The sequence below is a fragment of the Neomonachus schauinslandi genome, chromosome 2, assembly GCF_002201575.2.
Source record: "Neomonachus schauinslandi chromosome 2, ASM220157v2, whole genome shotgun sequence".
Classification (NCBI taxonomy): domain Eukaryota; kingdom Metazoa; phylum Chordata; class Mammalia; order Carnivora; family Phocidae; genus Neomonachus; species Neomonachus schauinslandi.
The window spans coordinates 69428636-69572814 of record NC_058404.1 but is presented as its reverse complement, the minus strand read 5'-3'; the positions used below and the strand labels follow the sequence as shown (position 1 = coordinate 69572814).

General features: G+C 37.3%; 1 protein-coding gene, 1 non-coding gene and 1 pseudogene across 2 annotated transcripts; 1 reads left to right on the top strand and 2 right to left on the bottom strand.

Annotated features, from left to right (window-relative positions):
- The first annotated feature begins 48851 nt into the window (after positions 1 to 48851).
- Positions 48852 to 48982, top strand: LOC123324229. The gene has a single exon (XR_006539709.1). It is a non-coding gene; the product is annotated as a small nucleolar RNA SNORA63 (small nucleolar RNA).
- A 41585-nt stretch (positions 48983 to 90567) lies between these two features.
- GASK1B (golgi associated kinase 1B) lies at positions 90568 to 135261 on the bottom strand. Its single transcript, XM_021698850.1, has 4 exons — positions 134270 to 135261; positions 120014 to 120228; positions 94824 to 95050; positions 90568 to 91934 (listed from the first exon to the last, which is right to left on the bottom strand). The coding sequence occupies exons 1-4, from the start codon at positions 135177 to 135179 to the stop codon at positions 91727 to 91729; spliced, it is 1560 nt and encodes a 519-aa protein (XP_021554525.1). The 5' UTR covers positions 135180 to 135261; the 3' UTR covers positions 90568 to 91726.
- LOC110588507 lies at positions 100390 to 100749 on the bottom strand (annotated as a pseudogene).
- Positions 135262 to 144179: the final 8918 nt, after the last annotated feature.

Below are 144179 nucleotides of genomic sequence, written 5' to 3'. Positions count from 1 at the left end.
CCCTTTCCTTTGTGTATATACCCAGAAGTGGAGGGGCTGGATCATATGGTAGTTCTATTTTTAATTTATTAAGCAACCTCCATATGTTTTCCATAGTAGCTGCACTAGTTTACATTCCCACCAATAGCTTACAAGGGTTCCTTTGCCTTCTCGTCCTTGCCAGTATTTGTTATGTCTTGTCATTTTGATAATAGCCATCCTAACAGGTGTGAAGTGATATCTCTTTGTGATTTTAATATGTATTTCCCTGGTGATTAATGATGTTGAGTATCTTTTTAAGTACCTGTTGGTCATTTATATGTCTTCTTTGAAAAAATGTCTATTTACGTTCTTTGCCCATTTTTTAGTTGGGTCATTCAGGTAGTTTGTTTCTTTGCTATTGAGTTATATGAATTCCTTGTATATTTTGGATATTAAAACTTATCAGATATGTGGTTTGTAAATAGTGTCTCCCATTTCATATGTTGCCTTTTCATTTTATCTATGGCTTCCTTTGCTGTGTAAAAGATTTTTAGTTTGATGTAGTCCCACTTGTTTGTTTTTGTTTTTGTTGCCGTTGGTTTTGTTGTAAAATCCCCTCAAAAAAGCATTGCCAAGACCACTGTCAGGGAGTTTACCCCCTCCTCTTTTTTGGAGTTTTATAGTTTCAGGTCTCATATTTAAGTTTTTAATCCATTTGGAGTTAATTTTTGTGTATGGTGTAAGATAATGGCCCAGTTTCATTTTTTTGCATGTGGCTATCCAGTTTTCCCAATTCCATTTATTGAAGACTATCCTTATCTCATTGTATTTTTTTGGCTCCTATGTCAAAAATTAATTGAACATATATGCATGGTTTATATCTGGGCTCTCTATTTTGTTCCATTGATCTATATTTGTCTGTTTTTATACTGGTGCCATACTGTTTTAGTGAATATAGCTTTATAATATAGTTCAAAATCATGAAGTATGATGCCTTCTGCTTTGTTCTTTCTTAAAAATTGTTTTGGCTACTCAGGACCTTTTGTAGTTCCATGTAAGTTTTAGGATTGTTTTTCTCCATTTTGGGGTATATACCCAAATGAAACAAAATCATTATCTCAAAGATAATGATATCGGTACTCTTATGTTCATAGAGCATTATTTATAATAGTCAAAGTGTGGAAGCAACCATAGTCTGTCAATGGATGAATAGATTTTTTTTAAATGTGAGATATATAAATGTAGCATTACTTAAAAAAAAAAAAGAAAGAAAAGGAAATCCTGTCATTTGTGTCCTCATGGATAGATGAAACCAGAGGGCATTATCCTAAGTATAATAGCCAGACAGAGAAAAACAAATACCTCATAGTATTATTTGTATGTGGGATTCAAACAAAACAAAACAAAACATAGAACTCATAAAAAAGGAAGTAGAAAAGTGGTTGCTAGGTACTGGCGGGGGTGAAGAAATAAGAAAAGATAAGTCAAAGGGTACAAACTTTCAGTTATAAGATGAATAAGGTCTGGGGATCTAATGTATAACATGATCACTATAGTTGATAACACTGTATTGTATAATTGAACTTTGCTAAAAGAACAGAACTTAAATGTTCTTACAGAAAGAAGAAAAGATGGAAGGAAGGAAGGAAGGAAGGAAGGAAGGAAGGAAGGAAGGAAGGAAGGAAGGAAGGGAAAAGAAGAAGAAAGAAAGAAGAAAGATAGAAAGATAGAAAGAAAGAAAGAAAGAAAGAAAGAAAGGCAAATTTGTGAGGTGATGAAAGTGTTAATTAACTATGGGAAGACTCCTTTCACAATGTAGACATGTATCAAATCATCATGTACATTTTAAATATCTTACAATCTTATTTGTCAACTATATATCAGTAAAGAAGAAAAAATAGCTTCATGACTCTTAAAATACCAGTTAGAAGAGGCCAAAAATGTTTTCACTTCTTTACTTCTCTTTTAAGCCTACATGGCTTTCAGAGTACATTTTACCCATAATTAATATCCAGATGCTTTTTATAGTTAAGTGCTTATCTCTTGAAGTCCAGCATGGCAAGATCAGCCACAGTCAGGACTAGGAAAGGCTATAAAGACATATTTTATCATTAATGTCCTCACAGGCATGGCTGGCCACTGTCTTAGTCTGCTCATGCTGCCATAACAAAATACAACAGAGTGAGTGGATTAAAGAACAGAAATTTATTTCTCACAATGCTAGAGTCTGGAAAATCCAAGATCAAGGTGCCAGCAGATTTGGTTCCAGCTGAGAGCTCTCTTCCTCGTTTACAGACAGCCACCTTTTCACTGTGTCCTCACTTTACCTTTCCTCTGTGTGTGCACACAAAGAAAGGAAATGATTTCTCTTTTTTCTTCTTCTTAAAAGGCCACTAATCCCATCATGAGAATTCAACCCTTATGACCTAATATAACCCTAATTATCTCCCAAAAGCTGCACCTCTTCTTCATACCAGAACATTGGGAGTTAGAGATTTAATATATGAATTTAAGGAAGATACACATTCAATAATAGCTATCCTACAGTTGGTTCCAAAGTTCCCAAGACTAACAACCGATTTCAAAATTGTAGTTCAATTCAGAATTATGAACTTCCTCATGAGCTCTGAATGTGACAAGAACCATAAGTGGTAGTTTCTTGTTCCAAGGTTAATGTCAGGCTTGTGGTAATCACCTACATTCTCCATCATACGTGAATAAGTCTTTGAAATTTTCACAATCTTGGGTCATGATGAATCTTTATTAGCTTTGGGTATTCTTGTGGATTCCAAATTAGGACATATTGAAGAATAGCAGCCAAAGAGGTAGATGCTTAGGTAAAGACAGAGGATTGAACATACGTATTTAATTTGAACCCTTCCTGAGACTACACCAAAACTGCAATTAAAAGATTTTTTTTAAATGCATAGGGGCACCTGGGTGGCTCAGTTGGTTAAGCATCTGACTCTTGATCTCAGCTCAGGTCTTAATCTCAGGGTCATGACTTCGAGCCCCACATTGGGCTCCATTCTGGGCATGGAGTCTACTTAAAAAAATTAAAAAGGCATATACCAGTAGACACACAGATCAATGGAACAAAATAAAAACCCCAGAAATAAACCCACAATGATAATTAACTTATGACAAAGGTGACAAGAATATACAATGGGTAAAAGACTTGACAGTGCTGGATTTCAAAGTAGAAGTTTCAAGGTCTCATTTTCATTGAGGGCAACTCAGCCTCTTATGGCCACAGGGCCTATGCTTATTTCCAGGAGTCACATAAAAAACAATGCATAATTCCTTGGAAAAGTGGAAAAGAGAATGGCATTTCCTCCTTTGTTTCAGCTAGTCTGTTAATCCTCTCTCTTAGAGTAGGGATTTGTAGGTCTAGATTTATATCATAAATTGAGATCCAGTCCATATCCATATGGAGCTCAGAATGATGCTACAGTTCAGCATATGACCAAATTTACTGGCTCTGTGGGGCAAGCCAAGAAGACGTTGGACGTGGCATTAAATCACCTCTTTAGAGATGTAGTAGGTGGGGATGCAAGGAATCATCTGGGAGGTACACCAATCTGGCACTCAAAGAATGGTAGACAAAAGGTAAGTAATGCATTGCCACAGAAATAGATCAGTACAGAAGATGAGTTTCTGGATATGTCAAGGCTAATACCTAGAATGAACTAACGTAACACTTGGAGGGGAAAGTTATCAAAAAGATAAGCTTTATCTGAATTATTATCTGAACAAGGAAAATTGGAAGCCTAAGTCAAATGCTCAGGGGTAAATTGTATATCAGATCCCCAGATCAGAGAATAATAAAACAAACTGGACATAAGAGGATTGAATAAGAAAGAATCAGAGAAGCAATCATGAATTTCAAATACTTAAATATTTGTTTTGTGAAGAGGAATTAGAATTACTTCTGAGATCTCTTATTTTTGGAACTGGGTATAACCCACTGAATCTATGCTGTGATCAGTCCATAAGGAAGGATGGATTTCCACTCAAATTTGGTTCATACGTAGAGATGGTGCATCATTACATACACACTAAGAGTTCATGGAAAGGTTTATTACTCATATAACAAAGCTTTCCAGGGAAAGCAATGCAAGTTCCCAGGCAGGTCTGAAAATGGCTTGAGGACAGCAGGGAAAGACATTAGCTTAGCTTTTACTGTAATAAAGCAATGGGGTTGGAGAGAGGAGTCCCTCAAGCAGATCAATGTTTGTGTGGTTCAAACTTTCTGCTGGTGTCAAAGGAGGAAATAAACTGGATTTTCTTATAAGCTTGCCCAGATGTAGGTAAAGTGAGTGATGGGGTTTGAAAGCTGTCAACAGTCAAACATAAATAATAAGGTCAAATTCTTTATTACAATCTAGTATACTGAATTTTGAAATAGTAGAAGTTATACTTAAGAAGAAAAATCTAATTTGTACAGATTGTAAATATTAAAATGATGAAGAATTTATGGAAGGCTGATTATTGTCTTCTTGAGATTCTATGGCTATACCTTTGTATAATAAATAAGGTGCCTTAGAAACACCTAATTATTTCAATTCCTAGATTAAACAAAGATGGTCTCAAATGCAGAACTTTAGAGGAATATTATAATTGCTTTTGTACAGCATATGATACAATATTCATATTATAAGAGTTAAATAATAACTAAATCAGATGAATATTTTTACCACTGTTTTAGTTCCAAATCAGATAAATCCACAATGAGTTGGAAGAATAAATGAAGGTGAACAGAGCTTCATTCAAGTAAAACCAATCTGGATAATTCAAGAAACGCACTTGATTCAAAGATATCTTTTAAGTTTGAGAGTTCTCAGATATCAGTTTTAAGGGAATATTTCTACTTCAATACCTATTTGATAGTAATGTTTTTTAATTACTGCTCATTTTTGCATAATATTCCATATACATAAGAAAATGTCCCTTTGTCTTATAATTATAATCTCATTGTCTATAAGTCTTATGTTAAAGATTACCAGTCAGTGCCCAGTGTACTACCTTCTGAGAAAAACAGTAATCACACATATATGTCAAAATAACACTAGCTAAGGGTTGCAATAAAGGCAAATGAATAAATATGCATGTTTATTATTTTTGTCAGGGTATATATTTTTAGCTCTGAAAAATGCTTTAAACTTAAATATGATGGCAAACTAAATGTTAACCTATGACTGCCTGAAATCCTACAATTGAAGGAGATTAGATTGAAAATTGACAATATTACAAAATAGTGTACAGTTGACCCTTGAACAACACGGGTTTGAACTGCACAAGTCTACTTATATGTGGATATTTTTTTAAAAATAGAATACAGTAGTGTAAGTATATTTCCTTTCCTTATGAGTTTATTAATAGCATTTTCCTTTCTCTAGCTTATTTTATTGTAAGGTTATAGGTTACAGGGTCTAATATATATAACATACCAAATATGTGTTAATGGACCATTTGTGTTATCAGTAAGGCTACCAGTCAAGAGTAGGCTACCAGGAGTTAAGTTTCTGGGGAGTCAAAAGTTATACATGGATGAGAGGCAGCATTCATGGAGACTCCTCTCCAGGAACAAAGGAGGTGGCTGGTGCCATTTCCCTCCCCTCCCCTTAGCATAAACACAGAGCCACCTGAGGGAGTAGTTCAGTGTTGACAACTTGTTTACACCAAGCTCCCACCCCCAACCCCACCCCTTACCCCGGGGCTCTAGAGAAACTGCCCTTCTCAGTCAAGCCTGCCTCAGTCCCAGAGTGGTGGGCCCCTCCCCCAGAAGACCAGTACAGACCCCTACCCACACCACATTTTCCAACCAGAGAGTTCTGCAGTGCCTCAGTTATGGTGGAGTTAGGATCAGGTCTCACTTCTCAAGCAGACAAAAATGCATCTACTTAAAACTTGCCACATTCAGGCCAGGGACCAAACACTGCCCGCAACTGGCAAGGAGAGCCTCTGTAGACAATTGGCCTAAAGGATAGAGCAGCCACAACACAACAGCATAGTACTCACAACACACACCAGAGACATTCCCTCAATCCTCAGGCACTGAGCACTACATGACTTCTTCATAAGGCCATTATTTTCAGGAGCAGGAGAAATAACTGGCTTTTCTAACATACAGAAGAAGGCAGACTTAGACAAAATGCCAAGATAGAGGAATTTATCCCAAATGAAAGAACAAGATAAGGCCACAGCCAGAGATCTAAGCAAAATAGATATAAGTAACATGTCTGATGGAGAATTTAAAGCAACCTTCATAAAGATACTCACTGGGCTTGAGAAAGGAATAGAAGACATCAGGGAGACACTAACCATAGAGATAAAAGAATCAAAAAAGAATCAATCAGAAATGAAGAATGCAATAAATGAGATTGGAAACCAGCTTGATGCAATGAACAGCAGGCTGGAAGAAGTAGAGTAATGAATTAGTGACATAGAAGACAAAAAATGGAAAATAATGAAGCCAAACAAAAGAGAGAAAGAATTAGGGAACACAAGAATAAACTTAGGGAACTCAGTGACTCCATCAAACGTAGTTACATTTGTATTATAGGAGTCCCAGAAGAAGAAAAGAGAGAAAAGGGGGAAGAAGATTTATTTCAAGAATTAATAGCAGAAAATTTTCCTACTCTGGGGAAGGAAACAGACATCCAGATCCAGAAGGCACAGAGAATTCTCATCAAAATCAACAAAAGCAGACCAACAACAAGACATATTGTAATTAAATTTGCAAAATATGGTGATAAAAAAATCTTAAGAGCAGAAAGACAAAAAAAGTCCTTAATTTACAAGGGAAAACCCATAAGGCTAGCTGGAGATTTCTCAACAGAAAGTTGTTAGGTCAGAAGGGAGTGACATGTTATTTTCAAAGTGCTGAATGAGAAAAATCTGCAGGCAAGAATATTCTATCCAGAAAGGCTATCATTCAGAATAGAAGAAGAGCTAAAGAGCTTCCCAGACAAACAAAAACTAAAGGAGTTTGTGACCACTAAACCAGCCCTGCAAGAAATTGTTAAAGGGGATTCCTTAAGTGCAAAGGAGATGCCAAAAGTGACAAAGACAAGAAAGGATCAGAGAAAATCTTCAGAAACAATGACAAAACAAGCAATAAAATGGCACTAAGAACATATCTATTAATAATTAATTTGAATGTAAATGCACTAAACACTCCAATCAAAAGAGGTAGGGTGTCAGAATGGATTAAAAAAAAAAAGACCCATCTCTATGCTGTCTACAAAAGACTCATTTTAGACCTAAAGATAACTGCAGGTGGAAAGTGAGGGAGTGGAGAAACACTTTTTATGCAAATGGATGTCAAAAGAAAGACAAAGAAGGGCATTATATATTCTCAAAGGGGACAATCCAACAAGAAGATATAACAACTGCAAATATTTATGCACCCAAAATCGGAGCACCCAATATATAAAATAATTAATAACAAACATAAAGGAACTCATTGATAAAAACACAATAATAGTAGGAGAGTTTTACACCCCACTTACATCAATGGACAGATCATCTGAACAGAAAATAAACAAGAAAACAATGGCTTTGAATGACACACTGGACCAGATGGGCTTAAAAGATATATTTAGAACATTCCATCCAAACCAGCAGAATACACATTCTTTTCAAGTGCACATGGAATATTCTCCAGAACAGATCACATATTAGACCACAAAAAGGCCTCAACAAATACAAAAAGGTTGAAATCATACCACGTACCTTTTCTGGCAACAGTGCTATGAAACTAAAAATAAACCACAAGAAAAAATTTGGAAAGACCACAAATACATGGAGGCTACACATCATGCTGCGAAACAATGAATGTGTCAACCAGGAAATCAAAGAAGAATTACAAAAATACATGGAAACAAATGAAAATGAAAACACAATGGTCCAAAACCTTTGGGATTCAGCAAAAGTGGTCATAAGATGGAAGTATATAGCAATACAGGCCTACTTCAAGAAGCAAGAAACACCTCAAATAAACAACTTAACTTTACACCTAAAGGAGCTAGAAAAAAAGCAACAAATGAAGTTTAAAGCCAGCAGAAGAAAGGAAATAATAAATATTAGAGCAGAAATAAATTATAAAAAACTAAAAAAGAACAATAGAATGGATCAATGAAACGAGGAGCTGATTCATGGAAAACATTAATAAAATTGATAAACCTGAAGCCAGACTTATCAAAAAGAGAAATGACCCAAATAAATAAAAATCACAAATGAGAGAGGAGAAATAACAACCAACACCACAGAAATACAAACAATTATAAGAGAATATTATGAAAAACTATATGCCAACAAGTTGGACAACCTGGAAGGATTGGACAAATTCCTAGAAACATATAAACTGCCAGAACTGAAACAGAAATAAATAAAAAATTTGAACAGACTGATAACCAGCAAAGAAATTGAATCAGTAATCAAAAAAAACAAAAACAAAAACAAAAAAAAACTCCCAACAAACAAAAGTCTGGGGTCAGATGAATTCACATGCTAATTCTACCAAACATTTAAAGAAGAGTTAATACCTTCTCAAACTGTTACAAAAAATAGAAGAGGAAGGAAAAATTCCAAATTCATTCTATGAGGCCAGGATTACCCTGATACCAAAACTAGATAAAGATTCCACTAAAAAAAGAGAACTACAGGCCAATATCCCTGATGAACATGGATGCAAAAATTCTTAATAAAATACTAGAAAATCAAATCCAACAGTACATTAAAAGAATCATACACCACAATCAAGTGGGACTTATTCCTGGGTTGCAAGGGTGGCTCAATATTCACAAATCAATCAATGTCATATATCACATTAATGAGAGAAAGAATAAGAACCATATGAACATTTCCATAGATGCAGAAAAAGCATAGACAAAGTACAACATCCATTCATGATAAAAACAAAGTAAGTTGAGAGGGAACATACCTCATATCATAAAGGCCATATATGAAAAACTCACAGCTAATATCTTCAATGGGGCAAAACAGAGCTTTTCCTCTGTGGTCAGAAAAAAGACAGGCATGTCCACTCTCACCACTGTTATTTAACATAATAATGGAAGTCCTCGCCACAGCAATTAGACAATAAAAAGAAATAAAAGGTGTGCAAATCAGCAAAGAAGTCAAACTTTCACTATATGCAGATGACATGACACTCTATAAAGAAAACCCTAAAGACTCCACCAGCGTGAAAAAAGTTTTATGTGGATTTTCAACTGTGGTGGGGAGAGTGGGAGGAGGAGTCTGTGCCCCTAACCCCCATGTTGTTCAGGGGACAACTGTACTTAGATCCACCTAGCAGAATAATCTTCTATATTCCTCAATATTTTCAAGAGGAGGATTAAATCAGGCATATGTGTGCTATTTTGTACACACCCACCTCACCAATCTTTGTGATAGATCAAAAATTACTGAAGCAGAGGGTCTGACTTTGCTGATCCATCATTCCCATGTCATTACACGTATGGTTCCCAGGTGAGTTAACAGTTTAAGGCTGTGTGTAGTTGGGACTACCAGATCTCCTCTGCTATCTTGAAGTAATCATTGAGTCCAATCACATGCTACTAAAAAAGCAGCATTGCAATATTCTAGTACACTGCAATTTGACATGGAGCAAGTACCAGCCCCAACAAATCTTCAGCTCAGTATTGTTTTCAAAAAACTGAAGAGAAAATTCTCACCACATTACCATTTCAGTTAAATAATTCCACAATAAGGCAGCTCTCCACTTAATTTTCAATCTATGTTTTTAGTAAAAGGTACATTTGAAGATTGAACCCTTCTCTGTATATATTTCATTCCAGTAAAAGTACCTAGTACTTTTTTTGTGATAGCTGCTTAATATTTTTATACTTTTTTTTCTCCATTTCTAATCAATATGGTTACATAAACTTTATGAAGGGACACAAAGTTTTTTCATTCCAATTTCACACATGATGCAGGTGCTTCAGAATAGAGTTTGGAACTAATCACTGGGAGAGAATGGAAGAGATGAGAAGTTAGAAGTATGAATCTGCAACTGATCATTGAAACATTGCATTATGAAACTGAATTCAATAAAGCAATCATTGGCTATTCTGATAATCCTGCAAAAATGATTGGTGGTGAACTAAAATTAAAGGTAAATAAGTAGAAATAGCCTCCCCCAATAAAAATCCATAGTGAATTTTTTACTCATGTATAGTTAGTAAAGAAACTGTGGAAAATACTTAAAAAGAGAAAATTAAAATCATATAATCCTCTCATTTAGTAATATCTCCCTACTATTAACATGTTAGAGTTTTACTTCCAATAATACTAGTTTGTGTGTGTGTTTGTGTGTGCACGTGTGTGTGTGTGTGTGAATGTGTCCCTAAAAATACTGCTGTATATTTTGTGTCTGCATATAAAGATAAATAGGCAAATAGAAGTATGCTGCTAGCTTTCATTTTACTTAGTGTTACACTATAATTTTTCATGCTGTTAAATTTCCTTCAAAATTACTAATTTTGGGGTGCCTGGGTAGCTCAGTCAGTTAAGCAACCAAATCTTGATTTTGGCTCAGGTAATGATCTCAGGGTCCTGGGTTTGAGCCCCGTGTCCAGCTCCACATTCAGCCTCTCCCTCTGCCCTTCCCCTGGCACTCTCTCTCTAAAACAAATAAAGTCTTTAAAAAAATACAAGGGGTGCCTGGGTGGCTCAGTCGGTTAGGCGAGTGCCTTCGGCTCAGGTCATGATCCTGGAGTCCCTGGATCGAGTCCCACATCGGGCTCCCTGCTCGGCAGGGAGTCTGCTTCTCCCTCTGACCCTCACCCCTCTCATGTGCTCTCTCTCTCTCTCATTCTGTCTCAAATAAATAAATAAAATCTTTAAAAATATATATATATTTTAAAAAAATAAAAAATAAAATATACTAATTTTATGTAACTATATAATTTCCCATATTATCGATATGTTACAAATTATTTTCCCCCATTATCAAACATTAAGTTTGTGTCCAAGGAGAGGGTTGAATGTATTTGTCATAAATAATATGTCAACAGTCATATAGTTGTATATAAAGATTTGTACTCATCTCCTGGTATTCCTTTGAATATAAGAAGTGCTTTTCTGGGTCACAGTATTTTGCCATTAAATACTTATCCATATTTATTCACAAATGGGTCGCACCAGTTTACAATCCCATCAGCAGTTCATCATAATGGCCTTTGTAACACACCCTTACCATCACTGAAATTGCCCTTTTAAAAAACAACTTCTACAACATTATACAGGATTATGATACACTGTTTCAAGGTTTTTTCTATGATTATTTTTCTATGATTTCTATGAGGCCAGGTATATTTCTTTCTGTGAATTATAGCTCCATGTTCTTTTTATATTTTTATATTGAATTACTAAAGAGCTTTTTGTTATTATTTATTTGTAGGGACACGGTTTTAAAAACTAATTATTTTTAAGTTCTACGTTCACTGTCTAAAATCAAATGAGTCTGCTTCAAATAAGCATTACTAACTCGCCTATATTTCTAAATAAGCAAAAGATTAGACACAGAAAAGAATACACCAAAAGAACATTTCTTGCTTTCTTCTTTCACAGAGACCTCTAGGCATGTTTTTTGTATTTGCATCTTTAACTTGAGTAGAATACATACATTTTACATGAGACCAGGAGTCATCATTTTTCTCTGACATCCCCTTCATCTTTTTGAGATCTCACTGTGCATAATGGATGTGTCCACTTACACAAGTACAATGAAATTTGATGAATTGTGGAAAAGCATTCTTTTGTGGGGAAAGAGTGACACACATATCTTTGGAATGCAAGGAATTTGACCCTAAGTAGACAGAGTCACATTTTATGTAAATAGTGCTCTAGGGCAGTAACTTTCATCAACTTAAACCACTACGTTCATTTTAGAGAAATAACAAAAGAATTGCTAAATTTTTCATAAGCTTTCATTAGAGAAAAGGACGATGTTCACCAAGCAAAAGTTGGTGTTGAAACTACAAATGCAACGTTGTGTGGGGAATTCCATGTCCAGAAACTGCCCTCTTGACAACAGGACAGTTTTTGACCTTTGACTTTTAACAAATTGTGGTCAAGTAAAAACACTACCTGGAAATCCTCCAGTTAACATCTGCATTATATTGCAACTATGTTAAGAAATAGGAGAGAAAGATACTGAAATGTGAAAATCGTTTCATCAAAATATTTCAATTTTGTTAAATGGCATGAGTTGCTTATATAATACACTATTTTTAAAAATCCACCAGCCAATTAAAGACAGATTGCATGTATAAAAACATATGCAAGAATGAAGACCTAAACAATATGTTTTTAAAGTGGGTTTGATGTATTTATGCAAATATTTCCCTGATTATAGGCACAAGGGCCCATGCCATACGCATAAAAAAGATTATATATTAGGTCATAAAAGACTTCATAAATCTAAAAATGTAGAAATAATACAAAAAGCATTCTCTGGCCATAATACAACGAATTCAGTACTTAATACAAAATATGAAACAAAAGTCTTTCCATTTAGAAGTCATTTTATTTGTTTAAATTTTAAAAACTAAAATCTTGTTTAAAAAACTTTTAGATCAAAGAACTGTAAACCCAAAATTCAAAATATCCAGAAAGTAATGATAATGGAGATAGTATATATATTGAATGTAAACCATAAAAAAGAAGAAAAAATGAATAAATATAGAAATAAAAGCAAAAATGAATGAATTAAAACCCAAAAAAATGGGGAAAAGCAAATTAGAACTAATAACAAAATTTATTTATTTAAATAAAACAATAAAAGTAATAAAAATCAAAAATAGATCAAGTCTTAGCTATTATGATCAAGAAAAAGAAAGAATGGGGGCACCTGGGTGGCTCAGTTGGTTAAGCGACTGCCTTCGGCTCAGGTCATGATCCTGGAGTCCCGGGATCGAGTCCCGCATCGGGCTCCCTGCTCAGCAGGGAGTCTGCTTCTCCCTCTGACCCTCCCCCCTCTCATGTGCTCTCTCTCATTCTCTCTCTCTCAAATAAATAAATAAAATCTTTAAAAAAAAAAGAAAAAGAAAAAGAAAGAATGAAGGAAACCAGGTGCACAGAAAGAGAGCTCACAAGAACAAAATAAGCATTGAAACAGAGTAATTTTAAAATGTTAAAACATAGCAAATTTAAATCTTGGATGAAATAAGTATTTTCCGGAAAAATATAATATACCAAATTTGGTCACAGAATCTACATAAATCCTTAAAAAAAAATCAAACTATAAGTTAAATATAAAAGAGATTTCCCCCAAAATAATAAACAGTAGGCCTTGACAGTTTTACGGAGCATTTTTCTAAACTTAAAAAACAAATAAGCTCTTTTAAATCACACTTAAAATAAGATTGCAAATTACTCTAATAAAGTGTGAGTTACACTGATATTAAAATATAAAAAAGATTGCAAACTGGCAAATAAGCAAAAAAGAAATGCTGACCAATTTTCACTATTTAAGAAAATCTTAAATAAAATAGTAGTAAGCCCATCTAGCAGCACATTAAAATAACAGAGCATCAAGGACAAGTGAAATTTATTGCAGTAGGAAATCTTTTATTACATTTAATTCTCTGTATTGACCCAAGGTGAAAAATCACATGATTATTTTCCTGGTTGCTGAAATGGCATTTGATAAATTCTCTATTGATTTTTTAATTTACAAAAAAAAGCAAAAAATAAAAATCAGTGAAATGTTCACTAACACACATGGGTGCACACATGTGCACACATATACACATCAAGCCCTGAAACCATCACACCAGATAGGAAAACAACACTGGGAGCAGGAACAAGATGAAAACGCTCACCATTACCATGACTAATGAACAAGGTGCTAGAGGTTATTAGCCATTGCAATTATGGTACAAAATTTATTTATTTATTTTTAAAGATTTTATTTACTCATTTGACAGAGAGAGAGAGAGACAGCACAAGCAGGGGGAGTGGCAGGCAGAGGGAGAAGCAGGCTTCCCACTGAGCAGAAAGCCCAACATGGAGCTCAATCCCAGGCCCCTGGGATCATGACCTGAGCTGAAGCTGCTTAACCAATGAGCCACCCAGGCGCCCCTACAAAATTTATTTTTTATTAGAAGTTTAAAAATGAAAGAATGAAGTAACATTAACACTCTTTGAAGATGATATAATTGAACAATTGGAAAATCCAAGATAAGTTATAAGTGAAAAAAATAACGTAACTACACAGCATGAAACCATAAGGTATTAAAGAAATGTAGTTGTATTTTTTGATAACAGTAGAGAAGGAAGATCTTTCTAATCATGACTCAAAGTGCAGAGGTCATTAAAGTAAGATTGAAAAAATTATCAGTGAGTTTTTTAAATGCCACCATAAGAAAAATGAACCCCAAAGACACCATAAGCAAAAAGAAAGACACATCTCATTCCTAAAAATAAAAAAACCTTGTTGCAGGCAATGTGTAATCCCCGAATATGTAAATACCTAGAAATCAAGAGGAAAAAAAGTCAACAGTTCCATAGAAAAATAAGCAAAGACATGAACAATTCATTGAAAATTAAATAAAAATATCTCCTGAGAAATAAAAATTGTGCAACCTCATTCATCATAAGTGAAATCTTCATTAAAATACAATGACATTTTTACCTATCATTTAGGTCAATATCCAAAATGTTTGACAAAATGCTCTGTTGAGGAGGTTATACGGAAAAAAAGCATTTTCATTCATTTTCGGTAGGAGTACAAAATACCACAACTCCTATGGAGGATAATTTGACAAAATTAATAAAATTAAAAATGCATTTACCCTTTTATCCAGCAATGTTTCTTATGGGAATTAATCCTGCAGGAACACCTGAAATGATTTACACAGAGGGTTATTTTCCCATAGTACTTTTGTGTTAGCAAAAGATTCAGTGACAACTAGTTATTTTCATCTAAAAAGGACTGATTAAATAAACTGGTATAGTTACGTATGTGAAGATTAGGAAAAAGAAAAAAAAAAAAAAAAAGACCAAAGAAGGTTCTATACCCTGATACGGAAAATCTCTAGGACATACAGTTAAGTTAAAAAATTATCTTCAAGGTACATAACAGTGTCATATCTTTTGTATAGGAAGGTAATAATATATCTTTATGTTTGCCTATACTTACATAGAGAAACACTGGAAGGTTACACAATAACATAATAAAACAGGGTTCCTTAAGGGAGTTCAGTTAATATAGGGTGATCAGGACAGGGGTGATGACTAAATGTCTGAATGCATATCTTTGTATATATCACTTGGATTTGAACTTTATAAATAGACTGTAAACTCAAAAAATATTTTTAATTCAATAGGTATACAATATCTTCCCAAAGTACAAAATATTATATAATAGAAAGGCTGCATAGCAGGTACTTAGTGAAATTTTGTTCAGAGAGTGAATGCATAAGAATAACAATTGTCTCCAAGAAAAAAAATGGAAGGAAGGAAAGAGTGGAGGAATGTAAGGAGACAGAGACAAGGAAGGAGGGAGGGATAAATTCCACTTGACTTGTAAAGTGTTTGCATCTTCCACTTTTATTTGAAGTTAATTTTAAGTATAGCGTTTGATGTCCTATCAGTGAACATTTCGTGTGAGTGCCAATAGAGAGTTTCTTTAAGTAATGCTATTTCGAACCTAAAAGCATATATCCTCTTATGAATACATATTGTGTGATTATTGAGATACCATTCAAATATATACATGCACCATGCATGCAAAGTATTAAGTGCTTCATTCAAAAGAAAATTTGAGGTGGGTAGCCCTATTACTTAACTTGGTGTTTTCAATCATAATACAACTTGATTTAAATTTTTAAAATTAGCTTCTAAGAGTTGTATTTCCATTCAACTTGGCTGCATGTTTGAAATGTATTTTAGCCTCATTCCTCATACGATGCTTTTAAGGGGATATTAGAACTGTGCTCCATTTTTCAGATTGGCACTATGTATCTGTTTTTGTAGAAATAAGAATGCTTATATATTCATTACTACTACTAAAAAAATCCCACAATATAAAAAGTAAATTTCAAGCAGTATAATACAGTTTGAGTGAAAGATTCAAGCAGTAAAAAATTAGATGTTTTTGAGAAGATGGGGAATTCCACAGGTGTATCATCCCAACTGTGATTTGTTGCCTTCAGTAAGTAGCTCCTGGCTGAACTTTAATCACACATAATCAATTAACTGCTAAATGTATCCGGCCATGTATGGGGAAGGCTGTAGCTGCAGAGGGGTTGGACATCTATTCTTCGGATAGCACACTTTGTCCAAAGAGTATAGCAATATGTATGGCACGAAGCTAACATTCAGACCACAAAACATGTGAGTGTATGAGGAGTGGAAGAGTCCTTGATATGTTGCCCAGCAGAATGTCAACAATGTATGGACAAGTTGGCCCATGATTTCCATTCTTTTCCCCCTTTCCCACAGGGGTGCTTATAGTGATTGTCCTGAACCTGAGCAATCATTGTGTATTGAGCATATGCAAGGCAAATAGCTTTCTATATTCATCAATTTCTGGATCAAGGGGTGCCATACCTGGACTTCATGGAGCCACCCCCAGCACCATCCCATGAGGTGCAAGTCTTGCATATCACTAGAGACCTGGTCTTGCTGCTGTGACTAGATCTGGCTTTTGGATTGTTTCCCTTAGATAAGTGTTATATTTTTAATATTGATCTTTATTCATTTTATCCTGAATGAATAAATGAGGGGGAGGTATTCTGGATCAGAGGCAGTCTATCATTATTCACTTAAAAAGTAAATAATGACATTGTGATCCCTCATACCCTGATTCTTACCTCAGGGGTGACACGAGAAAAGCCAGATAAAATGTTCTACCGACACAAGCTTCAAAGTCTGTATCTCCAAAGGAATGGAGAACAATGGATTTTCTTTGTTTATATCCAGTAGAAAGACAGCTGTCTGTCTCTCCAGGGGAAGGAGAAGAGGCAAAAGAAAAAGAAAACAAACAAACAAAAAACCTTTTGCTCCTTTGAGAGGAGATGGCAAGAATCCTGAGAATGTAAATATATCTTTCCAAGGGCCAGATAAACATTGGATGTCTCCTGCTTTTGTGACCTAGAGATATTGCCAATCCCTGGACTTCAAAGATTTCAGAATGTAAATACCTAGTAAGAGAGCTCTCCATGTTGGGGTTAATGTAGAGCATGAAATCAGCCATAATACCTGGCTTGCTGAAATGTAATGCAGAGGCCGCTGGGGGCAAGGGAGGGTATCGGAGAAGGGCACGGGCCTTTGGAACGCGGGGGCCGTGAGACCATTCTGCCCTCAGAATGCGGGAAGTTACCTTCCCCGAAGCTCTCTTAGCCTGAACAGTGGCCCTGTGATCTAAGAGATGTATGCATTGTCCCTTAGGCTATGTTTAGCAGAACACGCAGATTAGCATTTTATCTTTCCCGTAAATCCTCTCAATTTCAGTAAGACCCCTTGTCACACTTCACATGCTTGAGAAACAGTGCTAAGGATTTGTGATTATCCTAAAGGACCAATAAAAGCGGGAGCAAAGAAGAGCAAAGGGTCTTCGTCTCTGAGCGCCGACCCCCTTGTCTTCTCCTCGCTTTCACCACTAAGTTTGGAGTCATCTTTCATCCAGCAGGACAGGGATTGCTGGCCATTCCTGGCACTCCAGTCACTCTGGCATCTTGAAGCTTAACCTAGGGACGTAATCCAAATGGCCCCAGACATAATTTTTATGATATGTGAAGAATAAAATGCTTCCAGGAAAAGTGAAAGCAAACATTTCCTAACTTTCTGTTCTGTCAATCTCCCTCTTTCAGAAGGCTAGGCCTTCTTACAGGAACACTGAGAAATCCAGGGAGTTTTATTTGCCCACAAGAGGGAGAAAGTATATGTTTATGCAGCAAAGAGAATAATTAAGCTCAAAATTGGTGACTAATATTCTTGGCTGTCATAATCATTAGTATTGTTCACTAATATTTTTATTACCTTCTTGCTCTCTTCTTTCGGTCATGGGGTAAAATTGTACTTAACTGTCCCTTGAAGTTAGACGTAATCATGTGACTGCTATTGAAAGGAATATGTCATTTGCAGGTAGAAAGCTTGAAAAACCAGGGCACTATGGTCTCTTCCCTAAATGATAGACACCCTGACACCTGGCATTCCTGAGTGAGGATGATGTGGCCTGGAGCCCAGAGCTAATCCTTGAAATACATATAGAGTGAGCAGAAAACTAAACCTTTGATGTTTTAAGTTACTCAGATACTGTGGTTGCTCGTTATACAGCATACATAGAACTATCCTTTCTGACATAAATACATGTAAAGTAATTGAAAAAACGTTATTGATCTAAAGTTCTAAAAGTTGATACACTTTGAGCTGTTTTCTCCTCTGGGATATGTCCCTCCCTTCCTGGAGCAACATGAAATGTTCAAGAAATTAATTTTCCAGAGATTGCATTTCAGGGGTCAGCACAACCCAAGAAGTGTGATCCATTTCTCATCAAAGTACATTAGATATTCAAGTTAAGATTTTAATTCTGTGAGAACCCTATGTCAACCAGTTTCTAGTCATATGTATATACTTGTATACAGTAGAATTTGAACTCTCTGCAAGAAAGTTGCTTAGTTTAAGGAAATCAGCCTTAGTTCATGTGCATGTGAAATTTGGCAACAAACGTTATCTTTAGCCTACTTAAATACAAATAGGAATTTATTTCAACATATCAGACAGTAAGTGTGAAGAGTCCACAGAATAGTTCCTTGACTTTTCAATATCCGACAAACATGGTCGTTTCAGAAGAATTGTCTGAAAATGTCCTTTAACAAGTTTGTTTTCTAAATTTTCTTGAGTCAAGACTATTTGTTTCCTATAGTTAACCCTTCTTTATTGAGTTTCCATTAGTGAGTTTTATTTACTATTTTTGATGTCCCATTGGTAATTAATCAAAAGAATCCTTTTAAATGTCTATCATATACCTACACTTCAAACGTTGAACAGCTGATATCCATGGACTGTTGTGGCAATTCAAGCAATGTTCTACATTCATAAATTGTGTTCATGACATTCTAACTGGAAGCCAGGAAATAATTTACTAATAAATTAACTTGTCATTTTGTAATCTCAGATTTTAAAACTGTTGTTTTTCATTTAAAGAGACAGTTGTACCTCAGAGAAAAACAGATAATTTCCTATTACATATCTGAAATACAGTGGGGAGAAACAGATAAATTACTGCCTTGAAAATTATTACTTATTAAAAGGTTTAAAATTAAACATAAACACAGAGTAAGCAATTACTTATGTAATTCAACACAAAGATACTTCACTAGAAATGCCCAATGATTTAATTTGAGCCAGTGGTATTTGGAAGGCCTCCACTTACAATACCACTATCTACCTTTGTTGTGCCGTTTTTGTTTTAAAAGAGAGAAACCAGATTCTCTTTCTGATGGATCAAGTAAGTAAGCAAGTTTTGTTACTTTCACCCCCATTCACGGAAAAAATAGTCTTAAGATCGTGTTTGATGTCAGCTCTGATTAAATTAAGCCTTTTTCAAATTCATTACTCTCCCAAAATTATTTACCTTCTGAATATATCTATAGAGCCTAAAAGAATGACTTTATTAAAAATTAATGACACAGAAAGAATAAATTTGTTTCTACCTAAAATGACTTTTAATAAAAATCCTAAAGTTTTCCAAAGATACTGATAGACCAATCAATGGTTTTTGTTCTGCTTTTGTTTTTATTAAAGTTGGCTTTTCTTATTAAGTCATAGATAAATCAAAATGAGGGGGAAAAAAAGACAAAAAAATTTTAAATAGACCTGGTCAAAGACGTATCTATTATCAGAGATGCAAACCTGGGGAAAAGTTTTACTTTTATTTTCAATATACTTTCACGAGTGTTTTAAACATTTGTTTTAATGTGTCAAGACTAATTTACTTTCACAGATATAACTAGAGGTAAGTTAAGATTTAAGGACACTAACCTTAAACTTTTTCAGTGTTACTTCCACGTTTATCTAAGCACTAAAGGAGGCTAGATTAATGATGGACACTAAATGCCCCAGATTAATTGAATAAATAAGTGACTTTACTGAATTCTTTTGTGTCTAGATAAATTCTATCCCTTCAATCAGTGTTTGAAGACATTTTTATTCAGATCTAATTAGACCAGCTCTCGGGTAGCATTTAGGCCAATCTGTTGATGAACAAGGTGCTATGAGTTGATATTTTAGAAATAATAATGTATCAAATCACATAAATATGTTTTTGTATACAAAAGCAATTCAATGTCGGAGTAACAAAGACAACCTCATCTTTAATTTTAAAATAATCTAGCCCAGATCAAAAATGTGAGAGAGAGAATTTGGTGTTTGCTGTCTAAAGATCATGGATCTTTTATTCCGAGGACAACTAGAGAAGGAAAACCGAGTGATTCCAGCACTTTGCTGTTTCAGAAAAGAAGGTAAAACCCCAGTTTCAGCATGAGGCTGAGAACGGCAGAGGAAATGGATGCCATGCTAGAAAGCTCTGTTATACAGTAGTCAAAATCTAAAAATAAAAAAAAAAGCTTTTAAATTCTAAAGAATTAGAATGTATTCAGCCAGATATGCAATTTACATTTTCAGAGATTAAACAAACAACAAAAATATAATACTTTAATTGCTAAGTAGGTGTTTGGACCAAATGATCTATTAAGTTACTTCTTTATATTAGATCTTTGATTTTATAATACAGAAGGAAGCAAAGGAGTTTGGATTTTTCTCTCCCTTTAATATCTAATTCGTCTTTTTTTTTTTTTTTTTTTAATCTCAGAAGAGTAAGTAAGAACAGACCTTGAGTTGAGTCCCAACTTTCTCAGCCCTGGCTCCCACACCGTCTCTTGGGAAAGAGCTCCCTCCCTCATTGTGAGTGTTCAGTGAATCAACTCCTCCAAGGGCCTTGGGATTCAAGTGGAAGTTTTACACTGATACTCTGAGGTTTTGGCTCTGAGAAAGGAAGCAGGAATTTTAAGAGTTTTGACATATTATGTATTATTTTGACCCTGCTCTCCCATAAGTTTAAAAAAAAAAAAAAACTGTTCAGATGAAATTTTTCCCAAATGCCCTGACACCAAAGGCAGCCCAGAGACCTCACAGGGGACTTTAAAAGAATACCCATCCCTCTGCCCCATCCTTGACATGGTCTCAGGATACTTGTAGTAAAGAGAATTGGGAGGGGGAGAACTTTAAAGTAACCCAACACTTTTGTATTCCAGGCAGCTGAGACTTGGAATGAGACCTCATTTCCTCACAACATTGCAAAACTGTACCTCTCAAACTTCTAAGGGACTTGAGATATTTTATTTTTGTTGGTATCATATAGCACAGAATAGAAGGTCTGTAATAAGAAAATAGAGTAATTCTGTCCTCTCTTCACCTCTTTTCCTCACTACTTCTCAAACCAATAACAAATATTTTGTTGATATTTCAGAAAAGGAATGTGACAAGGACTGTTTCATTTTAAAACAGTAACTTTTGAAGCTATTTCCTCTGACTTAAGCGTCATGATGCCATATTGCATTCCTTCCAGAGAAGAGGCTAATATTATTTGTTTGTTTTGTTAATCTACTAAGTTACATCTCTGAAAAAAAAAATATTGAAATAGTGGATGTGAAAATGTCTGAAATACTGTCTGGCACTTAGAAGCCAGTTAATAAATGTGCACTTTATGAAATAACTGACATTATTGCATTTATTTGTAAAGCCAAATATTCTTATTTAATAGATTTTATATACTTTAAAATTCAATTATCCACATGGCTGGGAGAACTAGCTGTCAAGGGTCAAAGCTTTACAATGTCATACGAATTTTAGATCAACAAAAGAATAAGAATATATGACATATTTGGCAGCTAATCTATATGGTAAAAGTACATATAACTTATATGGTAACTCTTTCTAAGAGTTGTCTTCAAATCCTATTGCAAATTAAACCATTTTAAAATAAGTCCTTGACTATTACATAAGTTTGCACCTTAGGTAAAATCACAATAAGTTAAATGTAGCTATTTCTAATAATTTGTTCGGGAACAAAATGGTTATGTAAAGGCCTCATTAGGATGCAAGATTGTTATAAACATGAATGTCTAAGTCATTCAATCATATAATGATGAAATCTAACCCCTGAGGATGATGTGACATGAAGTATGAATTAAAGCATAATTCAATGAGTGATGAAAATATAGCTTACCTTGAGTTATATTTCATTAATAGTTGACTGGTTATTGACATTAACAATTTCACCCAAGATAAATAACTACATAGATGGGGAACAAAGAACACACAGTAGAATACTCAGAGCACTATATTTCTATTTCTTAAGATAGCCCTGGTGACAAAGTCTCCACGTGTTACATCAGAGCCCATTGGATATCAGAGAGGACTCTATGTGTTGATTGGTTTTAGGACACTAAGCAGTTACCTCTGTGATGTGATTCAAGGATACCAGACAGGCCAGGATGCCCTTCCTAACCCTCTGTATGTGCTCACTGACTCCTGACATTCCAGAATGCTTTATCCCTCAGATCAGAGGTTGTAAGCAGGAGTGTTCTTCAGTGTTTTAAAATACTCTATTTAAAAATACAGATGTCCCGCCAGACTTGCTGAATCAGAATATTTGGGGATTGGATAAAGTATGTGTGAAACTTTGATGTCTCATGAGAACAAGCCCTCTCTGCATCCTATCCACACTCCTAGTGGAGCACTCACCTAAAGCTATTTGCAAACATTTGTATTTTAGTATGAATTTTCTGAATGCAGGTTTTGAAGAGGTAAAGAAAAGAAGAGTCCATCAGTGTAACTGTGGAAAGGCCAAGGTAAAAAATTTCAGAAAAAGATGAACTTAAGCTCATGTTACATCTAGCAGAAATTTATGAGAGAATAAAATTTTACAGGTCTTAACAAGACTTTGCTTATTTTTTTACCAAAAAAATCTATAAAACAGCAAATTTCTGTAATAGTTTGAAAAGCTTTCAAAAATTTACAAACAAAAGGAAAATTAAGTAGAAAAAATGTAAAAAGACCCCCTACTACAAGTGGACAACAATTAATAGAGATAAATAATATTTTACAGTGCTTATGAACATTTACAAAGCATCTTTCACATACTTCGTATCATTTAAGTATTAAAACCACCTTATTGTTTTGTAGAAGTAAGTGCAAGTAGATAGTGATTAACACTATTTTACAGATGAAGAAACTCAACTTTCTCAAAGGAAAAACATTCTTCTTGTGTCCCTCATCAAACCCTAGAGAATCCTCTTGCTGTTTCTTAGCTAGTTTCCAAACTTTTCTTCGTGGCATGGTGAACATTTGGATGTTCTAAAATTCTTCAGGATTGCAGGAGACTGTGAATGTATGGCAGGCCCTCTCTGTCTACTGCTTCTATGTCATTATGTTATAGGAAATATCTGTTTGACTAACATGACCTAGTATTCCAAATAAAGCGTGAGATACTAGTGGCCTCCAATCTTGGATTTCCAAATTTATCTTGGGAGTTCCACAATCTGCAATCTATATCTGACAGAGATAAGATCAAGGTCAACATCTAATGTTGTTCTGCTCTAGCTTCTGTCTCTCCCTCTTTTATTAGTCTAGCAAAATAACTATTGACTGTGTTGATCTTTGCAAAGAACTAACTTTTAATCTCATTGATTTTTCCCTAAAGGTTTTCTCTTTTCTCTTTCATTGATTTCTACTGATTTTATTATTTTCATCTTCCTCTTATTGGCACTGGATTTGGTGTTCTGTTTTCCTAGCTTCTTAAGGTGGAAGATGAGATTATTGATTTTAAATCTTTCTTCCTTTCTACGATAAGTGCTTAAAGTTACAATTTTTCCTCTAACCACAGACTTCTTTCTGTTGTTTATTTCTAATTTAATTCTGTTGTGGTTGGAGAAAATACTTGATATGATTTCAATCCATTCGAAATTATTGAAACTTGTTTTATGTCCTAGCATGGGGTCTATCTTGGACAACGGGTCTTGTGCACTGAAGAGTAGGTGCATTCTGCTGTTCTCAGGCGAAAAGTTCTCAATATGTCAAGTCAAGTTGGCGATAGGGTTATTCAAGTCTTCTGTAATCTTACTGCTTTTTTTTTTTTCTAGTTGCCTTGTCAATTACTGTGAGAAGAGTATTGAAATCTCTATTGAGTTGTCTATTTCTGTTATAATTATGTAAGACTTTGCTTAATTTGTTTAGGGACTCTGTTTAAGTACATTTATTTAAGTGCAGTTGCTAAATCTTTTTAGTGTATTGGCTACTTAAATAATTAGAAAAGTCTGTTTCTGTCTCTAGTAATATTTTTTGTCTTAAACTCTACTTTGATATTAATATAACTACTTCTAGTTATTTAGAGTTACTGTTTGAATGGCATATCGTTTTTTCCATCTTTTACTTCAACTATTTATTTCTTTGGATATAAAGTATTTCTCTTGCAGAAAGCATAGGGATGAATCTTACTTTTTTATTCAATTTGGCAAACACTGCCTTTGATTACAATTTAGTCTATTTATATTACCATAATTATTGTTAGGGCTTAATTTACATTTTGCTGTTTTTTTTCCTGTATCTCATATCTTTCTCATTCCTTTTTTATTGCCTTCCTTTGGAATAACATTTTTAGTTTACCATATAACTTTCTCTGTTGAGTTTTAATTTTATATATAATATACATACACACACATGCATACACACATATATAATATTTAATTCTTCATTTATTTTATTTTTCTTCATCAATACTTGGCATATTTCATTCCACACTGCCTTTTGGTCTCCATTGTTTCCATAAGAAATCAGCTATTAATCATATTGTTGCAAATCATTTTTGTTTTGCTGCTTTCAAGATTTTCTTTTATGCCTTTGGCTTTCACAGTATGACAATGTGCACAGGTATTGTTCTTTTTGTGTTTATCTTTCTTGAATTTATGGGATCTGGGCATCATATTTTTCATCAAATTTGGCAAGTTTTTAGCATTATTTCTTCAATTTTTTTTTTTTCTGTTCCTTTCTCTATCTCCTAGTAGGAGATAGGAGATAGTTAGAATTCAAGGGGATTCTCACATTCATGGTGATTCTTTCTTCTGCTATTTCAAATCTGTTGTTGGCCCCCTCATTCTAGTTATAATTTTCAACTTTAGAATTTATTTCCTTTTATATAGTTTACATTTCTTTACTAATATTCCTTATTTACTAACTCATTGTCATCTTAATTTACTTTTATTCTTTGAGTAGCACTTCCTTAACTTCTGTGAATTATTTATAATGGGTGCATTTAAATCTCTGCTAAATCAAGCAGATGAACCCATACAGAGTCAGTTTTTATTGACAGCTTCTGCTTCCGTAACTGAGTATAAGTCACACTTTATTATTTCTTTGTATTTCTTTTTTTTTTTTTTCTTTTTGAAAGTGATCATTTTAGATTATCTATTTTAGCAACTCTGGGTTATTTTTTTTATTTTTCTGGGCTTATTGGACTTTTAAAAAGTTCTTGTCTGTATTTAAACTGCAGAATCTATCTGCTCCAGAGTCACTGATGTCTCTGTTCAGGTTTTTCGTTCTTATGTTGATTTTTTAGCCTTGCTTTCTAGGTATTGCCCTCTGTATTTGCCTAAGGGGTTAGATAATGCTTGAGACAGAGGTTTTGCTCAAATACCTTGACCGTGTAGTTTCCACGCTCTGCCAATTTATCTGTATTGGTTTGAGAAATGCAATTGATTTTGCAGCCTGTTTTCATGTCTTCCTAGGCTTTCTTCTCCTTCTTCTTCTTCCCCCCCCCCACCCCACTCTGGACCCTTAGATCTCTCTTGCACATGCATAAGTTCCCAGTCAGCCTGTGGGCACATGGAAAGCTTATCTCAGCACTTCCATGGCTCCCTCATCTCCCCATGAAAATCTGGCTGCAAGATTTTCCTGCCCATTCCCAATTGATTCTATCACCACTGCTAATCAGCAAACCAGGAGTTTTGCCTCCTACCCTGAATTGGGTCAGTCTATTTCCTTTGGCAGCAAAGCCACAGGTTTTTGCACCCAGCCACAACTTGTGAATCTAGTGCCTGTCATCCAAGCAGGAACTGGGGATGTGAGCAGTCCCAGGAAAATGGCCAGAAACTCCTGCCATCCTTACCCAAAGCTCTCACAGGTTTTTAGGAATTAATACTTCTCAAGTTGTTATCTGCTTTGGGTCAATTTTCTGTGCCCTTACATGATTGTTTTTGACCATTTTATCCAGTTTTATATACTTTTTTATGGACATGAATTGCCAAGCTATTCACACAACTATTATTTCATTGATATGTCAATCTGCAAAAGACAAAAATCATAGAGACAAGAAAATAGGTCAGTTTCCAGGCACTTGGGGTGGAGAGAAGTTCTAACTACAAAGGAGGCATAAGAACTTACTAAGGTGATGGAAATGTTTTATATCTTCATCTTGGTTTTGGTTTCATGATTACATGTATTTATCAAAACTCATGAAATTGTGCACTAAAAAAGGGTATATTGTACTTTTAGTAACTGATAAGAAACCTGGCTTTACAAAAACAATAATATAGTTACCTAACCTCTGTTTCTTATCCCATCATTGCCAAATAAGTATGATAATTACATTTTTTCCCATTGTTGCTGGAACAAATTACCATGAGCTTGGTGGTGTATCACAACACAAATGTATTATTATACAGTTCTGGAGTTCAGAAGTCCAAAATGAATCTCACTGGGCTAAAATTAAGCTGTCAGGAAGGCTGTGTCCTTCCTGAGGCTTGAGAGGAAAATATGTTTACTTGATTTTAACAGCTTCTAGCTGCTGCCTGCCTTCCTTGGCTTACTTCTTCCTTCCTTACCTCTTCCTCTGTCCTCAAAGTGTGGAGCAGAGCTTCTTTAAATCTCTCTCTGACTCTGAACTTCTGTCTCCCTCTTCCACATTTAAAGAATGCTTATGATTACATTGAGCCCTGCTAGATATTCCAGGATGATCTCCATTTTTTAAGAGTTGATTAATAGCCTTAATTCCATCTGAAACCGTTTCCCTTGCCATGTAATATAATATGTAATACAACATATTCACAGGTTCTGGGGATTAGGAACTGAACAACTTTGAGATGCTTACCACAAGAGTAGTACCTACTTCATAGGATTGTTGTGAGGATTAAGTGAGTTATAAATATGAAAACACCTAAAACAATACCAGGAAAGAATAAATACTCAGTACATTAGCTCTATCATTATAAATTATTATTACTATGTAACCTCATATTAGGGTCGGGGATGGACAAAAAGGAGAGTGTGGGAAAAGGTGGGAAAGCATAGATCAACACAATCCTGCCACACTCTTAATGGAACTGAATGTGGAAATGCCAATATAATAACTTTCACTCAAAGAGTTATTATTTATCCCTGTATCCCTCTGGCTTTCTGTCCTAATGTCAAACCTATACATAACCAAATAATTAAACAAGCTATGCAGCTAATTGTGTGAGGGAGAAAACATTTAAAATCCCATTTAATTCCCAGATCCTCAGTCCATCACCAAGGTGAATAAAGTGACTGAATCATGAAAAATGGGCTTACTCTCAGAATTCCCATAAAACTCAATTTAACTACTTTTTATGAATCCATCCATAGACATACACAGCCTCTGGGCACTGTGAAGTTCTTTGTTATACCACAGAAGGTTACGCCATTCTCAAGCTTGTGATTACATGTAAACTGGAACAGGAGCAAGCCAGTTGTATTTTTCAAATTACTAAGAGGTTAGTTAGAATAGAAGTCATTATTCTCAGTCTAGGATATGCAAACCAGCTAAGCAAAAGAGAACATTAATGATTCAGACTTAGAACCTTCATTTATTCATTTTTTATTATTGCTAATCCATGCAATAAAAATGCTTCATTTTTTCAGACGGGAAAAAAATGTATTTCCCACATATGTACTCAGTACCCTATCATGTTATATAGATATATTTTTATTCAGTAATTAAACAGAGCTACTCCAAAGTAACTAAAGTACTTTAAGGTTAACTCAGCCAAGTAAAATCAAATATTAAGTGTGTTTGGCATAAGGAAGTAACTTCTGAAAGAAATACAAGTTCACACTGGAGTAGCAAACTTTGAACAAACACACGTAACAGAACTGAAGCATTGTCAGAGGAAAATCCATAGTTTCAAATATCACATTAATATATAAAATAATAAGATTAATAAAAGTAAAATGAATGAATAAAAAATTTATCTTCAGAGGTTATAAAAAAACAAACCTATGAAAAGTAAATAGAAGGAATGAAATATAAACAGACTTTAAGGGGCACCTGGGTTGGCTCAGCCAGATAAGTGACTGACTCTTTGTTTCAGCTCAGATCATGATTTCATGGGTGGTGGGACTGACACCACATCAGGCTCCATGCTCAGAAGGGAGTCTGCTTGAAGATTCTCTCACTCTGTCCCTCCCCCAATTTGCATGCATGCTCTCTCTCTCTCTAAAATAAATAGGAAAATCTTTTAAAAAAATAAAAAAGCAGACTTTAATAGATTAAAAATCATTAAATTAACAGAATAAAAAATAAATCTAAGAATTATCTTCTTTAAAATACAAAAAAAATAGGTAAACCATTAATAATCTCATCAAGGACAAAAGAGTAAAAGCACAAATCCAAAATATTGAAATGTTTTTGTGGAAAGAACCATGAATAGAAAAAACACAAAAAGAATTATGAGAGAATGTTTTGCTCATTTTTCTGTTCAATGACAATAAGAACTTGTATGAAATAAATTATTTTCTGGGAACACATAAATTAGAATTAAACCCCAAAATAGTATACAGTACTACCAGACCAATTACTCTAGAGGATGTCACTATAAAGCTATTCTTTCCAAAGATTAAAGGTTCGAACAGTTTCACAGGGATTTCTACTAAACTTGTAAGGAAAAAATGACTACAGTGAAATTCATACTATTCAAAAATACAGAGAAAAGAATAGGAAGAACTCAAATACTCTTTAGAAAATGATTATAGTATGGATCCAGAACCCAAAAACAATAGCAGAAAAGAAAAGCAAAGTAGAAATTATTCTTACTTAATGATTATGAATGAAAAACAAATAGCGAACAGAATCCAAGAGCACAGTAAAATAATAATACAGCATAAGAAGTATTAATTCTAAAAATGCAAGGATGGTTAAAAGTTAGTATATCTATTTATATAAATTTGCATTTTAATGAAGGAACCAGTGAAGAAAAATCATACAGTAATTTTCATACATAATGAAAAGTCATATAAAGAAGCTAACATAATTAGTATTCACAGTAACATAAGACATTTCAGTTAGTTAAATCATGCTAAATTGGGAAACATCAAGAGCATTTTAATTAAAATCAAGAATAAAACAAATATGTTCTTTACCACCATTATAATTAATATTGCTCTGAATATATTCATGCTATTAGATCAGATAAAAAAATATAAAAATTGCAAATAAGGAATGTCATATCATCATTAAATTTAGATTACATCATTTTTGTCTGGGAAAAAAATAAAAAATTTTCTAACAGGTGTGTAGTAGTATCTCATTTTTGTTTTAATTTGCATTTCCATAGGATATGGAACATCTTTTCATATACTTATTTGTTATCAGCGTATCTTTTTTTTGGTGAGGAGTCGGTTAAGGCCTTTGCTCAATTTTTAATAGGGTTTTGTTTTCTTATTTTTGAGTTCTTTGTATATTTTGAATAACAGTCCTTTATCAGATGTATCTTTTGCAAATATTTTCTCCCATTTTGTGGCTTGTCTTCTCATTCTTTTGACATTTCATTCACAGTGCAGAGGTTTTTAAATGTAATGAAGTTCAGCTTATCAAATATTTTTTCATGGATTATGCCTTTGTTGTTATATTCTTATTAATTTCTATTATGAAATTTAAAGTCAGTGTGTTTAATTCCAAAATACATATTACTAGTGAAAAAAGCCAATCTGAAAAGGCAACGTACTGTATGGTTTCAATTATATTGTTCTAGAAAAGGCAAAACTATAGAGATAGTAAAAAGATCAGTAATTGCCAGGGGTTGGGGTGAGAGGAATAGATGAATAAGTGGAGCATTGAGATTTTTTAGGAGAATGAAAATTGTATGATGTCATAATGATGAATACATTTTATTATACATTTGTTCAAATCCATGTATAAGAACAAGAGTGAACAGTAATGTAAACTATGAACACTGGGTGATAATGATGTATCAATGTAGGTTCAAAAATTATAACAAATGCACCACTCTGGCAGGGGATATAGGTAATGAGGAAGGCTACGCATGCTGGGGATGGGGGGGCGGTAAAGAGAATATGGCAAATCTCTGTGTCTTCCCCCCTAATTTTACTTAATAAATCTAAAACCATTCTAAAAAATAGGAAATAAAATCAATGCACAGAAATCAGTGGCATTCCTATACACCAACAACAAGACAGAAGAAAGAGCAATTAAGGAGTCGATCCCATTTACAATTGCACCCAAAACCATAAGATACCTAGGAATAAATCTAACCAAAGAGGCAAAGAATCTGTACACAGAAAACTATAAAATACTCATGAAAGAAATTGAAGAAGACACAAAGAAATGGAAAAATGTTCAATGCTCATGGATTGGAAGAACAAATATTGTGAAGATGTCAATGCTACCTAGAGCAATCTACACATTTAATGCAATCCCTATCAAAATACCATCCACTTTTTTCAAAGAAATGGAACAAATAATCCTAAATATTGTATGGAGCCAAAAAAGACCTCGAATAGCCAGAGGAATGTTGAAAAAGAAAAACAAAGCTGGTGGCGTCACAATTCCAGACTTCAAGATCTAATACAAAGCTGTCATCATCAAGACAGCATGGTACTGGCACAAAAACAGACACATAGATCAGTGGAACAGAATAGAGAGCCCAGAAATGGACCCTCAACTCTATGGCCAACTAATCTTCCACAAAGAAGGGAAGAATGTCCAATGGAAAAAAGACAGTCTCTTCAACAACTGGTGTTGGGAAAATTGGACAGCCACATGCAGAATGAAACTGGACCATTTCCTTACACCACACACAAAAATAGACTCCAAATGGTTGAAAGACCTAAATGTGAGACAGGAGTCCATCAAAATCCTAAAGGAGAACACAGGGAGCAACCTCTTCGACCTCAGCCGCAGCAACTTCTTCTGAGAAACATTGCCAAAGGCAAGGGAAGCAAGGGCAAAAATGAACTATTGGGACTTCATCAAGATAAAAAGCTTTTGCACAGCAAAAGAAACAGTCAACAAAACCAAAAGACAACCAACAGAATGGGAGAAGATATTTGCAAATGACCTATCAGATAAAGGGCTAGTATCCAAAATCTATAAAGAACTTATGAAACTCAGCACCCAAAGAACAAATGATCCAATCAAGAAATGGGCAGAAGACATGAACAGACATTTTTCCAAAGAAGACATCCAAATGGCCAACAGACACATGAAAAAGTGCTCAACATCACTTCACATCAGGGAAATCCAAATCAAAACCTCAATGAGATACTACCTCACACTAGTCTGAATGGCTAAAATTAACAAGTCAGGAAACGACAGATGCTGGCAGGGATGCGGAGAAAGGGGAACCCTCCTACACTGTTGGTGGGAATGCAAGCTGGTGCAACCACTCTGGAAAACAGTATGGAGGTTCCTCAAAAAGTTGAAAATAGAGCTACCATACGATCCAGCAATTGCACTACTGGGTATTTACCCCAAAGATACAAATGTAGGGATCCGAAGGGGTATGTGCACCCCAATGTTTATAGCAGCAATGTCCACAGTAGCCAAACTTTGGAAAGAGCCAAGATGTCCATCGACAGATGAATGGATGAAGAAGATGTGGTATATATATACAATGGAATATTATGCAACCATCAAAAGGAATGAGATCTTGCCATTTGCAATGATATGGATGGAACTGGAGGGTATTATGCTGAGCGAAATAAGTCAATCAGAGAAAGACATGTATCATATGACCTCACTGATATGAGGAATTCTTAATCTCAGGAAACAAACTGAGGGTGGCTGAAGTGGTGGGGGGTGGGAGGGATGGGGTTGCTTGGTGATAGACTTTGGGGACGGTATGTACTATGGTGAGTGCTGTGAATTGTGTAAGACTGTTGAATCACAGACCTGTACCTCTGAAACAAATAATACATTATATTAAAAAAAAAAAAGAAGAAGAATATAGCAGGGAGGGAAAAATGAAGGGGGGGGAATCAGAGTGGGAGATGAACCATAAGAGACTATGGATTCAGAGAAACAAACTGAGGGTTCTGGAAGGGAGGGAGGTGGGGGGATGGGTTCGCCTGGTGATGGGTATTAAAGAAGGCACGTACTGAATGGAGCACTGGGTGTTATAAGCAAACAATGAATCATGGAACACTGCATCAAAAACTAATGATGTAATGTATGGTGATTAACATAACATAATAAAAAATAAAATAAAATCCTTAAAAAAAATCAATGAGAGTTTTCCTCACACCGAGGCAGCAGAGAGCTGAAAAGAAAGCTTCCCCCTCTAACAACAAGAAAAAGCTAGATAAACTGCAAAATCCTAAATTTTCTTGAACCTATCAAAAAGCTGGTGTCACAAAGTAACACCAAGTAACCTGGAAATTCCATAAGGGACAGGCATCCATTAGAGAGAGTGCAGTATGGACTGTCTCATCTATAATAGAACATAGGAAGAAGGCAGAACCATCAGACACAATGATAAGAAAGGATCATCTGAAATTTTAATACATTTCTAAAGACTGAGAATGGGCTAGCATAACAGTATAAAACTGCTGATAGCCCCAGACACAAAAGGAATTTGTATTTACTCACAAACTCTTTTTCAAAAACTTCCAGTGGGTAGCAAATGAAAGAGTGGGGGCAGCGTAAGAGACTGAAGAGAACTGCACCTGCCCGTAAAGACATGGAAGAGGGTATTCACTGCCACTGTTGGAAAGGCAAAAATCACATTTCCCTGCCTGCTTCCTTATCTCTTAAGAAGCAAATGCCTTAGGGAGAGAAAACGAGACTTACCAAACCTGGGGCATAAGTAAAGATCCAGTGAGGAATTCCTACAGCAGGCTCAGCAGACTTGTCCCGGTTGTGGAAAGAATCCGTGAACTTGAGGACAGGTAAGTAGAAATCACTGAAAGGTAAACACAAGGGGAAATAAAAGAATGAAAGCAAACAGAACAAAGCATTAAAGAGCTGTAGGGAAATACCAGATCATCTAAATATTTGTACTTGGAGTCCCAGAAGGAGAACAGAGAGATCACAAGACAGAAGAAATACTTGAAAAGATAAAAACCATAAATTTTCCAAAAATAATGAAAGCAAAACTGAAATTCAAGAGCCTAAGAGAACCTAAAGCAGTATTTAAAAAAATATACATAGACATATCACATTCAAACTACTGAAAAAGATAAAAAGAAAATCTTGAAGGCAGCCAGAGGGGGGGAAAAAAAAAGACCCATCACTTATAGATGAGCAAAGACAAAAATTACAGCAGCCTTTTCATCAGAAACCACACAAGTGAAAATAACAAGCAGCATCATTACATTCTGGAAGAAAAATCTGAAAATCTGCCATCCCATATCCATACCTAGAGTAAATGTTTCCCAAAGAAGGTTAAATGCTTTTTCAGACACACAAATGACTGCCTGAGGAATCCACTGAACTACAGATTCATTAGCATTAAATATTTATGTCGGGACAGAAGAATGTCCCAAATCAGTGATCTAAGTTTCTACCTTAAGAAATTAGAAAAAAAAGGGGCGCCTGGGTGGCTCATTCAGTTGAGCGTCCGACTCTTCGTTTCGACTGCGGCCATGATCTCACCGCCATGGGATCGAGCCCCGTGGGGAATCTGCTTGAGAGTCTCTCTCTTCCTCTCCCTTTTCCCCCCTTCCCCCTTTTGCCCCTGCTCGTGTTCTCTCTCTCTGTCTAAAATAAATAAACAAATCTTAAAAAAAAAAAAAAGACTAGAAAAAGAAAAGCAAATTAAACCCAAAACAAGCAGAAGGGAGAAAATAATAATGAGCAGAGCAAAAATCAATTACATTGAAAACAGACCTCAAAAAAATAAATAAAAATAGAAAACAAATGAGTGAAACCACAAGCTTTTTTTTTTTTTTTTAATTAACACAATTGATAAGCCTCTGGCAAGACTGATGAAGAAAAAAGACAAAGACATATAAAAACAATATGCAGATTCTGCTGATATTAACATGAAAAAGGAAAATCATGTAACTGGATTGTGAGATGCACAGCATAAACATAAAATAAATCTCTGCAGTGTGAGAACAAGCAGTCAAATTAGGAAATGGAAAAAAGGGACCCTTAAAAACTGATATAGCTAGAGAGATTGACATGATTGCATGTGGAACCACAAAGGAGTGAGCAAAGGAGTGATTGTTTAAGAAATGGTGGAAAGATTATGTAAGAACTTTATGGAGAAAAGTAAATTTGCACAAATGAAATTTTGATGTGTTCAGTGTATGAAAATGTGAAATGTAACACTCTAAAGTTAATTTTTTAAAAAGGGTATCAGAAAGTACCTAGCATAAGGTGAAATACTGATGAGTACATTAAAATTAAGGATTTTTGCTTTGCAAAGTTTCAAGAGAACATCAGGGGAAAATACGGCAAAGAAAAAAAAACTAAGACAATGTTATCTAGAATATGAGTCTCTTACAAGATTGGAAAACACTGGAATCTCAAGTTATAACACATAGAAATATATATGAATAAAAAGTGAAACTTCACAGGTTGAAAAACATAAGAAGATATTTCAAATCTCCCTAATCATCAGAGAAATGCGAAGTTAAATAATTGTTTATCACTTCATATGCAACAGATTAAAATAATTAAAGAGCTACGGGATGCCAAATGTTGACAAGGATGTGAGAAAATAGGAATCCCACATGTTTCGGGTAGAAGCATAACCTGGCATGGCTATGTGTGGAAAACTTGAAGTACACAGCAACCATGAGTATGGCCCAGCAATGGTCCGATACCCAGGAATGTTGGAGGTAGAAACATTCATGTATAGATCCATATGGGGGTTCATACGCATAAGTTTGTTACAGCATTATTTGTGATCATGAAAGCTGGAAACATCCTATGTATCCATTGCTGGGAAATAAGATTGGAAAAAATAGCAGACATGTTAAAAATTATCATGCAACAATTCAGAAGTCATGACCATGAAGTATAGAATAGATCAATAACACATTAATATGATTTTTAAATATACACATGCTAACCAATAGTTTATAGTTTACAAAACTATACGCATATCCAAGAAAACACCACACCTTAGAGTGATGCCTGTGGTAAAGGGGAAGTGAAAAAATGCATTTGGTGATCAAAGACGAAGGCAAATGTAAAAATAGAACAACCGAGGAGACTCACACAGTCCAACAGAATAGTATGAGTGAGCTGAGTAACATAGCTTCTGTGTGTGAGCCTCTCAACAGAACTCATACACAAACACACACACACACACACACACACACACACACCACACATATTGACACAGTCACAGACACACAAAAAAATAAAACAAAGCCAGAAAATTAGATAAAATTTTGGTATGGGAACTGGCTAAAAATATGGTTCATTTATCTAAGGGGATATTATGAGGCTGTTAAAAATAATGAAGAGCTGATAGGAAACCATTTCAAATGTATATTATCAAGATAAATAACTAACTCCTGACCTGTATGAAGAGCATAGTATTACTTGCATCATAATATACAGATATAAATATAGATATAGATATAGATATAGATATAGACATAGACAGATATAGATAGATAGATATAGATGATATAGATGATAGATCTAGATCTAGATATAGATATAAATGCATATGTCCACACTGACTCTGGAAGGACACAGAAGAAAACGGAACAGCGATTGCTTCCATGACGATAACTAGTTAGCTGACACATGGCAGGGGGAGGGGAGAAAAATATTTTACAGCATATCATTTCTTTTAGATTTTGTACTCTTATTTGCATGACTACTTCAAACTAAGAAATGAAATACATCATTAAAGAAAATGTAGGGGAGGAAGAGTTTTCCCTTCTTCCTTTCTAGGTTCTTTGGCTATTCTAATAATTAAATTGACATAAGACAGGGGGCGGAGCAAGATGGCGGAGGAGTAGGAGACCTGGATTTCGTCTGGTCTCAGGAATTCAGCTGGATAGGGATCAAACCATTCTGAACACCTACAAACTCAACAGGAGATCGAAGAAAAGAAGAGCAACAACTCTCTCATCAAAAAAGCGACCACTTTCTGGAAGGTAGGACGTGCGGAGAAGTGAATCCGAGGCGATATTCGGGAGGATAGACGGCGGGGGAGGGGCCTCCGGCGGCCGCTTCTGGCAAGTGATAGAGCCGCGGAGCACAAAATCGGAACTTTTAAAAGTCTGCTCCGCCGAGGGACGTCACTCTGGTGGCTAAGCGGGGGGTGGAACCCTCCGGGACAGTGTGGTCTCAGGACCCTCGGGGTCACAGAAAGACTGGGAGTGCCTGAGTGTGGCAGAGCTCCCAGGTATCAGAGCAGGGAAGCCAGCTGCAGAGGCGGAGCCCAGGCGCGGGCTCTCAGCTCGGGGTTGCCATAAACCGTGATCCGCGGCACAGTTGGGCCACTGCTCCTCCAGCAGGGACCCAAGAAGCGGCTGATCCGGGGAGACTCACCTTCCTCCCCCGGGAGGAGCCGCGCGGGAGTGCACCGCAGGGATCTGCTGGGTTTGGAGACTCCACCCGGGGTCGGGTGCCAGAGATAGAAACGTGCGGTCACAGGCCGGGTGAGCACGGAGTGCGGCTGGAGACCGGGGAGACAGGAGTGACTGACGGCTTTTCTCTGGGGACTCACTGAGAAGCGGGGCCCCGAGTTCTCGGCTCCTCCGCGGCGGAGATTGGGAGGCCGCCATTTTCACTCTCCGCCTCCAAAGCTGTACGGAAAGCTCACAGGGAACAAAAGCCCCGGAGAGCAAACCTGAGCAGATTACTTAGCCGGGAGGGGGCAAGGGCGGGGCAATTCTGCCTCCGGCAGAGACATTTGGAAACCACGGCAACGGGCCCCTCCCCAGAAGATCAGCGAGAACAGCCGGCCAAGACCAAGTTTACTGATCAATGAGAACGGCAGAACTCCAGCTCTAGGGGACTACTGCACATAGAATTCATGGCTTTTTTACCATGATTCTGTAGTCTTTCAAAGTTAATTTTTTTTAACTGTCTTTTTTTCTTTTTTTTTTCTTTTTGAATTTTTCTTTTTCCCTTTTTCAACCAACATCTTATCAATCCCTTTTTTTAAAAAAAAAAAACATTTTTATTTTTCATTTTTAGAGTCATATTCTATCCCTTCATAGTAGTTACCCATATTTTTGGCTTATATATATAAGTTGTTCTCTCTTTAAAATTTTGAGATAGTTTCTTCTAACAGATCAAAATATACCCTAAATCTCTAGTATATGGTGTTTTCTATTCCCCTGCCTGATCACATCCTCTCCCTTTTTTTTTTCTTTTTTTAAATCCTCTTCTTTCTTTTTTCAAACAACTTCTTAACAATTCCTTTTATAAAATTTTTTATAATTTCCATCTTTACAGTAATATTCCATCCCTTCATCATATCAACCCTTATTTTTGTACATATATAAGTTTTTCTTTCTTTAAAATTTTGGGAGGCACTTTCTTCTAAAAGACCAAAATACACCCCAAATCTAGTGTATGGCACTGATCTATATACCAGCCTGATCATATTTGATCACATTCTGGTTTTTTTGTTGTTGTTGTTTTGTTTTGTTTGTTTTTATTTTTATCATTATCTTTTTCTTTTTTTTCTTTTTCTTTTTTCTCTCTTTCCCTTTCTTTTCCCACTGCTTCAGGTTTTTTCTGATTTGTTTAGAGTATATTTTCTGGGGACGTTGTTACTCTGCTAGCATTTTGTTCTCTCATTAATCTATTCTCCTCTGCACAAAATGACAAGATGGAAAAAATCACCTCAACAAAAAGAACAAGAGGTAGTACCGACTGCCAGGGACCTACTCAATACGGACATTAGTACAATGTCAGATCTAGAGTTCAGAATCATCACTTTAAAGATACTAGCTGGGCTTGAAAAAAATATGGAAGTTATTAGAGAAACCCTTTCTGGAGAAGTAAAAGAACTAAAATCCAACCAAGTAGAAATCAAAAAGGCTATTAATGAGGTGCAATCAAAAATGGGGGCGCTAACTGCTAGAATAAATGAGGCAGAAGAGAGAATCAGTAATATAGAAGATGAAATGATGGAAAATAAAGAAGCTGAGAAAAAGAGAGATAAACAACTACTGGATCACGAGGGCAGAATTCGAGAGATAAGCGATACCATAAGACGAAACAACATTAGAATCATTGGGATCCCAGAAGAAGAAGAAAGAGAGAGAGGGGCAGAAGGTATAACGGAGCAAATTATAGCAGAGAACTTCCCTAATTTGGGGAAGGAAACAGGCATGAAAATCCAGGAAGCACAGAGAACCCCTCTCAAAATCAATAAAAATAGGTCAACATCCCGACATCTAATAGTAAAACTTACGAGTCTCATAGACAAAGAGAAAATCCTGAAAGCAGCTCGGGAGAAGAGATATGTAACCTACAAGGGTAGAAACATTAGATTGGCAACAGACCTATCCACAGAGACCTGGCAGGCCAGAAAGGACTGGCAGGATATATTCAGAGCACTAAATGAGGAAAATATGCAGCCAAGAATACTCTATCCAGCTAGGCTGTCATTGAAAATTGAAGGAGAGATAAAAAGCTTCCAGGACAAACAAAAACTAAAGGAATTTGCAAACACAAAACCAGCCCTACAGGAAATCTTGAAAGGGGTCCTCTAAGCAAAGAGAGAGCCTAAAAGCAACATAGACCAGAAAGGAACACAGACAATATATGGTAACAGTCACCTTACAGGCAATACAATGGCACTAAATTCCTATCTTTCAATAGTTACCCTGAATGTAAATGGGCTCAATGCCCCAATCAAAAGACACAGGCTATCAGACTGGATTAAAAAACAAGACCCATCGATATGCTGTCTGCAAGAGACTCATTTTCGACCCAAAGACAGCCCCAGATTGAAAGTGAGGGGGTGGAAAACCATTTACCATGCTAATGGACACCAAAGGAAAGCTGGGGTGGCAATCCTTCTATCAGACAAATTAGATTTTAAACCAAAGACGGTAATAAGAGATGAGGAAGGACACTATATCATACTTAAAGGATCTATCCAACAAGAAGATCTAACAATTGTAAATATCTATGCCCCTAACATGGGAGCAGCCAATTATATAAGCCAATTAATAACAAAAGCAAAGAAGCACATCGACAACAATACAATAATAGTGGGGGACTTTAACACCCCCCTCACTGAAATGGACAGATCGTCTAAGCAAAAGATCAACAAGGAAATAAAGACTTTAAATGACCAAATGGACTTTACAGACATATTCAGAACATTCCACCCCAAAGCAACGGAATACACATTCTTCTCTAGTGCCCATGGAACATTCACCAGAATAGATCACATCCTAGGTCATAAATCAGGTCTCAACCGGTACCAAAAGATTGGAATCATTCCCTGCCTATTTTCAGACCACAATGCTTTGAAACTAGAGCTCAATCACAAGGCAAAAGTCAGAAAGAACTCAAATACATGGAGGCTAAAGAGCATCCTACTGAAGAACGAATGGGTCAACCAGGAAATTAAAGAAGAATTAAAAAAATACATGGAAACCAATGAAAATGAAAACACAACTATTCAAAATCTTTGGGATGCAGCAAAGGCAGTCCTAAGAGGAAAGTATATAGCAATACAAGCCTTTCTCAAGAAGCAAGAAAGGTCTCAAGTATACAACCTAACCCTCCACCTAAGGAGCTGGAGAAAGAACAGCAAATAAAGCCTAAACCCAGCAGGAGAAGAGAAATAATAAAGATCAGAGCAGAAATCAATGAAATAGAAACTAAAAGAACAGTAGAACAGATCAACGAAACTAGGAGCTGGTTCTTTGAAAGAATTAACAAGATTGATAAACCCCTGGCCAGACTTATCAAAAAGAGAAGAGAAATGACCCAAATCAACAAAATCATGAATGAAAGAGGAGAGATCACAACCAACACCAAAGAAATACAAACAATTATAAGAACATATTACGAGCAACTCTATGCCAGCAAATTAAATAACCTGGAAGAAATGGATGCATTCCCAGAGATGTACCAACTACCAAAACTGAACCAGGATGAAATAGAAAACCTGAACAGACCTATAACCACTAAGGAAATTGAAGCAGTCATCAAAAATCTCCCAACAAACAAAAGCCCAGGGCCAGATGGCTTCCCAGGGGAATTCTACCAAACATTTCAAGAAGAATTAATACCTATTCTTCTGAAACTGTTCCAAAAAATAGAAATGGAAGGAAAACTTCCAAACTCATTTTATGAGGCCAGCATTACCTTGATCCCAAAACCAGACAAAGACCCCATCAAAAAGGAGAATTACAGACCAATATCCCTGATGAACATGGATGCAAAAATTCTCACCAAAATACTAGCCAATAGGATCCAACAGTACATTAAAAGAATTATTCACCATGACCAAGTGGGATTTATCCCTGGGCTTCAAGGTTGGTTCAACATCCGCAAATCAATCAATGTGATACAATACATTAACAAAAGAAAGAACAAGAATCATATGATCCTCTCAATAGATGCAGAAAAAGCATTTGACAAAGTTCAGCATCCTTTCTTGATCAAAACTCTTCAGAGTATAGGGATAGAGGGTACATACCTCAATATCATAAAAGCCATCTATGAAAAACCTACAGCGAATATCATTCTCAATGGGGAAAAACTGAGAGCTTTCCCCCTAAGGTCAGGAACACGGCAGGGATGTCCACTATCACCACTGCTATTCAACACAGTATTGGAAATCCTAGCCACAGCAATCAGACAACAAAAAGAAATCAAAGGCATCCAAATTGGCAAGGAAGAAGTCAAACTCTCACTCTTTGCAGATGATATGATACTTTATGTGGAAAACCCAAAAGACTCCACCCCAAAACTGCTAGAACTCATACAGGAATTCAGTCAAGTGGCAGGATATAAAATCAATGCACAGAAGTCAGTGGCATTCCTATACACCAACAACAAGACAGAAGAAAGAGAAATTAAGGAGTCGATCCCATTTACAATTGCACCCAAAACCATAAGATACCTAGGAATAAATCTAACCAAAGAGACAAAGGATCTGTACTCAGAAAACTATAAAATACTCATGAAAGAAATTGAGGAAGACACAAAGAAATGGAAAAACGTTCCATGCTCATGGATTGGAAGAACAAATATTGTGAAGATGTCAATGCTACCTAGAGCAATCTACACATTCAATGCAATCCCCATCAAAATACCATCCACTTTTTTCAAAGAAATGGAACAAATAATCCTAAAATTTGTATGGAACCAGAAAAGACCCCGCATAGCCAGAGGAATGTTGAAAAAGAAAAGCAAAGCCGGCGGCATCACAATTCCGGACTTCCAGCTCTATTACAAAGCTGTCATCATTAAGACAGCATGGTACTGGCACAAAAACAGACACATAGACCAATGGAACAGAATAGAGAGCCCAGAAATGTACCCTCAACTCTATGGTCAACTCATCTTTGACAAAGCAGGAAAGAATGTCCAATGGAACAAAGACAGTCTCGTCAACAAATGGTGTTGGGAAAATTGGATAGCCACATGCAGAAGAATGAAACTGGACCATTTCCTTACACCACACACAAAAATAGACTCCAAATGGTTGAAAGACCTCAATGTGAGACAAGAGTCCATCAAAATCCTAAAGGAGAACACAGGCAGCAACCTCTTTGACCTCAGCCGAAGCAACTTCTTCCTAGAAACATCGCCAAAGGCAAGGGAGGCAAGGGCAAAAATGAACTATTGGGACTTCATCAAGATAAAAAGCTTTTGCACAGCAAAAGAAACAGTCAACAAAACCAAAAGACAACCAACAGAATGGGAGAAGATATTTGCAAGTGACATATCAGATAAAGGGCTAGTATCCTAAATCTATAAAGAACTCATCAAACTCAACACCCAAAGAACAAAGAATCCAATCAAGAAATGGGCAGAAGACATGAACAGACATTTTTCCAAAGAAGACATCCAAATGGCCAACAGACACATGAAAAAGTGCTCAATATCGCTCGGCATCAGGGAAATCCAAATCAAAACCTCAATGAGATACCACCTCACACCAGTCAGAATGGCTAAAATTAACAAGTCAGGAAACGACAGATGTTGGCGGGGATGCGGAGAAAGGGGAACCCTCCTACACTGTTGGTGGGAATGCAAGCTGGCGCAGCCACTCTGGAAAACTGTATGGAGGTTCCTCAAAAAGTTGAAAATAGAGCTACCATATGATCCAGCAATTGCACTCCTGGGTATTTACCCCAAAGATACAAATGTAGGGATCCGAAGGGGTATGTGCACCCCGATGTTTATAGCAGCAATGTCCCCATTAGCCAAACTGTGGAAAGAGCCAAGATGTCCATCGACAGATGAATGGATGAAGAAGATGTGGTATATATATACAATGGAATATTATGCAGCCATCAAAAGGAATGAGATCTTGCCATTTGTAACGACGTGGATGGACCTGGAGGGTATTATGTTGAGTGAAATAAGTCAAACAGAGAAAGACATGTATCATATGACCTCACTGATATGAGGAATTCTTAATCTCAGGAAACAAACTGAGGGTTGCTGGAGTGGGGGGTGGTGTGGGAAGGATGGGGTGACTGGGTGATAGACACTGGGGAGGGTATGTGCTCTGGTAAGCGCTGTGAATTGTGCAAGACTGTTGAATCTCAGATCTGTACCTCTGAAACAAATAATGCAATATATGTTAAGAAAAAAAAAAGAAGAAGAAGGTAGCGGGAGGGGAAGAATGAAGCGGGGGAAATCGGAGGGGTAGACGAACCATGAGAGACGATGGACTCTGAAAAACAAACAGGGTTCTAGAGGGGAGGGGAGTGGGAGGATGGGTTAGCCTGGTGGTGGGTATTGAGGAGGGCACATTCTGCATGGAGCACTGGGTGTTATGCACAAACAATGAATCATGGAACACTTCATCTAAAACTAATGATGTAATGTATGGGGATTAACATAAGAATAAAAAATAAAATTGACATAAGACAGAGTAACAGGAGAAAAGCACATTTAATTTTGTATGAGTGGAAGCCCCATAAAAATATGAGACCCAAAGGCCGTCAGGCGATTGAGGTTTATATAACATCATTGGGCCTGAGCCGGAGAAAGGGGTTGAGGTCTGGAGATAGGAAGCGGAGGAAGGTCACTCACAAAGGTGAGAGGTAATGTTTGAAAAACAAAGGCTGCCCTGTTACTCAGACAATTTTCTTAAGTAAGAGGTGTATCTGGTGATAACTTTCTCCTGGTACAGGCCCCCTTTCCAACGTAAATTTAGGCAGTTTAGGGGGAGGTAAAGAGCTCCTCCTGAATCTGCTGTGTTTTGATTACCTTTAGCTCTAAATAATCTTCATGCCAAAGTGGCATATTTTAGGGGCTCCTCTTATTCTGCTCTCCTTCAAAAACTTGCACCAATAAAATTGTCTACTTTGAAATTAACAATGAGATTATTACAGGTTAAATTATTGGCAAGAGTTAGAAACTTAAATATTTGTCAGATTTGGATTAAAGCGACCAATGGGAATTTAGAAGCAGGATCGCTGTGAGGTCAAAAAGTCTGAAAAGCACCCAAGTTTATTAAAAAGTTATTTTCTATCCAAACACAGCGGTCTTTATCCACACCTGCAACTCCATGCTTTAGTAGTATTTACTGTATCACAATCCCTGCAGGTAAAACTATACCTTTGATAAATCGGGATCTCATTTAGAATTCAAAATAATTAGTAGGATGGTCATAATCCCTCCAGGACATACACCAGCATTTTCTATTTTAAATAGCCAAGGATCTCTAGATCCTATGGGCCTTAAAGAATTATCCATGACAAAGCCGAATATATTGATCTGCAGAAGTGCTGGAAAGCTTTCCTAAGAAAGTACCTTACCAGTGTGAGGATCAATTTCAATTCCTATCTCTGCTGGAGTACCATCATTCAAACTTTTCAGCACAATCTCAAAGCCATTCGCTTAAATTGTCCTTGATATGTTTACTCGTCGCTCTCTGGTACACTCTCAAATGCCCATCAACTTGCACTCAAAAAGCTCTGATTCCTTAAAGTGGGGACAATATCTTTTCTAAGTCCCTCTATACACCTCGCATAACTAAGAGAGGCCAATTCCATCCTTCAATCATCCTACAAAGATTTTATCAGTATAGTCGTCATTTCTGGAGAAGAGTCTATACCTAGTGGAGCCAGCAAAGACCACCTTTACTTAGTAATTGGGCATTAACTATTTTGATTATATCACGATCTTGCCAAAAACAATGATATTATCTATTGTGCTCTTAAGGAAGTGCACAGGAACGGGGGAGAATATGAAATGAGAACTTGAGAAGAACTCTACTGAGATTTACACTTCCCCAGATCTAGCTACCAGAGAATTGAAATTATAAGAAAGATTTAAATATTCAGCTAAAAGAATTAAGTTTATTTAGTTTTAAGATGTTAGTAAAGATAGTCCAATATTTCCTTACTTAATAATTAAGAAAGCAATTGCTACCATGAATAATCACTAGTAATGTAATTTATATGGAATTTACAAAATTTAGGGAGATATTCATTACCATTAACTTTGGTAATGTTTTCAAAAGGAAATACTCTCAAGGAAATACTCCCCTGTGTTTAGGCAGATAAATTGGCAGCACAGTGTTATTCTCAACTTTTGCACTTAATAAAAACAATAAGAATTAAAACATAGCCAGATAAACCAAAATGAATCAGTATTGATTTTTCTTCCACAGAAAAGGGAGATGACGTGAGTTGTTGCATTGTTTGATTTTTAACTGTAATTTATTTCAGGCATCAGCAAGCTTTTTCTGTAAAGGACCAGGTAGTAAGTGTTTTAGGCTTTGTAGGTCTCCCTCACAAGCGTGCCATTGTAGTGAAGCAGCTACGAACAACAGGGAAATGGTATTGTTGTGTTCCAGTAAAACTTTATTTACAAAAACAGGAGGCAAGCCAGATTCGGGCCTGCATATTGTGATAGTTTGCTTACTTCTTTTTTTTTTTTTTTAAAGATTTTATTTATTTATTTGAGAGAGAGAGAGAGCACATGAGAAGGGGGAGGGTCAGAGGGAGAGGCAGACTTCCCGCTGAGCAGGGAGCCCGGTGCGGGACTCGATCCAGGGACTCCAGGATCGTGACCTGAGCCGAAGGCAGTCGCTTAACCAACTGAGCCACCCAGGCACCCTAGTTTGCTTACTTCTAATCTATTTGTTAGAGATAAATGATTCATAAAGATATAGTAAGGAGCAAATAATAATCCAGAGCCCCGAGTCTCATCAGCTGTGTGCCTTTTGTGATGGAGATGTCATGAATCCGTAAATGTACTCATCTGATACTATTTGACATCATTTTAATCTATACATTAATCTTCCTCCCCCTTCAGATACACATTGGCTATAAGTGGTAGAATTTGTTGACTGAATTTATTTTTTTATTTCACAATTTATTTTCTGACCTATTGTGAATATTTCACAAATAAAACTATATCATCTTAGCAAATATCCCATAGAATTCCAGTTCTGTCATTAGAGTATTATAATGTGAAGAGTAAATATATGATAAAACAGCTGAAGGAGAATTTGAGGGAAGGGAAGAACTTTTAACATGGTTAAAGGGATATGTGTTAAATAAATCACTGAACTGGATTTGATTCAATAAAATTCAATAAATTAAATTCCTAATTACTCCATATTTGTGTGAACGAATGAATAAATACTTAAAGAGAGCATGCATGCTGAAATTAAAAGAACTAGTCATATCTGTAGGAAATGAAACACATTTCTTTGTTTTCTTCTCTTACAACTTCCCCATTTCAGATTTTCAGGGAAAAATAAAGTCATTAAATGTCACGAGGGGAAGAGAACCTTAAATTTGTCCCTATTGCATTTTTCATTGCCCAAGAAAAATAACCAGGAACAACAACAACAAAAAAAAAAAAACCCTCGAATAAATGAACAAAAGATCAATGTCCACATTGTGTATTTTGAATTTTCTTCTTAAGGCCTTTTAATTTTGTTCTCTCTTTTGAGCTTACAGGCAATATGTGGAAACTGTCTAGGTAATAGGACTGTGAGTTGTACATAAAGGACAAAAACGCGTGCTAGTTTTATTCTACACCTCCTATTTCTTCACCCTACACTTTCAGTCTCTATAACAAATCTCTGTATTATACTTATGCAGTCACAAAAATGTTCTTTATGCCCAGCATGGCTAACAGTTGGTTAAGGGATACTTTGAGAGAATTATAGACAACTCATATATAGACTAATATTTTGTAAGAAAAGATCTTTTAAATATTGTAATAATTACATGGCCCAGTACATTGTATTTAAGTCTCTATTCCATACTGCAGCATAATAACTGATTAGCAGTGGAAAGTTCAGTCATATTTACATAATATTTCTAAACACCACTACTATTATTAACATGCTTTATTCTCTAAAATTCCCTGAAGCAGTTAGAGTAGGTAGTAATATATTCATTTTGCAGAAACAGAGATGGGCTCCCAGGGGCTAAATGCTGCATGCAAAATCAGAAAATTAGTTAATGATAGCACCTAAATTAGAACCCAAATGTCCTTCCTTTCTTATTGGATGTCTAATCTATGAAAATCTATTGCAATTAATAGTCCTGAGATAAGCACACCATAATACACAATGGAAATGTGGTTCTAAACACAGCAAATGGAGGGGCACCTGGGTGGCTCAGTTGGTTAGATGTCTGCCTTCAGCTCAGGTCGTGATCTCAGGGTCCTGGGATGGAGCCCTGAGTTGGGCTCTCTTCTCAGCAGGGGGCCTGTTTCTCCCTCTCCATCTGCCCCTCCTGCTCGTGTTCTCTCTCCCTCTCTCTCTCAAATAAATAAATAAAATATTTTAAAAAATAAAATAAACACAGCAAATTGAGGTATCTTTCAAAGGGTGGGGGAAGAGGCTCAATCAAAAAAGCTGGATTGGGACAAAACTTTAAAGGCCAGAAGCAGAATTGGTGGAAACATAGCCAAGAAGAGAACTTTTAAGGCAATTTATCTAATAACATTTTTTGAGGAAGGAAGAAATAGGATCTGTTTTTTAAAAACAAGGCTGACAAGAATGACACTGGTCCCAGGCAGTAGGTTGGGGACGAGAAGAGATCTGTCTCTGTGCTTCTATGTACCCTGGAGAGAGCTGGGACAGCACCATGACTTCTCCATTAAGGCATTCAAAGAGGTCATCCTACTTATTCTTTTTGAAAAATATGAGGCTTCAGTTTTCTGGTGGCAGAAAAATCAAATTTATTTTCAGCTCATGCTGCCTCTTGGGCAAAGGAGTGATGACATTGATACGTACATGCCACCCAGGCTGATTTGTTTAGTCTCAAGAAAAGGCAGGGCAGCTTGCCATCACGTGGGGATTTATTCCTGACAATTAGAAGGGAGCTAGGCAAGAGGGAAAGGCATCTATTAATGTCATTACTAGCCTTCCATGAAAAGGGTTTCTATTTTGAAATAGTCTCATCTAGCAGATACGTCAGTGCTTTCCAACAAAATTATCACCCTATTAGTGTGTGGTCATTCTTCATCAAACATTGGCACCCCATTTGACTGATTAATCTATGGACTTAGCGACTTCAAAAAAAATCAATCAAAAAACACTTTTGAGCAAATATTTGGTCCAATTCTTAATCATTGTTTCATACAAATATAAATATATATTTATATATATAAAAGATTTTTTATAAAAAAAGATTTTATATATATAAAAGATATAAATATATATAAAATATTTATATATAAATCTTATATATATATCTCGTTTACTTCTCAGGACAACCTTATGATTACAATGATTATGCTCATTTCCTGGATGAGAAAACTGAAGTTTGAGAGGAAGTACCTTCAAGGTTTTACAGCTATTAAGCAGAAGAACAAGAATTTAAGCCCAAGTCGGTCGAGCTCCAAAGCCCAAGGATTTGGTTATTATTCTCCTGATGACATTTATTTAGAAAGTCAAGATTTAGACACAGAAAAAGGAAACTAAGAGTGTAAGCCAGTACAATTGTCAAATAAATTGCACACACAGGAAGCAGCATACAATTTCTGAGTAAGAAAAAGATGACTGTAATTTTAAAAAGGAGGAGAGGGGATTAAGACAAAATTTATCTCAGTTAAATCTAGAAAGTTAAGAAATATACAGGTAGATGGAGAGAGTTAGGGCATTAACCAGAGGGAACTGTGAGAAGAAAGGAGGTAAGATAAAGCCACAAAATGAAACCAAGAGGTAGGAATGCTCAAATGCTCATGTTCAAGAAAAGATAATAGGCATGTCTAGTGGAAATAAAGTAATGAAATTGTACAGACACACACAATGCTACAATATATATGAATGAATATGATCACAGTTCCCCTATTACAGTAAAGATCCTGTGCCTTACTACTTAGAAAGCATCTGTTTCTCCTGTGAGAGTCCAGAAAATCATAAAATCTTCTTAGATAAGAACAAAGAAGAGAATTGACAGGTACCAGGCTAGTATAAAAGTTGCATACAATATAAGAATTCATGCAGGATCTAGTTATAATGTAGCTGTAAAGTGCTGCCTTGTCTTTGCCCCCTGCTCAAAATAAAACTGTTACCTTTCTAGCCCTGTCCGCCATGGTGCTTAGCAGCCAAGGATGCATGGTCTCAGACATGTTTACCAAGTAAAACACTGACTTGAGGGGCGCCTGGGTGGCTCAGTCGTTAAGCGTCTGCCTTCGGCTCAGGTCATGATCCCAGGGTCCTGGGATCGAGCCCCACATCGGGCTCCCTGCTCAGCGGGGAGTCTACTTCTCCCTCTCCCACTCCCCCTGCTTGTATTCCCTCTCTCGCTGTGTCTCTCTCTGTCAAATAAATAAATAAAATCTTTAAAAAATAAAATAAAATAAATAAACACTGAAAAAAAAACAATATAAGAATTCAAACAAATATTATCATAATGAACTATGCAGTGGCATCAACTGAGCTCAAGTCAAGCTATAAGGTGGGAATTAAAAATAACAAAGATGTGGGGCACCTGGGTGGCTCGGTCGGTTGAGCATCTGACTCTTGATTTCTACGCAGGTCATGATCTCCAGGTTGTGACATCAAGCTCCCCATCGAGCCCCCTATCTTTCGGGTTCTGTGCTGGGCGTGGAGCCTACTTAAGATTCTTCCTCTGCCCCTCACCCCCTCTTCTGGGCCCTCTGAGTTCTTAGCAATTTTACTCCTAGTGTTGGCCAAAGAGAGGATGGCAAGACTGTCACAGGAATGTGCTTGTCTTCATCAATACACCTAAAAGAGGGATTTTTATTATTATTACCATTCCTACCTCAGTATCCTTCTTCCCTCTGATACATGCTTTGCTGGGATTCTTCTTATGTAATTATGGCCTATCTAGGCACTGACAAGACACAGATACTGCACCCATAGAGGAAGGAGGGAAGAGAGGACTCAGGGCATGGAGAATTCTTATAAAAGCTGTCCTCTCTCCTAGCTATAGAGAGGATAAAATAGAGACTCATTTCTCTTTCAAACAAGGTTTTCCATTTTCTATGCATGACTGTTTACTAGAAACAAGAGAAAACATTTCCTTTCCATGTACAACAGGAAATTATATGTAGAGAAAAATAAAATCTATTCTCCATGGAAAGAATTTTAGCAACAATAGAAGTTTGACTCCTTTCCAGAAAAACGTGTGTGTATGTGTTTTCCCCATGAACATGTGTGGGGTTGGACATTGAATTGTGCTCACTTCCACATATATTCTCAGATCTCACTCAGATCTTACAAGGAGAATATGAAAAAATTCAATAGTCAGAGTCATTTTTTTAAAAGATCTTATTTATTTGACAGAGAGAGAGCACAAGCAGGGGGAACAGCAGGCAGAGGGAGAGGAAGAAGCAGGCTCTCTGCAGAGCAGGGGCCCAGTTTCCGGGCTTGATCCCAGAGATCCCAGGATCGTGACCTGAGCCGAAGGTAGATGCTTAACCGACTGAGCCACCCAGATGTCCCAACAGTCGGAGCTCTTTACAGACACCATGATGCATTATTACAAAATGCCTATGGTAGAACATTGCCTTTATCAAGACAACACTCAAATAGTTACTGCAACTATGTGAAATAAAAGCAAGACCATGATGCTTCAGCTTAAATTTCCAGTTTAACCATGAAGAAGCCTTATATGCATCTGCACTTGTTCACTGAAGGCCCACCTGTGTAAGGGCTCAAAGGAAAGAAGATGGCTCCGCCTGAAAACAATGAAATGAAACTATAGAGCAAGCCGTCCTCTTAACACCCAGTGTATATAGCACGTGTGTTTTCCCTATGTGGTTTTATGTCAGCACATCATGTCCTGGACTTCTCCAAGTGGATGGAACACCAATACCTCAAACTCAGCAGGTTCACAACCAAACCATTCATCTTCCCCCCCACCCCCCAAATCTATGCCTTCTGTGTTCCCCAGTTCAGACAATTACAGCAATATTCTCCAAGGCTATAAAACTCAGTAGAATCTCCACCTTCCTTCTCTTGTTCATTCTCCAAATTCAGATGGTGGGCACCTTCACCACTTTCTACTCCTCCAGCCATGACCCTAATTCAGGCTCTCGATAGCTCTTACCTGGAAAATCTCAATAGCCTCCTAACTTATCCTCCCCAACCTCTACTCTCTCCCATTTTATTGTCCCCTTCACACAACAGCCACAGTTGGCTTCCTTAATTTTAGATTGATCATTTTAATTCTCTGTTTGGAACTTTTCATCAATTCCTAATTTCTTACGGCACCATTTCCTTGCGAAATTAGCTTTGCCTTGTGCCAAATAATGGGGAAAGAAAGAAGGAAAGAAGTAAGGATAGAAGACATAGGAAAGAATAAAAATATTTCAAAATCTATAAAAATAATTTTACTTCAAAATTAGCTTTGCATTTTATTAGTTTATGTTTAATGGACTTATTGTATAAGCAATTCTATTTAGGGAAATAAAACATATGCAAATATTCTTATTTTTGAAAAAAACAACCAAAGAATGAATAAACTAGATACTAATGTAATTAGTTATGTACAAGGGGAAAATGTAGATTAGATGGAAATGTTAACTTTCCTCAATTTGCTGACTGCACTGTGGTGATAAGAGAATATTCTTGTTCTTAGGAAATACATACTGTAACATTAACTGCTAAGGGACCTGACATATCCAGCCTACTCTCAAGTAGTTCAGATAAAAAACATATAATTGCGTATCTGTGAGAGACAGACAAGACAGAAAGAAAAAGAGAATGATAAAGCCAATTTTGCAAGGTGTTAAAAATTGGTCAATCAAGGTGTATAAGTCATTTTTTCCCTGACATAGCATCTATCATTTTTTTGCTGCTGAGGACCAACTAGAAGATTATCCCCAGGCTTAATATTTATTTTGCATCACTAATAAACTTGAAACCCTGATAATTTGCTAATAATTCTGTAGCAGAAAAGGTGGGCAGTGTTTATTTGAAGTTCTTCGTCTTTGGCCATGGGTTTAGAGCATATGTTTAGTAAGGGGCTATGTTTTGAATATTTCCCTTTGGTAGATGTGTTGCAGATAGTTAATTGTTACTGTAATCTATTTTGAGATTTATTGCCTCAGCTCTCAAGTTTGTTCTTGTGAAATGAAAATTTCTGGGCTTAAATTTCCTCCTCTGTGGAATGAGAACAGTTGAGTAATCACTAGATTACATATCTAAGTCCTTTCTCCCCCAAAAATCTCTTTCACATTTTACTTTCTCAATTTTTTTTTAATGCAGAAGAAATTTAATTATCTCACCCCCAGGATCTTTATATCACTAGGGAGGAAAAAATCAATTATTTGTGCTCAGTGAACGAGGTGAAGTGAGGTTCATTGTCATGCTTGCTCCTTTCTACATAATTTTAATTTCTTAATTGAGCCTAGAATTGAAAGGAGCTTATTATAACTAGGACTCTAAAAATACTAACTCATGCCTGAGATTGCTTGCATTCTTACAAGTAAAAGAAAATCGTTGAAATCATTGATTTGTGGCCAGTCAGATGCTTTCAGTTTCTATTATTTCTCAGCACGGGCTTGTGGAGTCATTGTTACGCGGCCCTGCCACTGTGCTAATTTGGCATTTGCCAAAAATAGTTAGAATCATGAAGGAATGATGTGCAGGACAAATGCTTTGTAGTTGTCTACAATCTTTCCAACGGTAATCAACGTTTATTTGTTTTGTAAATCATCAGCTACATAATGTAAAAGGCAAATGTGTTTCCTTTTCCCTTTCTTCCCCAGGCAGAATCCGAAAAGTACGGAACCAAAGGCCACTGAGAAGCTATTTGTGAAATAGGGCTGTGACCTGTAACGGACAGTGGGTCCAGATGGACTTCGCAGGGTCTGAGAGATTAGACGGCAAGAGGCTCACAGAGCACTTCTCCAATAGCTGCAACCCTGCTGGAAAAATGCATAGATAAGGGTTTGATTCCCCTGTTCATCAATAACTCTTCCAGACACCCTATGTCATAAATGGGGATGCACCTTAGGGAAAAAAAATTAATATGTAAAAATTTAATAAAGAGAATCAGGAGGAGGACCTGCTGTTTATCTTCTGGGTCTCTGAGTCTGCACCTCTTAAAAGCAAAGCGATCTATGCCACCTCCAAGGATACCATCAAGAAGCTGAGCGGTGATCAAGCATGAATTACAAGCAAACTGCGAGGCAAAGGTCAAGGATCCCTGCACCAGGGCAGAGAAGCTGCGGGGCAATGCCCTGCTCCCTGGAGAGCAAGCCTGTGTAGGTCTCTTTCCAGTCCACCTACCTGGAGCATTTGGCGACCCAGACCTGCCCACGGGGGTTGCAGGCTGACCCTCCCGCGGGGCATGGCCGGGGGCCAAGAGGATGCCAGCATGGGGAAGGCAACCCCTCCCTCTGGACTCTCCTCTTCCCCAAATCCCCGACAGTTCTGCCTTCCCAAACTGCTTTTAATCTCCTGATTTCTCTTCGGTTGAGGCAGATCAAGTCGTCGTCCCCCCACCCACCCAGGGACCCCAATTTAGCGGAGGGTGGGAGGACGAGCTGTATTTTATGAAGTATAAAATCATATTGACGCTTTTAAATAAACTCAATGTTATATATTGGGCTAAAGTTGAACGGGATGTATATAAATAGTGGAAATCCTTTTTTTAAAGTCAGTTAAAACTCACCAATTAAAAAATAGCTTTAATTCACTCATTCAATAAACATGTATTAAGCACTCATTATATGCCAGGTTCTGTGGTCCACAAGACCAGGTTCTCTGCTCTCTGGAAACTTATAGGTAAAAAATTTAAGAAAAAAATTTACGTTTAAGTATGGATTTTTAAAAGACAAAAAGATATTAATTTGGAGTGTTTCAAGTTTTTTAATGAGTGTTTTTATTAGGAAAGAGATATGAGTATACATGATGAAAATGCACCAAGTATATAATTAAAAAATTACAAATAATAAGTGACATTATTCTTGGAGACCCTCTGAGAATAGTCTCAGGAAATATATTAATAATGGTGCTTTCTTCTAAACCATTTCTTTAGTATTTTCATATATATTTCAATTTACCTTGCCACTCTACAAAGAGCTTGCATGTTAAAAATCAAACATATGGGCACCTGTGTGGCTCAGTCAGTTAAGTGTCTGCCTTCGGCTCAGGTCATGATCCCAGGGTCCTGGGATCCAGCCCCACAGGGAGCCCGATTCTCCCTCTCCCTCTCCCTGTTTGCGTTCTCTCTCTCCTTGTCTAATAAATAAATAAAATCTAAAAAAAAAAAAATCAAACATATATTTCCAGGGATCTACAGGTACAATATGTTAGAATATTGATGCTTGGCAGAAAATATTTTATTTCCTGCTATGACATCCAGTGAACTTCAAGCATTTAGGATTCAGACATGTAACTGGTGTGGACATTGCTAATCTTCCTACGCAGACATTCAGGAGAAAATTACCAAAGCAGGATAGGGAAAAGTTAGCGTCATTAAAAAAAATGACTTCTCCTCGAACAATATTGTCATTGTCTAAATGCCAAGGTCCTCTTGGAACTGTAAAAGTTTTCATGATATCAAGCCCGACTGTTTATTAGCCAATAAGTAGTTCTTGCTTTCTAAAATATTCTCGGTGTGTTTCTTCCCAAGAAATGTTATCTTAAAAAAAATGTTATCTTTGAAGAAGAGGTAACATTATTTTAAAAGTATTGCTTAATAAAATTATTTTGCAATTACTGATTTTTAAATAAAGTATAAAATTATATTGATACTTTTTGTGATATTTTTATATAAAAATCAGTGTTGTATATTAGGCTTAAGTAGAACAGACTCTACATTAAAAGTGGAAGTCATTTTTTATACAGTCAATCAAAACTCAGCAATTAAAAAACAGCTTTAGGGCGTCTGCCCTCATTAATTAAAAAAAAAGTCTATAACCAGCCATAAATTGACAACCCAATTAAAAACCAGGCAAAGAATCTGAATAGGCATTTCTCCAAAGGAGATACACAATGGTCAGTAAACACATGAAAAGATGTTCACCTCATTAGCCAGAGGGAAATACAAATCAAAACCGGGACATACCACTCCCCAGTCCTTATTAGGATGACTATAATCCAAAAGACTATAACAAGGATTGGCAAGGACGCAGAGAAATTGGAACTCTCATAAACCTTTGGTGAATGTAAAATGTTGCAGTGACTTTGGAAAACTGTCTAGTAGTTTCTTAGAAGGTTAAACGTTGAGTAACCATAAGACCAGCAATTCAACTCCTAGGATGTATCTGTAAGAAATGAAAACATATGTCCACATAAAAATTTATACAGGAATTTTTTTTTACTTCTATATCAAATTTATTATTCCAGTGACACTAATACAGCTGGAGGTGCTCACAGCAACACCACACAAAGTTTGCTGCCTTTTAGCTTTTGTTCAAAGAGAAAGGTCTAGAAGCTTGTTCCTTCCCCCTTTCTGGGGGAAAGTCCACTGTGAGCAATTTACACAAATAAACCTCTTAATGCATTAGGTTTTTTGGGTTGTTTTTTTTTTTTTGGATATCAATAGAATTCATAAGAGCCAAAAGTGGAAATAACTCAATAACTCAAATGTCTAATAATTGATAAGTGGATAAATATGTGAAGTACCACCATAGAGTGGACTATTACTCAACAATAAGAATGAGTGAAGTATCTATACATGCTATAATATGGATAACTTTGAAAACAGTATGCTAAATAAAAGAAGCCAGTCACAAAAGATTATATATTTTATGATTCTATTATACAAAAGTTCCGGAACAGTCATAGCTTTACAAATAGGAAAGACTAGTAATTGCTTAAGTCTGGAGCTAGGAGTAGGGTAAAATGGCAAGTGATTGCTAATGGGTATATGGTTTCATTTTGGAGGAATGAAGAAGTTCTAAAACTGATTGTAGTGATGGTTACACAGTCCTGTGAATAGACTAAAAGCCATTGCATTGCACGCTTTAAATGGGTGAATTATATGGCTTATGAATTATATGTCAATAAACTTAATAAAAATATCCGTATTGTAGAAAACACTCAAAAAATACAATTCTGTTTTTTCCTAGTACATACCTTATCTCAAAAAATAGTTGGGTTAGAGTTACCAATTAGAAGTGACATTGGAGTTGCTTTAAAATGTATGGATTAGGGCGCCTGGGTGGCTCAGTTGGTTGAGCGACTGCCTTCGGCTCAGGTCATGATCCTGGAGTCCCTGGATCGAGTCCCGCATCGGGCTCCCTGCTCGGCAGGGAGACTGCTTCTCCCTCTGACCCTCCTCCCTCTCATGCTCTCTGTATCTCATTCTCTCTGCCTCAAATAAATAAATAAAATCTTTAAAAAAAAATGTATGGATTAATTTATAATCAACATACTTATTGAATAGAAACTATTCTGTTAGAAAACCTAAACATAATTTATTCCTTAAATAACAAACATTTCCTAAGATTGTACATTACTAATTTTTATCTGTATTTTTTCTCAGAATCATTAAATAATTATTAATTTAACTAAGCCAGATTTGGCACACATTTTCATATAGTATCATAGGTATTACTAGAGTTCTATAGGAATAATTTTTTTTATTTTTGTATTTAAGTATTAAATTGTTAGTGTACCTATTCTCTAATTTCAGTATTAAGGTGTTGCAATTCAAATACTATTACCAAAAGTATTAGAATACACTCAGATTCCTGGGTAAAATTCTAAATTTATGTAGGTAATGATATATCCTAAAATATTTTAATACAAATAGCGTGAATTAGAAAAGTTAATGTTTTTAAATACTGACCATTGTGTATACTGACCATTGTATAAATCAAGTAAATACTTGATTGAAATGTGTAGCAAAAGAGGAAGATTTCCATAGCAGTAGGGTTGCTTTATTAGAATAAAAGTAAAAGAAGTAAAAACAAACAAAAAACTCATAAAAGAAAGAGGATGAAAAAATCATTGCAGGTAGGAAGAACGGTTGTGTGAGGAATTGAGTAGAAAATGATAAAACTCTGATACAGGAAATCAGTTAATTCAGATACTTTATTAATATTTAATAATTGTAAGCATTTACTTCTTATCACACTTTTTAGGACTTTTCCTGTATAAATTCATTTAATCCTCATAGTTTATACAGAGTGATGTATGGACATACTGGGAAGTCCATCACCACAACCAAAAAATAATGTATATATCCATCACCCCCAAATTTGTCTTTTCTCTCTCCCTTCCCCCTGCTCAGGTAAACATTGATCTGCTTTATGTTACTATAGACTAGTATAGATTGGAATCAAAAATATGTTCTCCTTTTCTGTCTGGCTCCTTTCCCTCAGAATAGTTCTTTTGGAATTCATCCATCTTGATGCATGTATAAATAGTTCATTACTTTTTATTACTTAGTGGTGCTCTATTGTATGGATAGAGCACCACTTGTTTATCCATTCACATGGTGATACACATTTGGATTGTTTCCAGTTTCTGGTTATTACAAATCAAGCTGATATGAACATTTGTAAACAAGAATTTTGGTAATTCTCTTGGGTTAAATGCCTAGGAATGGAATGGCTAGATCATGTGGTAGTTGCATACTTAACTTTCAAAGATATTGCCAAACAGTTTTTCAAAGCTGGTGTGTCATTTTACATTCCTGCCATGAGTTAATTGGTGCTCTAGTTCCTCCATATCCTTGCCCATCTTTGGCATGGTCAGTCTTTTAAATTTAATCATTTTTACATTGTCCACAGTGATATTGCATTGTGGTTTTATTATTTGCCTAGTAACTATGAATGAACATCTTTTGGTATGCTTATCTGTCATCCAAAAATCTTCTTTTGTGAGCTGTCTCTTCAGATCTTTTGCCTGTTTTTTATGGGTTGGTTCTTTTTTTTTTTTAATTTATTCAGTTTTGAGAGTTCTTTATACATTATAGTCACAAGTCCTTGAATTTTCTCCTGGTATATGGCTTGCTTTTCCATATATATAAGAGTGTCTTTTGAAGAGCAGATGAAATTTGATGAAATCTAATTTATCAATTTATTCCTCTATGGATTATGCTTTTGTTAATGTATCTAAGATATCTTTGCTTAACACAAAGTCACAAAGTTTTTCCCCCATGTTTACAGCTAGAATTATTACCAGTTTAGTTTTGACATTTTGGTGTATAATCCATTTTAAGTTAATTTTGTATATTGTGAGACAGTATGGATCGAAGTATTTTGTTTTTACTTTTATTTTTGCATATGGCTGTTCAATTATTCTAGCACTAGTTGTTGAAAAGACTATTCTTTTTCCATGAAATTCTTCGTTCATCTTTGTCAAAAATCCATTTTCCGTGTATGTGTGGGTCTATTTCTGGACCCTCCATTCTTTTCATTGAACTATTTGTCTCTCTCTTTTTTAATATTTTATATATTTATTTGAGAGAGAGAGAGAGCACGGGAGCAAGAGGAAGGGCAGAGGGAGAGGGAGAATCAGGCTCACCACTGAGCAGGGAGCCCTCTATTTGTGTATCTTAATGGTAATACTACATTATATGATTGCTGTAGCTTTATTAAAGGTCTTGAAACCAGTTAGTACTAGTCCTTTTAATTGTTCTTTTTCAAAGTTGTTTTGTCTATTCTAAATTTTTTTGTACTTCTAAGAGAATTTTAGAATCAGCTTGTCAATTTTTACAAAACACTTGCTGAGATTTTGATTGGAACTTGTTTTATGGCTGGAAATGTGATTTATCTTGGTACATATTCCATGTGTAACTGAAAAGAGAGCATAGTATTTTCTTGTTGGGTACAGTATTCTGTAAATATCAAATAGATCAAGTTGGTTAATAAGGATGATGAGTCTCCTAAATTCTTGCTGATTTTCTCTACTTGTTCTATCATTTACTGAGAGAGGAGTATTGAAATTTCTGACTATTGCTGAGAATATTTCCATTTTTCCTTGCAGTTTTATTCTCTCAGTTTCATGTATTTTGAAGCTCTGTTACTCAAGGCATAAATGTTTAAAATTCTTACATGCTTTTGATAAACTGATTCCTATATGTAGAATAAGGTTTTCATCAAGTTTGGAAAATTTTTGACCATTATTTCTTCAAACATTTTTTCTGTCCCTCCACTTCTTTTCATCAGGAACTTGAATTACAAGCACATGAGACTGCTTGAAATTTTCCTACAACTCACTGTTGCTTTATATTTTATTTTATTTATTTTTTATTTATTTTTTAAAGATTTTATTTATTTACTTGACAGAGAAAGGCATAGAGAGAGAGGGAACACAAGCAGGGGGAGCGGGAGAGGGAGAAGCAGGCTTCCCGCCGAGCAGGGAGCCGGATGCAGGGCCCGATCCCAGGACTCTAGATCACGACCCAAGCTGAAGGCAGATGCCCAACGACTGAGCCACCCAGGAGCCCCTGATGCTTTATATTTTTAAAATCCTTTTCTCTCTGCTTTTCATTTTGTATAGTTTCTGTTATTATGTCTTCAAGTTCACTAATGTTTTCTTCTTCAATGTTTATCTATTGTTAATTCCATACAAGATATTTGTCATGTCATACATTGCAGCTTTCACCTCTAAAATTTTGAATTAAAACTAAATCTTTTTCTATGTCTCTACTGAACACATTGAACATATGAAATACAGTTACAACTGTTTCAGTGTCCTTTTTTGCAAATTCTAACACTGGCAGTTCTCGGTCAATTTTGATTTTCTGAATATTCTCTTCATTATGCATTATGTTTTCCTACTTCTTTGGATGCCTGGTAGTCTTGTTTAATAACAAACATGATGAATTTTGCCTAGTTTGTTGCTTTATTCTGAGATGCAATTAAGGAATTTGGAAATAATTTAAGCTTTTTGGATCTTGCCTTCCTGAATTTTTTAGGCAGAAGCAAAGGGCCCTCATTCTAGGACTAATAATTTCCTAGTACTTGGGCAAGACCTTTCTTGAATTATGAGTTTTTCCATTCTGGCTAGTAGAAACAGGAATCATTCCCAGGCCTGTGTGAGTGCCAAACACTGTTCTCTCTAATCCTTTTGGTTAGTTGTTTTTTTCAGCCTTGGATAGTTTCTTCTTCACTTGCATGTACTGATCAGTGCTCTGCTAAATATTCACAGGGGCCATCTTAAGAACTCCAGGGATCTAACTCTCTGCAGCTCTCTTGTCTCCAGTACTCTGCCCTAAGAACTCTAACCTCCTGTTCTTCTCAGATTCAACTCTCTCAGATCCAACTTCTCAAATCAAGGAGTCCATTAGGTTCTACCTGGGTGCTCCCTCCCCGCCCACCCCGTGTTGCAACCTGGGGGTAGTAAATTGGGGAAATGAGCCTCACTTTATCTGTGTCCTTCAGGAATCACTGTTTTGATGCCTGATGCCCAATGTCTTGAAAACAGTTTTTATATACCAGTTTTATTTTCGTGTGTGGGTGGGTATGTGTGTGTTTTGTTTGACAAGCAGGAGCATATTTTCAGAACCTGTTACTATATCTTGTGCAGAAGAGGAAATTTCCCCCATACCTTTTAAAAAACAACTAAAGAAGCAAAGGAAAAAGCAGTAGATAAAGAGAGAACAGGGAAGAATTCTTTTTCTTAGTTTGTTTTGATGATGTGCAGTAGCTGATGGATTAGCTTTCCATTGCTGCTGTTACAAATTACCACAAATTTAGTGGCTTAAAACAATACAGATTTACTGTTTAAAATTTTGTAGGTCAGAAGTCTGACACAGGTCTCAGATGTCTAAAATCAAGATGTCAGCAGGGCTGCATTTCTTTCTGGGGGCTTTAAGAGACAATCCATTTTCTTGTATTTTCTAGCTTCTAAAGACCACCCACATTCCTCTACTCATTGCTTCCTCACTCCATCTTCAAAGCCAGGAAATTTGTATCTATTTGACCATTCTTCTGTAGTCACATCCCCCTCTGACTACAGCAGGGAAATATTCTCTGCTTTTAAGAACATATGTCATTAGATTGTGTCCACTTAGATAAAAACCACTATACTCTCAGCCACTTAAAGATTCTTAACTTAATCACACCTGCAAAGTCACTTTTGCCTTATAAGGTAAAACATTCACAGGATCTAAAGATTAGCATGTGGATATCTTTAGAGGATGACTATTTTCCTACCACAGCTGAGATTTGGTGTCTTATTTTTAAGCAATGAAAATGACATTCACAGAAATCCTTTGAAATACAGTCAGTCAAATACAAAATTTTAAGAAAAGAAATTTGCAAGTTTTTCTTTTCCACCCAGTTGATGAAAAAAATTAATTGGGCAGAGGCTTTCTTTACACACTCACTTGAAAGCCCTTCATTCTTGGTCTATGATACTGGTTTCTCTACCAAGATTAAAATAGTTAAGTCTAACATGCAATGAGCTCTTATGTTTCAGAGTTCAATTATGCTTCTTAGCATTTATTCCCAATAGTCTTCTCTAATTATATATATATATATATATATATATATATATATGTAAAGTTTTATATTATATATATATACAGTTTAAGAATATATGGTCAATATTGTTTTAAAACCAATTCATAAGTAGTATCAATAATGTAACAATAGCCAATATTTATTAAACACTCACTCTAAACCAAGCACTTGATTTAACATAAATAACTCCTTTGGCATGTAAAGTAGCCACTATCAGGGGTGTCTGGCTGGTTTAGTCAGTAGAGCATGTGACTCTTGATCTTGGGGTTGTAAGTTTGAGCTCCACTTTGGGTGTACAGATTACTTAAAAGTTTAAAAAAAATAAAAATTGGGGTGCCTGGGTGGCTCAGTTGGTTAAACATCTGCCTTCAGCTCAAGTCATGATCTCAGGGTCCTGGGGATAGAGCCCAGCTTGGTGCTCCCTGCTCAGCAGGGAGTCTGCTTCTCCCTCTCCCTTTGCCCCTATCCCCCCCACTGGCTCATTCTCTCTCTCTCCCTCTCAAATAAATAAATAAAATGAGTTCTTTAAATAAATAAATAAATAAGTAGCTACTATCATTAACCTCATTTTATGAATGAAGAAATGAAGCAGAGGAAGGGTAATTTGCCCAATGTCTTAGAGACAGTATGAGTGGAGGTCAGTCAAAAAGCCAAAGCAATCTGCCTCCAGTGTCTGCACTCTTAATCTCTGTTTTCACTCCATTTTAAGTTCTTGGAAGGCAGGAACTATTCTTTAATATTTTGTTTATTCTTTCAATGCATTGTCACAGTGCTAGCATTTAAGTGTATAACATTTGGTTGCTCAATTAAGACTTTTTTCATGTCTTTAACTATTAAGCCATTTAGATAGATTTGATACCCCAAAGATTTCCCCCTGATTTGTTGGGGAAAGGTGAACCTGGAAGAGGTGACAGGGAACATAACGTATATCTACCATTACACACTGGTAGAAAAACATAATGAATACCTACCATTACACACTGGTAGAAAAATAGTGTAATATTATTGCCACAAATGCTAGTTAGCCACATTGGGAAGCCTCATTATAGCTCATTGAGATTTCTTGTTGTTTACCTTCATAAACACACATACATGTATACCTGAATACTTGAATCTTGAATACTAGATATGATTCTTTAAATCTTGAAATAGTTAAACTTTGCAATTGTTTTTACTAAAATAAAAGCAGGAGAATCTTAGGGCTTCTGGATGGCTCAGTTGTTGAGCATCTGCCTTCGGCTCAGGTCATGATCCCAGGGTCCTGGGATCAAGCCCCGCATCAGGCTCCCTGCTCAGCGGGAAGCCTGCTTCTCCCTCTTCCACTCCCCCTGCTTGTGTTCCCTCTCTCGCTGTCTCTCTCTGTCAAATAAATAAATAAAATCTTCAAAAAAAAAAAAAAAAGCAGGAGAGTCTTGCAGATTTTACAAACTGTTGACATTGTGGGCAGTTGTAGGGAACAGCTTCTAAACACAGGTGGAAATAAAGAGCTCCCTCTCTAGTCATTGGTGAGAATATTTAGTTCAAGGCCACAATCTTCAGGTTTCTCACAACTCTGTTTACCTCAGTTAGAAAGGAAATATTTAACTGATTAGCCAGGCTTATTTCTATTACTTGGATGTATTTTAGGTCCATCATCCAACACAAAATGACTTGGAAGAAGTTGCCTACTTATACTAGGTTCCTAGAGCTGCCATAACAAATTATCCCAAACTGGGCAGGTTAAAACCACAGAAATTTATTTTCTCTGAGTTCTGGAGACCAGAACTTCTTTTTTTTTTTTTCCTCTCCCTTTTATTCTTTTTTTTTTTATTCTTATGTTAATCCCCATACATTACATCATTAGTTTTAGATGTAGTGTTCCATGATTCATTGTTTGTGCATAACACCCAGTGCTCCATGCAGAATGTGCCCTCCTCAATACCCATCACCAGGCTAACCCATCCTCCCACCCCCCTCCCCTCTAGAACCCTCAGTTTGTTTTTCAGAGTCCATCGTGGAGATCAGAACTTCTAAAGGAAGGTATTAGAAGGGTTGGTTTCTTTTCAGGGATCTGTAGAAGAATCTGTCCTTTGCCTGTCTCCTAGCTTCTGATGACAGCCATCAGTCTGTAGTGGTCCTTGACTTGTAGCTGCTTCCATCTTCACATGGCCTTTTCCTGTGTATCTGCATCTGTGTCTTCTTGTAAGGACATCAGGCACATTGGATTAATGACCTCATCCTAACTTGATGAAATCTGTAAGGATTCTGTTTCAAAATACGATCAGATTCACAGCTACTAGGCGTGAGGATTTCAACGTATCTTTGGGTGGGGGGACACACAATCATAGCACTACCCTACCTGTTGAAGAATTTAAAAGTTATGTTAGGAATCACTTAAGCCAGGATTCCACTTAGGCATAATTACCTGGACACTTCATAAAATGTAGTGATTTGGTTTTAGTCTGAAAATTATCACCTCAGGTATCAAGGACCTGATAGAAATCAAGGAAAATGTTCAAGTCAGACATTGGCCATTAAAATATGAGATGTGTAGGGGCGCCTGGGTGGCTCAGTCATTAAGCATCTGCCTTCGGCTCAGGTCATGATCCCAGGGTCCTGGGATAGAGCCCCGCATCGGGCTCCCTGCTCCGCGGGAAGCCTGTTTCTCCCTCTCCCTCTCCCCCTGCTTGTGATCCTGCTCTCACTGTGTCTCTCTCTGTCAAATAAATAAATAAAATCTTTAAAAAAAAATATGAGATGTATAATCCTTCTTTCCTCAATCTCATCTATGTATTATTATAATCTCATCAACTATGTAAAGCTTGTATTCTTTACCCTTCTCTGTTATCTGGTTACCCCCAGGTTCCCCTACACCTGATTTCACAGTCACTTAATCAGCAGCTATTTCACGGCTTCCTATGTGCTCAGCACCATACAAAGAGCTGTGAGGTACTAGAAATGCTATAAATGTGATACCAGAAGAGATCAAACAATCCAATCTTCCTACTGTGCTCAGAGGAGGAAACTAAGACCAAAGAGGTTAGCTGTTTCTTAAGTTAACCCTTTAGTTAGTGACAGAGCCAGATATCCCCAGGTATCAGTTGTGTCTAACTTACTGTTTTTGCTCAACTGACTACTCCACTGTAATACCAGTATAACTCACAAAAATATATGTGGGGTACTGTGATTTCAACTTTTGCTCTCCATCCCTGATTACAGCCAATGTGGAGGGGAGGGCTCCCAATTTCATTGCCAGGAGAGGAATCCTCCCCTCTGCATTTCACTCTAAGAACCTAGAAGTACATTATAATATGTCAATATGACAAATGTATGTTATTATCACTCTGTACTCTGTCTAATAAATAAGCATGTAGGAAAAGCCAAAACCTCTTTGGGGTTCTATGCAGCTGCTGAATTCTCTAGGTCAGCTTTCTTCACACCACTTTTATTGTTCTCAACATTTCTGTTTGCTCAAAAAAGCACTGAAAGTTTTGCTTGGGCTGGTGCTAATGTCTAGCTCTGAATATAAAAAAAGATAGTTACACATAGAACAATCACATTCTTAATCAAATAATAATTTATGCCCTTGAAACTGGGCTATAAAAATTCAGATTGACTTTTTGCAAGTTACACCTTCTTCACTGCAATTCACTCATGCTTTCTCCAATTTTCATTTTCTGTACAATCAGAAATCTAAGCCCTATTGTGACTTTACAGTTGCAGGAATAAATTTCAAGAGGGAGATGATTAATCTTGCCTCAATCCCTTTTTTAAAAAAGAGGAAATATTTCACAATATGCAAGTATCTTTGCAGCATTAAATATGTTCATTTACTAAGCTAGGTATCCACAGTCAAAGAAAAGGGAAGGATTGAGAAACTACACAGGAGAAGGGAAAATTTAGTCAAAAATAAAGGTAAAGCAATCCAGCTAAACATATTTTAACTTAGTTACTAAGCCAAATATTTATTAAGAATATTGCTAACCATAATTTTTATAATTATTGTTATTATTATATCAAAATAATTTTATTATATCAACATTATCTGATGGGATACCTGGGTGGCTCAGTCTATTGAGGGCCCAACTCTTGATTTTGGCTCAGGTCATGATCAGGGTCGTGATATCAATCCTCTCCTCAGGCTCCACGCTCAGTATGGACTCTGCTTGAGATTCTCTCTCTCTCTCTCTCTCTGCCCCTCCCCACACTCGCACGCACTCTCTCTCTAAAATAAATAAATAAAATCTTTACAAAAATAATTATTATTATTATTTGATAGACCAATAATTTGAACAATTTAATCATCTATATAAAGTAGCTTAGAGCTCATAACTCACATCTTTAACAGAGAAATATGGTTGAGTTCTTTGGGAAAAAAAAACAATTTTATTTTCAATCTACATAAATTCATTAACTTCAATCTACAAAAATAACTCTGTAAAGACACAATGTGACATAACATTCAAATCAAAACCTCTGACATTAGATTTCCTGGATTCAAGGCTAGATATCACAAATAACCAACCATATGACCTTGGGCAAATGAATTGACCTTAATGAGCCTTCTTCAATTTCTTTTGTATCAAACAAGGATAATAAATAGTGTCTGCCTCAAAGGTATGTTTGTGCGAATATAATGAGATAATGCACATAAAGTACTTGTAGTAAGTGCTCCATAGTTTATCTGTTATTATCTGCCTAAAAAAGCTCTGTTAAATAAGACACCTGGAACATAAAATAACGGGAAATGAAAAATAATGGAAAGAAAATTGCAGCAAAATGTGAGCAGTGGTTAACATCAAAGTAGTCTAACTATGACTATTTTTCTTTTTTCCATTTTTAAATGCAGTTATATTGTATTTAAAACAGAATATGATTTTATGAAAGACATTAGAGCAAATATGTTACAATGGAAAACTTTAAGTTATTCTTAATATTTCTCTATGTATAGAATCTCCCAATTTCTAGAAATAAGCATCTTCCCCTCAACACAAATACTTCTCACCCCAAGATGAGGTTTTACCACTGCCTAACTCCCACAGGGCACATGCAGAGAACTCACTGCTTGACACTGATTCAACCAGCCCTTTACAATTACAAGTTCTGTTTTAAAACTTTCCTAGAATTAGAAACTCATGTTCTGCAGAATTCAAGGAAAATAGAGCTGACTTATTCATATAAGATATGGATTGGTATTATGTCAAATGCTGGATTTGCGTTAAACATTCCCTTGTAATATATTGCCCAAACCTGATCTTACTAAAATTAACTGCCACTGATTGAATATTGTGTTAAGGCTCTGGGGTAAATAGATACTCATTTAATTTTAGGGATGGCTTTTTTGACATCAAGATTATTCAAGTTTGATATCTGGAAATCTAAGTAAAAGAATACATGATTTCAGGTGGGTGAAGGGGAAAAATCTACTCACTTATTTCTTAATAATAAGAAACTCAAAAATGATTTAAGGCAACTTAACACAAATACATTTAGTAAAACAAAAAAAACAAAAAAACAAAACAAAACAAAAACTGTGTCCATACAAGAGAAACTTCCTTGGAAACAATTAGTAGATTTATGAATAGCTCACTTTAAAAGTATTCAGAAGCCATACATAATAACCATGTTAAAACTGATTATTTGAGGGGCACCTGGGTGGCTCAGTTAATTAATCATCTGCCTTTGGCTCAGGTCATGATCCCAGGGTCCTGGAATCGAGTCCCACGTCGGGCTCCTTCCTCAGCAGGGAGCCTGCTTCTCCCTCTCCCTCTGCCTGCCACTCCCCCTGCTTGTGCTCTTCCTTTCTCTATCTCTGTCAAATAAATAAATAAAATCTTTAAAAAAACTGATTATTTGATTTCTTATATGAATTTTAAAACAATATTTTCTAAAAAGAATAGAAAGCTTATGCATAAGGATAGGCAAGAAGCTTTTTTTTTTTTTTTTTTTTTTTTAAAAGATTTTTTTTATTTTTTTGACAGAGAGAGACACAGCGAGAGAGGGAACACAAGCAGGGGGAGTGGGAGAGGGAGAAGCAGCCTACCCGCAGAGCAGGGAGCCCGACGCGGGACTCGATCCCAGGACCCCGGGATCATGACCTGAGCCGAAGGCAGTCGCTCAACCGACTGAGCCACCCAGGCGCCCGGCAAGAAGCTTTTCATAACATTTCTTAATAAGGTTACAAAAGATGAGAATTTGGCCATGACCCATGCAATTTAATCTGAATTAATTTCCTTTTCTTTTCCTGGTAGTGTTTCTAAGAAAGTGGCTTATTTTCTCCCCTGGAATTTAAAAGTATAAAATATCAGCATATTGTTTGACTTACCTTCTCTGGAGATGTACGAATAGAGAAGATACAGAGAGCACTGAAAAACACAGAGTGTGACCCCTAACAACATTTTGTACAGGAGAAATTAGGTAAAAATAAGTATCAAAGATATCATGAAGTGACAAATAAGTCATAAATAAAATCTAACAATCTCCAGGACTTCTTTTCTTTTGCCCCAAGGGTCTTTGATCTTTCACAGTCTGTAAGAAGAAGGGGTAGCCATAAAGGCCTCTTAAAGATGATTAGGGGAGTTTTATGCACTGGCTGCCCACAATGCTCTCTTTTTTTTTTTTTTCACCTACAGACAGGGGCCACCTCCTTATTTATATCCCTGAAACATGTTATTCTCAATAATACACATATCAGTACAAAGTATGAGTAACCCTTGGAGGCACAAGGGCTTAATGAAATGAAATGTATGAACAAATAAATGAAATGAAAATGAAAAAGTATGAACAAATAAAGTGCTATTTACCTCCTACAGAGATTTAGGAATACCAACCTAAGCAAGAAAGCACTTTGAAATATTATTGTTTAGGCTATCACTCTGAAATTTTTACAAGATCAAATGCAGACATCTCCGAGTAGGGAAGGTGAGAGTCAGAGATTTTGTGCCCATCCAACAAGCAAATGTATAATTTATAAATATTTTTCATCTCCAAAAACAGTGAGCATATTTTCTATTATTTTTAACTGCAAAATATTCTCATTCCCATGAAATCTTTTTTTTTTTAAGGATTTTTTTCTTTGCAATATGCTAAGAAACCTGTGTTTTGTACTTGGCAAATAACCTTGACCAACTGCAGAAGCAAATGCTTGTCCACACTGTTGTCCGGAAGTAATTAAAAAAAAAAAAACAAGGTCAGAGCTATCTGACAAAACCCAGCAAATGAGAGATGAAGAAAATGACAGAAAATGAGGAATAAATGAGAATGTCAGGAACTAGTGATCCCATTATTTGAATCACATGGAATTCACAGGTAGAAAGCAGACAGCCTAGTAGCCTTCGTGATGATTCGTTCTTATTTTGAGTTCCTCACCTGGAATTATAAAATATTAGCTAAGAGCTTTGTAATTAGGTTCAAGTTATCATAATTCCAGCTTTGTGAAATGTTGTAGTTTTCCCTACTATCCATTCAGATAAAATAATTTTTAAAAATATGATTAAATATCAACTCCAATCTGCCAAACAGACTATTTACCCTGAGGAACAAGGAAAAACAGAAATTCATCCAATACTGAATTGCTGGAATTAAATGGGATACCTCTGCTATTATGACAGATATCTTTGAAAGGAACTGGGAAAATTATTTCATAACTCAACTCAACACATAACTCAACACACAACTCAAAGGAAATGCCACACAAATGTTACTCTTTTGCAAGTTTTGTTTAGATATTTCTTCTTCATACTTGGATTTAGGGAATGGGTTAATCCTCAGCAAAAGAAAAAGTTAACATAATCTCAAGGTTATTGAGAATCAAAGCTAAAAATCTACCAAGTGATTAATTTGCTCTAATTAAAAGTAATTCTGCAGGAGCATTTGGAAATCCAATGGTCTATAAAAATGGTAAATAAATGCTCCCTAACTGTTGCATGTGATTTAACTGTGATTTCAATACTTGCTAATGCTCCCTTATGCTTGTCTGATATTGCTTATGTCAGCTTGGTAATGAGTTTCCAGGTTAATTTCCAGGTTTCAGACCCAATCTCTGTGTTTGAAGATGGGGTAGAGAAGAGCATATGTTTTGTGTTTGGAGATGGGGTAGAAAAAAGTATTTGTTGGGGTCAAGTTGAACATGTCGATTATTCAAAAGAGAAGCACAATTTTTATTTCCTGCTAGTAAGTTCAGGCAGGCAAATATCTTGACCCAGATTTAAGAGTTCCAGGAAGTGGTTGTTACCATTGGTTCCTAAGCAAGAAGTTCCAGTTTTCACAGCTGGTCTTGTTCTTTTATATCTCCTTCAGGGGGATGGGAGTTGGAGGGTGCTAGAAGCACATGGCCCAGGGGCAGAGATGGGGGGTGGTTATTGAAGCAATACCCACCCGGACTGAAGGAGAGGCTTATTTTCTCCAGTGTGGCTGAGAAATTATTGTAAATATTCCTAAAATACTAAAGAAAATAAAATCTTTAACGAGAAGACATTTCATTAAGAAAAATATTGACCCAAATTTAACTAATATTTTGGCTCATATGGATTCTTTAGCTCATGTAATACCTAGTCCTTAATTACTTTTATTAGGGAGCCATTCAATATTTTATTTCTGCTTTTTTTTTTTTCAGAGATACCACAAAGTGCTAGATCCTAGACTTTTGAAAGTGGAGACTTCATTGCTTCATCTATGTAATCGCTGCAATGTTTGTCTAGCACAGTACCATAAACAAATGCTTGTTACTATAATCAGGGATCAGCACCATATTTCACTGATATTTTCTTACTTCTTATGAGATTGAAAGCAGACCCTATAGTCATCAAGTGTACATAGTTTATTCCATACATTCCATGTCCAAGATGTACTGCTTTTCTTTTAGCCCCCACCTCCACCAATTTGCTCCAGGTCTGTTTTGGGTGTTTGTTTTCTTCTTCGTCTTTTGTTGGTTTTTTGTCAATGCTACTGCCATGTAGTGATTAAGCAGGTAACAGAATATGCAGGCATGGAAGGTCATCAATAAATATATGTCATTGTATTGATTGAAAGTCACCAGGAAAGGCAGAATGAGAAAAGTCAAGAAAGGTATGGCAGGAAGAAAAAGGTATATAAAATATAAACCAAAGTGGTGCTTCAGGGATGTTTGATCACCCACTAAACATAGAACACGAATTTCTGATATAAAACACAATAACCTAAAATTTACTGTACAATTTGGTCTTTATGTTCCCAGAGTCAGAACCTGCCATCATTTGTGTTATTTATAGACGCTAGTTAGTGAGAAGTGAGCAGCCTGAGGCTCTCTGTTGGGATGTTCACTAAAATATCCTCACTGACATTGGAGTAGCTTCCTCATTAGAGTCCCAGGAGTTTCTGTTTTTAAGGCCAGAAATAAAAAAGAGTATTTTTCAAATTTGACTCTTCTCTTTGCCAAATAAGGATATTCTTCCATAGAACAAACTGGAAGATCAACATGTTAGGCTTTGTAAGAGATTCAAAAAACTTTAGAATCAAACATTAGGATAGGAAGTCTCATTAGGAAAATTACAAATCAATTGGTTTATATTTGAGTTGCTAAATATAACTGTTCATAATATCAAAAGTCTATACCATGATGAGAGGTATTTGAAAATGTATAACTTATCTAATGGATCATTTCATAAAGTATGTTAAGAGAGGAGTTCAAGCCATGCTTGGCTTAATATCCTATTGGTTAGGTCATATTATGTACAAATAAGTCTTTGGGTATTAATTATTCTTTCTTGTTATGTATAGATCGTCCCCTAGGCCTGGGTTGAGAGAGAGAGACGAAAAGAATCATGGAGTATTGAAAAGTCCAAAGAATGATATAAGAAAATTAGATTTTCCAGGTAATGTAAATTTCAAGTTAATCTTTTATTATCTTAGACTCTATTTCAGTATATACTCGCCATCTCCATTTGCTCTCTCCCTACATTTTTTAAAACCACTCCACTTGGACTTTCACAACCACTATTCCAATGACACTGTTTTTAAGGTCACTAATGAACTGTCAATTCTCAGTCTTCAGACTCAAGTTTCTCTTGCCTCTTTGCTATGTTTTTGTTTGTATTTTTCTTGGTTCCAGGACACTAAAATAGTTTGGTTTTCCATCTCCCTTGCTGGTCACTCCCTTTCAGGCTTCTCCATGCCTAATAAACACCTCAATCTAAAAATTTCCAAAAGTGAACCTTTCTGCACCTTAATACCTGTCCAACCTGCAGTCTTCCTCATTTGGTCTTCACTGATGCTTCTATATGTCTCATACCCACATGCAATCTGCTAGTTCCACCTTCAAAATGCATTCAGCATCTGATCACCTCCCTTCATGGTCACGGCTCCCACCACGGTCCAAACCATCATCATGGCTCACCTGAATCACAGCAACCACCTCCTAATTGGCCTCTCTGCTTCTACTCTTGCCCCTGTAGTATATTCTTTACACATCAACAGAGCCTGTTAAAAGGAAAGTTATCGCCCCTGAAATCCTTCAATCTGTATAAAAGCCAAAGTACTTACCATGGCTTACAAGTCCTTACATGGCTCAACAATTTGTCACTTCTTTGATACTATCCCTTGCAAGTCTTCTCATGGCTCCCTTTGCTCCAGTCATGCTGGCCTTCTTGTTCTTTCCAGAATACATGAGACAGTTTTTACTTCAGTACCTTTGAATGAATGTTCCCTCAGCTTGCAATGCTCTTCTCCCAAAACATGTGTGACTCAGTCCCTCCCTGCTTTCAATCATTTCCTAAATATCACCTGCTTACAGAGGTCTTCTAAATCACTCAGTTTAAAATTACAGCCCTCACCTTGGCACTCCTGATCTCCTTTAACTTACTCTAGGGTTGTTTTTTTTTTTTTCCATCCTACTTACAATCCTTCAACATTCTTTTATCATCTGCCTTCTCCCTCTAGAATGTAAGCTCTAGGAGGGCAGGGATTTGTAAACTGTTATTTATAAATTAGGATCTCAATAAATACTCTTAATTAATAAATAATCCATTTGCAACAACAACGCACTGTTTTCTCATGAAAGACTGGGAGATAGTACCATACAGTGGTCCTGATCTCTGTCTATATATATTGTTTCTTTCATCCTCCCCAATTGTCTCAATTTCCCCTACCCAGTGAGTGCCTGACAAGGCATGCATCTGTAGTTTGTGAACCACTGTTCTAAAAATCTAGAGTCAGACCCACCCCACCCAAGAAGGGATTCACCAGCCTCTACCCAAACTTCCTCGGAAGCAGAGAACTTTGTGAGAAAATTTCTTAAATTGGAATGAAATCAGGCTCCCTATCACTTCCAACCATAGGTTCAGTTTTTGTTTTGAGGAAAGCCCTGAATAATTATTTTTCCTTTTATACATGAAATCTCTTCAGGTATTTGAATGTAAAAAATATTTTCCATTTGCTTCCAAAGTCCACACATCTTTTGCAAAATCACATCCATTCCTCTTATTAGTTAAATGACTTAAAATTTTAAAACATAACATTTACTCTGGAGCAACTTACAGCACTTAGTCTATAGCAGGCATGGTATTAGTAGGCATACAGAATGCAGGATCTTATTTAATGCTCACGACACCTCAATCAGGCAGGCACTACTATTTCCATTCTCACCTCACGGATGAAGAACCTGGGCTTCAGTAGAGCTTGGCAATTTGTCCGAGGACACAGAGCAAGAAAGTGGCCCAGCTGGAATTCAATGTCAGGCTTTGTCTAGCCCCAGTATTGGATCCTTATCTACTATACTTTCTGTCTCCTGCAAAATTACTAAACAATTAAAACATCCAATTTTCCAATCATTTCCTAAGGAAACATAAAGCCTGTAATCTTCCCAGTCTGACCTCAGGGATTGGAATCTCCAGTTTACTGCTCACTAGCTGTGTGCAACAAACTTCCATGCTCTGGGTGCTGTTTTCTTCATTGGTAAAATGTGATAATAATATGAAAATTAGCCAAGTTAATATATGGGGAAAAAACCTGCTTAGCAGTTAAGAACACTAGCTCTAGAGTCCAACACTCTGGGTTTAAATTCAACTCTGCTCCTTACGTGTTGTGATCTTGGATGAGCTGCCAATTTCTCTCCGGCTCAGGCTTCTCACCTGCACATCAGAAATAATGATAGTACCTCCCTCACAGATTGTTAGAAGACTTAAAAGAGAAAACCTTCACAAAGCATTTGTCACAAGAAAGTGCTAGATAAACTTGAGCTATTATTTGTGTTACATAAAAACATCTGGCGGGCGCCTGGGTGGCTCAGTTGGTTAAGCGACTGCCTTCGGCTCAGGTCATGATCCTGGAGTCCCTGGATCGAGTCCCGCATCGGGCTTCCTGCTCGGCAGGGAGTCTGCTTCGTCCTCTGACCCTATCCCCTCTCAGGTGTTCTCTCTCTCTCATTCTCTCTCTCTCAAATAAATAAATAAAATCTTTAAAAAAAAAAAAAACATCTGGCAACTATGAATACTAATTATTAATATGGGTAAGTAGAGCAAGTTTCCTTGACACATGACAAAACAGAAATATGTAAACTAAGTTACAAAATCAAAGTTATACCAAGAATAATGATCTTGACAATAAAATAAAATGATTAAAATTGACTTGCTTAAAGGCAAAGTCTCTCAAATTAAAGTGTAAAATCACATTTAGTGAGTTGATAACATCTAAAGTCAAATAATACAGAAACAAAAAATAAGAATCTGGTGAATATAAAAATAACATTTATGTTTCAAATACAGGGCACAGAAAAAAGTACATGAAATAAAGTCTGTGTGAGACAAAAGAGAAACTCAATAGTAATATTAAAGAAGAAATTTCTACCTAAACATTGTTAGTCTGTATTGGGAGGAAAAACAAAAATTTTAAGTCATTTGGTATTTCTTTTAATTTTAAAGATAACATTAACATATACACAAAATTTTCTAAGATTCAGAGAATATACCCATTGCAACCACCCATGTGATATTCACCAAATGTAGTAAGATACAAAGAATATCTCAAATAAAAAAATAAATGTAAATGCTATCTTTGATTATCATAATTCAGTAAAGCCAGACAGTTATTTTACTCATGCAACAGAGCTGATTCTCATCACCACTTTAATAAAAGAAAAGGGAAATTAAAATTTAAGACTATTTACATTACTTAACACCAAGTGAAAGTTTGAGGTTGATGTTGAGGCTCTTTGTTTGGTGTGCATTGAAACAGAAGCAGAAGGTCCCAAGATCAAACTAATATATAAAGAAGCAGAATCGCTTTAGTCCTTGTGTTAGATAGATGGTCCATGTGTCCAAGAGGAAAAAAGTGATATATAGGTAGGCTAATTTTTTTTTCTCTTTTCACTTGTATATAGTGAGTAGCAAAACCACACAGGAACAAATTTATTCAAATTGATGTGAACTTCCAAAACATTCTCTTAAACTTGATTTGCCTTCTCTAACTTTTGAGGTTCCCCAGGAACTAATCATAGATCCTTTTCTCATCTGTCTCTGTCCCCTTCTTTTAGATGATCACTCTTTTTTAAAATACTTTGTATTTAATTTCAGTGATCTGCAGTTTCTGTACACAGTGCCTATGCTGAATTTATTATATTTTTATGTTATTTTCCCTTCAATTTGAGAATTTATGTCTTTGATCAATTTTGGAAATTCATAAGCATTGTCTTTTTGATTTTTGCCACTTTTCTCTTTTTCCTTTCCTAGCCTTTTGGAACTCCTAATAGGTATGTGTTGGTCCATTTCATGCTATGTTCCATAAAGAAGTTATCTTTAAGCTCTTTGATTGTCGCCACCCATTATCTATAATCTGTGATATTTCCTCAGCTCTATCTTCCATATCTTAAGTTTTTGCAAAGCAGGAACCTACTATTTAATTTCCATTGCATTTGTAATTTCACTTGTTACAGTTGTCGTTTCAAGAATTCCATCTTGTCTTTTTTTTTTGTCCTGGTTTCTCATTCTTCTCTATTTGTTTTAATATTTTTAATTATCTTCCACATTACTGATTTATAGTCAGCTTCACGTTATTTATTGTTTCGTATGATTAGAGCAATAATTCTCCTATGTGTTGCATCTGTCAACTTTGTTTCATGCTAAATGAGTTCTTTATATTTTAATTTTTCATTTTGCACTTCTTTGAGCGGAGTTTGGTTTTTTGCTGGAGTCTGGCTGCTGACAGGTTATGGGAATGATTCTCAGAGGAAGTTTTGCATCACTTCTTCTATTTATCCCAAGGGTATTGTAAGTAGCAACTTTTATATTAATTTCTCAGCTGGGTGATTCTGGCCTTCTCAGATACTGCGAAGTTAGACTCCAAACCAAAATGGGACATAGCTTCCAGCTTCTGATTGCTTGGAATAGCCTTTTTCCCAGACACTAAACAAATACGAGTTTCCTCATCAAATGCTGCGTCATTGGGCAGATATTTATGTTCCCCTTTCATTTCTGTGGTTCAGACTTTATAAAAGAGTATTTTTCACAAAGAGTTCTGACTCTTTGCCTTGCACAGTCCATATATAGTAACTGAAAATCCAGTCCTGTGCTAGTTTCATGAGTAGTAAGGAACTCCTCCAACTCCAGTATCAGGGCTATAGCAGCATGAGCTCCATGTTTATTTAAAGTTTCATCCTTTTTTATTATTATTATTCTATTGTCTGGGTCTTTTCTTTCTATCAGTGTTAAATTTGTGATATTGTTATACTTTATCAAGCATTTCAAACAGAGTGGGAGAGTTTCTGCATTTGATACACCATTTTGCTGGAACTTAAGCTCCCTGGGTGATTTCTTCTCCTCTCATGGATTTTAAATTTCATCGATATTCCATCATTTCCCAAAGTATATGTCTAAGCTAATCATTCTGAATTAGTGGTGCTTTAACCCCCAAGGACATGTGGCAATGTCTGGAGATATTCATGATTGCCATAACAAGAGGGCAGTGCTGTTGGCATCTAGTGGGTAGAGGCCAGAGATGTTGCTAAATATCCTGTAATTCCCAGGTCCTTATCTCAGCCCCAAATGTCGTTAGCGCCAACGTTGAGAGACCCCTGCCGAGCCCATATGTCTCATCTGTTTTCAACATCTCCACTTGAATTCATATTGACAAGTGTCAAAAAGAATATTCTTTTTATTTTTATTCACAAATTTGTTTCTCACCGATCTTTTCCATTTCAGTTAAGGGCACCATAATGAACCTAATTACACAAGTTAGAAACCTAATGGTCATTCTGGAAACCTTTATTGCCAATCTGGTTGAGTTTGCCCTCTAAATATTACGACATCGCCAGATTTTCTTCTCCACTCTCCTCATTACCATCTACCATCTCTCACAAGAGCTACAAGATGGTCTTCTAAACTGTCTCCCTTGCAATCTTGCCTGTCTCTAGTTCTATTCCACACAGAAATCAGGATAATCTCATTGCACTTCTAGCACATTTCAAAATCTTTAGCAGGGCCCTCAAGTTGGGTGTTCATGATCGGGGCCCTGCTGATCTCATTAACCACCTTTTGTGCTGCTCCTTCATTCATCACCCTTTAGAAAACTCAGCTTTCTCTTATTTCCTGGAAGAAGAACCTTTTTCCACCTCCATGACTCTCCATGCTCTTCCTTCTGCCTGGAATGCTCTTTCTCCAATTCTCAGGGTAACCACTGCTCAGTCTTCAGATGTCAGCCTAAATACCCGTCTTCCAGAAGCCTTAACTTATTCCCCAATCTGTAACCCATCTTCCTTGTTATTTCTCACAATATTTATGCAAGTTTTAATGTTATTGTGCATATTCTCCCCTAAATGTAAGTTTCAAATAATCAAGAACCATGTCTGCTGAGTTCACTACTTTTTATTGGGCCTGGAATAGGAAAGGCATTCAAGAAATATTTGTTGAAGGAATCAGTTAATGTGTACCAGGAATTTAACAGGAATCATCACTAGGCTAATACCAGTTGAAGAAGTTCTGTGAATCTTGAATTTACAAGGACCTTGAGTTTTAGGTGTATGACTGAATACATACTATGAAAAAAGCTATATACAGCTGCTAAATAATTAATGCTAAGTATAATATAGATGCATTTATGCATATAATATACATATATATTATAAATGCATGTGCATATATATATATACATACTTATGCATATAAATACACACATATATGCATACAAGATGTATATATTTTATGGGCATATATGTTATTAAATATATGCATATATGTATATAATATAGTATACATAACATATGTGTAATAATATTTCTAATACAATGCATTAAATTCATATTTATATGTATTATATAATGTAAAATGTTTTATTTATTATAATTTGGTTATTTTCTTCAAAGCTAGTGTTGGAATTAATGAAACTTTTATATGGTTTTGACATTGGAGATATTTCTTTCCTACATATTCATAAAGCCCTTACATTTTGATTGTTCTGGTGCCTAAGGGATGTGCTCATTTTTTTTCCTGTTTCATGAAGTTCTATATCCAATACCGACATCTTCAAAATAATCACTTTATTTCCCAATCTCTTTCTTTTCTATTTTCCAAAATGCAGGTTTCCAGTGCTCATCATTGTATGTGTGTAGTTTTAAGTATTTTGCTACTCCTACCTGGAAACTAGGTGCTTCAAGTCCTTTTTAGAATGAGATAGAGAAATACATGAATAAAAGTAAATCAATTACCATAAAATGGGTAATTGATAGATACAATTTATAGAGCTTTGTTTTCCAACAATAGCATTTTATAAAATGGATTTACTAACTAGATTTTTGGAAATGGCTTCTCTCTCTTATTTCTACATTATGGCAGTGAAATGGATTTGAGAGACTATCTTGGTTTTATAAGAAAGAATATGGCATTCTTAAAAAACACCTCATTCTTAAACCCTCCCAAAACTGGACTGAAGCCATGAATTTCGTAGTATTTTGTGTGTCATGGTCTCAAGATACCCCATTGGCTGTATACTTTGAGGCTGCTTCATGCTTGATGAGACAGCTGCATGGAGAGTCCCAGCATTCTTGAAAAACTGTGCCTGCCTGTCTATAAAAGGAGATGTATATATTTTTGCCTCTCAATCTTCCCAATCCTCAATATAAAGGTCCAAAGCTTTATATAAGCCAACCAAATAGATATTTAGTTGTTGAGCATATATTGGGGATTCATCACCATTTTTAAGAGTGCTGTCACTCACACAACTGGAAACAAGAATGCAAAACAGTGTTTCAATCACAACAATGGTATAAAATTGTATAAAGTATTACACTTTGGTCATGAAAATCAGCTTTTTTTATATGACTCTAAGTGAAAGTAAGCATTCTTTCCCAGCACAGAGCTGATTTTATATGAGTTTAAGTGTGATTTTATATGAGTTTAAATACAAAAAATAAATGTATTTTTTCAATCTCTTGCTTTAAAACACACTAACTAATCAGCTGACCAAAGCTCTACTGGCTATTATATCTACTTGCAAACTAGCAAATTCAATTTTCAACATAACAACACAAAGTAAAATGAAGTGGAATGCTGTGATTTTAAGGGGGCTTTGCCCTCCTTTGTTCTGTGAACTTTACTGGCTTTCACACCACAGCAGTCTCACAGCTCTTTGTTCAAACTCAACATCGAATGTAAAGAATGGCTTTACATTGTGATTTTTCTTACGCAAGGAATCCAAATGTATCAAGAAAAATGCTCATCAAGGCTTGGAGCAGAAAGAGATATTTATTTTACATGTGCCCGAGTTCTGTGTAACTCAACATCATGACAAATGAGTTGACATTGCAATTGAGAGTTGAAATTCTCTTTGTCTCCTATGAATCATAAAGCCAAAACACATGGCCCAACATAACACTTTCAAATATTAGTTGCTGATAGTGGGAAACATTAAAGATCACCATCTCACATACCTAAGTAGAACCAGACATGTGAGAGATACTGCAAACTTGACTGGCTTCTGCTTCTTATCTCTGTCAGATGTCTATTAGTCAATTTTCCTCTTAAACACAGGCCATAGTTCCTGCAATTATCCCAGTGTGCATAAGAAATACAAATTCTATCCAGGAGGTAAGTCACTTTGAAGAGTGGAGAGAACACTGGATGGAATTGGGAAGGGAGTGTGGCCTAATCGTCATAGCATAAGTTGTGAAGTCAAGCAGATTTGGATATGAATCTCAGTTTGGTCACTTCCTAGCTCTTTGTTCCTGGACAAGTTATTAACTTCTCCATTCTTCCATTTTCTCACTGGTCAGATAGAGTCATGAGGACTAAATTGGATGAATAGTATTTTTGAAGTGCATCACACCATGCCAACTTCATAGTAGGAACTTGATATGGGTGGCTGTTATTAAATTAAGAGAACTACCACATTGTTTCATGCCACAACTCCCTGGAACTCATATGCAATCATTTTCAAAATACAAATGAAAAATTTGTACCAAATGAGCCTAAATAACAACCAGATCTCCAACTGTGTTTATACTATCCATTATTTGCCTCTTGCTTTATCTCATGCTCTTTGAGTTGATTTAAATGGTGACCAATATGTATATAAGACATTTTAAAGGGTTAAAAGATCAGAAAAGCAAGATGTTTGTAAAGTATTCAGGCTAATTTAGCTGCCATTTGTCTAAGCAGCAGAAACAAAGCTATGAATTTTTTGAGAGCAAAAATATGGGGGTGGGAGGGAGTAGATAGAGCCTAAGGGGAAGTGAGGAAAGCATAAGAATAGGAAAGAATTCTAAAGTCTGCATCTCTGTATCTTAGAGAAAGAGGGAAGAAATCAGCACTAAAGAAAAGGAGAAAGAATTGCTGGAGATTTTGCAAAAATGACAAGGCTGTGTGTATTGCAGAAAAGTTATTCCAATGATCAGAAAATACATTGAAGAGGCTTCTAGAAAAGTCAAAATAGAAGTAGCAACTCTGCAATGCACTTAAAAACAAAATGTAAAGAAAAGAAAAGAAGACTGCTCATAATAGAGAAAGGGATCTGAGATGCTGAAGGCCCTTGACGGGGATTATGTTGCAACAAAGGAAAGCAGGCTTATGGAGGACGGCTTCTTGAACTTTGCTGTCTGGTTCCCATTACTCTTACTCTTCAAAAAATGTCATCCATTTCTTTCAGAGAACATTTTGCCAAATATGCTATTTAAATATTGATTGTAGAACATTTCCTTGATTTGAAAATATACTACCAAGATTGGCAAAAATCCAAACTATTTCTTTCTGTAGTCTCTGTCATGATTTATACAGGTGGTCCTTCTTACCAATACAAAATGGAAAAAGAACAGAATGTAAACTGCACAATACATGCAATTCCTGACAATAAAACGCATTGGCTGGAGGTATTGTGAAGGATATGTGAGATATTACTCAAGAGATTCTGATTACGTCCACAAATATATCTGAAAAATACTGTTTCTGTTTTTTTTTTTTTAAGATTTTATTTATTTATTTGACAGAGAGAGACACAGCGAGAGAGGGAACACAAGCAGGGGAGTGGGAGAGGGAGAAGCAGGCTCCCCGCAGAGCAGGGAGCCCGATGTGGGACTCGATCCCAGGACCCTGGGATCATGACCTGAGCCGAAGGCAGTTGCTCAACCGACTGAGCCACCCAGGCGCCCTACTGTTTCTGTTTTTAAGAGGAACATTTGAAGAACAGAAAGGGAAGGTTAAGGGAATGCTATAAAATTAGTTCTTTTCATGTATGAAAAAATTTTGGCCAATGCTTCTGATTTTCATTATATTAACTTTGCAGTTTAATTTTCAAAGATTTGAAGAAAGGAAGTTGTTAAAGATGCATGTGCTCACTTATTTTTCTCCGCTATGTCTCAAGACCTAAAGCAGGGCCTGGAACTGAGCTGGCACTTGAAAAATATTTGTTACATGAATGCATAAATAAAGCCTCAAAGAAATCGAATTAGCAAATAAACTCTGCAATCATCACTAGCTGAGAGCTAACTGGGCCAGAACATCCTGAGATATAAATTTAATCTCATGGTTTAGGGCACCCCAACCTGAGTGCAGAGCCTCAATCCTGATAATAGTAAATAGCTTGGTTTATAATCAACTGAGAGGAGAAATCAGCTTGTTCATTATGAAAAAAGAAAAGGAAACAATCTAGCTCCTTATCTATTTATTGTTTCATGTATATGCCCACATGGTTATATGCATGTGTGTGGTGCATCCATCCATCCTTCTGAATCTTTCCATGATACAAACTCGGTCACCTTGTCTGGTTTAGATAGGTCTCTTTAGACAACACTGCTGTGGTGACTACAGCTGAAAAAAATATATCTAAAGCCCTAAGCAGCATGTTTTACATAGTATTTCTAGAATATCTTTTCAAGTCATCTCTAATAGCAAGGACACTTTTCTCAGAATTGTTAGTTAATTCCCTTTGAATCACAATTATGTATGAAAAATACTTCAAAATTAGACTCATCCTACCTCATCCCTTGATTATCTTATGCCTAAGTAATTTCGAGAACTTCCTAAATTACTTCTCTACATCTTCCCCACCCTCTCCCCAACACACTCTCCAATCCACTCTAATACATGGCTCTCTAGCTTGAGAACTTATAATGACCCCTCAGTAAAACATGGCAAGGGAAAAACAGCTTAAGATTATTCTTAGGAAGCCATTATTCTTAGGAAAGAATGATATATCTAGTGTAAAACTATAAAACGACAATCACCAAAACCAGAAAGCACTGTGTAGATTTCTTTGAAAATAAACGATAGGGTTCTAAGAGACCTAGTTAAAAGAAAATGGGAATAATACCAGCGAAAACACTGCCAGTTTGGACTAAAAGGAACAAGAGAAAGTTAAGACTCTTAGAAGAGGCAAGGCTGTCAAACTGCCTAACTGCAGATCTTGAGACTTCTCAGCCTCCATAACTGCATGATCAACAAGATGAGACTGGAAGCTATTGGGCTGTGAATGTGCACTATTCCTCAGAAAGAAAAGGGAAGAACAATGCAGAAGATGATTCAGAGATCATCAGAGCTGCTATTTTCACCCCAGGCCCCGGGACAGAAGGGGTTTCTGCTGGTTTCAGTGGGCCAGGATGCTGCCACCAGGTGCCTCAGGGGTAAGGCTGCCCTCCCAAGGGCTGTGGGCAGGTCCCCTGCAGAGAGTCCTAGGGCGATGGCAAGCTAAAGGAGCAAGACCAAGCCTTGCAGCTGTGAGAGTAAAGCTGTCACTGCAATGGGCCTGGGAGATGGGACATCAAGCCAGAGAGGATGATTCTCAACACTTAACAGCCAAAATTTGCCTTTCTATGTTTGGACTTACTTGGGACCCATCACCCCTTTCTTCCTTCCTATTTGTTCCTTTTGGAATGGAATGTTTCTCCCGCGCCTGTCCCAACACTGTATTTTGGAAATATATAACTTGTCTGGTTTCACATGCTCACAATTGGAGAAGAATTTTGCTTCAGGATGAATCATAGCTCAAGTCTCCCCCATATGTGCCATATGTGATTTAGATGATATTGAGATGAGACTTTGGACTTTAGATTTTAGAGTTGATGCTGGAACAAGTTAAGATATTTTGGACTGTTTGCATGGAATTAATGTATTTTGTATGTGAGGACATGAATTTGGGATGATTAATACTATGGATTGAATTGTGTCACCCCAAAATTCATATGTTGAAGGCCTATGCTCAGTGTGATAGTATTTGGAAATGGGGATTTTAGGAGGTTTAGATGAGGTCATGAGGGTAGAGCCTTCATGACAGGATTAGTGTCCTTATAAAGAGAGACCGCTGAGGGGCGCCTGGGTGGCTCAGTAGGTTGAGCGACTGCCTTCGGCTCAGGTCATGATCCTGGAGTCCCAGGATCGAGTCCCACGTTGGCTCCCTACTCAGCGGAGAGTCCGCTTCTCCCTCTGACCCTCCCCTCTCTCGTGCTCTCTCTCCCTCTCTCACTCTCTCTCTCAAATAAATAAATAAAATCTTTAAAAAAGAGAGAGACACCTGAGAGCTTGTTTCCTCTCTCTCCACCTCCATACACCAAGGAAAGGCCACGTGAAGATACAATAAAAAGTGGCAATCTACACCCTAAAGAGAGAGCCCTTTCCAGACACTGACCCTGCTGGCATCTAGATCTTGAACTCCCACTCTCCAGTACTGTGAAAAATAAATTCCTGTTATTAAAGCCACCTAGCCTGTGGCATTTGTTATGGCAGCCCAAAATAACTAAGACAGACACCAAAACCCTAACCTAGATACGCTGCCTGGCAGATCAGGTAAGGGAGAAGAATGGGGGGAACAAGCAACTGCTGCTGAGAACAGAAAATATAAACCCCACCACACAAGAAAATACACAGACCCCAGTGTTCTACAGCAACATTGGCCCACAGGCTTTTCTACAATGATGGAAATGTTCTGTATCTGTGCTATCTAATATGATAATACAGTATCCATAAAGCACGCGTGGCTCCTGAGCATTTGAAACGCTGTGTGACTGAATTATTAATTTGATTTAATTTTAATTTTAGTAGTTCCAAAAACTATTCCCTGCAGTCTCAGAGAACATTTTGAAAAACTCTTTGAAAAATTAGTTCAAATTTATAAAAGAATGAAAAATGAAGTCAATCAAGAGTTAAAGCCACCAAAGATGAAAGCTGAGGTCTCTAGAAAGAAATTTGAAGATAATAAAATCATTAGGAGAAATTAAGACTAGTGGGAAGCAGGAGGAAGCAGAATAGATGTGGCTGAGATAAAGTCTTAGATATAAAGGAAACGCTTGAGAAAATACTACATTTTGCAAGGAAAAAAATACAGGAAAGTAAGCAAATAAGGAAAAACCAATTGATTCAGAGGCAGATTCCACACACACATAATAAATCTGTCTTTACCTGAGACAGAACAAATAGAAGAGAACCAAAAAAATATTCAAATATATATTGTAAAAAGAAAGAAAATATAAGTATGTTGGTTCTGTGTTGTATTTCAGGAAAATCTGATGCAGAACAACCAACCTTAAGACACATCCTGAGGGTTTATTAAAATTAAAGGATAAAAAAAAAGAATTCAACATGCATCAAAACCAGAAAAGCAAATCACCTACAAGCCAGAGAAAAATAAAACAAAACAAAACAAAAACACAGTCTGGCATCTGAAATCTTATCTGCAATGTTCAATGCCAAATGACAGTGTTACAATGTCTACAGACTTCCAAGGGTATTTTGTTTTGAAAAAAAAAATTTTTTTTTAAGTGTGGAACCCAAATTTTATATCACCAAGCTGTTTACATACTTAAACAAACAGAATGCTATTCACAAATGAGCAAGGCTCACTGAATATGGAACTCATGGATAACTCTGTAAAAAATCATTTGATGAAGCCAGTCAGCAAAGAGATGAATGAGGAAAACAAACAAAAACCTCAGGAATGAAGAAGCTGTAATTGATGGTGGGCAGGAAATCCATTCAAATATAAAATTAATGCACCTGTGACAAAGTGGAAACCAGAAGGTAAGTATTAAGAAGAGGAACGTGTAAGCATGATAAATATTTTAGAAGTTGGTTTGTGAAGGAAAGAAGTGGGGAGGGAGGAGGGATTTAAGAGCATGAACATCTTTACCTGTCATAGGAAGAACTATGATATACTTTCTAAATTTGATAAATTAGAAAAAGACTTAATTACCTTAGAAACTAATCATAGATTTGGCGTTGGTTGCAATTATCAGAAAAGCTATCAACATAGATTAAGTTGAAGCAAAAAGGTGAATTAAGAAAGGACCCTGAGGAAACCGAAAACTGGAAGGGACCTCCAGAGCAACTAACGCGAAAGAGTCAAAAGATACCGGACGTCCCCATCTCACCCGCCAGCACCTCTGAGAGTTTCACTCAATCTACATTAAATTTTCTCCATTCGCATAGAGGAAAAGTCTGACGAAGAGCTCCAGAACATTACCCATTACTGCTTTAGGCTTGGGTCTTGGTTTCTTTTTCTGCTTATCCGTTCTAAAATTCTGAGGCAAGTTTTCTGAGTGACCTACTTAGGTCAGATGTTCAATTTTGAGCCAATCAGTTATGACAGGAAACAGAGCTGAATAAAGAGATGTGATTGGCCCAGGGTTAAGTCACATGTACTCCACTGAACCTATCAACTGTGGCCTGGAGGCCCTGGCAGAGGTCAAGTGAGTGGGGTAGGGGGGGACAGGGGTATCCCCAAAGGGGAGAGTTCTTTGATAGAGAGTAATAGATTTAGGTCAAGTTGGCCTCAAATATACTCAGAGCATGAACATCTCTGTTGTTCAACACCACCGCAATTGTCACCATCTGCTGTAGTTACCAGCATTACTTACCAAACAGTTCAAATTTCCTGCTTTTGTCCAGTTAGTTGTGACAAAGTGCAAAGCCCTTCAGAACTTTCTTTCCCCCAGGTACAGAAATAGAAACATCCAGGCTGCCTCATCAGGTTGGTTCTCTAGGTGTTTATGGGAAGCAAAGCTCTCCTGCCAAGCTGTGGTGGACATATGCTGTGAGAAATCGACATTTATCGCTTTAAGCCACTGAGATTTGATGCATTTTGTTACTACAGCATCACTTAGCCTACCCTGTTGATAGTCCATTCTTTTCTTCTATTTCCCACTGTGATTCCTCACTGCCTATTGGCTGCTAGCTGCATCACAGCGGAACAAGTCCACTCTAATGCACTTTGCTACTCTTCTTCCCTCCTGCTAGTAAGGAAACACCCTCCACTTCTTTTGACCCTCTGTCAGAGGAGGTTCCCAAAGGGCTGTAGGGTCCCTGGTGAGAATATGGCTTCTTTATATTCCAGGCAATCTTCTCAAAGACGGCAGATACTGGGCCCCGGGACAGACGAAGGTAGAGCGCAGATTTTTAAGCACTTTTACTTCAACCATCATCCATTCCAAAATTTTTACCCTGATATTTAATTTGTCATAGGTTCCTAGATTAATGCTTCACTTTTCTAAAATTTTTATTTCAAAGCTGAATATGTCTCTTCCTCCTATCATGTGGCTTCTTTTATTGATCTCTTTCTCCAAACCATCAGACCTCGAAGGGCTCTGAGTGATGTCTTACAGTGTGGCAATACAGTCTAATACAAGGACTCTGACAGAGGAAACCTTCATCAGCTGAATGTGAAGGACAAAAAAACAAATTAAAAGGTTTACTTTTTATGGAAGACTTTCTATCAATGAATGTACTAAAGCATGAAGAACTAATGGTTCTCAACCAGGGAATGACTTTGCCTCCTAAGAGGACATTTTGCAGTATCAAGAGACATTTTTTGGTTGTCACAACTTGAAGGCATGTTACTACTGACATCTAGTAGGTAGCCCAGGCTAAAGTCGACTTCATTAGGAATTTGTGTCTTTAATTAGGACTTTGCTACTTCGGAGGCTGCCATGTCACTCCTCTTTGAACACAACGTGCTATCTCTACTTGCAACCAACCGTAAGTAAGACAAAGGAAATGACACAATACAAGTAGCAAATAGCATTGTCCTAAGAGTCACCAAAACTCAGGTCCTATATTGTAACTCTCACTTGTTACCTGATTAGAAGTGGAAGGTTGACTCTTAAGAGAGGCTGTAAATTATTTCCTCATTCTCTTAAGAAAGACCTGAATCTTGCAAGCTTAACAATAATGTATTCTCACAAAGTTAGAAAGGATATCTGAATCACAGTTGATTTTTTTTTAAAGTTACTGGGAGGTAAAAAAAAAATAAATGTTGACCTCCATTTTAATACCCCTGAGGTCCTGAAACAAGGATGCAGAACAAGATCTCTTGTTCTCCTAAACAGAAGTCGAGCCAATAACATAGGGCACTTTATGAGCCAAATAATGTCTGGTGTCCTGGAGCTAAAGAAAATGTTGGCACATCTTGCAAAATCACAGCTGTTTCAGTCTCATTTAGTGACTGTCCCACTCTCTGCAGCCCAGTTTGCCTTTTGAAATATAGCACAGCTAGCTATGCTGCAGCATGTGATTAAAGCAACTGACAAGGGAGGTTTTATTTTTTAGCTCTTTGTCTCAAAAGCTTTAGAAATCTTGACAAGCACTGCTAAGAAACACAGATTACTTTTTTAGAAAGAAGATGCATAGAGATTTCTTAATGTGCACATGATTGTGCACATTTTTATCAAGAAACTAAATGCACTTTGGAATCATGATGGTAAAAAGGTAGCTTTCTAAGATAAAAAAAAAAGTTGAGCTAATTTAATCATACACAGTGCTGTTGTTAAGAAAAGATCTCTGCGACTTCACTTACCATGTGCATTTTTGTAGGTTGCAAAACAGTCTGCCAGCAAGCCCTTCAGAGTCAGACCTTTGAACTAGATAATCAACTGATAACCATTAAAAAAATTAAAAGGTTAAATGAAAATAAGCTCCAAATGCTAATCACATGGTACCATTCAGTTCTCCAATTATATAACTGTGTTTTGAAAGATTGCTAAAGTAAAATTTTCAAAAAATTTAACATCATGACTCTCAAGCAAATAAAATATGAGTCTGTGGTCAAAAGTTTAAGGCAAAATTTTCAAAAAGGTAAAACAGCAATTCCTATGCAAATGTAAAATGAACATACATCAAAGATTTTATTTAAATAATTCATTAGCGAGGGAACCACTAAGATGGTAAAACCATTTCAAAGAGTGTTTCAAAAGCTAAGGTAATATTAGGATAAGATTTCTGGACTAGATATAAAACTGGTTGATGTCCAACAGGATAATAAACTGTAAAGCCATTAGAGTTGTCTTTTCCACCAGGCAGAAATTATTTGCGTCTCTATGGGATAAAAATCTACACATTAACCTCTGCCCTACAACATTGTTAAGTAGACCATCCAGTACAAAAGCAAGGCCAGCTTTGCACTGAAAGAACACTCAAAAATCTCTTCTGGCTATTTCCAAGTGTCAGATAATTTTTCCAGTAAGTCAAATTATCTTCCATGAATGAAAGTTCTTAATTCTTGATGATACTATTTTTATTTTTATTTTTTTAAAGATTTTATTTATTTATTTGAGAGAGAGAACGAGAGAGAGCATGAGAAGGAAGAGGGTCAGAGGGAGAAGCAGACTCCCCGCCGAGCAGGGAGCCCGATGCGGGACTCAATCCCGGGACTCCAGGATCATGACCTGAGCCGAAGGCAGTCGCCCAACCAACTGAGCCACCCAGGCGCCCGATACTATTTTTAGAGAAAAGTCTTTATCATCTTTCCTTGACCCACGTACAACTTCCATATCATATTTTCAGACTAGTGCCCTAAGTGTGCCTTCCTTTGTTCTGTGCTGAGATAAACATTAGAATTTCCTGAGATACTATGTAGATAAATCTACATCTAGGTTATTTATTCATTAGATATAATGTAATATATATTTAAAGATATGAGGGAATAAACAGGCTATTATACAAGTTCAGAGATTACAACTTTTTTGAGCGTAAGTCTAAGACATTTTATATTTTGATAAGTTCCCCAGGGTGTCTAATAAACTTAATAAATATGACTGTTATAAAGATAGCCTTAACTATAATTCTAAGACTCACCCCCAGCAAAGAAAAACAAAAATTAAATAGTCTCTTACAGTTTGTTATAGCTGTTACCTAATTTGCATACCACTTAAGACAATGCTCTTTGTACACCAAGAGAAAGCATAAGATCACTAGTAACAATATCAAATATATGCATATACAAACACAATCCAATAAAATTCTTAATTGTTCAATTGTTTCTTTTATCATGGACAGTGGTAGCAGTCTTCTGTACTTAAATTCTGAAAATTAACGCATGTACAAAAGAAAACCCATCTACAAAATAAAAAGCACACATCTTTAATTTCTAATATTTTTATTACAGACTTTTAAGATATGTATTTATTTTCATATTATCAGCCTAAAGAAAATAAGTCACAAAAATAAGCTTTTGTATGTCTGCCAAGGTAAATTGTTCTACTTCAAATTTATCAAGTTATAAATAAACCACATAATATGCTTATGTGAACCAAACCACAGCATAATCTGAGTGCATTTGAAAGGCACAGAGTACTCTCATTGTTTCAATAAGAGAAAAGAAGAGCATTACTTAGGATTAAAAGCCTGGCCCTGTAGCTATCCGTTATTCAACAATAATACGGCATGAATTATTCACTGATTATAAAACAAAATACTGTGTTAAAAAGCAAAGGTGACTAAAATAAACATGTGTTCCTGGACCTTTCATTTAATATTAAGCATGTCAGAATACCTGGAAGCAAATAAAGCAAGACCCACATAAGGGAGAACCAAGCTGCCCAAAAGCTGTGTAGCTTGAGACGCAACATTAAAGGTCATTTTTAAGGAGACTGGATTCCCACCACTAATTTCACAAATTTGAATAAAGATGATCTATTCCATAAAAAGCTTATTAAAATGCGAGTATGCCACCTCGATAAGACAAGGTATAAGGCAACTTGACAAAGAGTTCTTTCAAGTCAGTGGCTCAAAATAGAACCTGGGTCTCCAAGCTTTTGTTAGGCCTATTTTTTATTAAAATCCTGATTAATGAGAGAAAAAGGGATCTTAAAAAGCCCAAAGACAGCAGGTAAAAGTGGAGACTCAGGAGAGCCAAAGAGTGCACAGAATGTGTGGAATCAGAGAAAGGAACTCAAAGGGATAATGGAAGAGAATGGTCTGAAGACCACGTCTCCAAGGGTCAGCCCAGCAAATAAGGATGCTAAAATGTAGTACTTGAATGTGAGCCTAAGAAAGTTATGCTTAGACGATCAAATCCCTCTCTCCTTGACCCGTCTTCTCTTCTAGTTACCATGTGTTGTTTTGACATTTTGCCCCTATACATTTACATTAGTTAGAATCTATAGGTATATATTTAAAAAAAAAAACAGTCTTTATTGTAATGTCTTTAATAGTTCTAATTTACAGTGATATTAAGTGACTCGATTAGAACACATAAAATGCGGTGTTTTAGCAATAACATACAGAACTGAGAAAACAGAGAATTGAATGCATTACAACATCTTAAATTATATTTTTCAACTTTCAGGGAAAAAAGAAGTCAGTATATCAGCTTTTAAATAAGGAGTGGGTGAGGTGGGGGTGGGGGAAATGATGACTTGTTCGAGATTTGAAACCTCTGTATGAACATCTGTCATATGTGATGACATGCATATCTTCCCAGGACACAAAGACCCAACATGTGAATACTGTATGTCTATGTCCTATGCTTAATTAAGAAGTTGGCAGAGGGATGGGCGCCTGGGTGGTTCAGTTGGTTAAGCGACTACCTTCGGCTCAGGTCATGATCCTGGAGTCCCTGGATCCAGTCCCGCATCGGGCTCCCTGCTCGGCAGGGAGTCTGCTTCTCCCTCTGACCCTCCCCCCTCTCGTGCTCTCTCTCATTCTCTCTCTCAAATAAATAAATAAAATCTTTAAAAAAAAAAGTTGGCAGAGGGAGTTTGGGGAAAATTATTTGAAGCTTAATGTTGTCCAAATTCACTGTTTTAGTTCTAGTCATGTGCTTTCATTGAGGAGAATTGAAAAGAGTCAGGTTTTAATTTATTTTGTTCATATTTCTCATATTAGAATAAGCTAAACAATATATTTAAATGCACTCAATATCTGGTTCTACTGTCAATATCTGAGCAATATCATTTAAATCAATTTAAATATAATTAGAAGAAGTCTGAAGAAAACCATTATTATTAAGAAAATATACAAAAATTATAGCATATCCTTTGTAAAAATGACAATTTGTTAAAAGAACATCCATTAAAAAAAGGCACTCTATAAGTATAGTTTCAAATAGGTAACTTATACCTTAAAATTGTTTAATGTCTAAGCTACTAGACATAAACTGGACCAAAATTGAGAAAGCAAAACTCCCTAACACATAAAGGAGGAAACTGTGATTCTTCCTTCTCAGATTCACAGAGATGGCCAGTCATTTATAGATACAATAGAATATATACTGGTGCTTTTGTAAATAACCCACCATTTCTATGCAGAATTATGGTATACCCTGGTGTTTTTGCAGATCACATGCCTCAGTTTTCCAATGCAGAACTGCCTCTGGGTCATATTGGGATGGCTCTGTTTTAACAATCAGCAACTGAAGAATGTCAAGAACTCTTCCCATCAGAACTTGGTCAGACCAGTCAGTATGGCATAAAATATGCTTTGCTGAAGGAGTCAGCACCTCTGGTTTACACTGTTCTGTTAAATGGCATGACAAATGTTTTAACAAAGCTAGCTGGAATAATAATTGCAACCATTCTGTATAATCAGATGTTGAGACTCACATGATCCAATGTTAGAGAAAAATATGAACAAATATTTTTTGAGGAGTATGTTTTTTAAAAGGTTTTAAGTCTGCTTATCATGCTCAAACCCATCATATACACTTGGTTAAATTCATTTATTTTATATATTCATTTACACTGCCTCATTCCTAAAAAGACTTGAGGTTTGTGTACTTGATTTTAAAACCAAAAACAAAAAAATGCATAAATATATCTAGTATTCTAGCCAGAAGATCCTTTCATTCATTCATAGGTAATACTTTGGCCCCATGTGCATTGATGTAAGTAAGAAGGATTTTGGCTCTCTGCTCTATGACATCAATAAGCTTTTCAATTCCTTGTCTACCTCCTTGACTTTCCCAATAAACTTTATCAAGAAACAGGGACTGAAGGAGTTTCTGCCGTAAGTGCTGGCTCTTCAAAACAGAAACTGCAGATTCGGGAAACCTGAGAAGATAAAATGATATTTCATTCTTAGTAATTGCTTAGAAATATTATGCCTTACCCAATTGCTTTGCCCTTCATTAATCTGGCATAAATCACACTATCAAGTAGTACCTGGAGAATGAAAACATTTTTGTCACTGTCAAGCTGACACTTCTCTTAATAATAATATACTAGAAGAATATGTTTCAAGGGAACTGAATTTTCCATGTTGAATTTTCCATTGAGAACTTGACATACTAACATCTTACGTAAAGTCATTATCTGTAGGCAAAGAGAGGCACGGAATTAAAGAGTTCTGTTAGCCCGGCAAAAATACTTTCCTCAATCTTAAGCTCCATTTCACCCATAGAAACCACTTCAATCTGTCAAGTAGAAGAGTATCCTCATAAGTGTCAATGTGGGGTTTTATGCAAGAAAATATGAGAAGCAAAATGCTGACAAATGCATGACTGAATTTAATGTGAAATAATCCAAAATGTAGGTAGTAAAAAGAGAAAGGAATCATTCCACAATGCCCAATTAAATAAAGAATTGTTTCTGATTCAGATTATACTTCAGGAATTCTGAAAATCTGGGAGCATTTTACTAAATTTGAATATTAAAGTGTTTTTCAAATAAATTTAACAAAACTCAAGTTTTAGAGCCAGGCATTCCACAGTGACCCATCTCTGGAAAACCTGAGGCCAATTTGGAAGGGTCCTTGTTGAACTACCTTAAGAGAACGCTTTGTGCTTCTTGTTCTGCATTTAGAAAGTAAAAACAAGGGGTCTAGCATGTACATTATCTGAAGAACTTTGTCAAGTTTCAAGTTCAAACTCATAAAGAATGTTTTGCTGAATCCTCAATTGGCCCATCCAGCTTTCTTTGAAATACTGATGAAAGCACAATAAAAATATTGGGGTTGCATAGTAAATTTCGCATAAACGTAGTTGCTCCTTAACAACTAAAACAGGAACATATCCTTGTTTGAGGAATACAGTTTGCCCAAAGTTTCAGGCCTCCTAAATGCTTTTTCCAAATTTCAATGGAATGAGCTAAGGGTGGCATTCAGGGAGCATAAATGCAAGGGACCCAGGTGCTCCAATGCTGCAGAAAAACCAGAGGCCACAGAGCTGGACTCGCTTAATGAGTCTGAGTAAGTGTGGAATTAAATAATGCTGATAAGATGCTCTGAGCTCCCTGAAGTGTACTATATAATTTAGTGGCCATAGTATTAATTAAGTAAGCATTTTTGCTCTATGAAATATTAATAATCCATGATTTATAAATTCTATGACCCTTCAACTAATTTAGCTGTGGTAGAATGTATGAGATAAAACTGTGAAATCCATGGATCTCTTTAGTGACTAATCCTTTTCATAAAGGAAAAGCAAAAAATTACCTGTCTGTGCATTACATTGATTAATAGGAAAATTCTATGCATAAATCTGGGCTAGCAGTGTCTTCATTATTGCTTTTCAATGTGTGACTTACTTATTCAAAAAAAAATTTAACTTTACATTCATTACTCCTCATATTGCATTTAAAGTTAACTTCTTTGAAAGCATAAAGCAGTATTCATATTCATATGAATGTATAGAACAGATGGACCATATTCTTAGGCACTCCTAATACCAAGAGAAAATTTAGAGATTTAAGAAGACCCCAAAATATCAACTCAGTAAGTGATGCCTTTGGTCAATTTTTCTACACATAAAATTTCCTTAGTTTAGCCACATTAAAGAAAGAATCTGTCATATATTCTACCTTCAATCCATAAAGAGATGTAAGAATGAGTATTAACAGGGCAAGATATGGCAAAAACTCATGAAATTGGGGCTCATGAAACTCTCATGAGAACAGTATTGTCTCTAGTCCTGAAAGTACATAAAATCCACACTACCTGATTAGAAGTGCTAAGAACAACTAATGAAACACACTTCAGAGCGTTGTTACCAAGACTAATAGTAACAGCATGAACAGACACAAGTTACTGCAGAAAAATGATTGGACTTGGATTTGGAAGATTGGGGTTCTACTCTCAATTTTAGAGTAGATGTGCTCTTCATGTGCTCTCCACCAGTCACTTAGCTTCACACAGCTGGTTAACTCTTTCACTATTGCACCCCTCTATTTCCAATTCTCAAACATACCCCAGTGTCTTGGTCACTCTGATTTCTGACTAGGGTAGGAAGGCTATGAAGAGTGGCTATGACCTGGGGCCTAAAATCCAGCCTCAATCTTTGTAGCTAAGGTTGAATGGCCCAGACTCTATAGTGGGTTCCTGCCACTATTAAATGCATTAATTTCCTTTATTTCTTAATACATAAGCTCAAGATACTTTTCTCCTTAGTCTATGTCTACTGGAAAGATTTCCAAATGCTCAAAAACCCTCCTACCTGAATTCAAACAGCCGCTGTCCTTTGATACTGTGCCCTAATTAGAAGATTAGCTCTAATTTCCCACCACATTCAGAGAAGTCTCTTGAGTTTATTATGCCTTTGGACATCCTGCCATGTCAATATCTGTGAGTCTGTTAGTCCCCCTGCCCCATGCCCTGATAATGGAGCTTCTGCCACCTCCTCATCCCTGCTCTGCCAGTTCCTATTCCTAAGGTCCCTGCATGCTTCCAGCTTTACCCACATGGATTTTCACAGTGAGGGCCAAGGAAATGTAGTGGGAGTTTTGTAGGTTGCATGGGTTGGTGACACTTGACACCGTGGCTGCAATCCTGTTCTATTCTGCTTAGGTCTGGTTCCCATTTCTGGGCCTCCATCCCCAGATTCCACATCCACAGTTCCTTTCAAGGGTTAGATCAGTCACACATAGCATTTGAGTTTTCTCAAAACCTTACTACTTATTTAATAGAAATGTGATGTCCCATAGATTTTCCTACATCTTAAAACTTACTCTTTGATGCCTTCTAACAATTTGAAGTTTAAGTTATCTTCGCTTCTGTCAAAGAAACCCTTGTTGTCTATGAAGACCAAATGCCTTGGGTCATGCTTTCGCTGGATAACGTGTGCTAGAGCCACAGAATCTTGGTGGTCACATTTTGGCCTCAGTCCATTCTGTACACAGGCATCTTCCTTTCGAGGTCGGAATCCACAGCAATTTGTATCTAAGCGATTATAAATCTGAAAATGGAAAGTGAAAACAAAATCCAAGATGCTGAGTAAAAACAAAACTTGGGAAAGTTAGATTTCTGGAGAATTAGTGCTTTCTAAATAGCTGACTTTCTAGAATCTAATAAGGCCAGGCTCATTTAATTAAAGGCAACTGTCAGAGTAAGTCCAAAGTTCATATCCTTCTGACTCAGCCATGGTTAAAAGCATTTCCAGCTTCTAACAGCTCTAACGTCAGATCATCCAAGTTAGACATCTCCACCCTTAATATTCAAAGTTCCCACTGACATCATATGTAGACACATGGCCAGAAGAATCTCTGACTCTATTCCTGACAGAAGATAGAAACCACTGCACTTTTATATAACTATAGCTTGTTTTTTTCCTCGAGTTGGGTTATAGAAAACCTGAGTTATCTCAGTGGCTCTAGAAGTTTCCTGCATCCCCTAACCAATCTGGACTTTAGAATTACACTATTTAACCTGAAATAAGTAACATAGTACAAATCTTTTGAAAAGATGTGACATCCAATAATGATACAAAAACTACTACCCATATGGAGCCCACAGCTAGATTCTAAATAAGTGAGCAGGATGAACAAAATTATTGGGCCCAGTGGGGTTTATTATGGAAATAGGGTTTCTATCCTATAGAAGAGGTAAACAGATTAATGAGAAAGGGGGAATTGTGTTATTTCCGTTTCTCTTGGGCAGGAAAGAAATAACATTTATTAATCAGGGTCAATTAAAGCTTCAGCTTAGGAATTAGATAAATTTCAAGTCAAATCTCTGTGACCTTGTGTAGATTCCTTTACATCACCGACTCTCAATTTAATTACCTATATAATGGGAATGGTATTATGGCACTGTACCTTGTCAGTTAGTAGGAAGATTAATGAAAATGTTTATACACAATCCAGCCCTAACCCAGGCATCTAGAAGATACTCAAAAAAATGAAAACAGTTATATTGTTGAAACCCACACATATACACTATATGAAATGATTTACCTCAAAACAAGCTTCCAAGACAAAAGGCAATTTCTCCATATTAATGAAGACAAATTGAGTCTCAGAGAGGTTGAATAATCTGCTCTGGGCAGAATACAAGTAAGTAGCAAAGTTAAGATATAGACAGCTATATTTGTCTCCAAAATTCCCATACGCTCATGATTCAAAAGACGGCTGGCCATAACACTGTCACTTTTATTCCTTTGGCACTAAATTCCCATTATTTCTCTTCCCCTGTTTTTATAGATCCTGTGGGGCTAGCCACTCTAGGAGGTCAATTGCTCAAGAAGAATGCAGAAAGAGTAGTGCCAAAATTTAGCCTACTTTGAAATGACCATTCATTCATTCATTCATTCATCCAACAAATGTTTATTGAACATCTTCTCCCATCTATCAGTGGGCTAGGCACCAAGGCAAATGTTGCCCATGGTCATTACCTCCCACCACCACTACTCCCAAAGGAAAATGAAGTGGTCATTTAATTTTGCCTCATTACCACAGCAAACTTTAAGAACTGGACAAGTGACCTTCCTCTCTGTTTTCTGTACATAAGTGAACTTTGTATCAAATAGCATATTTTGAGAAACAGGGATTATAAAGAGGTCAGCCTAAGCCAATTTTCTGTGATATTTATGTAAAACCAGTCACATGGGACAGGGGTGGTCAGTGAGCCAAGAAGCATTTGGATAACACAGAGGGTACATTGCTGATCTACAAGCAACCTACAGATAAAGGAAGGCCTCTGTCAGGATTGGTTCCAGGCAGCTGATCCATGGGGCTATAAGTCTAAGCAATGATTTATCCAAAAGGTCACACAGGCTTACTGCAGAGAACAGTAAGTTCCCACTTCTGGTTAAAGTGTCTTTGTCTGACATGAGGACAGGAGTTGCCTAAAGGTAAGCAAGGGTACCCCAAGCAAATCACTATAGGTTAAATGACAAAAAGCACAAATAAGAACTATTAGAAAAAAATATTGAGTCCTTTCTCTTCAAACAATTTGATTCATTTTGTGTAGTACCTTGACTGCCTTTGAATATAAGAGAAATCAAGTGACATATAGAGATTGCATCTGGTTGGCAGTTATTTAAGTTAAGATCAGAGAGTCAGGGAGAACATGAAAAATAACCCTTCTAGAAGCTGCTTCTCACCCAATCTCCCCCTCCTATAAACATTAGCTAATAATTCCCAAAGATTCTCTATACCATGCTCCAACATCATCATATGTTTATAACCAGTTATAATGACATTATATAATAGAAAAAAAAAACAACCCTATTTAATTTTGACCACAACATGCAAGGTCTGTTATGTTGGATAAATGGTCAGAACTTAAGTTTTAAGGACTAATCTATCAACCACTTCATAAATGGTACCCTGAACCCTGAGCTTTTTCTTCATTGTTGATTTCATACCAGTGAAGAAAGGACTAAAACCTATAGCGACATTTCTGTTTTTTCTACAACAAAGCCATGAGTCAAATATATTAATGTTAAATAATAAGCACATTAGAGTTTAGACCCCAACTTTCAGTACTCCTATAAATATTATACTCTTCTATTTTTAAACTACAGGAGAACGTTAAAAGTCAGAGGTGCAAAAGACCGATTTAGGTCATTTTTTTATTGCCTTCCCAGCATTAGATTGTTTCCTACAGTGTATTTTTAAAGTGCTTTGTCTGATCTAATTTTGAATCACTCAACAGTCTGTGATGATTTCACCACTTCCCTGGCAGACTGTTGTTGTGCCATTCAAGTCTAACAGACCTTATTATTAAAAATGGGTGTGTGTTCAGCTGAACTCCTTGTCCAGAAAATGTTCACCCCCCACCTTTTATTTGGAACTACACGTGAAGTTGGTGGGTATGTTAATACATGTTGAGTGTGTGTGCGGGTGTGAGCGTGTACACCTACAAATATAGAATCAGACTGTAAGGCCTCAAATAATCTGGGTTTCACTTCGTTTTTCTTATCCTCTAAGTGTAGCAAATTATGTCTTTGTATTACTGCCCTTGTCTAGCAAGGGTTTAAGTAGCTCTTAAATCTTGTTCCCTAGCTCTTCTCAGAATTTTGTTTATAGTCTTCCTTTTGAATTCACATTCACTGTACCAAAAATATTTTGACCACAAAACCATAATCCACTCCCTTAAATTCAGTGCCATGTTGCTGGGCATTTAATTTAGTTATATATTGAATATATTCCTGCTTACTTCCAAGAGAGTTTACGGATTTTTTTAAAGCCTAATAAAGCATATCCTAGATAGCTATGAATCCATAATATGGTTTCAGTATATTTTTTTGGCGCACACATTAAAACAATCATTTCATTTAACTACTGCATAATTAAGCACTGTAGTTCACATCCACGGGTCTGCGTCCTTAGATAATTATCCTACAAAGAAGATTCATTGGGGGTAAATCTTATCAGTTAAGCGATCGTGATTATTGATGATCATTAATGCAACTTGTTCAAATTCACAACCTCTCACTCTTTAAAACAAGGAAAATCTTTTACAGAGTTGATCTTCTGAATCTTAAGATTACTACCAACCATCATTTTCTGTAAAATTGCTCTTTCCTCTTTTAGGAAAATATATCTTTTCCATGTTTACCTAACTAAAATTATACTCAGAAAAATCCAGGTGTTCCAGCCAAATTTTTTTTGTTGGTGGGAATATTTTTAGATATACTGCCTTCTTCTAAAATTCCTTTTTTAATTCCACTTTCCTTGTGGGGGTGTTACTTTTGCCTGCATGAAGAAAGTATCTTTTGAGTGACTCAGTTATGTTTACGGAGCCTAAACAAGGATGCCTCTGCTGCACTGACCAGCTCTCCAAAGCCCCATAGGAATCTAGAGAAATCCAATGACTTTCCACCCTTTTGCACACCACCCATTCGAGCTGTGTCTTCAAAAAGTGGCTCTATCAAAGCAATGGCTTCAATGGGACTAAATGACTAATTTCAAGCAATGTCTGAACAAAAGCAAGAAAACAAATACTCTAAAAGTGCTGCTAATATTAATGAAAAACATAAGAGCAGTCATTTAGCAAGTGTTTAGTATGTGCCAGGAACTGTACACTTAATGCTTTACACGTATTGTTGCATTTAATGCTCACAGCAACCTGAAGGGGTAGACGCTACCAATGGTCCCATTTGATAAGTGAAGCAAGTGAGGCACAAGGAGACTGGTTGGCTAACCCAAGGTCCCTCACTTCATAAATGACAGAACTCGGGATTTTAACCCAGATATTCATGCCCTTTTCCATCCTGATTATATCTCTTGTGCATAGCCAAGGTGATAGTGCAAAAAAAAAAAAAAAAAAAAGCAAGTGCATTTGTATAGAATACTAAATATCACTACATTCAATAAATGCTGGTTATAAGGTTTCATCAGAAATACAAAAAACTGTACTGTAGGAGTTCAGGTAAAAACGCATGAAGGAGAGGATATTACAGTTGTGTTTTGAGAGACAGGAAGTGTTAGCTAAAAAATAGGCAAAGGCATGAAGGTAGGAAATCAAAAGACATCTTTAGAAGAACTGAGGGTACATTAGACCAGCGCTTCTCGGACTGTCTGTAGTGAAAGATCAGGTGGTTTTGATTTTTCTCTCCCTCAGCACCACAATCCATATGGAGTGTGTTTGTTAAATGATTAATAATAATTTATTACTAGAGAAATAAGATTTTAAAAAATACTAAATACCAGCCAAATATTTGTTAGAATCAACAGATGAAATTCCTCTACCAAATTGCTGTCAAAGTTTCTAAGTGCTTATTTGCAATTTTTGTACTTGTCATAAACTAGTAAATTGGCAGGGTCCTGGAGTCACACTTTGAGTAGGACAATGTGAGACGGCGCTGTCGAGGGTTAGGGGAACGTGAAGGTAGGTAGCAGAGCAAAAGGTGGATAAGAGTATTGTGCCTACAAAAGAAAGCCAAATTTCTGATGTGCCTTCAAGTTTCTATCATTTTCTCATGTATTGCTGGAAGGAAGGTCAAAGGCAAGAGAGCAGGGCATTAGGGGGAAATGTTAAAAGAACGAAAACTGAAGGGAACCAAGACAGAGCACACTTGGAAGCTGAAGAGAGAATAAAATGAAGATGTTCTTCCTCACATAGATTAGAAATTCCCCTGATCCAAATATTTTTCTCATTCAATTCTTTTAGTTAAATTACATAAACCTGTAGATGTTCCTACCACAGTTTTTGTACACCTCTTTAAGGGGCTCAGTGAGCATATGTGTGTATGTATGTGTGCGTTTCTGGTTGGTGAGTCAATATCTTAAGATCTCACCATCTCTTTTTTTTTTTTAACAACTGATAATCAGACCTTATTAAAAAGGTTGATTTAAGCATCTGCAATGGTGACTTCAACCTCAACTCCTGGCTCAATACTGATGGAAGTAATCTGCTTAACAATCTCAGAAGGCCTGTGCAATCAATGAGTCGCTTGTGGATCCTCATCTGAAAACGATCCCAGGTCTTAGAACCTTCACCACAAGGAGTTTTTCTTGTAGTGATTCTCAGAGTCTTGGTAGGCATCCGAACTGGTCCTTTCACTTTGAGATTCTTTTCCTTTGCGCCTCTGATCAAGTCAGCACATACCTTTTCCAAAGATTTTACGTTGTGGCTGGTGAGAGTAATTCTAATTCGGTGAATCATCACCTCCGGTTCCACGGGTGTCTTCCCGGTGTCTTTAAAAGCCATGGCTGCTGCGTGGCTTCCTGACCGACTTGTTCCTCGGTGAGAGCGAACAGCGGTGAGTCAGGAGCAGGAGCGGGGCGTCCAAACCTCCGCTATAGCTGCGACCGCGTCTTCCTCAAAGAGCCTCACCATCTCTTTTCAAGCTATTTGTTTTTAACTGCTTAAAAATTGCACCTTTACAAGGAAAACCGTACTTTTAGAGAGAAAGTTTAAATAATGCAATAAAACACATAATAAGTGGAATTTAACAATTTACCATAGTAACTCAGCCCATACCTGGCACATAGTAGGCACTTGATAAATGTGTATTATAAAAAGAATCGCTGAGAGTTGGTTACAAGAGCCCTGTAAGTCAGTTTAACCAGAAAACCCTGTTTTCTACTGGGAAGAATCAAATACAAAATAATGGTGGCATAGGAAGACATGGGTCTTTTTAGGGTAGCATCCAGCGAATGGAGTGGGAAAAAAATGGGAAGGGAGCAAAAAATGGAACTGCCTGTGCTTGTCATTTTCTCTTGGTTGGCTCCTTTATGTGCGTTTAATTTCACTAACCATGGACCATGATCTGTTCTATCCCACAGAGAGTCTGCCATAACACACCTTGCAGGCAATAGGCATTTGATAAACATAACAAGCAGGTGGGACAGAAATAGCAATAGGGCATCCTTTTCTATAATTAGCAGTTTTCTGGAAGATTCCTTTGTCTCCCAGTTATCACATTGGACATCTCATTTGTTTTTAGAAAATGCATCGGGAAAAAAAGGTCTCATTGTCTCATTTTCAGCAATTATTTCAAAAAGGCAAAAAGACACTGAGGATTGCTACCATTATCAGCCCCACCCTAGGTACAGAGAAACACAAAAACATATAGACTTACTTATTTATCAGCTAATAACTCACATTGGAAAATCCTTCTATGCGCATGTGTCTTGATGTGAACTAGTGTATGGTTACCATGTTACCAGTGAAACTAGATGGATCCCTGTAGTCTAATGAATGTGTGAAGGTAGACCAGATCATAGAGAAGAGCAACCTCAAACAAATCCCACAGTCCCCGTGGTGCTTGTTAATACAGACTTAGTGTCCTACCTTGGGAGCTATACACAAGCAAAAGCAAAAGTGCTCTCACCAGCCTGTATCACTTGGGAACTCTCACCTCATAAAATAATAGATTTCATTTTTGTTCTGTGCTGCCATGGCAACAGGTGCCCATTAAATTACTATGCGTGTAAATGTGACTAGCAGAACATCTGATGAACAATGCGAAAAGTCAAAATAGTTCGCAATATATAAGCCTAACAGTGGCCATAGGCTCGCTTTCGCCTCTGCCTCTGGAAATAGCAATCATTGCTCTACACTACCTAATCTCTAGAATTCCACATTTAAAACTATCTATCAATATAAGCCAATTCAATGCAGAATCTCTAGTTTCTTCCCTGTTACTGAATCATAAGTAAAGATAGAACAGTATTTATTTATGCAGAAATAAAAACATGTTTAGTGCTATGATATACTTGGATCTATTTCTACAGATGCAATGTTTAGAATCCATATACTGTACCTCTGAGTAAGTACCAGAAGTCAAACATCATTCTGTCCCAGAAAGACTCTGAAGAGAGTCAGCAGGCAAGTGATAATCTATTTTTAGAGAAAGAAAATCCACATTCTGTAATTTGCACAAGCAGAGCTGCATGGAAATAGCCTCTGCCAAAGGCACACCCACTTTCCTGTAAAGATTTATAAAGAACACTCAGACTAAGAGAAACAATAATTTTTACATTTGGTCAGGTTCTTATTTATGGAATGGGTTTATATTAAACAAAGAAAATTAAAACAAGAATAATATAAGTAAAATGTTTAAAAAGTGCCTTCTTTTGAGGAAATGAAACACCATTTTTAACAATTTAACATTAAATAGAGTTGTAAACAAGCTTAAGATCACACACACATATCTGAGGGAATACTGTCACTGAAAACATTCTTTGCTTGACTTGACTGTATTAATTTTTGGTATTCTCATGAAATTTCTGTATTTTATTTTCCCCTATAATGTAGTATTTTATTACAAGGAAATTGGCAAAAATAAGATAATCTAAATGACTATGCAGAAAACACAATTCTGATTACAGTGACAGAGATTCTTGGCTTAAGTCACTTTCATCAGGCGTCTGAACCTTTCTCCTAGGCCCATTTGGGCACGTCCATATATAACCCAGTTTTAGCAAGAGCACTGTAAGTCAGTTTAACCAGAACCCCCCACCATTGATATCTGATCACTCTCGGTATCTAATGGGTTCCTCATCTTCCACTGGCCCCCAGGGCTATGTCTGATCGCCCTGGTCTGTCTTCAGCAAGAATCTGGTTAGGCCAGTTAAACCAGAACTCCTCCTACCCCTGGCCCCTCCTCTTCATAATTTGCCATCCACTGACCCCATGGCTGTATTCAGGGTGGAGCCCAATCTCGCTCCCCCACTGGAAAATCCCATTACAGTGTTTCCTATACCTACAACCATCATCATGAATAAAGTCTTCTTGACCGTCTTTAACAAGTGTCACTGAATATTTCTTTCTTCAACAATGATTAACACAATCTAATATAACATATCCAAAAGCTATTTAAACTCGTATCTTTCAGTGAAAATTGGTTCTCTTTATAAAAAGCTAATTAATTCTGACACATTGATTATTCTCTGGTTATTGAAAAATAAGTACTGCTTGGGAGTAAAATGGGGGTTGCTAGGGGCTGGGAAGTGGGGAAATGAAGCGATGTTGGTCAAAGGGTACAAGCTTCTAGTTGTAAGAAGGGTAAGTTCTAAGGATGAGACTATAGTTAATATTGTATATTTGAAATTTGCAGAAAAGATCTTAAACTTTCTCACACACATACAAAAGATAACTATGTGAGGGGATAAACGTGTTAATTACCTTGATTGTGGTAAATGTTTCACATGTATACAAACATCAGATCATCACACTGTACACTTTAAGTATATACAGCTGTGTTTGTCAAGTATACTTCAATAGAACTGGAAAAACAACTAACATAAAGTTGAATTTTCAACCTCTTTCAAAGATTACTGCTACATGTACTTATGTACTTATAGAAGTTCCTATTTGAAGACAGATTTGTTTTTATGCTCTTTGGGTTAGCAAGTAGCTATGAAGTAAAGACCTTTATGCAGCTTGGATAAAAAAATCCCAGGATACTGCTAACTCACTTTACATCATAAAGTTTCTAATTATCAAAATAACCCAAAGGGACACACATCATCTTTTCCCACATTACAAATAAGGAAAAAACTCAAAGATGGTAAGTAACTTGCCCACAGAGACAAAACTAGTGTATGATGTGAATTTCTACCAACTGCTGCCTGACTCGCCACACTGCTTCCCAGGGTAGAAAAGACAAGCTTTTTGCTTTCATGGAGATCACAGTCTGATGTGTCTAAGTATGATTCACTGTGCATCCTCCACATGGGTCAGCATCATATTTTGCATAGTGCACATACGCAAAAATTTTTGTTGAAAAAATGAAGGAATGAATGCCAACTTCACTCAGCTCACCTACCCAAGCCACCTAATGCAGAGAGCTAACTGCCAAAAGACCTCTCATTAGGCCAGACCTCCATGTTTTCTTCTATCCATTTTCTTGGAAGAAGCGCGGAGTCTTAAAATCAAAATCACAGAATCTTAGAATCACAGACCTTTGAAGTTATGAGCTACTATACAAAGGGAAGTTTGTTTTGTTTTGTTTTTTTCCAGAAAAATTACCCTAGGCCCTGCTTCTCAAACCTTTTTTAAGTACCTCTGACACAAAGAGTTATTGAAGACACCAAAAAGGATTAATTTAGGTGGGCTATTTACCATATAGAAATTAAACCTGAAAAAATTCACTATTTATGGATTAATTTATTTAAAAATAACACTGACACTTCCATTACATGTTAACATATTTTTAAAAGAAATTGCTATATTTTCCAACAAAACAATAAGAGAAATGGAATTGTTCTTTCAAGTAAAAATGATGTTTAATGAAAAAAGCAGCTAGTTCAGCTCACAATTCAAACAACCGCCTAAGCAGTTTTCCTCCAGGCCGCTACCACACCGTGGGAGGCCTTAGAAGTGCCTTAGGCATGCTTCCTGTGTTACCACACAGAATTTTTATTTTAATTTTTTGTTAAGATTTATTTATTTGAGAGCGAGCACGAGCAGGAGGAGCAGAGGGAGAGGGAGAGAGAAACTCAAGCAGACTCCGCGCCAAGCTCAGAGCCCGACGCAGAGCTCTATCTCACAACCCTGAGATCATGACCTGATCCGAAACCAAGAGTCGGACACTTAACCGACTGCACCACCGAGGCGCCCCTCAAAGAGAACCTTTAAAAGGTGCATACTTACGGGTAGAGATTTAAGAAAATTCATAGTTTTACTGCTTCGTCAAGGACATTCTTAAGTGAATCAGGCATTTTCTGCCTGTAGTTTTCACGTGAGCACAGGGGCAATGAAGAGTAGGACAGGTGTTGGTGTAATTTGGTGCCAGCTCTGATTCATGCTAAAGCGCCAACAGATTTACCCACTACTGCAAACATCAACATAGTGAAAAAAGCAAAAACTGGCTTAACATTATTATGGAAATAGTGTTGACCAAAAAAAGCCATTGTTCCAAACAATCCCATTCAGTAATAATTTTTTGAAGCTCCATTTATCTCTTAGTTATCTATGTCCATTAAACAACAGCTTGAGTATGGTTGGCAAGAGCATGAAACCAATAGAATCTTTATGGACAGCCTCTCATTTAACCCTCTCTGAGTCTACTTTATCGGGCAAAATTATTTATAAAATAAATCTTTTAACAATGACTATATCAAAAAATATCTATTAATAATAAATTAATATTGAGGCCAGATGAATATCTGCCCGCCCTCTCAGGTGTTCCTATGAAAATACTATTGTATTAAGTTTTCCATGGTTTTTTATTTGCTTCCTGGTGGATTTATCCAGGTCTGATGCTTAGACCTCCTATTTTCCTGGAACACAGCAGTTAAGGTTGGTTTCAAACTGTCTGTGGTTCAATGGCATAGGATCAGTGGGGAAGCCAATCCCACAGCTAGCTCAAACGATGCATTAAATATCAAAATGTTGTTATGGAATCACACAGGCTTCCTCAAATCCTCGATCTCTCCAGCCCAGCTCTGTATACAACAAGATTTAGGACTGAGACATAGTGACTATGCGCTACTCAATTTCAGCACAGTTTATACATTCCATGGCAAGTGTTGAAATAAGCAAAAACGGCGTATCATTAACATACGCTGTGCTTTTGATTAATAATTAAATTAGAACTGACCCAGGAATGCTCAGTTGGTTGTCACTTAGCAATATGAAGTTCATGAATATAACTTATTTGACCAGATATTTTTCCCTCTGATTCAGACTGATAAAAGAGCAAAGACTATGTGAACCAATTTCCTAGTCCACGTTTTATGCAAATTAGGCTTTAGTATAATCAATGCCAGGAATCTCTAAGAATAAATGCTAGACAGTAGGTGGAAAAGAATATAAAAAATTCTAAAAGCTTTTAAGTTGGAAACAGACATCTGAGGAACTTGTCTGCTCCTTAACAGGAGGAGACACAGGGAAGTCTTAACGAGAAGTGGGCCAGGATCCAGAGAAACACATTCTTGTTGTAAAGGCCAAAAAGCCATGCCTCTGTGATAAACCAGGGTCAGTATGGCTAGACAACTGTTTTTCTTCAACGCTGCCTCCATGAAAAATCAAATAAATAGCTTCGGTGCTGTGAAGTAAGAGAATGTAGTCTCTAAAAGTCAGACCTCCACTGGAGCAATGATGTCAAAGTCCAAAACAGAGACTCACAGGCCAGTGCCTTTGTGTTTACTTTCTCAATCCTGTCATATTCTTGTAGAAAATTTTTAGCAGCAGACATACATTCCACTTAAAGACCATAAAAAGTGAAACTATTTGCCTTTTGAAGTACAGGCCAATATAATTCTACTGTTGGTTTCCTAATCTCCCCAAGGTTTTGAGAAGGCCTAACTGTTAAGGGGGCAGGTACAATCTAGCAGGTCAGTTCCTTCAGGGAAGGAGGGTTTCACAGACTTCCTACATCAGACTCTCTTTGGAAGAGAGGATTCTGAAGGAGCCAGCATGTGTCAATGGGATGTATTCCATGAATAGTCAAAGGGGAATTGGCGGTGTGGATTAACCAAGAGGACATCTGGAGAGGAATCACACTGAGAAACAAGAGTACAACAGTTCCCAGGCATAGAAATGACATTGTGGGGGCCCCTGGGTGGCTCAGTTGGTTAAGCAACTGCCTTCAGCTCAGGTCATGATCCTGGAGTCCCTGGATCCAGTCCCGCATCGGGCTCCCTGCTCGGCAGGGAGTCTGCTTCTCCCTCTGACCCTCCCCCCTCTCATGTGCTTGCTCTCTCTCATTCTCTCTCTCTCAAATAAATAAATAAAATCTTAAAAAAAATATATTAAAAAAAAAAAAAAGAAATGACATTGTGTCAGACTCAAAGCCAAGTCACAAAATCTCAAATGATAACTGAGCCTCACAGATTGACTAGGAATTATCTAAACAGAACATAGAAATTCCCCAATTCAAGTTTGTTCAACTTAACTGAATTCATGAGCAGTGTCTTGTATGTTTATAAGTCCTGAATTTTGTTTATAAAGTAAAATAAAAAGTACTAAGCTATGAGAACAGGAAAAAGAACAAATGGTTATAAAGTAAACTATCTAAATAAAACACCTACAAGGCCAAGCAAAGCCTTTCATATGATGTCAAAGTGGCCAGAAGCAATAAATAAATGCCCTAAGGTATTTGTTATATTAAGATGCTGTTTCGATCTAAGCAAATTTTCTTGGCTGCTGCCTTGTAGACCTATGTTCTCAGTAACAAAAACTCCCTGATAGCCACCTCTCACAACATCATAAAACCACAGCCTGCCTAAACCCTGCTTCTCTCTAATTGCTAAAAGGACAGGAATAACATGTGGCCAAAGGCACTTAAAGTACGTAAGTTTTTTAAAACACACAAATATCCACTTATTATGCCTATAAAATTATTTTTTAAAAAAGATTTTATTTATTTGACAGAGAGAGACATAGTGAGAGAGGGAACACAAGCAGGGGGAGTGGGAGAGGGAGAAGCAGGCTTCCCGCCGAGCAGGGAGCCCAATGTGGGACTCAATCCCAGGGCCCTGGGATCATGACCTGAGCAGAAGGCAGACACTTAACGACTGAGCCACCCAGGCGCCCCCTAAAATTACTTTAAAATTGGCTGAAAGAATGCATACTAATCTCATGACAGTGATCATCTATTTAGAGAAAGTGCAGGAAGGGGACTTGAAGAGATGGTCAAAGGGGAGTTTAACTTATTTTTAATGTGTTGATATTTCTAAAGTAAATTATAAAAGCAAACATGCAAAAAAAAAGTTGACAGGATAATCCTAGAAGGTAGAAACATGGTATTTGTTATGTTAGTCTTTGTTCTTTGAGTTTTGGCGGGGCGGCGAGGGGGGGGGGCGGTTGCTGTTTTTGTTGTTTTATGTCTCAACAAAGCGACTAGAGACCTTGAGGAACAGAATCTCAGAATATAATCCCAACTAGCCTCCCATATTCTGTAGGCTGAGAACCCTGCAGTTAACAAACATGTAGGAATGTATTCTCTGAAATTCCCTCATTTCTGCAAAAATGACAACACTTTTATCCCAATTTGACCTGAATGGCAGGTCCATGGAAACAACCTTATATGATCTCATGGTCTCCTACATAGCATCAAATGCTATAATGAGCAGCTCTTTACCGCAGAAAATTCACAGAAAAACAGACATGAGCCCTACTACAAAGGACCTACAGTATTTGGAGATTCAGGAAATCACAGCTATGTGTACATATGTACATTCAAATTCTTATAAATAGGGTGATTCTAGATGATATCTGTGCTGATCTATTGAGTACTTTCTATCTGCCAATGCCTTAGTCCATTTGCGCTGCTATAACAAAATACCACAGACTGGGTAATTTATAAACACATTTATTTCTCACAGTTCTGGAGGCTGGAAGTGTGAGATCAGGGTGCCAACACAGTCTGTTTTTGGTAAAGACCCTCTTCCTGATTGCAAACTGCCAATATTTCACTCTGTCCTCATCTGGTAGAAGAGACTAGGGAACCCTGTCAGGCCTCTTTTCCAAGGTACTAATCCCACTCATAAGAACTCTGCCCTCATGACCTAGTCATCTCCCAAAGCCCCCCCCCAATACCCCACCTTGGGGGCTAAGATTCAATGTATGAATTTTGGTGAGACACAAACTTTCAGACCATAGGCAGCCAGGTATCATGATAAGCATTTCATGTGATGAGCATTTCATTTCACATCAGTCTCCAAGTGAAGTAAGATCATCCTCCATTTAAGTAATAAATGAATCAAAGCTCAGAGATTATGAACTTGCCCTAGATTACAGAGCTGACTATTGAAGAAGCTGGGATATGAATCCAGCTTTACAACAAACAATACTACTGTTTTACTTCTGTTTTACATCAATACAATTCTGTTGTTGCCCTATGATTTTAACGTACTGAAAACTTGTGAACATTTTTTAAAATGATGTTAGAAATTCAGGGGAAAGAGGGAGCTTAATATGATTGAGTTAGTTCTAGAAGACTTTGTAGAAAAAGGATTTGATTGGAGTTTGAGGGCCAGACTGCACATTAGATGGGAGAGTAAAAGCAGTGGTGAGTAAAGCGTGGGGAAAGTGGGGGCGGGGGGTCCAATAGACAGTGAGTAAACCAAACCACAACACACATGTACGCACACACACACAAAGGCCCACACAACCCTGCAGTTAACAAACACATACCTCCTTACGTGTTTGTTACCTACAGGGTTCTCAGCCTACAGTACAGAAGTACTACAAGAGATCATGGCAGAAGAGCAGATAAGAATGGAAAGGAAGTCAGAAGGTCAGTTCATTTCTTTTTGTCTCAATTTTGGATTTTAATGTAATTATGCATATTGTCTTTCTGTGTGCTCATCAACCTGGAGTGCAATAAACATTTCTTAGACAATAAACTTTTACAATTTAAAAAAAAAAAAAAAAGGTAAGTTCATGGTGTTTCTTTTTTTTTTTTTTAAAGATTTATTTATTTATTTGAGAGAGCGAGAATGAGAGAGAGTACATGAGAGGGGGGAGGGTCAGAGGGAGAAGCAGGCTCCTCGCTGAGCAGGGAGCCCGATGCGGGACTCGATCCCGGGTCTCCAGGATCATGACCCGAGCCAAAGGCAGTCGCTTTAACCAACTGAGCCACCCAGGCGCCCCAGTTCATGGTGTTTCTTAAAAGAAATGTTAACAAGGGGCGCCTGGGTGGCTCAGTCAGTTAAGTGGCTGCCTTTGGCTCAGGTCATGATCCTGGGGTCCTGGGATCGAGCCCCGTATCCAGCTCCCTGCTCAGCAGAGAGCCTGCTTCTCCCTCTCCCTCTACCTGCCACTCTGCGTACTTGTGCTCTCTCTCTCTGTCAAATGAATAAATAAAATCTTTTTAAAAAAAAGAAAGAAAAAGAAATGTTAACATTTCTTTTCTTTTCTTTTCTTTTCTTTATTTATTTGACAGAGAGAGCGAGAGCACAAGCAGGGAGAGCTGCAGGCAGAGGAAGAGGAGAAGTAGGGAGCCCGAAGCAGGGTTTGACTCCAGGACCCCGGGATCATGACCTGGGCCGAAGACAGACCCCTAACTGAGCCACCCAGGTGCCCCTACATTTTTGTATATAAATTGTACCACTAGACAACCAGGTATTATATCCACTCTACCACTAGAGAACCAGGTAAGAGATGAAGGGAAATTACACCTTAGAGAAGTAATCCAACTAATAAATGAAGACGTGATGAGAGAACTAGAATATCCCCATTTCTCAATGTCTAGTGAATTAATGGATCAACATCGAGCATCCATAGCTACTACTGTCACAAAGGAGAAAGACCAACCAGACATTATCTCTCCCAGTAGAACAATATACAACCATCTATGTAGAAGTCTTGAAAAAACAAGTTAAATCTAAATCTGATCAAGTCTCTAAACTCCACACCAATGTCTATGGAATACAGGTGACAGGAAGACAAATAAAGACATCATGGAAGTACAACGAGCAAATTCCAGAATCTAGAACTCTAGAGAACAAGGCAAATGCTTTCTTCAATAAGTAAACTGGTAAGGAAAAAAAAAGGAAGAGGTGGATGTGGAATCTATAGATTAAAAGACATATCAACTGATCACAAAGCACAGGCTTTATTTGAATCCTGGTTCAAATAAACAAACTGAAATAATAAATAAGCAAGCAAACAAATAAGTAAATAAAACATTTATAAGACAATTAAAAATTAGACCAGTTACTGGATATGTTACTGGAATTATTGTTAATTTTTCTTTTGGGTGTTATAATAGTTATATGCCTATGTTTTATTTTCTAGTGATACTGAAAAATTTACGGATGAAAGAAAATGATGTCTGGGATTTGCTCCAAATTAATGTGGGCATAGGGAGTAGATTGGGATAGAGATAAAACAAGCCTGATCATGAGTTTATTAACTGTTGAATTTGGATGACAGGTACCTGAGGGTTCATTTACTTTTGTGTATGTTTAAGTTTTTTCATACAAAAAATTTAATGCATTACGGCATTTTTTTTTGAAGATTTTATTTATTTATTTGTCAGAGAGAGAGCGTGCACAAGCAGGGGGAGCGGCAGGCAGAGGGAGAGGGAGAAGCAGGTTCCCCGCTGAGCAAGGAGAGCCGAAAGCAGACACTTAACCGATTGAGCCGCCCAGGCATCCCTAATGCACTAAGGCATTTAAAATTTATTTCCAGGGGTACCTGGGTGGCTCAGATGGTTAAGCATCTGCGTTTGGCTCAGGTCATGATGTCTGGGTCCTGGAATCGGGCCAGCGGCTAGCTCCCTGCTCAGTAGGGAGTCAGCTTTGCCCTCTCCCTGTGCCCCTCCCTCCCCACTAATTCTCTCTCTCAAATGAATAAATAAAATCTTTTTAAAAAATTAAAATTAGAAAAAAATATTTTCCAATCAAATGGAAGTTCTCAGAGTTTTATTTTTTTTTATTTTTGCAAGAAGCAATTAAAACAATTTAAAGGAAAGTAGGAAAAATAAACTCAGCAATGGTTTACACGGTTAAGTTGCAGTTGGGGCAGATAGAGACAAGGAGATCAGCTAGAAGTCTCTTACAACATCTGGACCTGTACTGATAAAGAGTTTGATCAGGATAGCATTAGGAGGGATGAAAAGGGAAACATAACTGGAGTGGTTTTGAGGAACTGTCCAAGTTTAGTGCTACTCGAATATGAGGCACAAAGCAAAGGAAGATTCAAAGATGACTCAAAAATTTCTGACCTGACAGATTTTTAAAATAGTAATATTATGAGTAGAAACAGGTAAGTCAAGAGGGCAAACTGTCAGGGCATGAGGTGACAAATCTGCTTCTAGACATCAAGTTTGACAGGTTGACATGACCATTTGCTATTTAAAAAAGTGAAGTATTGTTTTGCTACATATGCATAAAAATGTTCTTTGTGCCCTCTCCAACTGTGATGACTTATTTAAAAATGAAGAGTCATGAATTAAAGTTGTATAATAAAATAACTGAATAAAAATATATAAGTCAAACCTCCTCAAACCAGTAAGATAGCCCAAATCCTTCTTTAATAAACATATTTTCTTGGCATAGGTTAGCCATTTCATCTATATCCTTTTCTCTGCAAAAATCTCTATATTCTTTGATACAGAAGCAAATCTGTAAACTTTTTTATATCACCTCCCCTGTCTCTATATATCTAAACATAGGTGCCCAGTAAATACCAACTTTTTTGGCCAATTTGCTCATGTATGGTAAGTAGTACTTAGAAGAATAAAACTATATGTCACAAAATAATTTTGTTATTCTTCTGACACCTCTCTAAGTAAGATAATCCCTTGTATTATAGCATCAATAATACTGAAAATAATTTCTCCTAGTGACAAAGCATGAACATGTGTCTAGTAAAAACTATGTCAAAGTCAGACATTTGAATTTCATTTATAAGAAAGGGGACACGTAGCTTTATACAATTAAAACTCTGCAGAAACCACAATATATTTTTATCCGTACCTTTGAAGTTTAGAATTGGTCATTTCTAATGCCTAAAATATCACACTCCCATGTCCTTTACCTTATAGTAAGTGACCCTCTCTAATCAAGTGAACCACTGTGATTCTCATCAGAAAAAGAAATTATGAAGATTTTTCAACAATAAAAGCAGTAATATGTCTTCTCGAAACCCTCTGATCCTTGGCCATCTTTGCTCCCTCAATCCCTGTCAACTCAGCAACCAATGTTAACCAATATTGCCAAAGCTAATCACTTTCTTTGCTACTTGAAGACAAGACAGCATCTGACTCATATCATGTCTCATTGTTTGCTAGCAAATAAACAAAAAACTATATTATTTGCTTGCTCAGACTTAACAATAAATACATTGCTACAGGCTACTTGGATTGGCAATGTGCTATTTCTGCAAAACAATGAAACCGACCCAAACTATTAGAAATCCCAGTGTCCAAGACCCTGGATCAGTATGCCTCTTGCTGTCAGAGCACCTGTCTGTGAGTGATCTCTGAAAGTTTGAGGCAAAATCCTTAATCACTGAGTGGTAGGGATAAAAGGAAGGGATGCTTGGAAGACCTTCATAATCTATCATGGAGGCCACAGTTGGAATCCTTCTTTGCCTAGCATTTGGATATTCCCGCAGAAACGAATATTCTTTTAGTGAAAAGTTATATTTTCTCTTGTTTAGATGATAGTCGATTGGAATTTTTACTTTTACTATTATCACATCATTAAGTAAAAAAAAAAAATGATGCATAGAAAAAAGAGTGGAAGAGAATAGGTCAAAGATTAACACCCATTAATCTAATGCATTATATTCAGGAACTAAATCATTAGAAGCCAGGTAAGAGCTACGAGCGTTGACTGATAAAAGATAACTCTAGGGGGACAAGACATACCAATTCATATTATTGTTGTTCGTTGAATTTATGAACATAAGTTTATTACTCACAGCCACCTGGGGGAAAATATACCTAATGGAACAAGAAGTTTCCATAAGGATAATTTTTCCCACTCTGAACTTTTTCACACCTTTAGCCCTTTAGAATCCCTCTCTCTGAAACTCTCTTCCTGTCTCCTGTACTCACCTGATTTCTGCAAGGTCTTCAGTTTCTAGATTAAATGTCACATTCTCTGTCCACACTCTCTACAAATCTCGAAGAATTAGTAGCATCTTATTTGTTTCTAAAGGATGTTAAACTTAACTCAATTATGACTCCTGATACATTCTGTTATGGTTATCTATCCCTGCTATTAGACTGCATAACTCTTGAGGTCAGGGAAGCATCTCATCCATCTTACCACCAGCACTAAACCTGCCAAGTGTCTGGGACAGAAAAGGGCCCAAAAAAGTCTGTCAAATCCAAGTGGAAAGAAATATATGTAACTTATTTTGTTGAAGGTGGAAGCAAATATCTCTCAAAACACATCTCTGTTAGTCCTCCTCTACTAAATACTCCTTAATTGCTCATCAAATAAACAGTTATTCTTAGAAAATATAAGTACAGGAAGAACTCCATTAAAGAGTTAAAAATATTAAGTATTTTCTATTCATTTGATTTTTTATTTTCTAAACTTCTAATTATCTTATTTTAATAAAACTTTCTTTATTGCAATTACACTTTTGTTTTTTTACTTTTAATATTTTTAATTTGATACTTTTGATTCAATATTTTAATATAACTAGGTAGTTTTCTTTGATCAAAAAAAATAATAATAACGTCCTGAGTGTGACATTCTCAGATACTCTGCTACTAATTGAAAGGTTACAGAGTTGGATAAGACAGGGACTTGCCCTTGAGAAATTCACAGCTTATTAAAAAAGACAGACTAGTCAAAATAATTAAAACTTAATAGGCTAAGATCTCTAATATAAGTACATAAGAGTAGAAAAATATAACGATTTGGGAATGACTTACAATTTAATGAATAAAAATAATGATAAAATACTTTAATTCTTATATTGATATTAACCTCTACTATTATTTCTGGATGATCAATTTCTTAACATGTAACACTCACTGAACCTATTATGTACCAGGCATTATTCTAAATCCTTCATGTGTGTAAATATATTGAATTCTCTCAATAGCCCTCTCTATAAACAATATTACTACTCCTGAGGGAACCAAGGTAGAGAGAGGGTAAGTAACTTCTCAATGTTAAAAAATTAGTATTGGTAATTTGGATTGAAATTTAGCAGGCTGGTTCCAGAAGCCTGGTTCCTAACCATTGTACAGACTATGAGCTCAAAAAGCAAGTTTTATACATCCTAAATCTATTCTGGTTATTTTATATGACCTTTTGATAGAAATTTTCCAAGTCTTAGAAACTCAAATTCTCTCTAGAATACTATTCTTTGGCACCCTAACAGAGGTGACTTTTTGTCTCTGTAGTTCATACCCCCACGCTTCAAGAATAAAAGGTTATTTGTGCCTCTATCACATTTTACAGACCCAGTAAAATGGCATAGCCTTTATGAATGTAGATTTGTTAATTGGGTAAAACAAAAAGAATGTTGTGTACAAAAAATTAACAACTGGGTTCTGTATTCTCTTGCCTTGTTGTAGCATCATAGAACAAGTGATTTTAGTTTACTTCAGGCAGAACTTTTCTAAGATTGTTAACAAACTCCACCCAATACACTCCCAACACATTCCCAATCACCATTTAAATAAGGCATATATTTGACTTTAAAGTAAACATCTCAGTGTAATTGATGGAAGGATTATTGTTTAAAAGATAACTATTATGGTACTCATGAAAAATGGCCTACATATGTTCACTTATTCATTCATTTGTTCAGCAAATATTTTTAATAAACATCTCTATAAACATTGTATGATGCTAAATACAGGAAGTAAAAAGGTCAACTAAGATACAATCTTATAAAAAATGTAAAATTTCTCTGGAGTAATATCTACTGTGAGCAAAGTCAAATGAAAAACAACAAAGTAAAAAAATTATTTGAGATATATAGGATTGATAATGGCTAATTTTCAAGATATACAAAATGTTTTTATAAATCAATAAGGAAAAGCTATGGAATGCAATAAAAAAGGGGAATGATATGAATAGGCAACTCACAAAAAATGAACTATAAATAATGAGTATTTGAAAATGTGACATCCTCAATATCACTCATAATGAAAAAACTGGAAATATAAACAACACCTTGCTGCCCTCCATAAAATTAGTAAAAATTTTAATCAGTTTTCCACCTCTCAAGGTTGGCAAGAAAGAGGAAAACATTCATTCTCCTACCTTACTGGTAAAATTGTAAAATGCCTTAGCATCTAGTGGAAATTAGCTTTTTGTCTGTTGCACTATGGGAAGCAAGTAAATGTTGGATTAATGAAAAAATGTAAGTCTATTCTCACAGATGCCATACTCACATATATAATTTGATATATAGATACCAACCAAAGTAACTTTAACAATCGAATTAACTTCTGACTTAGATTCAGTGCTTTAGCCAGAGCCAAAATTGGGAACTCCAATATTGGTGTCATAACTTGGACAGGTTCTAGTAAAGTCCTGTAGAGATCACATCTTCATGGATTATCAAGAATGTGAAAGACACCCCCACAATCTCCCGCAGGCAGAAGGAATAAGAAGGTAGATTACAACTAGAACTGACCTACAATAGAAGCAGTTCCCACAGAGTTAGCAGCAGCCTGATGCCCAATATCTCAAGCCAAAGGTGATCTTGGCTTATACAGTTTGAGTGGACTGGAGGAAGTCATCCAGGTAATAAATGACAAAGCCTGTACTAAGCTACGAGCACAAGCCATACCTAAAAGAAGAAGGATTGGGGAGATATCAAGGATTTGGTCACTGTATGGATGTGAGGGTAAGTATCACAAGGCATATAAATGACTCCCAAATTTTTGACTTGGGAAATTGGAAGATGATGGTGCCATTGCCCTACACAATGAATAGGAGGAAGCATTGCTTAGAAGTTTGTCTCTTAAGCCAGAACTCCTCAGTTGGGCTCCAGATTCTATTGGATACCAACTATGTGACTCTAGCCAAATTAATTAATTTCTCTTTGCTTTGATTTCCTCATTTCTAAAATATGAATAATGATAAGATCTACTTCATAGGACTGTTATGAGGATTAAATAAGTTAATATATTAGTGCTCAGTACAGAGTGTTTAGAACAGTGCCAAGCACATAGCAAGTGTTATATAATGGTTAGATTACTAATAGTATTAGTTTAAGGACTTAAAATATTTGTCTTCCTTGAAAACTTATAATAGTGATGTGTCTACATTCATCCTCAAGACCACAGACAATGGACACAATGATAAAAGTTGCTGATGCATTCCGGAGACTGTGGCTCAGTTGGAATTCATTCCTCCTCAGTCAAGGTAATGAACAGAAGGAGTTACAATGTGAACACACCTCTTGTGAAAAAAAGCTCTCTTCCTCCATGATCTACCATATCTCTTATAGGCAGGGAGCATCACTACTCCCCTAAATGACTCTGTTTCAGACAAACGGTATATTTAGGATGCCTTAAATATCATATGAACCTTGCCAACCCCGTGTCCTTCCTCACATTTGTGCCTACCCTCTTTATCATTTACAGCCTGCAATCTTACTCAAACTCTTCCTCCTTTACTATTTTATGGCAAAGCCCTCTCCCTTTTTTAACCTCATACCAGTAAGAACTTTTCTATTGTTTCATCCAGCCCTTCTTACACGTATCTATTTTTGTTTCATACTATACTTTCCTAAGTGATTTTTTAAAAAACCAAACTTGGGGTAGGGCAGGGGGGGATAACCGTCTTTACTACTTTGCTACCTCTGTGTTAGTTTTCTTCAGTATAATGCACAGTAGATGTTGAATAAACACATCATCATTGATTGAATGATAGTTGTAGTTTTCCTCAATAGAAAGGAGAATGACAAAGACAGAAGGTAGGTGGAGATTTAGTTGAAGTTTCCAGAATTAAAACAAATGTCATTAGAGACAACTTCTAAAAGGGTTTGCCCTCTATTCAGTGTACGTTAGTTCTTATGTTCTTCAGCTACAAACCTCAAGGTCATTCCCTTTCTCATAGACTTCACTGCCATATTCATGGATCTCCTCTCCCTCCTGCCTCTAGTCATCACCCTCAGGAACTTCAACCTCTATACTGACTATTCCCCAAACACCTGGCCTCATAGTAAGTACCTTTACCTACTTAGCCCTAGAAATCTTCACTCATTCTTCCCTTTATTGCTAATACATTTTATCACACCAACTCCCTTCATTAACCTAAAGATACCCTGGTAGTTGCCATACAATAACAGTTAAAAATATGGAATCTAGTGTCAGACAAACCTGCCAAAATCTCTATCTGGGAACTTACTAGCTCTGTAAGAACGAACAAGTTCGGTAACTGTGAGAAACAATTCTCCATGACATTTCTGCACATCTTAGATGAGGTTTTGCTCTGTACTGTCTCTTCAAGGATGTTAGTATAGCAAACAACCTTGGGAAATACAAAGAGTGTTTCCCACTGATGTGAAAGGCAGATTTGATGTATCTCCTCACCAAGATAATAAAGATAATTTCTCCTTCTGCGGCAATGTTGGACAGGTTTGCTAGAAACCTCTTATAAGATTGGGGGTTTCCTAAGCTTAGAGTTCCCCTGTAGTGATACAAAACCCTACATGCAGCATTCACCAGGGCTACTCTCTATCATCCCAATGGGACATGAGGGGCAAAGGAACATGACGCTCACGCCACTTGCTATACCACTTGTAATGAAGTAATCTGTCTGTCTCTGACCCAGGAATGTTTTGTCCTCTGCTAGCATCTATGAACATGTGGCTGGTTAATTTGTTAGCTTGTGAGAAAGGTAAGATCTCAGACTTTCCACCGTTCTTAATAATAACCTCTTTATGCTTCAGTATTCCTTTTGCCAACCCACAAAATGGAGAGGAGATGCCTATCTCACAGAGTTAGTATGTTAATTAAATGGAAAAATGAGATAATATATATACAGTGCTTAAGACCAGTCTGAGCCTCATAACTGAACTCTACAACAGTTTTTGGTGACTTCTGACTGCCTCCTTGCCAGTTCTGCTGGCCTGCTCTCCAGCTCAGTTCTCACTGGTGGTTTTGCAACACTGACACCATAAATCATCCTCTTCTGGAAAGTTCCTAATCCCTTGAAATTCTGTGACTCTGGTTTCCTTCTTACATTTTTATCCTTCTCTAGTTCCTTCCCAAAATGTCACACACACACACACACACACACACACACACACACACAGAGGAATTAACAAAGGAGAATGTTTTACAAATGTCCTAAGATGGTCCTAAATTTCCACAAAATGTTAATTAGCAATGCAACAATAGCAGCCTACAGGTTTTTCTAAAATGGAGGAAAGGAAAAGCAGTAATCAGAATGAGGGGATGAAGAGAGTCATAAGATCTTTATCAAAAGGAGATAAGAGTTATAAGACACCTGTGACATTCTGTGTCACTCACTTATATAGATGGTCAAAATTTATTATTCTATTATTCTCCAATGCCTGATCTTAATGAAATATTTGCAAAAAAAAATTACTAGAAAGAAAACAAGAGAAATGGTGGCTGTAACCTATATAACCAAGTGACCATCGAAACATAATGTGGAATGATGGAAATACAGTGTGAAAAGAAGACAAATTTTTACCATCAACAGATCCCAGGGAACCCCAACTCCAGCTTTTAGTAGTTTTCAGAATGTGGATGAGTTCCTTCACCTCATGAAACATCAGTTTACTCACCTCACAAATGACGGAAGACCATGCACCTTGAAGAGTTGTTGATAGGTTTCCTCAATAAGTTGGATCTACGATGAGTATGACTATTGCAGGACCGAAATACTGAAGAATTACTCCTTCAGAAACTCATATGAGAGCTGAGGGACATTTCTGAATATTTCCCAAAAGAATATAAAATTTTGCAATGTAGTATTATACTTGCCAAATATAGCATTATAGAACTTAAACTCTGGCTTCGTGAAAATTCAAAGTATAGAAAATTCCTTAGTGTTAGACTTACGTAACTCAGTGTCAGCCTTAGATAACCCCTTACTTGACTTGATAAACTTACCTGTAACAAAAAATCAAAGAGTGCTAGCTTGGACCACTCGTGGTGATGTATTTCAGTACAACCCCATTCAGGCTTGGGTACTCGACCATTCTGCCAGCACTTCTGTTTCAACGACTGTTGGTAAGTTCCCCAGGTGAGCTTAACAGAAGAGTGGGTCTCATTACTTGTTGGAGATAAAGATGAGTCCCAGAGAATGAGAGGACATGGGCGGCCATCTACAGATCCAAAAAAAAAAAAACCAAAACAAAACAAACTCACTTTAGCATGTTTAGCATGACTCAGTATGAGCCTTTAGGCAGTCCCTCACAGCTTCACCCTCTCACCTACCAAAAAAGTTTGATTAGATGATATTCCATGGTCCCTGTTAGACAACGAAAGGAAAGATTTTTGAGACAAGACGTTTTATTGATGTGGTGCAGGAATAAGCCACTAATCACCAATAACAATGTTCTGGTTAATGTGGTTTTATTCCACATCTAAAAGCAGCCACAACAAAAAGGGAAAGAATCCAGTCATTTATAATTGTCTATTCAATGTCTGAGAGGGGCTGCTCTCTCTTTGTAATAACAACTGTCTGATTTTCTGAGGCCATGGAAAAAGAATTTTTTGGAAGTCGCAAATTTAAAAGTGAAATTGTATGGCTCACACCAGCTACTATAATCTCCAAAGAAAGAAAAAAGAAGCAAGATGGAAACTTTTTTTCTTCTCTGAAGGAAAGAGTAATGCTCTTGGTAATGGATCATTTTTTCACACATAACCTCACAAAGTGCATTTAAGCAAATGCATTTCTTCAACTACAAGCACATAGATGATATGTAAAAAAAAAAAAAAATCTGTCATTCTAATTGTTTTTGTCTCACTCTTGATAGTTTAGAAATGCCACTGCTAGACTGTATAAAGAATGATGAGCCCAAGTGAAGTTATAAACAGGGAAGACCACGAAGGTCCATTATATGACACTTTAAGCTTAAAACCAATGACATCACTTTCCAGTCCCCATTTCTGACAAATAAAGTCACTGAGAGATGATGTTAAGTGGCTTTGCTTATAAGTTAAAAATCAGAATGATGCTATTGGGGGAAAAAAAAAAAGTCACAAAGATCTGGAAAAGCCCACTAAACTCACTCTTAACAGGCCTGGACAACAGAAGCCTCTGAAATTATGACTGGAATGTCTAAGACACATCACAGGAATTTTTAAAAACCTTTTTAAATAACCTGAGAGGCTCTCGATCTATGACTGTATTCCTTTTGGATAAAGACATTTATTTTTACCGTCTTGCTTGTTTGCCTTTTGTAGAGCTCTTATCTCTGTCTGGCCTTTACCACAGGAAACAGTCGCCTTCTCTAACCTCTCTCAATTTGCTGTTACAGTGACCTCAATAATTTTAGTAGTGTTCTCTTGATCATTCAGATCCCCTACATTCCAGTTTTATTCAAAAGAAAAATCTTCCTCCTTTTAGCCTTGCAATTTCAGCCTGGGTTTGCAAGAAGTCCTTTAGATTTGGGGAAGTATGCTACCGTCACCAACACACAATCAAGAAAAAAAATAGAGAAAGAACATAGATCTAAAAGACATCTCCCCTTTTACTTTCCTTTGACTTTCCTAAATGGTTTTGGGGCTGCTCGGACCTAATTGTCTTCTTAGGTATAAGATAAATATAAATTATATTTATATAATATAATATATATTTTATATATTATATTATATATGTTATATATAATATAATATTTATAACATATTATATATTATATTATATATAATATTATTATATTATATATTATATATTATTAATATTATATATATTTATATAATAAATATAATTTTAAATGAGTGGACCCCAAATATGACGCCAATTTAACAAATAATAATAGTAAAGTCCAGGTAAAAGCAGTCCATCGTGAGTGGGACACATGTAGAGACCAATGTAACCAAATATGAGTGGAAGATACAACATCGCTTTCAAAGACATGCGTACTTCAGACTTCGAAAGATAAACACCAAGGAGTTCTACCCATTGGTGTCTCTGGACTAAAGTTATACACAGACAGCACTTTAGATTCTCAGGGCTAGGAAGTATTCAAAGGGAGTTGAAACCTAATCCTGAACCTCAACAACACAAATCAATACAGGAGACAGACAGGCGGGCCGTTTCCTCAGCAATTCACATGAGGCCCGCAGAGAAATAGGGAAATGATCTACATAAACAACTGAAACAGTTAACCTTCTGGGCTGTTTTTCCTTTCCTTTAAAACGTTTGTTTCTTATTTTAAAGCAATTAAAAGTAAATCTACTCATTTTGGGAAATGTGGAAAAACATTAACATGTAAAGCTAAGAAAACAAAAATCATCTATAAGCTCCGGATAGGAGCTTAGTAATTGGTTCTGTGATTTATATACTGACTTCTGGTATTTTCCCATCCCTTTCTTTTTCACCTCAAAATGTGCATTGTTTTTAGAAATTTAAGAAGTAGAGCTTCTGGTGAGAGCTTAGGCTCTGGAATCCAACAGATCTTTTGAATTCTGGTCACATTACTTCTTTGCTTTGTAACATTAGACAAGTTAAGCAACCTCTCTAAGCCTTGCTTTCATCCTCTGTAAAATGGGGGTGAGAATGTACCTTCCCAAACTGGCTTTTAGGATTAAACGGGCTCTTGCATTTGAAGTCCTCAACCTGATGCCTAACATATATGCACATCCCAGAAAGCTTCTGCTATAACTATTATTACATAGAGACATGATGCAATGACACAATCCATCGGTCTTTGACTGCCTTCCTTTGTTTATGGAGCATCTACTATGTGTCAAGCATTATTCTAGAAACTGAACCTAAATAAATTAATAAATAAATACCAATTTCTATTTATCTTCTTGGCACTGACACTTCCACCGGGGGAAAGAGGCAAAAATTATGCAAGGAAAATAAACTATTTGGGACTCTCTCATATCTACAGTTTGTCATGATTGTTTTACTAAATATTTTACCACAAACATTTCTCTTATAATTAAATATTTTTAAATGGCATCAGTTTCACTGTCATACAATAACCTAGCCTAGTGGTCAGCACACTCTGTCAAAGGTAGGTAGTAAATATTTTAGGCTTTGAAGGCCATCCGGTCTCCATCACAACTACTGACCCAGCAAGTGTTTAACTCTCCTATAGCACGGAAGCAGTCAAAACCAGTATGTCAACAGATGGATGTGACTGTGTTCCAATAAAACTTTATTACAGACATTGAAATTTGCATTGCACATCATTTTCAAGTGTCATAGAAATGTTATTATTCTTTTGATTTTTGTCAACTATTTAAAATTGGAGAAAGCATATGTAGCTCACAAGCCACTCAAAAACAGGCAAGGGGCTGTCTTTGGCCCACAGACTGTAGTGTATCAACCCCTGATCTAGTCTTTGAGAATACTGTCTCTCATTTGCCATTTCTCTACTTTAGTGCACTGGATTTTTTGAATGATACATTTTCTATACTATTATTTAAAAAGCTATTCTTAAACTGCCTGCCAAAAGGAGCTTTCAGCTGCTAGGAGTAATTGGTTTTCAATTAATACTCTGGGTTTTTCTCCACATCCATCCATGTCCCCTCAGCAAAATATTTTGAATGCTGACTATAACATAAAAATGTTCCGTCCTGCCCTGCTGGGAATCTGTGCACCTCAGGCAAGGGGGATTTCCAGAAGCAAAAAGAAAGCAGGGTGAGTAGCAGTTCTCAGGCTGAGCATGGGTGCGGTGGTTCCTTTGCACACACTGGTCTCCTTCCTGCGTCTCAGAGCGTATGGCCCTCGAGATAATAGCGGTAGTCAGGATGGCTCCAGATCTCAGAGCCACAAGTACTAGTGTGAACAGAACTCCACTTTTTATAAAATATGGCTGTTAAAAGAATTAAGTGAACTTTGATAGATCCGAAGGGATGACAGAAAAATAGCCTCTGAAAACAGGAAACTGGTTAAAGCAACTTACCCTGAAGTGTTTCAGAGATGAGGAGCATTCATCTCTTCACATTCAGGTTTGTCAAAATGATGCAGTACTGCACTCTCTAGAGAAATCTTAACAGTGAAGAGATAAAATTCTAACTGTCAGAGTGGTGAGAAAGCAGGTTTCAAAAGATATGTGGGTGTTCATGTGAATTAAAGGTTATACAGCTGCCTTAAAAAAATGAGACTTGCCAGTAAAACTTATTTTTTTCCAAAATCTGAATATTTCCCCTGAATTTTGATGTTTCCCCAAGTCATTCTCTATTCAAAAGCACAAAGAAGACATTCTTTTGAGAAGATGCACGTGAATATTCACTAAGAATGAGTCCTATACACAATCTCCTTTGCCTGGATTTATTAAATGCCCTTCACTTCGAACACTGGCTGCCTGGTTTTGTTGACCTACAGGTGAATGCTAAGCATGCTGGGTGGAGTTGTGAGGGTCTGTCTGTGTTTGTCACTGAACAAAAATAAGTAAAAACATTCTGAGTTCTGAAATCAAAAGTCCTTTCTATCATATGGGCCAGATTCCAAGACTGTTCCAAGACTCCTTGTGAACAAGACAAAAAGGAAAGTGGCAGTTCAGCTCAGAGCCCTTCATCAAAAACGACTCTCCAAAACCTATTCAAGAAAACAAAAGCCAATCAAAAATTGAAACTCATCTTTGTTATAGGAAATGAATTCTGTCGGGTTCTACCACAACTATCAACAGCACATTGGAGGAAAACCTTAATGCCTTGGATCTCTCATTGTTAAAGGCAATTATTGGTGTTGATGTAACTCCAATGACAGTGTAGCAGGTGTCTAGTTGTTAATGATCCCTTAAGTACTGTCTGCTCTATTTTTCTAGAGTGTCTCTCCCAGTAGGGTTTTGGCAATTAAAAATATTAGACTGAAGTGAAGAAGCAGGTAAGATCTCTTGGCTTAGAGTTGGTAAATGCGAACAAGTCAGTGAATGTGAGGGAAGGGAAAACAGAAATGCAAGATTCTGGGACAGTCTTGAGGGAGGAGAAAATTGGAAGGATTTGATGACATTTTAATTCTGCTCAGGGTTTTAAATGTTGTTAACTTACTCAAAACACAAGTTTTTACACTCATCCTCAAATGGACCTTTGAGTTCCTGGGTTTCGGACAGAAAGAATTCAGTGAGGCACAGCAAACACAGAGACCTTACAAGATCCCCATCCCAGCTAAGGCCCCGGCCTCAGAAACAGACAAGTTGCACACAGAATGACAATCAGACAAAAATATTTGCCAGTTGAACAAGTGTTTGAAGGGAACAAGTGAAGGACTAACATAGAGATGGAGCTTTCAGTACACAGTTAAGAAATGAAGAAATACAGTGCCCTACTAGAATAGCTCTGTGCTGAAACGTCGCAGTTAATAAGGGGAAGAAACTTCGCTGAAAAGGAGCTAAGAATATGGGTGTGGTAGAAAAAGAAATCACAAATGTTGATTCCATTCCTGACTGATCACTGGTCTCCACAGAACGTGAGCAGAGTCCCTCAGCCACCTTGACTCAGGCACTGAGTTCCCCAAGGTATGAGAAGAGTACCTTCCAAATCTACCTCAGGATTATGTGAGAATCCAATGAAATACTGAAAATATAGCACTGTCAAATATTTAAAAGAACCAAACCTATGTGAGGTTTTTATGATTTATAAAAAGGAGAGGCAGAATTCCATAGATTTCATATGCATAGGTTCTCTACAGCCAACCAAGTCCTGGATACAGAGACCTGTCTCAGAAATAGATTTCTGGGTGATTTAGACTACATTTCTTCAAACAACAAAGAAAGTATTTATTTACTTATATAACTGTTTTTCATTTTATAACTTGCTTTCTCTAGGTTGGACTGAGTTAAAATAAACTCCATATTTCCTTAAGAGTTAGCTAAGTGTGAAGCTGAGGAAGCAGGAAAGGAGAATGTCTTATGACTTCCGCCGTCACAAACTACTTAATCTAAATCATCAGTTCTACTTTAAAAACAAAGTGTCCTTCTCTTTTCTGAACCTTTGACTAATGGACAGGAACTTCTGCTTTCTAGGTCTGCCCTGGACTTCTGCTATATATATAAATGAAAATTCCCAGAAAATTCCTGTCTCAGTATTCCATTTAGAAAAACAGAAATCAAATGTGACTTCTGAGGGTGGTGATGATGTGGTCACTGTGCCAGGCTCTGCAATCAATCATATTTTGTGAACAAGGTCCTGGTCACATTGGGGTGACCCAGTTCTGGGCAGTTTCGTGTTTATTAATGTAGATAAAGGAGCCATTAATTCCTGCCCAGGGTGACCTTCCTACAATGCAGAACTCATTATATCACTCCCCTTCTTCAAACCCTTCAATGATTCCCCATTATCTGCAAGATAAAGTCCATGTCCTTACATGACATCAAACCCAGCCACTTTGGAGACCACAGCTTTATCTCACTTCATCCCTGCCCACAACCCTCCCAAACCCTCATCTCCTTCAGAGCTCTGAGGTTTCCTAAGCACCTCTGCCGTCACAAGTTTTTCACACATCTATTCTCTCTACCCTTCTGACACCCACCCTATCTCTCACTCCACCCACAGTGACTTCAGATCCAGTTCTGACATTAGCTCTTCAAGAATTTTTTACAATGCCCCATCCACCACCCTACACACACATTCTGAACTAAATTTTCCCCCTCTCTATGCCTGCAAGGCCTCCTCAAAATATCTCCATTGAGATACCCTTTTTATATCGTACCCTTTTTATATGGTGCAATTGCTTAGCTGTCTCCTAACCTCCAAACTGAGTGTTCTGTGAGAACAGGGACTATTTCTTAATCACCTTTGGACCTCCAAAGTCTGACATGATATCGGCACCAAAGAAAGCACTCAAAAATGTTGGAGAATGGGGGTGCCTGGGTGACTCAGTCGGTTAAGCGTCTGCCTTTGGCTCAGGTCATGATCCCAGGGGCCTGGGATCTCTGCTCAGCAGGGAGCCTGCTTCTCCCTCTCCCTCTGCCACTCCCTCTGCTTATGCTCTCTCTCATGCTCTCTCTGTGTCAAATAAATAAATAAATCCAAAAAAAAAAAGGTTGGAGAATGATAGAACAAATTTTTCAGAATCCCTCAATTTTCATCTATAGCCCTGAAGTTCCAAGGAATCTTGTAGCTTAACTACAAAGCTATTTGAATCAGTGTACGGCTTTTTCCCCATGTTTAGAACAGCACCTCACACACAGAAAGTAAATGTTAGCAATTACAACAGAATATGACTGCAATATTTGCCCATTAACTGAAATTGGAGCGAGGCTGTCTTGTCCTTCTGCACCTGTGTGGCCCTTAGACCAACCCAGAGACAATAACAGATTTAGTCCTAATGGAAAGACCACAACCTTGAGCTCAGAAGGGTTCTGAGTAGATCCTGACACCAGCGGCAGACAGAGATGCCCTTCGGGCCACCAAACTCTCACACTGCCCACTGGTGTCAGCTCTAAAAAGGCAGAGATTCCTGACGGTTTTGTTCACCGATGTAGACCCCAATGACTAGAAGAGCCACTGGCACAGAGTAGGTGCTCAATAACATATTTCTTAAAAGAAGAAAAGATGACTGTGATACTGGAGTAGGGAGCAGACTGCGTGGAACTGAGAGGCACATGCATCCTTCACGCCGTGGTAACCATTCATCGTCCTTTCCACCCCGGCCATGGGTGGGATCAAGGGACAAGCTGCAGAGGCATGGCAGAGGAGGTCCCCATGTCCCCTCACTTGTCTACGAAGGTATGTAGTGAGCAAACAAGGGGACACTGGAGCGGATGCTCAGCAAACTTTTGTTCACCAATGAATGAAATGCATTAAGCTGACCAGCTCAATTTGATTGCTAAAGAAATACCCTTAGGGCTTTTCTGATAACACAATGTACTTTCAGTCCAGATTTTTAACAATAAAACGTGATGCCTACACTCCCAAAGAAAGCTTTTAAGAAAGTTTGCTCTTCATTGGACTCTCATATTCTGTTGTAACGTAATTCGATTCGATTCGATTCCAAGACTTTTAGGATTTTGAGTCAATGTGTTTTCAGATTCTGGGGCCATCTAGATTATTCTCATTATTCCCTGCAAAATGTTTCCGTCCTGAGAGCCTGAAAAACATGAAATGGGCAGGTGTCATCCCCCTCCTCTGGCAACTGCCCCATCACCCAGCAAATACGGTGATACCCACATGGACTCGAAAAGAGAGTGGAAAATACACACTGTTTTTCTCCTACTTTATAATAAGACGAGGCAATGCAAGTTGGAAAACAGGGAGTGACTTGGGATCTACAATGAATTTAAATGGAAGTTGGTGGGGTGCCTGCAGTTTGTCATCTAAGCAGCCTTGACATACAGAATTCCTGGAACCAGGCTACCTTAATTTGGTATGGCAGCTCTGTGGCAATAAAGCAGCATCCTAAAAATAAAGCATACATAATGCATCTTCCATGCCGGGCATGAAAAATAGTACAATGCTTAAATGCTACCAAAATGGTGTCCCTTGGGATTCATTCACATTACTGTGCAGACTGCTAGGGAAGCTTTGGCAAAGCCGCTAAATCGAAGATCACAGAGGGGTGCTGGGTTTTCTTATGCGCTTGACTTTTATATGGATGTAGTCTGCTTTTCTAATCTTACGTAAACATTTTAAAATATTTTATTTAAAAAAATTGAATATATCAGCACCATACAGTGTCTGGTGACCCTTGAAATGATTTATGACTTTTGCAAGGGTAGTTTGGCAGAAAACTTACCAATATGCTCAGTCATGTTTGCATATCTATGATCGTTTATGGTAAAACAAGAAAATCTGGTAAACATCAGCTTCCATTTAAAAAAACCCACAAAAACAAAAACCTTGCAGCAGTGTTCAGAGTGGTATGTCATACTTCCTTTATACAAAAATATTACCCATGTTAAATTGTTGAACTGAAAACAGAAATTAAGTAGGAACAGTAGTGGCAAATCAGAAATCACCATGCTAAAATTTGCCCATTTTTGCCACTATCCCATAATTATACCAAGTTATATCTGAGAGGTGATGTGGGTTAAGAGAATCCACTTGAGGGGGCTTTATGTATCAGACAGAATGGTTACAAATTTCAGTTCCATTGCTTACTAGCTATGTGTCCTTGGGCAAATTTCATAATCTTGCTGAATCTCAGCATACTCTGATATTCAAAGTATCGATAGTATCTTCTTTACAGAATGATGAAGTGAGGCATAGACATATAATGCCAAATGCAGTACAGGAACTGGGTGATGTATAACACGAGATTCATTACAAATTCACAGATGAAGAAGACATCATTGTTCCAGAAACTGATTTTTTTAAAAGCCCTTTGATTCTATATTTCCATTCAATTTTGCATTTCCCACGTAGATATGCACAGGATGAGACTCTGTTCCAGTGGTAATTGCTAGATTTTGTGGCATGGCACACCACCAGCACCCCCTACCTAGTTACAACCTTGCCTCTCCCCAAGGACACCCTTCTCATTTTCGGGGTTATCTTTGGAGTCGCACCTGTCAGAAAATGGCCTCGTATACCGTACCGGGTCAGTGAGTCCACGAATTTCACATACATACTTTTTTGTATTCAAGGAGAATCACATAGAATTCTTCAAGTTATCCAACCAAAAACCTGTCCCAAGCTAACCTGGGCTAGTGGGTCTTTGCTGATAGGATCACCCACAACAGTTTTACTAATTAAAAAAACAAACAAACAAAACCTGAAGATGAGCTTTATAATGGAGACCTTTTGTCTTCGGACTGAATCAACAGAAAGATTCATCTGAGAGGCTAGGGGCAGGTAGATCATTTAATCATAGCATTGGACTCTCTCACATCTCCCTCCGCATCTCATGTGTCCTTTACCCATACAGGCGATTACATGACTTTGAGCAAAGTATGTAATTACTCCGGGCCTCCACATCTACCTCAGAAAATGTCTCTCATTGAGGATCCACCTTGTAAAATGTTTATGAGGATTTAATGAGATAATTCATGCACGGTACTTAAAACAGTGCCGAGCATATCGTAACCTCAACATCACTTTTGCTCTAAAGGTTGTTGCCTCCTTGAGAAAGAAAGAGGCTCTCATAGCCTGCACTAGTTCACAATATTAAGTAAGCAGATGTACTGGGCGCCTGGGTGGCTCAGTTGGTTAAGCGACTGCCTTCGGCTCAGGTCATGATCCCGGAGTCCCGGGATCGAGTCCCGCATCAAGTCCCGCATCGGGCTCCCTGCTCGGCGGGGGGTCTGCTTCCCCCTCTGCCCTCTTCCCTCTCGTGCTCTCTGTCTCTCATTCTCTCTCTCAAATAAATAAATAAAATCTTTAAAAAAAAAAAAAGTAAGCAGATGTACTAATATACTGCGGTGATGGAGGGAAAAAAAAAGTCATACCTTAAGGCCCCTTAAAGGATTCCTTGAAGGAAGCAGATTGATGAAAATAGGAAAGACAAGGAAGTTAGAAGGCAAGAACTCTTTCTGGATAACTAACTCATTGTATGACCTAGAGCAATCTTCTTATTACCTTTTTTCCATCTTAAAATTAAGGTTAAAAAAATTTTTCTACCGCAAAGGTTTCTTGGAAAGATTTACTGAGATAAGCCAAATATCTATATTTGATTCACAGTACAGACGAACTATGTTCTTGGTACTGGGCATGAATTTATTTTCACAAACATTAATCAACACTCAGAGAACAGAAACAACACTTAGGGCAGGATTACTCACAGGATTTTCTGGCTACTCACTCTCCCAGATATTAAAATACCTGTTCTTAGACCAAGCCAGATCATCAGAGAAATATATACCTAAAATAATCCAACAGCTCCTCCGAGAGAAAACTCATTATCAAATTACATTACCGTGTGAGGCCAGCAGACCATATTGATGATCCTCACAAGAATAAGCTCTATAAACCTCGTTATTTGCATAACACAGAGGTTGCCAAAGACATTTTTCATTACCTCTACAGTGAGTTCTTTATAAGATCCTCCAGGAGAAATCTCAGCCTGACTTTAGAACTAAAAATGGTAGTATTTGTCTCCTGAGTATTGGAAGCAGAAGCAAATACAGATTTACTGTTAAGAGTCAGTGGAATAGGCCAAGAATGTATTCCTGCATTCATTCAAAAATATTTATTGAACACCTACCATGTGCCAGACTCCCCACTAGGATCTAGAAATGCTAAAGAAGACAGGAAATGTCTCTGCCTTCACAGACCTAGAGACCAGTGGGAATGGAAAGTTGATTAAATGAGCAACTACAATACAAAGAGATGATATAAAATGAATCAGAAATAGGTCCTGGGCAACTATGTAAGATCTATCACATCCTTAGGTAGACAGGGAGCCTGAAATAAATCTAAGCTTGGACCAAAAGAAGAATAAGAGGATCCGAGAGGAAAATACACACTTCTGTGGAAATTGGGAGAGGAAAGACATGTCAGGAAAAGCCTAAAAATAGGTGGATAGAGATAGATACCAAGAACCTAAGACTGTCTATGTATCTCCTGCCCTGACCAGAACTGATCTGTTTATGTACTTTACATCAATATAATAGCCTACATGAGTAGAATTATATTGTGTAGAGCATTCATAACTATATTTAAATTATGTCATAGACTCCTGAGGAAATTGGCTTGATTTTATGTCTCTCAATAACTACATAGGAGAAGGTATCAAAGAAAACACAAAGAAAGATTTAGTATTGTTTGACATATAATCTTAGGTAACTCATCACACTGGAGAGTCATATTGATACAACCTTGTTGGTTTCTTTCCATCACCACTTATGTCTGAAATGAGAGAAGAACACCAAGATATATGGGGATATAAACCCCTCCTTCAAATTGAGTGCAACTGCCCTTTTTATCCCCACAAATGCTGGATATTCAGGGCTGCCTAGGTGGCTCAGTCGGCTAAGCATCTGACTCTATTTTGACTCAGGTCATGATCTCAGGGTCATGGGATCGAGTCTCGTGTCGGGCTCCACGCTCAGTGGGAGTTTGCTTGAGATTCTCTCTCTCCCTCCCCCTCTGCCCCTCACCTCATCTTTCTATCTCATTCTCTCTAAAATAAATAAATAAATATTTTTTTTAAATGCTGGATATTCAGAGCACAGAATAAATATATACAAGGAATCCCGATATTGAAAAGTTTAACTGAGCAATCAAGAGACCAGGGCTTTAGATCTGGTTGTGTCATGTAAAGACATGATATGTGAGGCTTGGAGGCTATGTGAGTAACTCAGTAAACTTGGTACCTCACATTTGTAGTGTAGTAACAAAAATAGACAATATTTATTGAAGATCCACTGTGTGACAATCACTCATTCCATGTGTTTTTCAGGTACTAACTAACAACAACCTCATGAGGTAGGTATTATTGTCCTTTTACAGCTGAGGAAACTGAGGCATTCAGAGATACTGTAACATTTCTGGGTCACATGGTTGGTAAGTTCCTACCCACTACTTTATTCTCCTGACGTCCATCCGAGAGCGTCCCAGAGAACTACCATATTGGAGTACCATGCCTCAGGATCTATTCAAGAATTCACCTTCCCTGCCCAGGGGCCTTTATGACATGATAGTGAATGGCAGTATAGGGTAATAAGAGTGACCCTATGCTACGCCCTGCTTTGTCCAGGACAGACTTGGTGGATGCCTATTATCTCAATGCTCACCAATATCTTCTTTTATGCCAGGGTGTTTTTCCACTTTGGATGATAAGTTATACAGTCACCTAAGCCCAGTGGTTAACAGCTTAAGTTCTGCAGTTTGCCGGGTGTATGTTTGAAACTCAACTTAGCCATTTACTAGCTGTGGAAATTGAGGCCAATTATTTTAGCTAAATAAGTCTCAATTTGCACACCTACTGAATGGAAATAATAATGGTACCTACCTTATAGCTCATTTGTGAGAAACATAGGGTCAAGGCATTTATCAACTGTATGAATCAATTAGTATAATGCCTAGCAAATAGTGAGCACCCAAGAAAAGTGACTTTTTACCAACCTTTTATTAAATGTCTGAGAGGTTATCTCACATCAGCATAATCATGGTGGACTATTTTGTGAAGTTGAGACATCAAAACATACCTGTGAATCTGAAGCACTTAGACATGGACCAGGATAAGTAAGGAATGCCAAGTGTTTCTAAGTAAATCACTGGTACTTCTAGAAGTACCCATTTTAAGACTAAATTATAATCCCAAAGCCATTGGAAATACAGTTTAGTTCTTGGCCACTCCCAAGAATTTTAATCCTTTCCAATCTGGACTCCATAAAATGCTAAATTTTATGATGACAAAAAGTAAGAAATATTCTTTGATCTTATAATCCCCTTGTGGTCCTTTCTAGCCTGTTGGGCCAGCCTTGATTCATACCAGCAAATTCTGGGATTATTCTGCTTTCAAACACGAGCCACTGACCCACCCTACTTTGTATTCAAAGCCTGGAACAGCCTCAAGACTCAGAGAATATCCTTCATATGGCATGAGCATGGCCACAGACCAGCCCCTTTGCTTGCCACTAAACTGACTGGTTACATACCCCAGAGCCTGCCGAAATATTTGTCATGTGACAGAGTCTTAGCAATCAGGCTCAATAAATTATAGTCATGGGCTTGAAGAAACCATATAGCTGGTTAGTATATACCGAACAAATTCCCTATTTTCACTTCATTTTCTTTGTAAAATAAGGGGGTTAAATCCATTGTAAAAGAACCAAATGGTCAAATCTAACATGGTCTGGCTCTGGGCCTTTTAAAAAGATTCCATCTGCTGAAGAAAGATAATCCCCTCTCCCCTTCACTTTTTGGATGGGAGATCCCCTTCACTTTTTTAAAAACTCCTAAGGAATGAAATTCTACTTACTTCCACCGTAATCTCTCTAATAATATGCCTGACTGTCAGCAAGTTCTTTGCCTCCACCCCGCTTCCTCTTCTCATCATGCAAATTGCCACTGGCTTTAATTAGATTTAATAAGCCACTGGGAAGTGCAGTGAGGGAAAAGGAGAGCAAAGATTACACAGTGTGGGCTTACCCTTGCATGTTGAGTACAGCGTTTCCCTGGAACGCTCATATCCTACCAGAGTTGGGAAATAAAGAATGCCAAACGTATGGAAAGACATGCTGCTGCTGTCCAAATGTGAGACGTGGGTGGAGAAAATCATTTCGAAAAAGAGAGTGAGGGAAAAGAGAAAAATCAACCCGAATCCCCAACAGCTGCAAATCACGAAGCACGTGAAACTGTTACCTTGGATGAACTCTGATTTCCTGCTCACAGACGGCAGGGTCCTGTTGAGCCCAAGGATCCTGTCCAGGTGGAAGGCAAACACCTCGCTCATGTCCAAAGGCTGCTTGAGTAGTCCACAGGGGCTGGGGCCACAGCCGGGCACAGAGCCAGCGGCGCTCCCCTCTAGCACCAGCAAGCGCGCTCCGCTTTTGGAGGACACGGGCTGAAGACCTGCCACTGCACCATCCGCCAACAGGCGCATTCGGAGGATGTCTTCTTTGCTCAGCCACGAGGGGGCGCTCTCACTGTAGATCCTGATGTTGCTCTCCTGGGTCTTGCGCCGCCGAAAATCTGAGCCCGCAACGTGCACTTCTGAGCCCCGTATCAGCCTCCAGGGTCTTTCCCCAGCCTTGGCCAGATTTGCCCCCTGGACGTACCCAGGCACTTCAGCATCAGCTGCCCTTGAACCATCCTGTGGCGGAAGGGATGGTCCGACCAAAGCCTCCTGTCCCAGGGCTGGCGATGCCACTGCATACTTCTTCCTGCGCTTGGGTTTCACGGTGCCACGGATATTGGCAGGCTTGCTGCGCTTGGAGCGTAGGGTAATGTACACCACATTGAGCTGCAGCGTGGTCCCATTGCCCTGAGACTCTGGAGGGGCCAGGGTACCATCCAAGGGTATCTCAGGGAAGGGTGCCTCGGCGGTGTCGTGGCTCTGGTGTGGCCCCTTTTCTGCTGCCCTTCCTTGCTGGAGAGAGGCACGTCCCACCTGGCTCACCAGAAAGCCCAGGTAGATGGCGCAGGCAGTGCCCAGCAGGAGGTTCCTCCGGGTCCTTGGGCGCCGGCTGCTCCAGAGTTTACGCACCCGCGGGACGCACAGGGAGCAGATGAACCAGTTTATGAGCTGCCCTGGCTTGTCTGGACAGGTCATTTCTCTGCTGCATCCACATGTTGAACAGAGTTTAAAGTCTGCAGTTGGTTCCTGCTGACATGATGCATGGTTTCCTGAATTCAGCTGTTGCCTCCGCTTAGGTATATAAGTGGTCTCCCGTGGGTAGAGTAGAGGTGGAAGTAAAGGGTTGGTGATGAAGTTGGGAATGTTTCTGACACTCGCCACAACAAATCTTTTAAACTCCTAACGGCCTCCCCAAGGAGAAGTGTGGCTTGTTTCTGGGAATGAATGGAAACAGAGTTAACTGAGTCACAGTCTCAAACGAGTTCAGTTCCTCTTCAAGAGTAAAGGAAAAAAGTAACCCTTTCCTTTCATAAATATCACCACCATGAAATTTTTTTTAAATAAAGTTTAAAAAAGAGTAACAGGACAGACGTATAGATTCGATATTCAGTTTAAATTAGTGAAAACAAGCCACGAAAATCCAAGAATATTTTATAACTTGTGGCTAGAGTCATTTAATTTGATTCTGAAAGAAAAGTATTAAAATTTGACAAACCCTTTTTGAAATCTAGAAATAATTTCAGACAAGGGAGAGATGGTTTTTAAGAACAATCTATAGCCATCCCGTGTTTATTTTTTAAAGTCCTGCATTACAAATTGGGCAGAAGCACCAAATATTAACATTCAAATTCAGAAACATATTCTCTTAATCTGATGGTACAATTTTGTCTTCATTCTATGTTTCATCATCCCTAATGAAGAATGATTTCAATATAAAGCCATAAATGTCCATATATCTCAGAAGAAGTTATGTTTATTCAGTCACACACACACTCACACACATAAACACAAAACACAAATCCGATTGCTTTTCATTTCTTTTCTTCCCACAAAAGTCAGCTGAAAGAAAATAAAGGGATCTCTAGCTCTATTTTTTTCACATTATTAAAAAGAAGAACTCATAAGCAACCTTACTTACACAGCTGGCCCCATGCTTGGCTCCAGGAAGAATGTAATCCCTGACTGTAATGCAAAGAACTTTTAAAGGCTGAGGCATGTAAGTAGAACATATTTCATGGTCAAGAGTGTTCCACATTTCAAATAGCTCAGCTTTAAAAGCTCCCTTGAAAACTCCTGATTGCAAAGCAAAACGGTTACTTGTCAACTGGCCACTGGTATCCCAGTTTAAGACGCGTTAGGTTTTTTTGTTTTTAATAGTCTAAAAAATAAACTTTAATTTTAAGATCTGAAAAAACAAAAGCCAAAGCCGTACAGAAGCAGTTTTCATTCAAATCATTTTCCACTTATTTTTAACCCCTGGGAGCCCTCTAGTGTCCTGTTTGGAAACAGACTCAGAAATGTCAGTCTCATGGAGTTTAAAAGGATTGAGAGTGTTTGCTTAGCGGCAGCAGGATAAATACCTTATAAAATGAGGAATGCCGGAACCCTGCTGTCCATCCCGTGTAGCTGGGGATTAGAGCACCAAGGTTCCCAGGGACTACGACTCACCTTACTGTCTTGACTGTTTACAGAGTAATATTTGTCCCCCACCTCTTCTGAGAAGGCCTAGAGGTTCGTAAAAAGGTAAGAGTTAACTTAAAAGAGGAAAAAAATAGAACGGTGAGATAAGAGTGCACACAGATAGGGGAAGACATTTACAGTGTGCTCTTGCATGGTGCAACGACTCACAAAAAGAAGTCATGGATTCTCTCTGATTGGAGGTTGTTTTAGAACAGGTTAGTAATTGGCTTGGGGAGTTTACATGTCCTGGCACAAAGGCAGGGTTGATGACCTCTGGGTCTCATTTAAGCTCATTCTTTTTGCTTCGAAGGCAAATAGAATCAGAAGGTAGGACGGTGACAGGGATTGTTTGCCCCACTGGAAAAGAAGTTTGTGATACTGGGGGGCGGGTAGGAGATTAGCGTATGGTGTATAATCCTAAAAATACTGTATTTTACAATGCAAAAAAAGATCAAGGGACTGAAACGTAGAGAGAAGGAACGAATAAACTTCCAAGTGAAAAATGCCAAAAAATTATAATACAGCTGTTACTTTAGCACTCGAACTCAGACCTGTCTTCTTTTTTAAAAGTTCTGCCACATGGAGAAAGGAGGGGAACAATTCCAATATTGACAATAGTCTAGAAGTACCTGTGGATTTTGGCTAAACTTCATGAGACTTCAAGCATTTTTCCAAAAGCATTCTTCTTTGTGTTCCAAAACTCTTAAACTCATAAGCACAGAATTATTTTCTAGGTAGTAAATGTTCACTTTTTGAAAGGAAACCATGACAGAGTTGTTTTATTATAACGATATTAGGGGCGTCTGGGTGGCTCAGTCGGTTAAGTGTCTGCCTTCGGCTCAGGTCATGATCCCAGGGTCCTGGGATCAAGCCCCCACATAGGGCTCCCTGCTCAGCGGGGAGTCTGCTTCTCCCTCTGCCCCTCCCTCCACTCGTGCTCTCTCTCACTCACTTTCTCTCTCTCAAATAAATGAATAAAATCTTTTAAAAAAATATATTATAATGATATTATTCTTTTCACATATCAAGAAGAATAACTGACCTGACTCTAAAAATTAAAAGTACATCTTAAATTAAAAGCAGAAGCCAGGTTATAACAAGCAGAAGCCTCTGCTGGCTGTTTCTAAAGCAACTTCTTTAGAAGAAATATTTTGGAAATTGATGAGTGATGTGTGAGTTGGCAAATTTGCTTGACTGCCCCTCACCCCAGTGAAGGTCTCTTTATTAGAAGACCAGCACATTGCCTCCTCTTACAGCTGCAAGAGGGATTAGTAGAGGCTAAAGGTTGGATATTTAGAGAATGGGCTCCAGAGGGAGAAAGCCTGGCTCCTAATCCTCCTTTGCTTTCTAGCTGTGGTCCCTTGTGACAAGTAGCCTTACCTCTCTAGCCTCAGTTTCCCTCTCTAAGAGACGACTAATAATAGCACTTACCCCATCAGTTTCTTGTGATGGTTAAATGAGATAGCGGTGACAGAATGATAATTTGAAAGATTAGTCAATATTTTTTATTTCCCGAGCACCTTATTGAACTTCTCAGAGGCCTTTCTCCCAGCCCAGGCAGCTTGACAGGGCATCATCACTGCATCAAAGGGAAACTATCATCATATAATTAGGAACACGCTCATTGAATTATTAGTGTAGTCAACATATGGATATAACCAACACAGTGGACAAGAATAAATAAACCTAAATTCCTTGAATGAGTAATGGCTTGAAAGTTTGTTGTCACGATATGACATTCACATATAACATGTGAGCACACATATAATACTCCAAATATTTGATGTTGGTATTAATATTTGATCAGAGAGATCAAATCCTCATACCTAAAGTGCTTTCTCTCCATTAAAAAAAAAAAAATCCACGAGGAAAATGAAGCGGGAAGGTAGACAATAAAACAATGATATGGCTCATTAAAATTGTATGGTGACTAACATAAAAAGAAATAAAAGAAAAGTAAATAAAAAGTAAATAAAAGAAATTTGAAAATTTTGACTATTTGAATCAAACATTTTGATTAGTTTTTGTGCAAACTGTGTGTGTGTGTGACTAAAATGAGTGGAGGCATTTTAAAAATTCTAAGTATGAGGAGAAAAATCATGTGTGGGTTTTTATCCAAGGGAGTTGGAAAGTGTTACTAGGCCACAGAGCAGGTTTGAATAGGCAGTGGGGAGAATAATGAAAATTCTTTTTTCTTTTTTCTTTTCTTTTCTTTTTTTTTAGAGAAGGGGAGAAAGAGAGAACAAGTGAGTGAGTGCGGGGGTGGGGGTATGGGGAGTTGGGAGTGGGAGAGGGGCAGAGGGAGAGGGAGAGAGAATCTTAAGCAGACTCCCCACTGAATGCGGAGCTGGACCTGGGGCTCAATCTCATGACCCTGAGATCATGACCTGAGCCAAAATCAAGAGTCCAATGCTTAACTGGCTGAGCCACCCAGGAACTCCAATGAAAATTGTTTTCTGATTACATCAGATTACATTACAGCAACATAAGCAGGGTCAGGAGCCTCTGGTAACATGCAATTTCTTGAACTACATAGTATTTATGAAAGGATGTTTATTTTGGGACATTTTGTGGGCTATACGTTTATGATTTATGAAAGAGTTGGTAGGTAAATAAATATTCTTTTTATATTCTTTCTATCTTGCATATGTTCTACCTCTATATAGAAAGGGAGTAGAAATAATATTTTTTTACTTATTTTTATTTACAATGAAGAGTTCGTTATGTTTTCATCATTTAAAATTAAATTTAAAAAGCTAAAGAAAAATAAAATCATTGAAAATTTTTAAAATATATAGATACCTAGGCCCCATCCACCTCTCCAGGGATTCTAATTTAATCGGTCTGAGGTAGAGCCCGGCAATCCATACTTGGAAAAACTTCCAATGTGCGGAGTTATATTTCACTCTTCTAAAAGTTAAATGGCTAGTTTCAGAGCAAATTAACACCTTCTTGCAGTCAAGTGGTAAGTCTTAGGTTTCACTGGCAGTAAAATAATCTTTAAATCCTCCAAGGCTTCCAACTGTAAGTAAGCCCCGAGGGCAGTAAAGGCTGCTTCTCCTTCGGGCTGGGAGAACTCCAGGACCAGATTGGACAGTGTGTAGGGCTCCAGATTTGCCATTCACATGACTCAGATTTCTCGTTTCTCCACTCCTGTCATGTGTACCTGTTGCTGCTACCGTGGGTTCAAGCTCAGCCACCGCCTCAGAGCCATTCAGAAAGTGAAGAGGAGGAGTATCTAAGGACTCCAGTCACTGAAACACTAAGTATCCAGCTTTTCCTTGCTGTTGTGGACCCATGCTCGTTACATAGATTACAGACCTACAAGTGAACACTTTGTTCCTGGCTCTGTGCTGACCAGACCCTTCCACTGGATCCCTAATCTTTGCTCACAACCTTCCCCAGCCTGTAGGACCTCTAGCACTTCTAGAACTATAATGCTGGCTTTAGCCTAGGTTCTTAGGTACTACCCCTGTCCTGCTTGTGATAGGGAATTTGCTGATATTTTTGCTATCCATTCTAATACCAGGCCTGGGCAGCCCCAAGCTGGCCTGTCCTGACACTGAAGAATTGTCTTATAATCTTTGAAATGTTGTCATAAAAGTGTTTGATTGGGGCACCTGGGTGGCTCAGTCAATTGAGCGTCCAATTCTTGATTTCGGCTCAGGTTATGATCTCAGGGTCGTTAGATCGAGCCCCGTGTCGGGCTCTGCAGTCAGTGTGGAGTCTGCTTGAGATTCTCTCTCTCCTGCCTCTGCCCCTCCCCCTGCTTGCATGCTCTCTCTCTCAAGATAAATAAAATCTTAAAAAAAAAATAAAGGTGTTTGATTGATACCAAGAAGTTTGTAGTTCCTTAAATAGTGCTCCAAATTATACATGTCTTCAAAAGAAGTTACAGTGTTCCATTATATTAAAAAAATGTGTGCACTTCTATCTGACACTTGATTATTCAGTCACTCTTAAGGACATCTTCCCTGTTGACCTACACCACTACATCTACTTGCCATAGATAGGAGAAGCACTTTAAAAGAAAACTAGCTGTCTTCTCAGAGCTAGCCTTACAAATCTAGGAAGTGATGCTTCGTGCCAGCTCTTGATCTCTCATGTGTGACCAGAAGGGCACCAAATAGGCATATTTCCAGGGGACACAGTGCCTGACACTTCATTGCATTGGGTGTTCTCCTCTCTATTTCCTGTTATACCTGGCAAAGAGGAACACAAGCCTCCGTGCCTTTTCCCAGTATGGAAATCTCCTGCAATCATCCAGTTAGCCTCATTTCCCTGCAACTGTTTGTTCCATTTATATAAAAGGTGTGTTTGGGTCAGGATGCTTCTGCCGCATGACCAGAAACTGCGCAATGTTTGTATGCACGGAGCGTAACACAGGAAAGAAATAAAATGTATGACAGCCAATTTGACATATGTTTGAAATAGAATATTTATGGGTTGTTATTTCACTTTGGGATACTTAGATCATTTCTGCCTCTTAAAATAACCAGCATTTGTTGGTGATTAACATAACAATAAAAATTTTTTTAAAAAAGAACCAGCATTTGTTTTGTAGTTCTGAAACCCAAGAATGCATAGAGTCCTCATGGAGTAAGAGAAGACATAGGTAAGTCAGGGGCCACCTGAGTTCCCTTTAAAAGCCCCCGGACAATCTAGACAATAAAGCTCCTCTACCTCAGCCCTGGGCGCTGAAGGCCTCGATGCTCTGCCTCCCACCTCCACCCCCAGGCCACACACACATAAAAGAGGCCAAACGCACCGGCCCTCAGTCATTCTTGGCTTAGGATAGGAAACCCAAGCAGCAGTGGTTTGGGGCCCATGTAAAGGCGTAAAGATTGGATAAAGCTGTCTTAATCCTTAGGCTCCTTGCAGCAAATCATGCAGAGCTACAAATTGTCTCTTTTCTCCTCACCTAAGGCATCGTTTGCATGAAGGAAAGAAGTTGCAGAGTACAGTTAAAGGAAGGCAGGCACCCTGGCTAGACTAGATTGTTTGGCATATTAGAAATGCAACAGGATTATAAACAAACACCTTCAAAGTGCAGGAGGAGAGGTAGAGAGAAATTGGGGGTCCTTTTTTCCTCTGTATCTAGTAGTTTTGAGGCTTAGCTGTGTCTCCCACTGTGATTCAGGCATGAGCGGAATCTCTGAGAAGTTGCCGGGGTGTGAAAACTGCACATGCATGTTCATGCACTTTTAAAGAAGCTGGATTCAAAAAGACAGAAAGGGTTACTATCACATTCCCTGCCCATCCACCCATTCCCACCTTCCCAGCTCTAGAGATTCAAGCCCCAGGAAATAACAACAGGCAAACCCAGATGGAGATATTTTCGCGTCTTGTCCTGTAAGATATCGAGGCATCAGCAGCCCACTTTGGTTTCCAGGCAAGGAAATGTGATGCAGAGTCAGGGAGCATCCCACTGTCCCCACCCTTCCGATCTCAGGCACACTGTCAGGCAGTGCCCCTGGCATGGACCTGATGCTTCTCATGGAAGGCAGCGGCGGCAGCAGGCTCAGCCATGAGGCGCCCTTAAGTAGCTGCACAGTCGTAAAACATCCAGGAGGAGCTAGAACATGGTAACCAGAATTGACTGAGTGACAAGCCCTGGCGTCCTGTGACACAGTTGCATACTTGTCTTAGAGGTGCTGGAGATCTTATTTTATGCAGGAGAGGGTAAGAGTCAGCGCAATTTGAATCACTCCCACTAAAGAGTGCTTGGTACCCATAGGCTGCTGAGACTCAGGGAAACGCACAGCCACTTAACGTTTATTAAAGACCCACTAAATGCCAGTAATGTCCCAATAAATATTGAATGAATGATGAGTGAATGAATGAAATAATGAATAAATGAATGAAACTATTAAAATAATAAAGCACAGTCTCTAGACCATGGTCTCTCGAAGTGTGGGCCCGGACCATCAGCATCAATTTCCCCTGGGAATTTATAAGAAATGTAAATCCCCAAACCTACTGGATTAGAGACTCTGGAGACGAGGCTCTGCAGTCTGTATTGTGACAAGCCCTCCAGGTAATCTGAGGCGTGCTAAAGTTTGGCAACCATTGCTCTGGTTGAGGAACCCCAAAAAGAATGGGGCAGGCCAGGAAGAAGATAGGACAATGCCAAAAGAGAAGGGATAAAACAAAGCAAAAAGTTGTAAGAAGATTCAAAACAGCATTTGCAATTTATGTAAAGTTATCTCTACCTTTTCCTTCTTTATGAGAGTTCATTTCCTCCTTAACACTTCATCCATTGGTTGGGAAAAGACAGAATACGCTAATATCACATGTTCTGCCCAGCTAAGCACTCTCACCTACCCGACCCTATTGATTCTAGCCCCTTTCTCAAAGCAGGGTCATAGCCTGTAGATTCTGGGAAACCAGGAAAACTCCTGGGTATGGAGGCACTCTCTACAGAAAATTATAGGAAGAAATCAAATCCTCTACAGGCCATCACCAGCTCTATACCCATAAAGAAACCTTTTATAGGAAAATCACACTCTTTTCCAAAAGGCGGTTACAGGGTTCCCATGGCCACATAATGTGTAACATAGTCAACAATTATAAGCCAAAAAGCTTTGATGAGAAGCCTGGAATGGGTTCCGAAATGTAAAAAGCAAGCAGATACAAAGCAGTATAACACATAGAAGAAAATTAAATATTTGTATAAGAATGAACATGTCGTTTCCCTAAATATAACATACCTCAAACATTTTCCCACAGGAAATAACCAGTGCTTTGGTTAAGAATGCACATTATTTTGGAGTTCTTTGGGGAATAAAGTAAACTTGATTGAGGTAGTCACCAGCTTAGAAGCAATACTCCTTTTTTTTTTAAACTTTGTCCTAATTGCTTATAACATAGAAATAGCCAGAACTACAGTTTCTGACAATAAATCTACATTTAATTCCATTGATTTGAGGATTTTGTAAACAAAACATTCTTGGCTGGGTGCTTTTGGCAAGTGCTGTGACCTGAATGTTTGTGCCCCCTCAAAATTCATATGTTGGAACTCTAATTACCAACGTGAGGTAAATGTGAGGTAAATGGAGGTGGGGCCTCTGGGAAGTAACCAGGTCATGAACGTAGAGCCCTCATGATGGAAACATTGCCCCTGTTAGAAGAGACAAAAGAGAGCCTGCTTCCTCTCTCTGGTCTCTGCCATGTGAGGACACAGCAAGAAAGTAGTCATCTGTGAACCATGGAGAAGGTTCTCACCAGAACCCAACCATGCTAGCACTTTGATCTCAGACTTCCCAGCCTTCAGAACTGTGAGAAATAAATTTCCGTTCTTTAGTCCAATCTAGTCCAGGGTAATTTGTTCTTGCAGCCCAAACTAAGACACCAAAATATTTCATTTTGCTCAGTTTCCTCATCGGAAAAACTTATTATATCTAGCTCATAGGGCTATTCTAAAATATGTTATACATAAAGCACTTAGCACAGTGCTTGTACACAGTAAGAGGTAATGGCTCATTCACTCGCTCTTTTTTCTTGCAAGGATGATGC

Coding starts and splice junctions, on each gene's coding strand:
- GASK1B (XM_021698850.1), bottom strand. CDS start 135,179: ATGACCTGTCCAGACAAGCCAGGGCAGCTCATAAACTGGTTCATCTGC. Junction 95,051..120,013: donor TCTTTGATTTTTTGTTACAG/GTAAGTTTATCA, acceptor TTCCATTTTCAG/ATTTATAATCGCTTAGATAC. Junction 91,935..94,823: donor TTGTTAGAAGGCATCAAAGA/GTAAGTTTTAAG, acceptor TTATCTTCTCAG/GTTTCCCGAATCTGCAGTTT.